Source organism: Pongo pygmaeus, chromosome X (assembly GCF_028885625.2).
Source record: "Pongo pygmaeus isolate AG05252 chromosome X, NHGRI_mPonPyg2-v2.0_pri, whole genome shotgun sequence".
Lineage (NCBI taxonomy): Eukaryota > Metazoa > Chordata > Mammalia > Primates > Hominidae > Pongo > Pongo pygmaeus.
In genome coordinates this window covers 16,583,558-16,727,736 of record NC_072396.2, presented here as the reverse complement: position 1 = coordinate 16,727,736, position 144,179 = coordinate 16,583,558, and the positions used below count along the sequence as shown (strand labels likewise).

The window sequence follows — 144,179 nt, the reverse complement described above, 5'->3', positions numbered from 1 at the left end:
GTGTTTAATCACTGTGAGGACACCTGCCTGATTATTCACCCACATTTCATTGGTGTCTGATCATTGTGGGGATGCCTGCCTTGGTCATTCACCCACATTCCCTTGGTGGCAAGTCAATTGCAGGGACACCTGCTTTGGCTGCTCACCCACATTGCAGCCCAGGGCTGCTCACCCCCAACCCCCTTCTCCGTGTCTCTACCCTCTCTTTTCTCTGGGCTTGCCTCCTTCACTATGGGCAATCTTCCACCCTCCATTCCTCCTTCTTTTCCCTTAGCCTGTGTTCTCAAAAACTCAAAACCTCTTCAACTCACACCTGACCTAAAACCTTAGCATCTTATTTTCTTCTGCTATGCTGCTTGGCCCCAATACAAACTCGGCAATAGTTCCAAGTAGCCAGAAAATGGCACTTTTGATTTCTCCATTTTACAAGACCTGGATGATTTTTGTCGAAAAATGGGCAAATGGTCTGAGGTGCCTGACGTCCAGGCATTCTTTTACACATCAGTCCCTCCCTAGTCTCTGCTCCCAATGTAACTCATTCCAAATCTTTCTTCTTTCTCTCCTGTCTATTCCTTCAGTCTCCACCCCAAGTTCTGAGTCCTTTGAATGCTTCTTTTCTACGGACTCATCTGACCTCTCCCCTTCTCCGCAAGCTGCTCATTGCCAGGCTGAGCCAGGTCCCAACTCTTTTTCAGCCTCCACTCCCCCACCCTATAACCCCCTCCTAATACCTCCCCTCCTCACGCCAGGTCTGGCTTACAGTTTCATTCTGCAACTAGCCCTCCCCCACCTGCCCAACAATTTTCTTTTAGAGAGGTAGCTGGAGCTGAAGGCATAGCCAAGGTTAATGCTCCCTTTTCTTTATCCGACCTCTCCCAAATCAGTTAGTGTTTAGGCTCTTTTTCATCAAATATAAAAACCCAGCCCAGTTCATGGCCTGTTTGGCAACAACCCTTAGACGCTTTACTGCCCTAGACCCAGAGGGCCCAGAAGGCCGTCTTATTCTCAATATGCATTTTATTACTCAGTCCACTCCCGACATTAGAAAAAGCTCCAAAAATTAGATTCTGGCCCTCAACCCCACAACAGGACTTAATTGACCTTGCCTTCAAGGTGTGCAATAATAGAGAAGAGTTGCAATTACTTGCCTCTGCTGTGAGAGAAACCCCAGCCACATCTCCAGCACATAAGAACTTCAAAACATCTGAACTGCAGTGGCCAGGCGTTCCTCCAGGACCGCCTCCCCCAGGAGCTTGCTTTAAGTGCTGGAAATCTGGCCACTGGGCTGAGGAACGCCCGGAGCCCAGGATTCCTCCTAAGCTGTGTCTCATCTGTGTGGGACCCCACTGGAAATCGGACTGTCCAGCTCACCTGGCAGCCACTCCCAGAGCCGCTAGAACTCTGGCCCAAGGCTCTCTGACTGACTCCTTCCCAGATCTTCTTGGCTTAGTGGCTGAAGAGTGACGCTGCCCGATTGCTTCAGAAGCCTCCTGGACCATCACAGACAGTTTGGGTAACTCTTACAGTGGAGGGTAAGTCCGTCCCCTTCTTAATCAATATGGAGGCTACCTACTCTACATTACCTTCTTTTCAAGGGCCTGTTTCCTTTGCCTCAATAACTGTTGTGGGTATTGATGGCCAGTCTTCTAAACCTCTTAAAACTCCCCAACTCTGGTGCCAACTTGGACAACATTCTTTTATGCACTCCTTTTTAGTTATCCTCACCTGCCCAGCTCCCTTATTAGGTCGAGACATTTTAACTAAATTGTCTGCTTCCCTGACTATTCCTAGGCTACAGCCACTCCTCATTGTCACCTTTTTCCCCAGTTCAAATCTCCTTCGCATCCTCCCCTTGTATCTCCCCACCTTAATCCACAAGTATGGGACACCTCTACTCCCTCCTTGGCAACCGATCACACACCCCTTACCATCCCGTTAAAACCTAATCACCCTTACCCTGCTCAATGCCAATATCCCATCCCACAGCACACTTTAAAAGGATTAAAGCCTGTTATTTGCCTGCTACAGCCTGGCCTTTTAAAGCCTATAAACTCCCCTTACAATTCCCCCATTTTACCTGTCCAAAAACTGGACAAGTCTTACAGGTTAGTTCAGGATCTGTGCCTTATCAACCAAATTGTCTTGCCTATCCACCCCGTAGTGCCAAACCCATATACTCTCCTATCCTCAATACCTCCTCCACAACCCGTTATTCTGTTCTAGATAAACTTAGCTGACCCCATAAATCCTAAATCCTTTCCCCACTCCCCTTTCCATTCCTTAAAAAACAGCCCTAAAAGCTGCTCCCACACTAGCACTCCCTAACTCATCCCAACCCTTTTCATTACACACAGCCGAAGTGCAGGGCTGTGTGGTCAGAATTCTTACACAAGAGCCAGGACTGCACCCTGTAGCTTTTCTGTCCAAACAACTTGACCTTACTGTTTTAGCCTAGCCCTCATGTTTGTGTGCAATGGCTGCCACTGCTTTAATACTTTTAGAGGCCCTCAAAATCACAAGCTATGCTCCACTTGCTCTCTACAGTTCCCATAACTTTCAAAATCTATTTTCTTCCTCACACTTAATGCATACACTTTCTGCCCCCCAGACCCTTTAGCTATACTCACTCTTTGTTGAGTCTCCCACAATCACCATTGTTCCTGGCCGGGACTTCAATCTGGCCTCCCACATTATTCCTGATACCACACCTGACCCCCATGACTGTATCTTTCTGATCCACCTGACATTCATTCCATTTCCCCATATTTCCTTCTTTCCTGTTCCTCACCCTGATCACACTTGGTTTATTGATGGCAGTTCCACCAGGCCTAATTGCCACTCACCAGCAAAGGCAGGCTATGCTATAGTATCTTCCACATTTATCATTGAGGCTACTGCCCTGCCCCCCTCCACTACCTCTCAGCAAGCCGAACTCATTGCCTTAACTCAGGCCCTCACTCTTGCAAAGGGACTACTTGTCAATATTTATACTGACTCTAAATATGCCTTCCATATCCTGTACCACCATGCTGTTATATGGGCAGAAAGAAATTTCCTTACTACAGAAGAGTCCTCCATCATTAATGCCTCCTTAATAAAAACTCTGCTTAAAGCTGCTTTACTTCCAAAGGAAGCTGGAGTCATTCACTGCAAGGGCCATGAAAAGGCATCAGATCCCATTGCTCAGGGCAACACTTATGCTGATAAGGTCGCTAAAGAAGCAGCTAGCGTTCCAACTTCTGTCCCTCATGGCCAGTTTTTCTCCTTCTCATTGGTCACTCCTATTTACTCTCCCACTGAAGTTTCCACCTATCACTCCCTCTCCACTCAAGGCAGATGGTTCTTAAACCAAAAAAATTTATATCTCCTTCCAGCCTCAAAGGCCTGTTGTATTCATAACCTCTTCCATGTAGGTTACAAGCCATTAGCCTGCCTCTTAAAACTTCTAATTTCCTTTCCATCGTGAAAATCTATCCCCAATCTGCCACTCTTGACTCCTTCTTGGAGTGGATAGATGATCTTTGCTGACAGGACACACTCCAACACTTTCACCCTGATGAAGTCCTATTCTTTACTTTTATACTCACTCTTATTCTCGTTCCCGTTCTTATGCCACCCTCTACCTTTCCCCAGCTATCTCCACCACACTATCAATCTTACTCACTCTCTCCTAGCCATTTCTAATCCTTCTTTAACAAACAATTGCCGGCTTTGCATTTCTCTTTCCTCCAAAATCACCGAGGCCTCGATTTACTCACTGCTGAAAAAGGAGGACTCTGTATATTTTTAAATGAAGAGAGTTGTTTTTACCTAAATCAGTCTGGCCTGGTATATGACAACATTAAAAAAAACTCAAGGATAGAGCCCAAAAACTCTCCAACCAAGCAAATAATTACGTTGAACCCCCTTGGACACTCTCTAATTGGATGTCCTGGGTACTCCCAATTCTTAGTCCTTTAATACCTACTTTTCTCCTTCTTTTATTTGGACCTTGTGTCTTCTGTTTAGTTTCTCAATTCATACAAAACCACATCCAGGCCATCACCAATCATTCTATACGACAAATGCTCCTTCTAACAACCCCACAATATCACCCCTTACCCCAAAATCTTTCTTCAGTTTAATCTCTCCCACAGTAGGTTCCCACGCTGACCCTAATCTTGCTCGAAGCAGCCCTGAGAAACATCGTCCATTATCTCTCCATACCACCCCAAAAAATTTTCACTGCCCCAGCACTTCACCACTATATTGTTTTGTTTTTCTTATTAATATAAGAAGACAGGAATGTCAGGCCTCTGAGCCCAAGCTAAGCCATCATATCTCCTGTGACCTGCATGTATACATCCAGAGGGCCTGAAGCAACTGAAGATCCACAAAATCACTGAAAATAGCCTTAACTGATGACATTCCACCATAGTGATTTGTTCCTGCCCCACCCTAACTGATACATATATTCTACCCCGCCCTTAAGAAGGTACTTTGTAATATTCGCCCTGCCCTTGAGAGTGTACTTTGTACACCTATCCCAAACTTATAAGAACCAATGATAATCCCATCACCCTTTGCTGACTCCTTTTTCGGACTCAGCCTGCCTGCACCCAGGTGAAATAAACAGCCTTGTTGCTCACACAAAGGCTGTTTGGTGGTCTCTTCACACAGATGTGTGTGACACTAACAGCTTTAAGTTTGAATTATTTTAAGTTTGAAATATTTCATTTCACAGACCCTACCAAAATCTCATGTTAAAATTTGATTCCCAATGTTGGAAGTTGAACCTAATGAGAGATTACTGGGTCATGGTGGCATATCTGTCATGAATGTCTTGGTGCCACCCTCACAGTAATGAGTGAGTTTTCACTCTATTAGTTCCCGCAAGAACTTGTTAAAAAGAGTGAGGCACCCCTCCCTCCCCATGTCTTTTTGCTTCCTCACTCACTATGTGATCTCTGCACACACTGGCTCCCATTTGCCTTCTGCCATGAGTGAAAGCAGTCTGAGGCTTTCACCAGATGCCCAATCTTTCAGCCAGGAGAACCATGAGCCAAATAAACTTCTTGTCTTTATAAATTACTCAGCCTCAGGTTTTCCTTTATAGCAACACAAATGGACTAAGACATGGCACTCGGGCATGCTAAATGCTTTTGAAAATTGAAAGGCCTCAGAAATAAGCCTCAGAATCAAGGTCCCTCTAACCTTGTTCCTCTCCCACCCAGTGTAGGGAAGAACTCTCTCTGGAAGTTCCTTATCTGACCAAGAAAATTTATTATCAAAAGAAACACAACTGTCTTCTATCCCCTCCCAGTTACCTTATTATCTGTTGCAGAAAAGAAGACGGAAGAATGCAGCCACACCTGGATGAACTTTTCCATGAGATAATGCCTGCCTCTTGGGTTCATTAAAATTCCAAAGAGATTCATGTATAAGTTAATTTATCTCTGGTTCATTCATTCTTCCTAATAATCTCTTACTGTCCCTCAAAATAATTGTCTACATTTCCCATCTCCTCCCTCCTCTACAGAAAAAGGGTATATAAGGTTCTATATCCCATTGGGGGGTGGAGTAGTCACTCTGTGATTCTCTCCCATACAGGTTAATAAATTTGCATGCCTTTTCTCCTATTAATCTGCCTTTTGTCAGTTGCTATTCAGCTGAACCTTTAGAGGGCAAAGGGGATGTTTCCTTTCTTGGTTCCTATAGGATAAAAGAAACTACTGAGTATTTTTTAATGAAATGCTGGAACCTCTGGGGATTATCTCTTGCCACAAGGGTGTGCGCCTTTGCCTTTGTCTAGGCTATTAGATGACTCTGAAGAGATAGATGTTAACTGGTGGAAAACTGATGGCAATGTAAATACTTATTACATTACATAGAAATGCAAATTAGCTGTGTCCAGTGAAATGCAATTCATTATTGCCCAATGGTTAGACCACTTTTTTGCAAACTTATTTCAACAACTGTACATACATTTATGGTTCTTTGCCTTCTTCTATGAACTGGTTGTAACATCTTTTCCAGGACCCTGTTAATTGATGGGTTAAATAAAAATATGTGATGTAATCATTTTATACTTGCATAAGAGTGATGATTTTACCTTTTTTGAACATTATCCTTTAATCTGTCTTATCAAATCAAAGTTATCCTTATGCCATCTCTATAAGAGCAGCCTAAACTGCCGGGTGGGGCTGGCTGCACTAAAAGATAAAGAAGGCTGGAGCATGGGATGAGCTAAGGTGATTCTCAGTGTTGGGGACTCTTGGCTCTCTTTTAAGTGTATCTAAGAATGGGACAGGGGCAGGGAATACATGAAAGGGAGAAAGAACTCTTTGGTGAAATGATTTATGGTAGGATAAGAGAACTAGAAGGTAAGTCAATGGAAAGAGTGCTGGGAGAGTGGTATTTACTCTCCTCCTTCTTCTTCCTAGATCTGGGTTCTAGACCCAGTTCTGCCAGCTAGTAGCTGTATGACCTTGTGTAACTTTTCTAACCTCTCTAGTTTCCTCAAATAATCATACTATCTCCTAAGGTTGTTATAAGAATTAAAATTAGGCCGGGCGTGGTGGCTCACACCTGTAATCCCAGCACTTTAGGAAGCCAAGGCAGGTGAATCATTTGAGGTCAGGAGTTCGAGACCAGCCTGGCCAACATGGTGAAACCCCGTCTCTACTAAAAACACAAAAATTAGCCAGGCATGGTGTTGCATGCCTGTAATCCCAGCGACTTTGGAGGCTGAGACAGAAGAATGGCTTGAGCCTGGGAAGTGGAGGTTGCAGTGAGCTGAGATCGCACCACTGCACTCTAGTCTAGGCAAGAGAGTGAGACCCTGTCTCAAAAAAAAAAAAAAAAAAAAAAAAAGAAAAAGAAATGCAGAATCTAAGGCCCCATCCCAGATCTGCTGACCCAGAATATGCATTTTAACAAGATGTTTCCCTGATTCATATGGACTTTAAAGGTTGAGAAGCACTGATATAGAATATACAGTAACATATATAAATCAGACAATTAAGTACAGTATTAATCATGTGATGTTTATTAATTGATGGTTCCCAGCTGATGGATGCTGGGCCACATTAAAATCATATGGGAAACTAACACGCAGATCCAGCCCCAGAGATTGTGAAATTCAAGTGGGGCCCAGAAAAAATTTTTTTATGGTTCACAGCCAGCTATGGGAGCAGGGTATGAGAAGTGGGAGTTCTGAAAAAGGATGAAATGAAGCAGAGGAGTGGGTCTTGACTGACCCTTGAAATGTGGGTTCCATTTTTGGAGAATGAGGAGAATATATGCACGTGTGTATGTGGAAACAAGACTGTAAGACAATGTTATTGTAGCTTCTTCCAGAGAGGGAGAAATAAAAGCACAAACAAAGGAAATATTGCTCCCTGGGGAATTTTGGCAGAATTTTAAAACAATAACATTTTTCTGGTTACAAACAAGGATGATACCATGCTGCTCATAATATCTCAGGGGCCAATGTCACATTTATGTTTAGAAACAATTTGAATGGATAGAACATTTTTCTTCTCAATTCCCACTTGGGGCTAATATATAGTCTTTTTCTCACATAAAAACAGTTTTCAACTCTTGCTCTACATTGAGCAGAAATAATCTAAGCTTGGATTCATTTCAAGAGAATGGGAAACATTTCTGTGCATTGGCACTATAGTTTAACTTCAATGAGTTCATTAAAAATCAAATAGGATAGTAGGTGTGATTATAATTTGAAATGTGGGAAATGCTATACAAATGTCAGGTCATGGTATGACTCTTTCTGGCCTTCCTATGGTTTGTATTCCTTCTGCCTCTTTCATCTCTTCCCCCTTAAGTCTAACTCTGCGCACAACCTTGCTATTCACCATGGGTCTTCTTGAGTCCTGATCAGATCAGATATTCCTCCCTCCAAAATTTTCTTGATACTTTTTTGTTGTTGTAAACTCTATACTTACATGTCCAGCATTTCACTTTATAATTTTGGGCCTATAAATTATGCATTTATATGCAGGTTTTCTCTATGAGACTTGAAGTTATTTGAGGCATATGATAATTTCTTATTCATTTTTGAAAATCTAATGCTGGAGGTTCACTTCCCATATGTTCGTGGAGGGGAGGAAAAAATAATTTTCTCCTCTATCCTTCTAAGTTCTTAATTGAGATGGACGTCTTTAACAAAAGACAGATTAACAAGAGAAAATCCAACAGAAGTTTAATAGCATGTACACCTCACGTATACATAGGAGATACTCAGGGGAAATGAGTAACTCTTTAAAAGATAGCTTTGATTTCAGACTTAAATATCATCTTTAACTGAAATCAAGAAAGAAGGGTGTTGGGAGGCCAGTAACGAGGAGGTGGCCAGGAAAAGCATGGTAAACAGGGTAAGGTTTGTGGTGCAGAAGTTTAATATAAAGACATAAAAGTAACTCTAAGGGATAACTTAGAGAGAGAGACAAAGGGGAGTGGGGAGGAAGAGAGAGGAATCAAGGAGGAAAAACTTGGAAGAGGGCCTGTTCCTCAAGGATGCGTTTAGACCTCATCGCAGAGGATGTGGCCACAGCCTACTGGATAATGAAGAAGTTTGCTGGGTTGCCCTGACCAGAGCTGGGCCACAGTCACACAGCCACAGAGGCTGATAGGCGGGGGCATAGAGGGAGTCAGGGTATCTGCAGCCCACTCACTGGCAGGGTGGTACACAGCCCTTGATACATGGTGCCTTTGTGGGAGGGCTGTAGAAACTAATCACTGGGGCACCAGTGAGCCAAGGCACTTGGGTGGGTGTGCAGAGAGAGCTGGGGTACCACTGCCAGCATGAGGCCTGGAGTTCACCAGTGTCTACCTTAGGAGGGCCATGTCATGGAGATCACTGGATCTGGGCCAGGCTGTGGGATTACTGAGTTTTGGTACACTCTCAGCACATAGCTGGGACAGAGCACCACTAGATGTCCCTATACACATGCACCATGCAGCAGAAGCAAGAAAAAGCAAAAATCAGCACAATGGAACCAGGAAAAGAAGGCCCCTTCCTCCTGTAATGTCCCTCCACTGAGAAAGCTGACTATAAAGGACATGTTTACTATAAAGGACAAATGATTTAAGAGTCTAGGCTATTGTTGCAGAGCAGGTACTGAAGGGTGAATTTGGAGTTGAGAGGCAATAAATTCATGACTGACATGTATTACAAGTTTCCACCAGCTCTTTTGAGCTCCTACCATCCATGAAAACAGCATGGCCCAAAGAGCCACTGCATCTTCAGATTGAGTTCTACAATGTGGAGCAGACATGAACCATAGGTAGTGTTAGGCCTAGGCTGGCTGAGATCGTTGAAATGACAGCCAACTTATGACTCATGAGTATCAAACAAATATTCATTGCAGCAAGTTCTTGAGATATTTGAAGCTATTTGTCATACAGAAAAAAATAACTAATACGTCGATTTTCCTCCATATCCCTTGTGCCAGTGCCTAGATTATAAGATGAGATCAATATACAGTTTTAATTGAATTGTTATATAGACTCTGGGTCCATTTTCTGATTTTTCTGAAGGTTTAGCCCACATGTTGTCTAATGGGCTACAAATTGAGTCACCATTTCAGGTACACAGCAGAACAGGAATAACATCATGAAGAATCTTATTAGATTTCAAATTGGCTCTTTTAAAGAAAAAAAAAAAACAAAACTCTTTTAATGGAAAACTCAAACCCAGGAATTGCTTTTTAAGCTTTTGGAATCCACACAGCTCATTCAGTGTGGGGCCTTTATATGATGCAGCTAGGCCATTAGGTCTGGCTTCATCATCTAAAGTGGTACCTTTTTTATGTGGCTTTGGGGGAACAAGGTGAAAACTAATCAGAAGATTGCCTTGTATGTGAGCTGGCTATTTATTGCTCAAGGGGTGAATTTATGGGTGAAGAGAGAAAACAGATAATCCAAACATGGCCCCTACTTGTAGGGCTACAACTATCATATGTTAATTTTATGTTCCAATCTTTTTCTCCTGTTTAAGGTCACAGCACAACATCACACCCTCACATATAATTGACTAACAGTGAAGAATTCTATCCTTTCTTACATTAATTAATATGCTGATATTACTTTCATTACACCACAAAGAACCATCAGCAGGAATTAACACATTCTTCAGTCAATTGAAATTATGTTATTTAAAAAGACATTCCTTTTCAAAGATGTCTGGCACAAATTCTGGCATCATATCCTAAATATGATTGTTGGTTTGGCCACAAATGTTGTCCATTGCTAACAATATACTCAAGAGCTTTTCACTGGTTTTCATGATGCATATAGTAGAGCTTCCCCCTAATTTATTGACCAGAGCTATGTTTATAGAGCTTATCATCTCTATGTTCTGCCCCAAAACCCCATACTCCAAATGAGCTACACTTTATCTGTTGTCACTTTGGACTTCATGGTGCTGCTGCTACTAACAGTAGCCAATCCTTGCAAGTCATGAACACTCTGTCACGCGGGGGTTTTGATTTAGCTTTTCGTAGCAGGCTTTTCTGATTAAACACACTGTAAACTCTACCTTTCTCAATGGCATAGTTATTTATTTTCCTTCCAAGGATGTTCATTAAAGGGGTTTCAAAATAAAATAGTACATTATGTTGATATTCTTTTAGGCCCACAACCTCTCTATATTTTATACTTTTAAAGTTTCCCCTTTCTTTACTGTAATACTCGTCTAAAGAATCCAAAATTGGTTTCCATTTGATTTTGTTTACTCTCTTTCTAAGTTCTCTTTTTCTGAGCTAAAATAACTTTTGATATGTATCTCTGAACGAGGGTTTCCAAAGAGTAGAAATGACATGATCCCTCACAAATGGAAGCTTTGGAGAGAATGTAGACCTTGAAAGAATTTTACACAAATTTGTCTTCAACTTTCTCCTTTTGCCATTGAGGTTTAGAGAGGCTAAGTGACCTGTACTAGGTTAAATAACTAAGTGATGGCATATTTGGGACCAGGAATCAGTCATCCTCTCTTCTCTCCCAGTTTTCTTTTCACTGGATCATGACACAGAGTGATAAAATGGGAGAGCAGGGAGGGATGTTAGAGATCACTCTATCTAACCGTATTATTTGAAAGATAAGAAAGTAATGCTAGGGAAATTTGGATATCTGGCATTATCACGATATTCTTGGCCTTCCAAAAAATATCTTTCATTCTTTTTAATCTCAAAATAAGAAGCTTTTCAGCAAATCTCCAGTCCCAGGGACTGGCCCTGGTGAGACAATTCACTGAGGAAATCTGTGGCTTACACCCACATGTCTGTTAGGAAGCTGAGCCATCTTCATGAGTAGGCAGAAAAAGGAGGTGCACTAGGAAATCTCTCTCAACCAAAATATCACCCCACACATATCCTCTTTGGGAGACTAACTCTTCTGGGTTCTGAAGGCTTCTTTCTATCTTTCAGAGTTCCCTATTAAAATGCACATAATCCTAGAAAGAGAATCATTTTGAGTCATTTCAGGTGTTATTTATTTATTTATTTTGAGACGGAGTCTTGCACTGTTGCCCAGGCTGGAGTGCAGTGGCGCGATCTCAGCTCACTGCAAGCTCCACCTCCCAGGTTCACGCCATTCTCCTGCCTCAGCCTCCTGAGTAGCTGGGACTACAGGCGCCCGCCACCCCGCCCGGCTAATTTTTTTTTGTACTTTTTAGTAGAGACGGGGTTTCACCATGTTAGCCAGGATGGTCTCGATCTCCTGACCTCGTGATCTGCCCACCTCGGCCTCCCAAAGTGCTGGGATTACAGGCATGAGCCACCGCGCCTGGCCCCATCTCAGGTGTTATTAGTGAATATTCAGATTTTCTCTGAGAGAAAGGCTTCCTTGATGTGCTTTTGTAATAGACGAAGAGAACCAGGAAAAAAAAAGGGTCCTGAAATGAGATGTCTGTCTTCAAATCAAGCTCCCTAAACCATATTTGGGACTGAACTAGACTTAAAACCTTGCTGCTTTACATAGGCTGTGTTCTTAACATCAGCAGAAAGAAACACAATCACACTGAGTATTTTTATTTAAATTATGCAAAAGTGTGGGTAGAATCCCTGGATTTCCTTCTCAAGCTCACTTTGCAACTAATAATGATCCCACATAGAGAAAAGGGGAAACATTGGAACTGATGCTTAAGTGAACAAATCTAAACACATTCTTGACTTTATTTAAAATCTACATATTTCATCAATTCCAAGATATATTCCCACTTCCCTATATTAACATTCTGAAATCAAGATGTTTCTAATGGCTGGTGGTGTCTTACAATCATTGGCAGCCAGGTGGGCACTGTCACGTAGTTATCGCGTGGATGGGCACCAGCTTGATCATACACAGTGTTCATATTACCATTTCAATAGACTTATATGTAGTGTTATTTGTTCACATAGCAATGTAGTAATACATATAACTGGTATTTAAGTTTAAATTCAACTAGCACTTGAAGTATCTTTAATGGATTATTCCATGATTTGGTATTAAAACATTAAGATAATGTGAATGCAGAGAAGCAGAGAAACAGAGCAGCAGGGTATAAATTTGATATTAGTGAAACAAATATCTGTCATTGAAGGAATGATGACAATTTTACATTTTCTTTCAATGCAACAAGGAACTGCTTTATGGTATCTAGGAAAGGAAGATATCCATAGGTAGATGAAACTCTGCTGGATTTTGCCATTCGTGTTCATCCAAAAGCTTTACCTACACCTCATCAGGCAAGAATGTGCCATTATCGGCACTTGCAGAATGAGTGTCAGCAGCTTGCAAGGGAATTGCAGGAACAATAGTGGAGCACCATCTTAAGAAATGCTGTATTACCAGAGCTCTCAAAAACATAGAGGACAAGATCATATGTACTCTATGGTATGACACAGATGTAAAACCAAAACATGGACATGGAAATTTTGTAACGAAAAATGATTCAAAAGAGTTAGACAATAAATTTGAAAAATCTTTAGGAATTAAATCAGTTTATTTCATTCATATTTCCCTTTTAGATATATGCATAATAGTGAAATATGATTAAAATGTGTGCTTAAATAAGTCTAAAAAACTTCTTTTAAAAGCTATACAATAAAATTTATAAGTAATTAAGAAGTATTATAATTTAAGTACTTTTTGTTTCTTAGTGTTACATAAATAATGGTACATCTTATAATTGATGACATCTTAGATTCAGTGTTAATTAGTAGCAAAGCCTGAAAGAATCCAGATCTTCTAACTGTCAAATACCTCACACAATGTCTATTACATAGAATGTACTCAGTGAATAGAAGAATTGCTGAAGAAAAAAGAAGAAAAGAAACAATCATGATTACAAAATCTACCCAGGGTGAATTCTCAGTAGCAGAGAATAGCAATATCTATCAGAGAAGAAAGCCAGACCTTAAGTAGATTGTCAGTTTACTTTGACACGTACAACTCAAAATTGACCACTTTTACCTGGTATCTGAATGTCTGCCGAAAGATGATGAGAGGCATGAACATGAATTATCTTGATTTTCTATTTAGAGGATGGATAATTACCTATGATGATTTTTTAAAATACCTGTGAAGACTCAGGAGGCCAAGTACGGTTATGGAGTTAACCTTTTAGTTTGGTTGTTGTCAAGCAGCAGTAAATCAGATAAAGCGTGGAGGGCAAAGTCTTAGAGGATAAGAAGCCAGACAGAGGCTATAAGGCCATCAGAGGTTGTAAGGAACAGCTTGCTGGCACTTTTCCAGTTTTGCCTCCACTTTGGACCATGCACAAATGCACTGTGAAGCATCATTGGTACTGCAATGTTCAAATACAATTGATCCTTGAACAACACAGGTTTGAACTGCATGAACCCACTTATAAGATTTTTTTCAATAAAATTTACCAGTGTGCCCTGCCTCTTCTGCCTCCCCTTTCACCTTCTCCACCTCTTCCACCTCTGCCACTCCTGAGACGCAAGACCAACCGCTCCTTTTTCTCCTCCTCCTCAGCCAGTTAACATGAAGACATGTTAACATGAGGACAAAGACCTTTATGATGCTCCACTTCCACTTAATGAATAGTAAATAATGCATATTTTCTCTTTCTTATGATTTTAATAATATTTTCTTTTCTCTAGCTTACTTTATTGTAGTAATACAGCCTATAATACGTATAACATACAAAATACATGTTAATACTGTTTAGCAGTAAGGCTTCCAGTCAATAGTAGGCCACCAGCAGTTAAGTGTGTTTTTTTTTTACTTTTTAAAATTTTTCCATAAGTTATTGGCATACAGGTAGTATTTGGTTACATGAGTAAGTTCTTTAGTGGTGATTTGTGAGATTTTGGTGCACCCACCACCAGAGCAGTATACACTGTACCATATTTTTAGTCTTTTATCTCTTTCCCCCTTTCCCACTCCTCCCCCCAAGTCCCCAAAGTCCATTGTATCATTCTTATGCCTTTTCATCCTCATAGCTTAGCTCCCACATATCAGTGAGAACATATGATACTTGGTTTTCCATTCCTGAGTTACTTTACTTAGAATAATAGTCTCCAATCTCATCCAGGTCACTGCAAATACCATTATTTCATTCCTTTTTATGGCTGAGTAGCATTCCATCATATAAATATACCACAGTTTCTTTATCCATTCGTTGATTGATGGGCATTTGGGTTGGTTCCAGGATTTTGCAATTACAAATTGTTCATTAGCAGTTAAAGTTTTGGGAGTCAAAAGTTATACGTGGATCTTCAGCTGCATAGGGGTTGAGATCCCTAACTACCATGTTGTTCAAGGGCCAATTGTATCAGAGTGTTTTGAGATAACAAGTGCCAAAATGGAGAGGCAGAAGCCAGGAGCTCATTCCTGAAGAAGGTATGTTGGAAACAAAAAATTGTACTATTTTCTTAGAATCAAGGTGCTCCAGAGAACAATTGGGGATTTATCTGAAGTCCATTGAGTTTCTCATTCTCTCCAAATGGAAAAAAAGAAAGACATTGATTGTGCAACTATTACAGACCAGGTGTTTTATCTACATTATCTCACTTGAACACCTTTAACAATCTTGCAAACAATGTATTTTTGTTACATTTTTAGATGACAGGAATTCAGGCTAAAACTGTTGAAGTAAGTTGACCTTGGTGTCACAGCATGAGTGACAGAGTTTGAAAACTCTGCTGGACCCCAAAACTTATGCTTGCCACTCAAAATGCTTCAGTCTTACACAGGGAGAAAGACACATACAGGATGTCATGTCAGGAAATACAGAAATGAAGAGTATAAATGTGGCACGTTGCTGGAGGGTTCAATTTCATTCAAAGGTTGGGGGAGAGTCATTACTTTCATATTAAACTAATCATAGACTACTATATGCACATCACATTGGCTAAAAATTTTAAAAGACAGAACATAATAAATGTTGGCAAGGATTTAGTGCAACTGGAACTCTCATACACTGCTGGTGGGAATGCAAATTGACAAAACCACTTTGGAAAACCGTTTGGCAGTATTATAAAAGCTGATTATTTGCCTGTCTTATGAAATTTCAATCCTTGATATATTTCCAACAGAAATTGGCTCAGCAAAAGGCACAGAAGAATGTTCATAGTTGCAATATTAGTAATAAGCACAAACTGAATGAAATTCAAATGTTCATTAACAGAGGAAAGAATAAATTGGTACATGTTTATCCAACAGAATACTATTATTACTGTTACATACTACAACACGGATGAAACTTATAGACATGATGTAGAATGACACAAGCCAGATACAAGAGTTTGTTGAGTATGATTCCATTTGGTTCAAAAATAGGCAAAACAAATCCATGCTCTTAGAAGTCAAGATAATGATTACCCTTGGGGTGGGGATGGAGTAGTAGACAGTGACTGGAAGAGGACACAACGGGGCTTTTGGGCCTGCTGGTAATGTTCTGGGAGCTGATCGCGTGGTTGCTTCCAGTTTGTGACAGTTTATTGTGTTGTAGACTTAAGATTTGGACAGTTTCTGATATGGGTGTTATTGAGCAGCATGCAAAATTTTGATGAAATTTTGGGATAGAACAAAGTAGATCAAAGAATTTTGTATTTGTGATGGATTGTTTTGTTTTCAGAAACCATTTCATAACTAGCCCTCACCTGATGCTGGGACCAGGGTCTGGCCTCAGAAATCGGAGAGGATTTGGTCACTTCTCTACCTTCTTTGTGCGTTGATATCAGTCCCCATCAATGACCCTTATCAAGTTGAGAACAATGAGACCCCAGATGTCCTTAATGACCTAGAAGTTGGCTCTCCAGAACGTACCTGGACTTAGTCTACCCAGAGAAACTGAGGGTCCACAATAAAATAGCAGTGTCCTGTGGAGTGTTGGATATTAACATTCAATAGCAAGTTTATACATTGTGGAAACCAATTATGTTAAAGGAAAGACACAGAGAAACCCAAGAGCAATTCTATGACACAAATACATAATTCTGTTGCTGATAAGAAGTTTAAACCTTCCAGGAGCTGACTTGAATGGCCTTGCTCACTAGTACTTTTGTTTTTCACTGCATCTATTTAAATGCTACTTTTTACGACATTTCTCTGGAGCTAAAAGGAACTTTATAATTACTTATGTGTGGACCAGTACTTCAATATAAGGTGGAAACCTACATCTTATAATTGGTCTCACATGGGCTTTTCCGCCTTGTTTCTCCTCACTGGAGCAGATGCTAAGAGCATGGCAGACGTAGAAAAGTATTGACCTTGATCTGAATAGGCCTTGGTTGAACTTGTGCCAGAATTCATGACTTCAAAAGATCTTTTGGAATAAACAGAGTCAGGTGAAACAAATTTGTTCTTCACTAAAGCAGAGCCAACACGTGAGTAGATGGCACAGTCACTTGGGGGCCAAGAAAGCTCTCTTTGATCTAGTGTCTGAGGGTAGGAGCCTAGAGATCAGCCTTCTGTTAAGAATATCCAGAAATGGAGCAAGAGGACTGATAAGATTCAAGTGGGTGGCACCACATACCCTTCAGTCTAGTTTTTGTTTTTATTTTTAATTTTTGTGGGTACATAGTAAGTGTATATATTTATGGGGCACATGAAATGTTTTGATACAGGCATACAATGTGACATAATCACATCATGGAGAATGGGGTATCCATCTTTCTCAAGCATTTATCCTTTGTGTTACGAAAAACCCAGTTACACTCTTTTAGTTATTTTTTAATGTACAATTAAGTTACTATTGACTATAGTCACCCTGTTGTGCTATCAAATATTAGGTCTTATTCATTCTTTCTATTTTTTTTTTGTATTCATTAACTGTCCCCACCTCCCCTTGCCAGTCCCCCATTACCCTGCCCAGCTTCTGGTAGCCAGCCTTCTACTCTCTATCTCCATGGGTTCAATTGTTTTGATTTTTACATCTCACAAATAAGTGATAACATGTGATGTTTGTCTTTCTGTGCCTGACTTATTTCACTTAACATGATGATGTCCAGTTCCATCCATGTTGTTGCAATTAACAGGATCTCATTCTTTTTTATGGCTGAATAGTACTCCATTGTGTATATATACCACATTTTCTCTATCTGTTCATCTGTTGATGGACACAAGGTTGCTTCCAAATCTTAGCTATTGTGAACAGTGCTGCCACAAACATGGGCCCCTCAGGCTAGTTTTGACAGAATGGCTTCATGGTTACAAAAATGACTTATATGGTATGATCCAGAATTTCATCTAGAAAGATAAAAACTAACAGTCTGTAAAATTTCAGTAAGATAGTTTAAATTTAGGAAAGTTATAGAAATCTAAAGACTCAATGGTTACTTTGGTCATGTGTTACAGGTTTGTAACAGGAAGAGTCTGTTTCTTGTCTACTTTCCCCTCTAGACCACAAGATCCTTGATGTCAGGGAATTTATCTTATTCATTGTTTGGTCTCCTGGACCTTGAACATTGCCTGATACATAGTATATTCATCGTAAGTATTTGCTGAATAAGTGAATGAATTAATGAGTAAATGGATGAATAAAAAATGATAAAATTATTCTCCATGAGAAATTTTCATTATCTTAATTTATACTGTGTGACTAGCTATCAAAGTCTTTAAAAACTGAATGCAAATCTTAGGTTTCCATAACTCTTTATAGTGAACAAGTGAGAAAGATGTGCACTTTCCCCATATACATATGCACACATGTTTGCCCACACTGACAAAGAACATGGGTAACTCATTCTATTGGAGGGAAAAAAATCAATCAAAAGTGTTTGTTTTCACTGTGAACATCACCAGGAACAAGATTGTTGCTGTGCATTTACTGATGAAATGTTTAAGGGGCAGCTGTAGATAATTCGTGTCTGTGCTTCCAGATCACAGAAATTGGCATTCACTTTAGAGATAGCAACTGTTTGTTTCTATTTGGTTTAATCTCACACCCAAGCTTTACTTGATCCAATGTCATTTTAATATTGTTTCTTTGCCAAGGTCAGCAGTGAAAAACACCTGGTGTTGGGATCAAAGGTTAATCACAGGCACAGCTTCCAACTAAATAGAGGTGAACATGGCTACTACTAAATCTGCAGGAATCCGCTGTTGAGCAAAAAGCACCAGTCTAGGCGTTGGGTGTGTATTATTTGTCTTTTGCTGCCTAACAAATTATCCCAAAATCTTAGCAGCTTTATACAGAAATATTAATTATCTCACAGTCTGTGAATCAGGAACATGGGCAAGGCTTAGTTGAGTCTTCTGACTAAGGGTTTCTCAGTGGGTCACAAACAAGGTACTAACAGGGACTGTAGTCATCTCAAGGCTTGATGGCTTATAATTTCACTCACATGGTTGTTGACAGTATTCAGTTCTTCATGGGCTGTTGGACTGAGGGCTTCAGTTTTTCTCTGGCTGTTGACCAGAGGCAGCCCTCAGTTTCTTGCCACATGAGCTTTTCCATAGGGCAGCTCACAACATGGCAGCTTGCTTCATCAAAGTGAGCAAGCAAGAAGAACCAAAGAGAGAGTGCAAGCAAGATGGAAGTCATGGTCTTTGGCAACCTAATCACTGAAGTGACATTGTATCACTTTTGCCATGTTCTACTCATTAGGAGCAAGTGACTAGGTCCAGCCCACACTTAAGGAGAGGGGATTACAGGAAGGCGTGAATAGTAGGAAGAAGAGATCACTAGGAGCCATTTTAGAAACAGCCACCAAAGAAGACTTATATCTCAGTCAAGTGACAGTAATTACCAGCATGATACTGGTTATATTATTTTGCTGTTTTGCCCTCAGTTCTCCCATTTGCAAAATGGGGGGGTTGGACTGAATTGCCATTGGTGTTTACAAGATGTTAATAAGTTTATCCTATCTCTGGGATTGAATTGTTGGACATAAATGCCATAGGGCATTAAACATTCTTCATTATATTAGCTAAGCCTTTTGGCCTCAAAGAGTAAGGTCTTTCTCAAGTTACCACAAGGAAAGTGCTCATCTATAGTTAGGATCCAGGTGGTTTGAACTGAAATGGGAGGTAAAAGGTGATTCTAGGAATTCACTTCTTTCATCATATCCGAGGGGGCCTTTGTCATGGCATTTTTGCATTGCTCTGGAAATCTATTCCATTCTCTTCTGCCTTCTCCTTAACACATGTCTTTTACTTACTCGGTTTCTGCTTTCTCGCTATTTTAATTTGCCGTGGTCCATCATCACCTGAATCCTACTATCTGACATTTCCTATATATATCCTTTCAATGACTAATGTATTCCATATCTCCCAGGGTAAATTCCTGAGAAAGACAATCTTAATGTTCTAGGTCATCATTTCATGTCAGGCTTTTTGGGAGATATGGAAGGTCAACACAGGCTCACTGTAAGTTATTGTACACCCATCCTCTAGTGTTTTGAATATCTTACACATGAAGGAACATATCCAAGGACCACTTCTGATGAGCTCAAAATTCTTCCACTTCCATTTATAGCCTTTTCTTCTTTATTATTGATAAAAAATAGTGTACAACAAGATAAAAATCTAGGGTTGGTTATAAGTCTATGATCTGTGTTCTAGACTCTATAATAAAGACAGGAATCTAAACAACAAGAAAAATTAACTCAAATGTCTTGAGTGATTTGTTCTATTGATGAATTTGGAAACTATGACTTTTTGACCTCCCCTCACCTTTACCTTACCCTGAAGTATGGTGGGCAGAGAATTATCTGAATTACATCCAGGGAGAAGGTTTCAATTGATTTCAAACATTCTGAATGATTTCAGCTAAATTAAAACTTTTGCTAAGTTCCTGTTGACTTCCCAGTTTAGAGTAGAGGTCACAGTAGAAAATCCAGGTCATTGAGGACATATTTACTTTGCTCTGAAGTGAGAATGGAGAGTGCCTTTAGATACACACACATACACACACACACACACACACACACACACACACACACACAGGTCTTCTCTCCAATTAGGAATCAATCTGGCTTTGTATTTCCCTACTTTTGTTGAAAATAGAATTTCTAGCTTACAGTGTAATTCACTGATGTGCTACCCTTGTAATTAAATGAAGATTCAATGATTCTTTTGTTATCCTTGCTTGTTGATATTTATTTTCTTTTTAAAATCTCCTGAGGATTCATTTCTTCCAGAAAATCTTTTGCAACTTGATTCCTTAGTTGGGCTGTAATCAATTATATGCTTTGGGAGCCCAAAGACGGTTGAGTATTTTTAAATCCAGTCTCTATTTTACAGTTTAGAAAACTGAGGTCAAGTAAAACTAAGTGGCTTGCCCAACATCATGTAGCTAGTTAGTGGCAGAGCTATGACTGGAGTCCATGTTTTCATACAAAATTTAAAGATCTTTACACCTTAATTAGTCAACTGACAAAGTATTATTGAGTATCCCCTCTCCTCTCAATTGTAAGTTAGAACCTGTTATGGAGCTAAGATATATCAAGAGAAATTATAAATAATCATTTCTCACCGAAAGTTCTACTTGTAGCCCTCAAATATGTGGGGTTTACACTTCACAGCAAGATCTCCTACTGTGGTAGGTCATGGGTATCTATTGATTGAATGTCCAAAGTTCTACTACAGTTCTTCAACCACATTCAAATATATCATCTTACTACTGTTTGGGCACAAAGAATAATACCTCCAAAGCATGGTGGTTTGGCATGCTGAGCACTTAGAATTAAAAGAAATTGGAAGGCTCTCCTCCCTCTCCCAAGTACAGGGAGAAACACTGGTATTTCCTTATCTGACTAAGGATACTTATTTTTTAAAAGAAATGCAATTGTGTTAGGAACCATTCCTTGGGAATCTTGTCAAATAACCAGGAATGATTAATCACTGGAGAAGAGAAGAGACTAAAAGTCATCACCACACCTTGACAGACTTTTCATCTATGCTTCTGAGGGCAGTCTTGAGAGATTACCTGGGAGACTTTATCTACATAAGAAGACAATCTTTGTTCACAGTATAGTTCCACCCATCACCTTTCCATAGCTTCCCATTTAGTTTCCTAAGAAAATAATTTAAAAGATAATGTCTGTATCCCAGGCCCATTTATTTTCGCTAAAAATCATGAACTACCTCTCTAAAATTGCCTACAGCACCCCACTTCACTCTCCCCTATGAAGAGAATAGTTAAGCCTCAACCATCTGGCCCTTTTTGTCTCATATTTGCTGGACTTCTGTGTTCATGTGTATGTTAATAAATTTGTATTGTTAACAGAAAAAACAAACTCTGTAAAATATTTTAAACAGGTTTATTCTGAGCCAAGATGAGTGACCATGGCCCAGGGAACACAGTCTCAAAAGGTCCTGAGAAAGTGCACCTACAGCAGTCAGGTTACAGTTTAGTTTTGTACATTTTAGGGAGGCAGAAGTTACAGGCAAATATATAAATCATTACATGGAAGGTATATATCAATTTGGCCCAAAAAGGTAGGATATCTCTAAGTCATAGGTAGGTTTTAGGTATTCTTTAGTTGACAGCTGGTTGAGAGAGTTAAGCTATTGTCTAAAGACTTGAAGTCAGTAGAAAGGAATGCTTGAGTTAAGATGAGGGGGTTTGGTGGGCAAGGCCCTTGTTATGTAGATAAAGCCTCATAGGTAGCAGCCCTTAGAGAGAATAGATGGTAAATGTTTCTTTCCAGTCCTTAAAGGCGTCAGACTCTCAGTTCATCTCTCCTAGATCCAGGAAAGACCTGGCTGCATTGATGGAGATTCTCTACAGATGCAAATTTCTCCCACAAAAGACAGATTTGCAGGGTCCTTTCAAAATATGTCAAAAAATATATTTTGGGTATTTCTCATCTTGCAAGATGGCAGGTGAAAAAGTTGAGAAGCGAGATACTAAAGACAAGAAACCCAAAGCCAAGAAGGCTGATGCTGGTGGCAAGGTGAAAGGGTAGTTACCTCAAGGCTAAAAAGCCCAAGAAGGGGAAGTGCCATTGCAGCCGCAATCCTGTCCTTGACAGAGGAATTGGCAGATATTCCCGATCTGCTATGTGTTGCAGAAAGGCCATGTACAAGCGGAAGTACTCAGCTGCTAAATCCAAGGTTGAAAAGAAAAAGGAGAAGGTTCTTGCAATTGTTACAAAATCAGTTGGTAGTGACAAGAATGGTGGTACCCGGGTGCTTAAACTTCTCAAAATGACTAAGATATTATCCTACTGAAGATGTGCCTCGAAAGCTGTTGAGCCACGGCTTCAGTCAGCACGGGAGAAAACTGCGAGCCAGCATTACCCCCTGGAGTATTCTAATCATCCTCACTGGATGCCACAGAGGCAAGAGGGTGGTTTTCCTGAAGCAGCTGGGTAGTGGTTTGTTACCTGTGACTGGACCTCTGGTCTTCAATCGAGTTCCTCTACGAAGAACACACCAGAAATTTGTCATTGCCACCTCAACCAAAATTCATATCAGCAATGTAAAAATCCCTAAACATCTTACTGACATTTACTTCAAGAAGAAGCAGCTGCAGAAGCCCAGACACCAGGCAAGTGAGATCTTTGACACAGAAAAAGAGAAATATGAGATAACAGAGCAGTGCAAGATCAATCAGAAAGCTGTGGACTCACAAAGTTTACCAAAAATCAAAGCTATTCCTCAGCTCCAGGGCTACGTGTGATCTGTATTTGCCCTGATGAATGGAATTTATCCTCACAAATTGGTGTTCTAAATTTCTTAAGGAGAACTTAATTAAATAATTGATATATATATATGGGTAAAATATTTTTATTTCCCTCAGGGTCTGCTATCTGTCATGTGATGCTATACCAGAGTCAGTTTGGAAATCAAGCCACATTATACCTGGTGAATAAAAAGCCTGTTTAACAAGGTTTTATGGTTTGTAGAGAGTGACTTGACCTTTGCTTTGCATGACCTTAGGTCTTCTTTATAATTTAGTATTTTATTGCCACAAAGAATCTGGTTTTTCAGTCCTGTGATCTGTATTTTAACCCTAATGCTGGTCAATCGTGCCTAAACTGCAAAAGGGAGTTAACTCCCTTCCTGTCATGGCCGGGAATTCAGCTTTTCAGGTTTCTCTGGGGTCTCCTTGGCCAAGAGGGGACCTGTTCAGTCAGTTGGGAGGCTTAGAATTTCATTTTTTGGTTTACAGCATGATTTTTCTTTTATTAATCTGTCTATTGTCGTCTATTCAGACCTTCAGAGGGAAAGTTTGAGCTTCCCTACGCTACTTAAGCTAGTTTACCATATCCTATTGTTTCCATCCCATCTTCTTCTCAAGACAGCCTAAACTCCTTACTCCTGAATACAACATATCCTATCCCCTTTGCACCTTTACTCATGTCATTTCCCCCCTCTCCTTTCCACTTGCCAAAGACATTTGTGGTCTATATCAGGATCCTTTTTTTCCTTGCAGCATCTTTCATCTATTGTATTCTGCCATGATTTCCTTTAGCTTGGAGCTCCCATAACAGACAGAACATTCATTTATTATTCCTTTCACTTATTCATTGATACTGTATCCTATTCTAGGTACTGATCTAACTATGTGGATAAAGGGCATCAAAGACTTGACAACATGATTTTTACCCTCTCGATGTTTAAAATTACACCAGGAAAAATAAAGCCACATAATTTTGGAGAGATAACATTTCTTCTTATTAACTTACAAAAGTTTTCTTTTTAAGTTCCCTTCTATTCTGCTTATTCAATCAGATAGCAGTGTGTTCTTTTTGGGGGGTGATATATATGGAAAGGGCTGAAAAACAGAAGTAATCCACACTTTTCTGACTTTATCCAAAAGACTAAGCTTGTAGGGTCTCCATGATATTCTGAGGATATCCTTGTGGGTTATCAAAGAAGGTAAAAAGTAGTTATTGTGTGTTTTCGGCCATTTTCAGAGTTTTCAAAAAGGAGAGGGAAGAGAGATTTTCTTCTCTCCCAGACTAGAAATTAACTTCCCCTGAGAAATGGAACAAGAAGGTGAACCTAAGGATCTTGGGATAACTTGCTGGATGTTCTGCTGGCAAGCCCCAAAGCTGATTGGCTCAATGGTGCATTTTACAGTTGAAAGTAGCAAACTATGTCCTTGTCCCAGTGGAGACGTTGTTAGAGATAGGGGATGACTCAGCAGAAGCCTTCGTGGGCCATGACTGAAAATCAGATGGTCATTCTAAGCCCTCCTCACCCCTGCCTCCAAGTCAACATTTTGTCCCAAGACATAAGAAGCCTGATACAACATTGAGGAGAAAGTGGGGCACCACAGGAAGTACAGAGGCTTAGTAATCCATTAGCCTGTTGGAATGGGTATTTGGAGTCAGAAATTAAGTACAAAAAAAAAAAAAAGTGATAGTCTGTGAACCCTTGAAACTGTGGATGGAAGTATATTTCTGCTTTGTACTTTAGTGTAACATTCCCATCTCCCTTAGTTCATTTTGTATTACTATCAAGGAATACCTGAGGCTAGACAATTTAGAAAGAAAAAACGTTTACTAGCTCACAATTCTGCTGGTTGGAAAGTTCATGATTGAGCATCTCCTTCTGTTGAGGGCTTCAGGAAGCTTCCATTCTTGGCAAAAGGCAAAGAGGAGCCAGCATGTGCAGAGACCACATGGTGAGAGAGGAAGCAAGAGAGAGAGAGAGAGGGGAAAGGTGCCAGGCTCTTTTAACAACCAGGTCTCTCAGGAACTAATGGAGTGAGAAATCACTCAGTCCCAAGGGAGGGCATTAATCTATACATGAGGGATCTACCTCGTTACCCAAACGCCTCCCACTAGGCACTACCTCCCAATACCACCAAACTGGGGGCTAAATTTCAACATGAGATTTAGTGGGGACAGACAAACCATATCCAGATCATAGCATCATCTAACAAAATGTTCCCTTTGGGCATCCCAGATAATTAATACAAATGTCTCCATTTGTAAGCTGAACAATGTGTAGTATAAAAAATATTATTAAAAACTTTTAAAACCACTCGGTTTTGGACAATATGTAACATGTCACTATACTCCAATGTCCCACAATGTCCTCAACAAACATTCCTTCAAGTATGACTTGAGAATCTGTCACCAAAGCAATCAAGGCAAAGAATTAAAGCAATTTAAAAATCTGCTAAAAGCAAAACATGTTCTAAAATCAAACTTAATCATTTCACAATAAATGGTGAAGGCCTGCCTAGGGAGGAACCTTCCCTCAGTTAGTTGTCACACTCTTTTTGTGGCTTTGAGGGATGTTCTGTGATACAGGGATTTTTTTTGAGGTACTGCGATACAAGGTTTTTTGTTCCCTACCCAACTTTTGGACATTTTTGCAAATAAATATTTAACCAAGCTGTTTGAAATCAGTGATTGGCCAAGTCAATTTTTCTCTCCTGCTGAGTGGCGGCCTCACTTTTATGCATTACACCAGATATGTGAGGCTTCACTCAGCATGTCCAAAGCAGAGTAACCGAAATTGGGACCTATTGTGCATGGCTGGCTATCCCATCCGGAAAGCCTGGGACATGGATGTGATTCCTGTGGAATAAAATTTGCCATTTTAAATTTGCACCCCAGCCAGTCGTATCAACACTGTCTTCCTCAGTCAGGAATCCCCAGGAAAAAAGTGTTATAGATTCACTCTCAGAAGTCAAAGGAGAACATATTTATGAAATGGAAGAAGAATTGTTCCTACCAAATAAATATTTCATCACTAGACCTTACATTATCCAGTACAGTAAGAACTTATCAAGTATGTTCAGAAACTGCTTTGCTTACTATCACATGTACTCCAAAGGAAGGATTTACATGGTAAACTTGAGTGAACACTCTAATATGAGCAGAATTGGCCATCATAGTGACAAAAAAGGAAAATTTATATTCTTATAAAGGCATTTTGAAATTTCATTATGCATGTAGTTTATTTTGCCCTTAGTCTTTCCTCTATGGAAAAATGAAACTTATTCAGTTTCGTGTTGATACTATGGTTGAGTTTGCTAAATATGAGTATTATTATAATTTATAAATCATAATCTCTTTGTTGTCATTTTAGTCCCTCAAAAGGGCTTCTTGCTACTCCAATAAAATTTTTGTTCTTGCCTCTTCCCCCTACTACTCCATCCTCCAATCAGTGTGTTTCTTTTGCATTGGCATTAATGTAATATAAGGGAAAGTGTGGGAAATGATGTCTAAAAAAAATTGAGTAAAGTTTTAAAGATTGTTTTTGCTCCTATTTAGACCTAAGACAACAGGAACAAAAATATTTTTTAAATTGTGAAACATTGGTTATAAAAGGAAATTAAGCCAGACTACAGACACACACACACACACACACACACACACACACACATAAACATGGATGACCATCATACCATGGTGCTGCAAACCATATTTTCTGGCCAGGATGCTTGAGTAGGTTACCATTTTCTTGCAGGCTTGGCATCTCAATATTATGGTTATAGCTCATAAGCATGGTTTATAATGTAATTTTCTCCAAATTTATATTGGTGAAACCAAGTGACTAGAAAAAAATATGAGTTAATTTGAAGGCTCTAATCCAATATTAAAATGTTAATGGCATTGAAGAGCTTCTAATCCTTCCAAATGAGGTCATGACATATCAGAGATAATAAGCCATCTTGAAAATATCCTAAGAACCAGGTCTCTGGGCAATGGTTTACAAACTAGACAGCATCCATTCAGAATATTTTCCATCCCAATTTAGGAAGCAAGTAAATAATTACTATTTTGAGGGGAGAATTATAACACTTAAGCATTCTGAGGGTTACATATTTTAAGGGACTAATTTCTTACTGCCTGATTTTTAATTCTCAATATATCTACTGTAATCTTTGCTAGTTTAAAAAAATATTTAAGTATTCAATAAAGTGCACTAATTATACATGTATAACTTGATGAACTTTTATGACTCATATCAAAATATAGAATATTTCCAGTACTCTGGAAGGCTGCTTCATGTCCCTTTCCAGTCAATACCCCCTTTATTTATTTATTATTTTGAGATGGAATGTCGCTTTGTTGCCCAGGCTGGAGTGCAGTGGCGTGATCTTGGCTCACTGCAACCTCTGCCTCTCAGGTTCAAGTGATTCTCCTGCCTCAGCCTCCTGGGTAGCTGGGACTACAGGTGTCCACCACCATGCCCGGCTAATTTTTTTTTTTTTTTTGTATTTTTAGTAGAGATGGGGTTTCACCATGTTGGCCAGCCTGGTCTCGAATACCTGACCTCAGGTGATCCACCCACCTCGGCCTCCCAAAGTGCTGGAATTACAGGTGTGATCCACCGTGCCCGGCCCAATACCCTCTTTTTAGAGATAAGAAATATTCTGACAGCTAAACAATATTAATTAACTTTGCTTGTGCATGAATTTCATACAAAGGAAATTATATAGTATATGTCATTTTGGGTCTGGCTTCTTTCACTCATCAAGTCTGTGAGAGCTATCCATGTCACTGGATGTTTTTTGTATTTCATTTTTATTGTTGTGTATTATTCTATTATATGAATATACTATAATTGATATCTTTCTCCTATTGACAGGCATTTATGTTGTTTTCAGTTTAAGTTATTATGAATAAGGCTACTATGGGCAAGTTTGTATATGTCTTTGGAACACATACGCATTCATTTTTCTTGGTTATTTCCTAGGATTTGATTGCTAGGTCATGTTTATCTTAAGTAGATGCTTATTTAGCTTAAGTAGTCACCATCAGTGTTTTAAAATGGCTTTACCAATTTACATTCCTACTAATAATGTATTTGAAAGTTCCAATTGCTTCACATGCTTGCCATCACTTGGTATTATCAATCTTATTAATTTTGGACCTTTTGTTCAGTGTGCAGTAATATCTTATTGTGATTTAAGTTTGACTTTTCCTGAGAATTAAGTTGTACACTTTTTCATGAACTAATGGACCATATGGATATTCTCTTTGTAAAGTGCCTGTTCAAGTCTGTTGCCTGCTTCTAAATTTGGCTATTTGTCTTTTCTTATATTTATTTGTAGGGGTTCTTCATATATTCTGGATATGAGCCATTTTTTTGTAGATCTAAAAATGTTTCTCCATTTGTGGCTTGCCTTTTTACTATCTTAAAAGTATCTTTTGATGAACAGGAGTTCTTAATTTTAGGTAAGTTCAGTTTATCAATCTTTTTTATGATTAGGGTTTTTAGTGCAATTTTAAAGAAAAAATTGTACCTTTTCTAGTTTTGCTTACTGGCCAACAAAAAAATATAAGAATTGAATCTAGCATTCTTACTGATGTGGACAATCGGAAAACTTTAAAATGCTATAAAACTCCACTAGAATAGCTAGAATTTTAAGGACTTTCAGAAAAAAAAAATGTTGGTGAGGATGTGGAACAACCAGAAGTCCCATTGCTGGTGTGAGTGTAAAATAATATACTCACTTTGGAAATCTATTTGTCAGTTTCCTATAAAGTTAAACGTACACCCACTCTATAACCCAAAATTTCTACTTCTAGGTATTTACTTAAGAGAAATGAAAACATATGTCCACAAAAAGCCATGTATAAGAATGTTTACAACAATTTCATCTTTAATAGCCCCAAATTGGAAATAAATGAAATATCTATCTACAGATCAGATAAGCAAACTGTGGTATATTCATACAATAGAATAATACTTAGCGATAAAAAAAGAATTACTGATACAAACAATAACATGAATAAGTCTCACAAACATGTTCAGGGAAAGATACCAGACACAGAGAATACATATTGCATAATTTCATTTATATGAAGTTGTAGAACTTGCAAATTAATATGTGGTAATAGAAATCAGAACAAGCTGACAACTTTCAGTTCTAGAAAATATTTTTCTTGCAGAGAAAACACACAAAGAGTTGATGAACAATGCAGGGAGAAAAACTGTATTGTCTGAAAGACAAACACAAATACTACTGGCAGATAGTTTTAGTTTATATTTGAGGACAACAAGATGGCAACTTTTATTATTAGCAGCCCAGGAAACATAAACAATGTGTGTATGTGTCAAATGCTTTATTCCCCAGCACTGAAGGACATTTGGAAGCTTTGGTTCATAGGAAACCAGCCAGTGTGGCTATTAGGGAGGTGACAGTCAAGAGGATGAAAGGACTGGAGGGGAGGCAGAGCCCAAGACAAAAGGAAAGAGGAAGGTCTGCTCTGCTACCCAAGAGATAGGTCAGTTATTAAAGAGCTTCCGAAGACAGAATGCCAATTCTGAGACTTGTCCTAAGCAGATTTTTTCATTCTCTCTCACCACTTAGTTATAATCACTACTGTGACATAGATTATACATGCACTTTGTTGCTTATTGTTAGTATGTGCCATTGTGTGACCTTTGGACTGTTGAATTTCAGGTTTCAGCTTGCATTGATGCTTACTTCTCTTTTCTTCGTCTACTTTAATTAGGCCACAAGCAACGGGGCGCCATAATTTCGTCTATTCTAGGTACAGCTACAGATGGAATTATTTCCTGTTATGAGGAAATGAAAACTAAGGCAGGGAAAACATTGTGTCTGTGTTTTCTACTCCAATGTGGAAGATCTTTTGAAAGGCCTAAGTCTCACTGTTAGCATCTTTGAGATACTTTGTCTTTTTCTATGAGTTCTACATGTAGGAGAAGTGGGCATGATGAAACTTATTCATTCAAGAGATGAGGCTCAGAAACATCCGCTGAAGGATAAGAAAACTGAGTAAGTGCATACACTGTTGGTAGGAATGTAAATTAGTATAGCCACTCTGGAAAACAGTATGTAGATTCCTCAAAAAACTAAAGATAGAACTACCATATGATCCAGCAACCCCATTGCTAGGTAGATACCCAAAAGAAAGAAAGTCAGCATGTTGAAGAAATGTCTGCACTTCCATGTTTATTGTAGCCCTATTCACAATAGTCTAGATACTGAATCAACCTAAGTGCCTATCAACAGATGAAAGGATAAAGAAAATCTGGTATGCATACACAATAGAATGCTATTCAGCCACAAAAAGAATGAAATCCAGTCATTTGCGGCAACATGGATGGAACTGGAAAACATTATGTTAAGTGAAATAAACCAGGCACAGAAAGATAAATATTTCATGGTCTCACTTATATGTGGGAACTTAAAAAATTAATTGGAACTGGTGAATAGAATGGTGGTGACAAGGCTGAGAACAGTGGGGGAAGGCGAGCATGAAGAAAGGTTGGTCAATCGGTACAAAAATACAATTAAATTATTTTATTTTATTTTAAATTTATTTTTTAAAAATTTATTTTATTTTTTTAAAAGACATTACTCTGTTGCCCAGTCTGGAGTGCAAGTGGCACGATCATAGCTCACTGCAGTCTCAGACTCCTGAGCTCAAGTGATACTCCCACCTCAGCCTTCTGAGTAGCTAGGACTACAGATACGTAGCTAGGACTATCATGCCTGGCTAATTTTTTAATTTTTTGTAGGGATAGGGTCTTGCTATGTTGCCCAGACTGGTCTCAAACTCCTGGCCTCAAGTGATCCTCCTGTGTCAGCCCCAAAGCACTGGGATTACAGGAGTGAGCCAGTGTGCCTGGTCCAAGAATATAGTCAGATAGAAGGAATAAGTTCAATAGCACAGTCAGGTGACTATAGTTAGTAATTTGTTGTATATTTGAAAATGATTAGAAGATAAGATGTAAAATGTTCCCAACACAAAGAAATAAAAAATGTTTGAGATGATGGATATCCCAATTATCCTGATTTGATCATTACACATTGCATGCATGTATCATAATATCACATGTACCCCATAAATATGTACATGTATTATGGATCCATTTTTTAAAAAAACTACAATAACTAGAAAATATAAAAGAAAACAGCAAATTTAAAGCATCTCTAATACTCAAGAGTTGGTCTGGTCCTATTAGCTAATCCTTGGTGTTGCTAAGAGCTAGCTTGGCACTTACAGCTAAACCATGGTGTTTTCTTGTTAAGCGTAAACAATCTCACAGAGCACCAGATTCAGATAAGCCCACTCTGACCACGATGGATCAAGAGAAAATAAGACTACCTTGCAGTCATGTCTGAACACAAACAAAAACATGAACATCGTTCAAACCACAAAAATGATCAAATGGCTTTCTATCTTGGCTAATATAAGTAACGGATGCTGCCTGATCAATGACAGTGTTAGCCTCATACTAGTCTTCATTCCTTTAGATAAGATTTATTATGATACTCAATAATAGAATTACCATTTCCTAACAGCATGTAATCTGGAATAAAGTCCTGCTTCCTGAACCTTCCTCCAAATCACCCACTGCAAGTCCAAATACTATGATAAGTCCTAACACCCTCTATTGAGATGCCCTATGGCTCCCCATGGTGTTCATTCACTCTCATTGTAATAAGTCAATAAAGCCAACTTTGACTGGCTATAAGTGTGCTCCTGATGGTCTTTAGCTGAAGGACATTAACAGAAGCATAAAGAAATTGAGTGGAATTTCTAAGACAATGTGAATACCGAGAAAAATCACACCTTGAGGACCATCTGCATAGAGGTCAGTACCAAAACTCAATTACGTGCCACTTGAGAGACTTCTTGTACCTCAATCATTTTTAGCCTGGCCTCTTGGCTACTAGAAGCAGAAAGAAACAAAACTTGTATGTCTCATTTGGAAACCTTGTATTGAATATGTGCCTTACTTAGATAAAGATGCCCAGGGAATAGGTGTATGGTGTCAATATTTAGTGGGTCAGAGACGATAAACATCTTTGTCAGAAAATGGGGTTCATGGAATCTGGAGAAAGACACGTGGAATCATCGCTGGGGTGACTGATGTAACGGAAAAGCATTAAGAGAAAGAGTGAGAAACTGAGTCCTGGAGTCCTTTCCATAACATTTAAACCAGGAGAAAATGCTCTCTGTGCCTGAATCCTGGCCCCAGCCCAGACATACAAATGCCAGTTTCCTACAATGACTCTTGGTGAACAAATTCATTCCCAAGGCTCTAGGTTGTTTTGTGAAGACATTTGCCTTTTGACAGGACATTTACAGTTTTTTTAACCACACTACTACGTAGTAGTTAAAAATCAGGTTCTGGAGTCAAAAATACCTGAGTTTAAATCCTAGCTGCATCAGTTATAAGTTACTGTTCTTGGGAAAGTTCCTAACCTCTTAGTGCTTCAATTTCTGTATCCAAATAACAGAGACAATAATAACTGTACCAAGTGTACCTGCTTTGTAGGATTTTGTGTAAAGTGCTTGCTTGATGTTTGGCACATGATAAGCTTTCAATGAATGATAGCTATTGTTCATATAATTGGTCTATATTTGGAAGTACAATGATGTCGCCTTTTCCTAGTATTTGAATATTTGTTTTAAGAGAGTTTTACACAGATGTCAAACATACTTATGTAGTTACATGTGTACATATACACTCAAATACATATGTATACATATCCATACACAGATGAACACTTGCATTCATGGGTTTTTCATGAATACTGGGCTGGTCCTTAGGTGGGTACATGTTGTGAAATTATGGGGCTCAGGTTAGCTCAGGAATAAATATAAGCCTGTAAAAGGCTAAAGGTGACTTTGTAAATTTCCAAATCTTAGTGCTAATAAATTTTACTTGGCTTTTCCTGAGCTGTTTCCCTAAACTTAGAAGTTTGCTTCCTTAAATAATTTGACAGCCCCTCTTGTCATTTTACATTCTCCCACTAGTTCTTATCCCAGAAGTTATCATGACTGTTAATACCAGCCCTCTCCAACAGTGCTTTGGCCACAAAGGCACCAAAGAGCCATGGCGAATAATTACTTAACTATTATTAATTCTTGTCCCTCAAAAGGGGGCCTGTCTGAAAGAAGTCCCAATAGACCATAACTCCAAAGTCCACACAGTGATAATGTTTTTTATTAAAAAGAGTTTGGAATGGCTGGGCTGGGAGCAGTGGCTCACGCCTGTAATCCCAGCACTTTGGGAGGCCGAGGTGGGCGGATCACGAGGTCAGGAGATCGAGACCATCCTGGCTGACACGGTGAAACCCCGTTTCTAGTAAAAATACAAAAAATTAGCCGGGCGTGGTGGCGGGCACCTGTGGTCCCAGCTACTCAGAGGCTGAGGCAGGAGAATGGCGTGAACCCGGGAGGTGGAGATTGCAGTGAGCTGAGATCGCACCACTGCACTCCAGCCTGGGTGACAGAGCAAGCCTCCATCTAAAAAAAAAAAAAAAAAAAAAAGAGTTTGGAGTGACTGCTCATAGCTTACAATGCTGTTTCAAAGGGAAGAATCAGGGAAACCATCTAACACAGGGGAAGTGTGATGGAGGGTAAGTCAGAGTAGAAAAAGACAGTGGCCTTACTCAATTATGCTTTAAAATAGCTTGTATTTGTGAATTTGACAAAAATGTATGACCATATGAATCACTGCTAGGGCCCCTTCCAGGGCCTTGGAAGGATTCAATACAAGCGTGGGGCCCTGAGGTTAAGCTGTTTTAGTAATGCTGCCTATGCCTTCGACTCTCCCAGGCACCGATAGAGTTTCAGTTGCAGTTGTCACTTGTTCATCCAAAGGAATAACTATTTTGTGCAGACTGGTGGGAGAACAGGTTTAGGATTGCCGTTCTAGGTGTTGGGCATGGACTATGTCTGTCTTATTAGCACTGAAGCCCCAGGGCCAGCATAATGCCTTCCACAGAAGAGGTGCTCAGTAAACATGTGCTGTATGAAGGAAGAAACTAAGAATTCCACCCCCAGGATGACAGGGATAGTGAATTCCAACGATTTATTGAGTGAGGGATAAATGATACAGAGAATGTGCATAGCATTAAAGTTTACAGAAGTCTTTCGTGTACATAAGAGGTTGGCAAAACACAGCTCATGGATTGGTAGGTCAAATTTAGCCTGCTGCCTTATTTTGTAAATCAAGTTTTATTGGAATACAGCCACACTCATTTGTTTACCTATTGTCTAGACTGTTTTCCTGCTGAAATAGCAGAGGTGGGTAGCCACTGAGATCACATGGCCTGCAAAGGCTAAGATGTTTACTATCTGGACCTTTAGAAAAGTTTGTTGACACCTCATGTATATTATCATATTTTGATTTTGAACCTCATTTCATGCCTGTGAGGGAGGTCAGCACTTAATATCTCTTCCTGACAGATGAAAAAAGTTGAGACTCAGGTTAAATATCTTTGCCTGGTTAGTTGTGTATCAAGAGTTGACGTTGAACCTAAGTGCTGGGACTAATTCAGGTGTGCCACGAATGTAGGTTGCTAAACTACTTGTAAATGAGCTCATGCTGTGAACCTTTAGAAATAGAAAGCCATTTTCAGAGGAGCTCAGTAAATGAAGCAAGTTTCAGTGTTTCCACTAAGGCTTTTGGGCAAGCTTTGCACAAGTGCCACATATTCCTCAGGCCTTAACACTTAAGTCTACCCCAGCCAACTTTCAACTGCAAATGTCTACTTTTAATGTTTAAGTGGAAGGCCACTCTGCTTATATGTAAGGCAGGCTGGAACTTCCATGAAACAATTCCCCCCAAGAGAGGTTAATTCCTGCCAGAAGTTGGTATATAAATACCCCAGCTCCCTTTCTCCTTGGGTTAAAAACCCTCAAGGCATAGGTTTCACACCACTTCTCAGAGTTGCCCTGTAGGATTAAGCTCCAGTTTCCCACAGTGGAAGCTGGCTTGATAATGCATCCTTTATTGGCTGCCTTCTCTGTTTTGTGACATTTCCCCACTCTCCTACCAGTGTTATCTGCACCTCCCAAATAAACTACTTGTACTTGTATCCTTCTCTCAGATTCTGCATTTGGGGAAACCCAAGCAAAGACAGCTTTGGATAAATGTAGACACTCTTACAGGGGAGCAAATATTTGGACTCATTATGATAGTTCACTGTGATGTTTCAAAGGGAAGGATCAGTCATTAGGATGGGGTTAATCTTTTGTAGTTCATTCTATTAACCCAACTACTAGTTTGCCGATGAGGGCTCGCTTTTCCTGCAGTCACTGATCCTGGAAGATGCTCACCTGCCATGTGGGGAGGAAAGTCTGCATCAGCCAAGACACACATGGCTGCTGCTGCTGAAGTGGAAAATACTGCAGTGTCATCAATCAATGCCTTCCACATGCTCTCGGCAGAAGGGCAATTAGTGTTACTCAGGATGAAAATGAATATAAGGCTGTGGATGAATGGGTTATTGAAGAGACTATCGAATCAGCCTGGCTGTTAGAAGTGGCCAGAGGCAGTGGGAAGGCTCCTTGTCTGTGCTGGGCAACAGCTAGTTTAGAGCAGCCTTCTGTCTCAGGCTTGGAAGGGGTCATTCAACTGACAGAAAGATTAGTCATTTTTACCAGATTTGTCATTTTTACCACTTCCTCCCTTCTGGGTTATCCTCTCAACAGACTCAGCAACTAGGGTACATCTACTCACAGGGCTGTGGCCATATTTTCTTTTATAAAAGCCAGAAAATGGAATCCCTTCAATGTAGTGACATGATTTTTTGCAAGTGTTTCCTTTTTATCCCTGCCTTTGGCTGTCTGTCACTGTCTATATTTCTCCCTTTGGCTCTTTCTGCCCCCCACCTGTCTCTGTATCTCTGCTTCTGTCTCTCTTCCCTTCCTTTCTCCGTACCCAGTTTTCCTGTCCGCTTCTCTTTCCTTCTCCTAGTTTCTCTCTTTCCCTCCCCACCTTCTCTGCTCTGGTCCTTCTTTTGGTCTTTGGAATATTTTCTCATGTTCTGACATTCTTTAAGGTAGGTTCATTTATTGGATCCTTGATATATCTCCCAAAGAAAAGCAGTTATAATTAAAATCTTTGTTACTTGTGGGCAAATAACCCCATATAAAATCAGATTCATTTTCAAGTAAAATTCCCTCTTGGGCTTTAAAAGCCTGACTCCTAAAGTTCCCCAGCTGGATAGACTGTCTGCTTCTCTGTCTTTAAACATTATCCAGGCACAGCGGGCACAGTGGCTCACGCCTGTAATCCCAGCACTTTGGGAGGCCGAGGCAGGCAGATCATGAGATCAGGAGTTCAAGACCAGCCTGACCAATATGGTGAAACCCCATCTCTACAAAAAATACAAAAATTAGCCGGGCGTGGTGGCGCATGCCTGTAATCTCAGGTACTTGGGAGGCTGAGGCAGGAGAACCGCTTGAACCTGGGAGGCGGAGGTTGCAGTGAGCCAAGATCATGCCACTGCGCTCCAGCCTGGGTGACAGAGGAAGAGTCCATCTCAAAACAACAACAACAACAAAAACAACAAAACATTACACAGGCAGCAGGGTACACAAAGTTTAGCCACCTTTTAGAAATAGGTGCCAAGTATTGTGTCCTGCTCTGTTTGCCTAGGTTTACTGGCTATAGTTCACAGGTGGGCCTTAACAGAAGAGAAGACATAAGCAGCTTTCACACCAGAATGGAGCCAAGATGTCCGCAGGCTTAGTGACTGGATCTGAGACATCCCTGATATCATCACAGGGTTGAGACCTGGAACTTTCAAAAAACTCTTGGTTCTATATTATCAGTCCAGAGGCAGAACTACTAAAAAATCTGCTAGAAAGCGGCAACAGGAGGAGAGGGAGAGAGCTCTGTCTCAAAGACTCAAAATGGTCTTATAAACCAAAATTCCAAAGAAAGTAAAGAAATTATGTGTTAAGAAAGACAGCTGACGAAATCACCACTCAAACATGAATTCACTCAGGATGAAATTAAAATACTTTTTTAAAGTTTAGAAAAGACTTGATCATTGTCAGGCCTCTGAGCCTAAGCTAAGCCATCACATCCTCTGTGACCTGCACGTACATATCCAGATGGCCGGTTCCTGCCTTAACTGATGACATTCCACCACAAAAGAAGAGAAAATGGCCTGTTCCTGCCTTAACTGATGATATTGTCTTGTGAAATTCCTTCTTCTGGCTCATCCTGGCTCAAAAGCTCCCCTACTGAGCACCTTGTGACCCCCACTCTGCCCGCCAGAGAACAACCCCCCTTTGACTGTAATTTTCCTTTATCTACCCAAATCCTATAAAACGGCCCCACCCTTATCTCCCTTCCCTGACTCTCTTTTCAGACTCAGCCCGCCTGCACCTAGGTGATTAAAAGCTTTATTGCTCACACAAAGCCTGTTTGGTGGTCTCTTCACACGGACGCGCATGAAATTTGGTGCCGTGACTCAGATCAGGGGACTTCCCTTAGGAGATCAATCCCCTGTCCTCTTGCTCTTTGCTCTGTGAGAAAGATCCACCTACAACCTCAGGTCCTCAGACCCACCAGCCCAAGAAACATCTCACCAATTTCAAATACGGTAAGCGGCCTCTTTTTACTCTCTTCTCCAACCTCCCTCACTATCCCTCAACCTCTTTCTCCTTTCAATCTTGGCGCCACACTTCAATCTCTCCCTTCTCTTAATTTCAATTCCTTTCATTTTCTGGTAGAGACAAAGGAGACACATTTTATCCGTGGACCCAAAACTCTGGCGGCGCCGGCCACGGACTAGGGAAGGCAGCCTTCCCTTGGTGTTTAATCATTACAGGGACGCCTCTCTGATTATTCACCCAGGTTTCAGAAGTGCCAGACCACGCAAGGACGCCTGCCTTGGTCTTTCACCCTTAACGGCAAGTCCCGCTTTTCTGGAGGAAGGGCAAGTACCCCAACCCCTTCTCTCCGTGTCTCTACCCCTTCTCCGCCTTTCTGGGGGCCAGGAAACCCCCAACCCCTCCTCCTTCACTCTTAGTGGCAAGTCCTGCTTTTCTAGAGGAGAGGCAAGTACCCCAACCCCTTCTCTCTGTGTCTCTACCCCTTCTCCACCTTTCTGGGGGGTAAGAAACCCCCAACCCCTTCTCCTTCACCCTTAGTGGCAAGTCCTGCTTTTCTGGAAGGGCAAGTACCCCAACCTCGTATCTCTGCACCCCAATCCCTTATTTCCGTGCTCCGACCTCTTATATCTCTGTGCCCTGATCCCTTATTTCCACGCCCCAACCTCTTATACCTCTGTGCCCTGATCCCTTATTTCCGTGCCCCGACCTCTTTCCCGCTTTTCTAGAAAGTAAGAACCCCCAAACTGCTTCCCTCCGTGTCTCTACTCTCCCTTTTCTTTAAACTTGCCTCCTTCACTATAGGCAACCTTCCACTCTCCATTCCTCCTTCTTCTCCCTTAGCCTGTGTTCTTAAGAACATAAAACCTCTTCAATTCTCACCTGACCTAAAACCTAAATGCCTTATTTTCTTCTACAATGCCACTTGACCCCAATACAAACTCGACAGTAGTTCTAAATGGCCAGAAAATGGCACTTTCAATTTCTCCATCCTACAAGACCTAAATAATTTTTGTCCAAAAATAGGCAAATGGTCTGAGGTGCCTGACATCCAGGCACTCTTTTACACATCGGTCCCTCCCTAGTTTCTGTGCCCAGTGCAACTCGTCCCAAATCTTCCTTCTTTCCCTCCTGCCTGTCCCCTCAGTCCCAACTCCAAGCGTTGCTAAGTCTTTCTAATCTTCCTTTTCTACAGACCCATCTGACCTCTCCCCTCCTCCCCAGGCTGCTCCTCGCCAGGCCGAGCTAGGTCCCAATTCTTCCTCAGCCTCCACTCCTCTACCCTATAATCTTTTTATCACCTCCCCTCCTCACACCCGGTCCGATTTACAGTTTCATTCCGTGAGTAGCCCTTCCACACCTGCCTAGCAATTTCCTCTTAAAAAGGTGGCTGAAGCTAAAGGCATAGTCAAGGTTAATGCTCCTTTTTCTTTATCAGACATCTCCCAAATCAGTGAGCATTTAGGCTCTTTCATCAAATATGAAAAACCCAGCCCAGTTCATGGCTCGTTCGGAGGCAACCCTGAGACGCTTTACAGCCCTAGACCCTAAAATGTCAAAAGGCCGTCTTATTCTCAATATACATTTTATTACCCAATCCACTCCTGACATTAACTAAAACTCCAAAAATTAAATTCCAGCCCTCAAACCCCACAACAAGACTTAATTAGCCTCGCCTTCAAGGTGTACAATAATAGAGTAGAGGCAGCCAAGTAGCAACATATTTCTGAGTTGCAATTCCTTGCCTCCACTGTAAGACAAACCCCAGCCACATCTCCAGCACACAAGAACTCCAAACGCCTGAACCGCAGCTGCCAGGGGTTCCTCCAGAACCTCCTCCCCCAGGAGCTTGCTACAAGTGCCAGAAATCTCGCCACTAGGCCAAGGAATGCCCGCAGCCCAGGATTCCTCCTAAGCCATGTCCCATCTGTGCAGGACCCCACTGAAAATTGGACTGTTCAACTCACCTGGCAGCCACTTCCAGAGCCCCTGGAACTCTAGCCCAAGGCTCTCTGACTCCTTCCCAGATCTTCTTGGCTTAGCAGCTGAAGACTGACACTGCCCGATCGCCTCAGAAGCCTGCAGGACCATCACAGACGCTCTAAGTAACTCTCACAGTAGAAGGTAAGTCTGTCTGCTTCTTAATACGGAGGCTACTCACTCCACATTACCTTATTTTCAAAGGCCTGTTTCCCTTGCTTCTGTAACTGTTGTGCATATTGACGGCCAGGCTTCTAAACCTCTTAAAACTCCCCAACTCTAGCGCCAACTTAGACAATACTCCTTTAAGCACTCCTTTTTAGTTATCCCCACCTGCCCAGTTCCCTTATTAGGCCGAGACACTTTAACTAAATTATCTGCTTCCCTGACTGTTCCTAGGCTATAGCCACACCTCATTGCCACCTTTTCCCCCAGTTCAAAGCCTCCTTCACATCCTCCCCTTGTATCTCCCCACCTTAGCCCACAAGTATAAGATACCTCTACTCCCTCCTTAGTGACCGATCATGCACCCCTTACCATCCCATTAAAACCTAATCACCCTTACCCCGCTCAATGCCAATATCCCATCCCACAGCATGCTTTGAAAGGACTAAAGCCTGTTACCACTCGCCTGTTACAGCGTGGCCTTTTAAAGCCTATAAACTCTTCTTACCATTCCCCCATTTTACCTGTCCTAAAACCAGACAAGGCTTACAGGTTAGTTCAGAATCTGCGCCTTATCAACAGAATTGTTTTGCCTATCCACCCCGTAGTGCCAAACCTATATACTCTCCTATCCTCAATACCTCCCTCTATAACCCATTATTCTGTTCTAGATCTCAAACATGCTTTCTTTATTGCACCCTTCATCCCAGCCTCTCTTCACTTTCACTTAGACTGACCCTGACACCCATTAGGCTCAGCAAATTACCTGGGCTGTACTGCCGCAAGGCTTCGCAGACAGCCCCCATTACTTCAATCAAGCCCAAATTTCATCCTCATCTGTTACCTATCTCGGCATAATTCTCATAAAAACACACGTGCTCTCCCTGCTGATTGTGTCCGATTAATCTCCCAAACCTCAATCCCTTACAAAACAACAACTCCTTTCCTTCCTAGGCATGGTTAGTGCGGTCAGAATTCTTACACAAGAGCCAGGACTGCACCCTGTAGCCTTTCTGTCCAAACAACTTGACCTTACTGTTTTAGCCTAGCCCTCATGTCTGCATGCAGCAGCTGCCACTGCTTTAATATTTTAGAGGCCCTAAAAATCACAAACTATGCTCAACTCACTCTCTACATTTCTCACAACTTCCAAAATCTATTTTCTTCCTCACACCTGACGCATATACTTTCTGCTCCCCGGCTCCTTCAGCTGTACTCACTCTTTGTTAAGTCCCACAATTACCATTGTTCCTGGGCCGGACTTCAATTCGGCCTCCCACATTATTCTAGATACCACACCTGACCCTCATGACTGTATCTCTCTGATCCACCTGACATTCACTCCATTTCCCCATATTTCCTTCTTTCCTGTTCCTCACCCCGATCACACTTGATTTATCGATGGCAGTTCCACCAGGCCTAATCGCCACACACCAGCAAAGGCAGGCTATGCTATAGTACAAGCCACTAGCCTGCCTCTTAGAACCTCTCATTTCCTTTCCATCGTGGAAATCTATCCTCAAGGAAATAACTTCTCAGTGTTCCATCTGCTATTCTACTACTCCTCAGGGATTATTCAGGCCCCCTCCCTTCCCTACACATCAAGCTCGAAGATTTGCCCCCACCCAGGACTGGCAAATTAGCTTTACTCAACATGCCCCGAGTCAGATAACTAAAATACCTCTTAGTCTAGGTAGACACTTTCACTGGATAGGTAGAGGCCTTTCCTACAGGGTCTGAGAAGGCCACCGCAGTCATTTCTTCCCTTCTGTCAGACATAATTCCTCAGTTTAGCCTTCCCACCTCTATACAGTCTGATAACAGACCAGCCTTTATTAGTCAAATCAGCCAAGCAGTTTTTCAGGCTCTTAGTATTCAGTGAAACCTTTATATCCCTTACGGTCCTCCGTCTTCAGGAAAAGTAGAACGGACTAAAAGTCTTTTAAAAACACACCTCACCAAGCTCAGCCACCAACTTCAAAAGGACTGGACAATACTTTCACCATTTTGACTTCTCAGAAGTCAGACCTGTCCTCAGAATGCTACAAAGTACAGCCCATTTAAGCTCCTGTATAGTTGCTCCTTTTTATTAGGCCCCAGTCTCATTCCAGACACCAGACCAACTTAGACTGTGCTCCCAAAAAACTTGTCATCCCTACTATCTTCTGTCTAGTCATACTCCTATTCACTGTTCTCAACTACTCATACATGCCCTGCTCTTGTTTACACTACCAGTTTACACTGTTTCTCCAAGCCATCACAGCTGATCTCTCCTGGTGCTATCCCCAAACTGCCACTCTTAACTCTTGAAGTAAATAAATAATCTTTGCTGACAGGACTATGCTGAATCTCCTTAGGCACTCTAATTAGATGTCCTAAGTCCTCCCAATTCTTAGACCTTTAATACCTGTTTTTCTCCTTCTCTTATTCCGTTTAGTTTTTCAGTTCATACAAAACCGTATCCAGGCCATCACCAATAATTCTAAATGACAAATGTTTCTTCTAACAGTCCCACAATATCATCCCTTACCACAAAATCTTCCTTCAGCTTAATTTCTCCCACTCCCACTCTAGGTTCCCACGCCGCCCCTAATCCCACTCAAAGCAGCCCTGAAAAACATCGCCCATTATCTCTCCATACCACCCCCAACAGTTTTCACTGTCCCAACACTTAACCTCTATTTTGTTTTATTTTTCTTATTAATATAAGAAGACAGGAATGTCAGGCCTCTGAGCCCAAGCTAAGCCATCATATCCCCTCTGACCTGCATGTACACATCCAGATGGCCAGTTCCTGCCTTAACTGATGACATGCCACCACAAAAGAAGTGAAAATGGCCTGTTCCTGCCTTAACTGATGACATTGTCTTGTGAAATTCCTTCTTCTGGCTCATTCTGGCTCAAAAGCTCCCCCACTGAGCACCTTGTGACCCCCACTCCTGCCCGCCAGAGAACAAACCCCCTTTGACTGTAATTTTCCTTTATCTACCCAAATCCTATAAAACGGCCCCACCCTTATCTCCCTTCCCTGACTCTCTTTTCAGACTCAGCCTGCCTGCACCCAGGTGATTAAAAGCTTTATTGCTCACACAAAGCCTGTTTAGTAGTCTCTTCACATGGACGCACATGAAAATCACAAGTATGCCTAAGTTGAAAAACTACATTTTCATAAAAATAACAAAAAATTATAAAACAAAGCAGACTTGAAAGAACAAGGGTGGGTAGATATGAAAGGAAGAAAAACAAAACAGAATGAAACATAGTTAATTGTGCTAAAGACTCAATAGATAAAATGAAATCTGGATACATTTGAATAGAGAACTTGTGAATCAGAAAACAGTGTTGAAGAATTTAACCTGAATATTACACAGATGCTGATATCAAATATAAAAGAACAGTCACAATAAGGTTGAGGAATAAACAGGCATAATGTGAATTACATGAGAAAAAAGAGAGTGGGAAGTTGAAGAAGCAATATTTAAGAAAATATTGAACATTTTCCATAATTGACAAAAGACACGAGTCTTCAAAACAAAGCACACTTTGAGACTGAGCAAGAGAAATAAAATTATACCCACCTTTAGATATATTGCAGTGGAAATGAAGAGCAGCAAGAATAAAGAGAAAATATCTTAAAAGCTACCAAATAAAAAAGACGATACAACAAAACAATTAGAGAGGAGACTTCTCATTAACAATAGTTGCAAGGAGACAATGGAGTAATGTATTCAAGCTAGAAATTTATGTGCATATACATTCTTATTCAAGAGTGAAGGAAAAATTAAAATATTTTCAGATTTACAAAGGCTATATTTATGATTCAGACTCTTATTGAAAGAAATATTACACTATGTACATTATCAAGAAGAGAAGTGAACACAGAGGGAATGCTTAAGATGTGTGAAATCACAGTGAATAAATAAATTGGTAAAATATGCCAGTAAGTTTAATGACTGAAAAAAGTAATTGTTTTGTATAAACCAAAGTAAAACTAAATTTCAAAGCAACAATAAAATGATCGAGTTGTTCAACAGATAGTTAGAGCATGCTAAAATCTTTGCCTTTGGAAGGAAGATAAATAAAACTGGTTAACATTGTATTGTTTAGAAAATTTATATGTAAATATGTTTTTAAAAGTTGATGAGTTCTAAAAAAAAATTAAATAAATATAAATTAGTTAAATTCACCCAGTAAAAGACATAGACTATCAGATTAGAGTCAAAATGAAAACCAAATCTGCCACCTTAATTTATAAGAGAAACTCCTAAAACAAACCCATATATAAAGGGTTAAAATAAAGACCTGAAAAAAGTACATCAGATCAATATTAACCAAATTAAAACTTGGATAGCAATGGCAGTATATAAAAAGTGATTAATTTTTGTCTGTTTTTGTTATCAGCCTTCATTCTTATTGAACTCTTTTATTAGTACCTGTAATTATTCATTATAATGTCTTAACTTTTTAAGATAACATGAATGTTAATTGGGGTTAACTTTATTTCTGTTCCCTCTTTTCATATATAACTTACTTTCCCTGTCTCATTAAATAGCCTTGCACTTTCATAATGTTTTAAAATATTTACATTCTGAGGGAACAAAAATTCTGTGCTAAAGAACTCTCTTCTGTGCTGCCATTAACCTTTTCAGTATAAATTCTACTATCACAGGCTACATAGGCGATGACAGAGTTTTAACTTAAAACCCATTGTAAACACATTATATTGATAACATAGACTTCACACTGTGTGTGTCTATTAAATGAGTCTATAAACTTCACTAACAGAGTTGCAGGATGTTTAAGTTTGAAGATACAGCCTGATCCATCGTTTCACAGAGAAAGAAGCTGAGGTTCAGAGGAGGTAAGTGACCTGCCTGACGATACACAGCTCCAGTTTTAGAGCCCGGACTAGAGCCATCTGGTGCCCTTTACATCTAACCTCCTTAGAGATGCATTTACCATGAAGCCACCAAAGCTTAAGCTTCAGGGCCCCTCAATTGCAGAGGCCTCTTCCATGCCCCTTGCAGAACATGAGCAATGTGTTGCCATGGCCGTATAGGTTTTGTAAAATCTGCAAAAGAAAGATATTTTAAACAGAATCAGTTAAGAACACTCTCTTCCCATTCTGACTTCCCCATCACACTTCCCCCTCATTTAAAGGAGCACTGGAGTGGCCAAGGATATTGAATGTGTATAACTTCATAGTATTTTTCCAAAAGAAGCCCCTACAAAACCTGGATCCACCTCACCTGCATTTATAATGTTAATAATACATGTTATTGATTATTCCATGACCATCCATGAACCTGCTACTTAACGCAGGAATTTAAACATAACAAAAACTTACTTTAACTCTGTGCTCTGCCCCTCTCCCATCCTCCCTCTCCCTCAGAGATAACCACTATATTAATTTTGTGTTTATTGTCCCATTGTCTTTTTGTTTTGTTTTGACACGTCATTAGCTTTAATATAAATACATGTTTTGACTTGCACTGAACTTTGTGAAAGAATATTGTACTTGGTCTTCACTCAACATATTGTTGCAAGTAGTTGTGATTCAATCATTTTCACTGCTGTTTAATATTCCATTGTGTGCGTGTATCATAATTAGTTTACTCATTCTCCTGTCAATGGGCATTTGGGTTGTTTCAAAAATTTTTGCTATTTTGAAAGGTGCTGGTATAAACATTTTTGTATATATTTTTGAATAACTATGTGCAAGAGTTTCCTTTGGGTATATACCTTGGAGTAGAATTGCTGTTTCACAGAGTTTAAACATGTTCAACTTTATGATATAATGTTATGTTGTTTTCCAAATCATTTGGAACAATATACAATGTATGAGTGATACATTACATAAAAGGCCTATTGTTTCATCTCCTTTTCAATATTCAGGCTTCCTATTTTCCCAATTGTGTGGGTGTAGAATGGTAGCTTTTTGCAGTCTGGCTTTCGATTTCTTTAATTACTAGTTAAGTTGTGCACCTCTTCATGTCATTTGCAATTCTTACAACAATCTTGTAAGTTAGGGATTTTCATCACAATGTGATAGATATAGAAAATATGACACAGAGAGGTTAAGTAACATATCCAAGGTCACCCAGCTACTAAGTGGTAGACCAAGGATTCATACCCAGTGTAAGCAAAGTTCTCACACCAATTCTGTTATATTAACCACCTTATTTCTTTGCTACATATGGTATGGAATAAAGAATCTTGGAGAAGTTGCTGTTCCAGGTCTTGCAAGATTGAAAACCTAATCATTGGTAAGGCTTTCTTTCCACAAGATTGAATTAGTAGCCATTAATCCATCGAGGCTAATGTCTGTGCCCTTTGGGTATTCGAATTTATCAAAACAAGTCTCTGCAGAAGTGAAATGACCTAATCTGTGTAGTTCTTTGGGTTTGTGAAGTGGGAAAATTATTCTGTTTGCTTCATGATGAATTATTGAACTAATACTTAAATCATTCCATAAATACAGAGTGAGGCTGAGCAACCAGGAGACACAGAGCTAAGAAAAAGTTGGCTTTTAATATCATTCTCTGAACCATTAATCTGTCAGGAAAGAGGAAAAGATGTCATATTTTATTACAAAGATGCCTAGAATATGCAATTAATCTAATTACAACAGTTATTATTATTTTTTTAAAAATCAGTGCTTCCTGTGCCCTGGGCTCCATAATCCCTCCAGCCCATGAAGTGACTTAACTGGGGAGAGTGGTGTTTCTATCCTGGGCTGTTCCCAAGAAGCCACAGTCCAATCAAGGTGTCTGTGAGACACCTTGAAAGAAAGGGAGCTGTGTGGGACAACCAATTTTTATTTGTCTATCTCTCTGCTCTGCCTCAGGGACATAGGAACAGAGTAAACAAATGCTATAAATTCCTGCCCTAGGCACTGATTTTTGAAGGAATTGAAAAGACAAACAACAACTACAACCCTGTAGTTTTGGATGCAAAACTGTCATAGCTTTAAGGTGTCTTGCATATCCTCAGTCTGGATGCTTTCAATAACTAGCCAAGAGATAAAGAATGGGTTCCTTTGTGGGAAGTTTGAAAATAAATATGTCTGCATCTTCACTTTGTAATCTCTGGAAAAGGATGCTCACAAGTATTTAAAGAAGCTGGCTCTGGGCAGCTGAAAAGGCAGGGAGAAAAGCCCACTTCATTTTTTAAAAAATAGCTTTAATGATATATAATTCATATGCTATAAAATTTACCTTTTAGAAATATACACGTGATTTTTAGTATATTCATAGAATTGTGCAACCATCATCACTATCTAATTTTAAAACATCCTAATCACCTCAAAAAGAAAGCTTGTACTGGTTAGCAGTCACTTGTATATTCTACGTGGAAGTTCCTTATCAGATACATGATTTGCAAATATTTTCCCCATTCTGTGGATTGTCTTTTCACTTTCTTGATATTATCTTTGAAGCACAAAGTTTTTAATTTTGATAAGGTTCAATTTGTTTCTTTTTTCCGTTGTCACTTATGCTTTTGGTGTCATAGCTAATAAACTGTCATCTAATCATAGGTCATGATTTACTTCTACGTTTTCTTATAAGAGTTTTATAGTTTTATCTCTTATTTTTAGGTCTATAATCCATTTTGAGTTATTTTTTATATATGATGTGAGTAAGGACTCCAAATTTAGTCTTTTGCATGGAGATATCCAGTTGACCCAGCACCATTTGTTGAAAAGACTATTATTTCCCCATTTAATTTTTGTAGTATTATTGTTGAAATGAATTGACCACAAATATAATGGTTAATTTCTGGACTCTCAATTCTGTTCCATTGATCTATATATCTATTCATATGTGAGTATCACACTATTTTGATTACTGTAGCTTTGTAGTAAGTTTTGAAATCAAGAAACATTACTTTTCCATCTTTGTTCTTTTTCAGATTTTTTTTTCTATTCTAAGTCCCTTGTACTTCTGAATGAATTTTAGAATCACCTTGTTGATTTCTTTAAATCAACCTGAAGGAAAATTGGCAATTGCCTTCAAACAGGCAATTTGGATTTTGATAGGGATTGCATTAAATCTGTAAGATCAATTTGGGGAGTATCATCATCTTAACAATATTAAGCCTTTCAATCCATGAACATGGTCTGTCTTTTATTTACATTCTTTCAATGATGTTTTGTAGTTTTTGGCATACAAGTCTTGTGTTTCCTTTGTTAAATTTGTTCCCAAGTATTTTATTCTTTTTGATGCTATTATAAATGGAGTGGTATTCTTAATTTCATTTTTGGATTGTTTATAGCTAGTATATAGAAATAAAATTGATTGCTGCATATTGATCTTGTATCCTGATCAAGTATCCTGATTACTGAACTCATGTATTAGTTCTAATAATTTTTTGTGGATCCCTTAGGATTTTCTATATACAAGATTATATCATCTGCTAATAGAGATAGCTTTACATCTTCCTTTTCAAACTGGATGCCTTTATTTCTTTTCCTTGCCTAACTGCTCTGGCTAGAACCTCCACTACAAGGTTGACTAGAAGTAGCAAGAGCAGATATTCTTGTATTGTTTCTCATCTTAAGCAGAAACTTTCACCATTAAATATGATTTCTCTGTCAGTTTTTTATAAGTGCCGTTCATTAGCTTGAGGAAGTTCTCTTCTATTCCTACTTTGTTAAGTGTGTTTATTATTTTTAAAAACTGTTAGATTTTGTCAAATGCTTTTTCTTTTGTTTGTTTGTTTTGTTTTGTTTTGAGACAAGTTTTCACTCTGTCGCCCAGGCTGGAGTGCAGTGGTACAATCTTGGCTCATTTCAACCTCTGCTTCCCAGGTTCAAGTAATTCTCCTGTCTCAGCCTCCCGAGTAACTGGGATTACAGACACGTGCCACCACACCTGGCTAATTTTTGTATTTTTAGTAGAGATGGAGTTTCACCATTTTGGCCAGGTTTGTCTCAAACTCATGAATCAAGTGATCTGCCCGCCTTGGCCTCCCAAAGTGCTGGGATTACAGGCATGAGCCACCACGCCCAGCTTTTTAAAAAAATTTTTTATTTTTATTTTTTTACTTTAAGTTCTGGGATAAATGTGCAGAACATGCAGGTTTTGTTACATAGGTATACGTGTGCCATGGTGGTTTGCTGCATCTATCAACCAGTCATCTAAGTTTTAAGTCCCGCATGCATTAGCTATTGATGCTGATGCTCTCCCTCCCCTCACCCCCTACCTGCTGACAGGCCCCGGTGTGTGTTGTTCTCCTCCCTGTGTCCATGTGTTCTCATTGTTCAACTCCCACTTATGAGTGAGAACAAATAGGAATGCTTTTACACTGTTGGTGGAATGTAAATTAGTTCAAACATTATGGAAGGCAGTGTGGTGATTCCTCAGGGATCTAGAACCAGAAATACCATTTGACCCAGTAATTCAATTACTGGGTATATACCCAAAGGAATATAAATCATTCTACTATAAAGACACATGCACACGTATGTTTATTGCAGATTTATTTACAATAGCAAGGACATGGAACTAACCCAAATGCCCATCAATGATAGACTGGATAAAGAAAATGTGGTACACATACACCATGGAATATTATGCAGCCATAAAAAGGAATGAGATCATGTCCTTTGCAGGGGCATGGATGAAACTGGAAGCCATCATCCTCAGCAAACTAACACAGGAACAGAAAGTCAAATGCTTTATATGCATCTATGAAGTTGATTATGTGGATTTTGTCCTTCAGTCTATGAATATAATGTCTTAATTTACACATGTTAAGCCAAATTTGCATTCCTGGAATAGATTAGATTTGGTCATGGTGTATAGTCCTTTTTGTATGTTGCTGGATTTAGTTTTGTATGTTGCTGGGATTTTTTGTGTCTATATTCATTTGGGATATGGGTCTATAGTTTTATTTTTCTTTTCTTGTGACGTCTTCTTCTGGTTTTAGTATCAGGACCTCATAGAATGAGTTGTGAAGTGTTCCTTGTTTTTTTTTTGGAAGAGTTTGTGAATAATTGGCATTACTGTTTCTTCTAATGTTTGGTAGTATTTACCAGTGAATACATTCAAGCTTGAGCTTTTTCTTTGTAGACAGTTTTTATGATTATTATTTCAATCTCTTTACTTGCTATAGGTCTATTAAGTTTTCAGTTGTTTCTGGAGTTAGTTATGATAGTTTTTGTCTTTTTAGTATTTGTCCATTTATCTAGGCTATGCTAATATGTTGGCACATAATTGTTCATAGAATATCCTTATAATTTTTTTTATTTCTGTAAGGTTAGTGATGATGTCTGTTTTTTCATTCCTGGTTTTGGAGTATTCTCCTTATTTCTCTTGGTCTGTATAGCTAAAGGTTTGTCAGTGTCATTGATCTTCTTAAATAACCCACTTTTGGTTTCATTGATTTTCGTTATTGTTTTTCTATTATCTCTTTCAACTATTTCTGTTCTAATCTTTATTATTTCCTTCTTTCTGCTTGCTTTGGGATTAGCTTGCTCTTCTTTTGATAACTTTTGAGGTGGAATATTAGGTTATTAACTTGAGATTGTCCTTCTTTTATATATAAGCATTTACAACTGTAAATTTCTCTCTGAGTACTGCTTTAGCTGTATCTCATAAGTTTTGGTATGTTGTATTTCCATTCTCACTCACCTCAAAATATTTTCTAATTTCAATTGTGATTTTTTTCTTTGACCTACTGGTTATTTAGTAGTGTGTTATTTAGTTCCTACATGTTTATGAATTTCCTAAATTTCCTTCTGTTATTGATTTCTAATTTCCTTTCGCTGTGTTTGGAGAATGTACTTTGTATGATTTCTGCTTTTAAAAAATTTTTTGAGATGTGTTTTTGTGGCCCAACATATGGTCTGTCTTTGACAGTGTTCCATGTGCACTTGACATGAACATGTATTCTGATTTTGTTGGATGAGGTGTGTTAGGTCTAGTTTGTTAACAGTGTTGCTCGAACTTTTTATGTAGAAGTGAATTTTCAGATGTTCTTATACCACCATTTTGGAAGTGATTTTTCACTACAGTTAACAGAAAATAGCTTTAGTGTGATGTCCTTAAATAAAAAACAAGGATTTTCCTTAGGTTGACAATGTAGGCAATAATAAAATAACTTACTTAGTTTGCACTTATCAGTTGTTCAGTAAGTGCCTAGTCAAGATGTAACCTTGTCGTTGATCACTTCTGTGATATGGTGTGGTTTTTCTTTGACAACTTCTCAAACTATACTTATTAGTTGCAGAAGTCAAATTATTTTCCTGGCAGTATCTAATGCCAAAAGCTATGATCAAGTCTTTAAGAAACCCATGAATATAAAAAAACAAAGACTGAACTTGTGATTTTGCCACCCAGAATACATTTGGCAATGTCTGGAGATATTTTTGGTTATCAGAACTGGAGAGTGGTACAGGCATCTAATCGGTAGAGGCCAGGGATGCTGCTAAACATCCTATGATGCACAGGGCAGTCCCCCACAACAAAGAATGATCTGGTTCAAAATATCAATAGAGGCAGGATTGAGAAACCTTGGTCAAAGATTAAATCTAATCTGTGAGATCAAAAGGAAAGAAATTTTTAAATTTTATTACCAAAACCATCAAGCATATATTACTTGTCTTGATTTTGTTTCATTGAGGAAAGGAATTCAGAGGCACAAGATAGAAATACATTTTTGAAGGTAATAGATGACAGACTTGAGATTCAGGATGTATTACCAAAATCAGCAAAAGAGATTAGCATAGGACAACAGCATTAATAGAAATAGTCTCTCTTTTTTTTAGTGGTCACCATAATTTTGTTTCTTTTTTAAAAATATAATTTCAACTTTTACTTCACATTCTGGGGGTACATGTGCAGGTTGATTACATGGGTATGTTGCATGATGCTGAGGTTTGGAGTATGAATAATCCCATCACCCAGGTAGTGAGCATAGTACCCAATAGGTAGTTTTTCAGCCTTTGCTCCCTGCCCCCCACCCCCCTCAGTAGTTCCTGGTGTCTATTGATCCCATCTTTATGTCCATGTGTACTCAATGCTTAGCTCCCACTTATAAGTGAGAACATGTGGTATTTGCTTTTCTTTTCCTGCATTAGTTCGCTAGGATAATGGCCTTCAGCTGCATCCATATTGCTGCAAAAGACATGATTTTGTTCTTTTATGTGGCTGCTTAGTATTCCATAGTGTATATGTACCACATTTTCTTTATCCAATCCACTGTTGTTGGGCACCTGGGCTAATTCCATATCTTTTCTACTGTGAATAGTGCTGCGATGAACATATAAGTGCATGTGTGTTTTTTGTAGAATGATTTATTTTCCTTTGGGTATATATCCAGTAATGGGATTGCTGGGTCGAATGGTAGTCCTGTTTTAAGTTCTTTGAGAAATCTCAAAACTGCTTTCCACAGTGGCTGAACTAATTTGCATTCCCACTAACAGTGTGAAAGTGTTCCCTTTTCTCCACAGCCTTGTCAGCATCTGTTATTTTTTGACTTTTTAATAATCACCATTCTGACTAGTATGAGAAGATATCTCATAGTGGTTTTGATTTGCATTTCTCTGATGATTAGTGATGAAGAGTATTTTTTCATATGTTTCTTGGCCACGTGTATGTCTTTTTTTGAGAAACATCTGTTCACATCCTTTGCCCATGTTTTAATAATAATTATTTTTATTTTATTTTATTTTAAGTTCCAAGGTGCATGTGCAGGACGTGCAGGTTTGTTACACAGGTAAATGTGTGCCATGGTGGTTTGCTGCACCTATCAACCCATCACCTAGGTATTAAACCCCATATGCATTAGCTATTGATCCTGATGCTCTCCCTGCCCGCACTTCCTGACAGTCCCCAATGTGTGTTGTTCCCTTCCCTGTGTCCACATGATCTCATTGTTCAGCTCCCACTTGTAAGTGAGAACATGCGGTGTTTGGTTTTCTGTTCCTTTGTTAGCTTGCTGAGGGTAATGGATTCCAGTTCCAACAATGTCCCTACAAAGGACATGATCTTGTTCGTTTTTTTATGGCTGCATAGTATTCCATGGTATATATGTACCACATTTTCTTTCTTTCTTTCTTTCTTTTTTTTTTTTTTTTGAGATGGAGTCTCACTCTGTCGCCCAGGCTGGAGTGCAATGGCATGATCTCGACTCACTACAACCTCCGCCTCCCAGGTTCAAACTATTCTCCCACCTCAGCCTCCCAAGAAGCTGGGATTACAGACATGCACCACTATGCCTGGCTAATTTTTGTATTATTAGTAGAGATGGGATTTCACCATGTTGGCCAGGCTGGTCTCAAACTCCTCACCTCATGTGTTCCGCCCACCTCGGCCTCCCGAAGTGCTGGGATTACAGGCATGAGCCACCATGCCGTTTTCTTTATCCAATCTATCATTGATGGGCATTTTGGTTGATTCCATGTCTTTGCTATTGTGAATAGTGCTACAATGAACATACGAGTACTTGTATCTTTATAATAGAGTGATTTATATTCCTTTGGGTATATACCCAGTAATGGGATTGCTGGGTCAAATGGTATTTCTGGTATATGTTTTTGAGGAATTGCCACACTACCTTCCACAATAGTTGAACTAATTTACATTCCCACCAACAGTGTAAAAGTATTCCTATTTCTCCACAGCCTCACCAGCATCTATTGTTTCTTGACTTTTTAATAATCGCCATTCTGACTGGCATGAGATGGTATCTCATTGGGGTTTTGATTTGCATTTCTCTAATGATCAGTGATGTTGTGCTTTTTTTCATATATTTGTTGGCCGCATGAATGTCTTCTTTTGAGAAGTGTCCTTTCATGTCCTTTGCCCATTTTTAATGTGGTTATTTGCTTTTTTCTTGTAAATTTGTTTAAGCTCCTTGTGGATTCTGGGTATTAGACCTTTGTCAGATAGGTAGATTGCAAAAATGTTCTCCCATTCTGTAGGTTGTCTGTTCACTCTGATGATAGCTTCTTTTGCTGTGCAGAATCTCTTTAGTTTAATTAGATCCCATTTGTCAAGTTTTGCTTTTGGTTGCAATAGCTTTTGACGTTTTCATCATGAAATCTTTGCCCATTCCTCCTGAATGATATTGCCTAGATTTTCTTCTAGGGTTTTTATAGTTTTGGGTTTTACATTTAAGTCTTTAATCCATCTTGAGTTAATTTTTGTATAAGGTGTAAAGAAGGGGTCCAGTTTCAATTTTCTGCATATGGCTAGCCAGTTTTCCCAGCACCACTTATTAAATAGGGAATCATTTCCTTATTGCTTGTTTTTGTCATATTTGTCGAAGATCAGATGGTTGTAGATGTGCAGTCTTATTTCTGAGATCTCTATTCTGTTCCATTGGTCTATGTGTCTATTTTTATACCAGTTCCATGCTATTTTGGTTACCGTAGCCCTGTAGTATAGTTTGAAGTCAGGTAGCATGATGCCTCCAGCTTTGTTCTTTTTGCTTAGGATTGTCTTGGCTATATGCTTTGCCCATTTTTTAATGGGGTTGTTTATTGCTTGTTGATTTAAGTTCCTTATAGATTCTAGATATTAGATCTTTGTCTGATGCATATTTTGTGAATACTTTCTCCCATTCTGTAGGTCGTCTATTTACTCTGTTGATCATTTCTTTTGCTGTGCAGAAGCTCTTTTGTTTAGTTAGGTCCCACTTGTCAATTTTTGTTTTTATTGCAATTGCTTTTGGGGACTTAGCCATAAATTATTTGCCAAAGCCTGTATCAAGAAGGTATTTCCTGGGTTTTCTTCTAGGATTTTTATAGTTTGAGGTATTACATTCAAATCTTTGGTTCATCTTAAGTTAATTTTTGCATATGGTGAAAGGTAGGGGTCTAGTTTCATTCTTCTGCATATGGCTAGCCAGTTATGCCAGCACTATTTATTGAATAGGTAGTCCTTTCCCCATGGCTTGTTTTTGTTAGCTTTATCAAAGATCAGATGATAGTAGCTGTGCAGTTTATATCTGAGTTTTCTATTCCTTATCATTGGTCTTCTTCTCTGTTTTTATACCAATACCATGCTGTTTTGGTTACTGTGGCCTTATAGTATAGTTTGAAGTCAGGTAATGTGACGCCTCCGGCTTTGTTTCATTTACTTAGGATTGCTTTGACTATTCAGGTTCTTTTTTGGTTCTATATGAATTTTAGAACAGTTTTTTCTAATTCTGTGAAAAATGACATTGGTATTTTGATAAGAATACTGTTGAATATGTAGAATGCTTTGAAAATTGTGGCCATTTTAATGATATTGATTCTTCCACTCCATGAGCATGGAATATTTTTCTATTTGTTTGTGTCATCTATGCTTTCTTTCAGCAGTGTTTTGCGATTCTCCTTGTTGGGAGCTTTCACTTCCTTGGTTAGATGTATTTTTAGGTATTTTATTTTTGTGTGTGTGTGTGGCTATTGTAAATGGGATTGTGTTCTTGATTTAGCTCTCAGCTTAAATGTTATTGGTGTATAGAGATGCTACTGATTTTTATACATTGATTTAGTATCCTGAAACTTTACTGAAGTTGTTTATCAATTCTAGGAGTCTTTTTGTGGAATCTTTAGAGTTTTCTATGTATAGAATCATATCATCAGTGAAGAGAGATAATCTGACTTTTTCTCTTCCTGTTTGGATGCATTGTATTTCCTTCTCTTGTCTGATTACTCTGGCTAGGACTTTCAATGCTATGTTGAATAGAAGTGGTGAGAGTGGGGATTCCTGTCTTGTCCTGGTCTTAAGGGAAATATTTCTAGCTTTTGCCTGTTCTGTATGATGTTGGCTGTGGGTTTGTCATAGATGGTTCTTATTAGTTTGAGATATGTTCCTTTAATGCCTAGTTTGTTGGGGGCTTTATCATAAAGGAATGTTAGATTTTATCGAAAGCTTTTTCCATGTCTATTGAGGTGATCATTTGATTTTTGTTTTTAATTCTATTTATATGGTGAATCACATTTATTGATTTGCTTCTGCTGAACCAATCTTGCATCCCAGGAATGAAGCCTACTTGATCATGGTAAATTAACTTTTTGATGTGCTACTGTATTCAGTTTGCTAGTACTTTGTTGAGGATTTTTGTGTCTATATTTATCAGCAATATTGGCCTGTAGTTTTTTTTCATTGTGTCTTTGCCAAGTTTTGGTATTAGAGTGATATTGGCTTCATGGAATGAGTTAAGGAGGAGTCCCTCCTTGATATGGTTTGGCTCTGTGTCCCCATCCAGATCTCAGGTCAAGTTTTAATCCCGTGTTGGAGAAGGGGCCTGGCGGGAGGTGATTGACTCATGGGGGTGGACTTCCCCCTTGCTGTTCTCATGATAGAGTTCTCGTGAGATCTGGTTGTTTGAAAGTGTGTAGCACCACCCCCTTTGCACTCTGTCTCTCCCATTATGTGAAGATGTGCCTGCTTCCCCTTTGCCTTCTGTCATGATTGTAAATTTCCTGAGGCCTCTCCAGAAGCAGAAGCCTGTGCAGCCCACAGAACCAGGAGCAGATTAATCCTCTTTTTTTTATAAATTACCCAGTCTCAGGTAGTTCTTTATAGCAGTGCAATAATGAACTAATATGCTCCTCCTTCTCTATTTTTTTAATAGTCTCAATAGGATTTATACAATCTTTTCTTTGTACGTCTGGCACAATTTGGTTGTGAATTCATCTGGTCTGGGCATTTTTTGGTTGGTAGGATTTTATTACTGATCCAACTTTGAAACTCAATATTGGTCTGTTCAGGGTTTCAATTTCTTCCTGATTCAATCTTAGGAGGCTGTGTGGTTCCAAGAATTTATCCATTTCCTCCAGATTTTCTAGTTTGTGTGTATACAGGTGTTCATGATAGTCTCTGAGGATCTTTTGTGCTTCTATGGGATTGGTTGTAATGTCACCTTTATCATTTCTGATTGAGCTTATTTGGATCTTCTCTCTTTTTTCTTTGTTAATCTCGCTTGTGGTCTATTGATCTTGTTTATCCTTTAAAAGAACCAACTTTTGGGTTCATTGATTCTTTGTATGGATTTCTGGGTTTCAATTTAATTCAGTTCTGCTCTGATTTTAGTTATTTCTTTTCTTCTGCTAGCTTTGTAATTAGTTTGTTCTTGTTCTAGTTCCTCTAGATGTGATGTTAGACTGTTAATTTAAGATCTTTCCAATTTTTTAATGTATTCTTTTAGTGCTATAAACTTTCCTCTTAACACTGCTTTTGCTGCATCCCAGAGATTTTGATATGCTGTATCTCTGTTGAAACAGTCTTTTGATAGGAAATAATTAATTTTGCCACCCAGAGATTAATCATGGGGAAGTACTGTTTCCTTACAAACTGATAGGAACTAGAAAATTAATCAACGTATTTTCTCTGCAAAGTGGTGAATACTTAGAATACCTTTATTAAGCAAATTTTGTTTTGGGTTTCAGACTTTGTAAAGGTATTTAGGTTTCTATCATATTTTTTCTTTGTCTAATAGGTGCCTTCCATTTTGCAGAATCTATTGGTATTTATATTCCATAAGGACAATAATTTTTTTTGTTTTGCTTTGCTTTGAGTGTTTTGTTTTCTAATGTTTCCTCCGTCAACTAGAAAAAGAGTAAACACAATTTTTCTATAAAGGGCTATATGGTAAACATTTTCACCTTTGCAGCATATATAGTTCATGTTGCCACCATTCAACCCTGCTGCTGTAGCGGGAAAACAGCCGTAGACAATACGCAAATGAATGGTCATGGCTGTGTTCCAATAAAACTTTATTTACAAAATCAGGCAGTGGGATGATGGATTTGACTTGCAGGCCACAGTTTGCCAAACCCTAATCTAGAAACCATCTGGTACTTACAAAATACTCTATAAACATTTGTTGGATGAATATTCACTAAGGGAACTAGCAGCTGAAAGCAACTTATGACAATTATTAATCCAGCCTAAATATTGTCTTTGGTGATGAACCAGAAAAATCAGAGCACACAGTGTTACTAACAGTTTTCTGGGTAATCCTTACAGAAAATAGCAGCCCAAAATAAAACAACAGGATAAAAGTAAAAACATAGGGTACTTGAAACTTAGATTGTGGACACTACCTACCCACTACCAGCAAAACGCCACTTTTCTTCCTAACTCTGCCATTTCATATTGCATCCCTCATGTTGGCTTTGGAATGGAATGCATTGGCAAAAGAGTTTATAGGTAAAGGTAATGGCTTGTATTTCCTGAGGAAGCACAGGTTAGGCAGGAAAAGCTGAGCAGAGATGAAAAATGTCATTTCTATCTTGCCTTTGTGTTAATTACAAGGAGTTAACTGCACATTTCAAGCTGATATTTTACTTATTCAACATTGTTGAAATAATTTCTTATTTTCCGTGATTATATGCATGATTTCTTCTCTTCTTTCATGATTTCTTTTCTGATTTTTGTTACTTTCTTTTTCATTATTATAAACTCTTCATATTAGTTGAATTAATATTTTCTATCATCATTTAAAAAATCATAGCATTTGACCTGTGGCACTGCATTTTGTGTGTGTGTGTGTGTATCTATATCTATCTGTCTCTCTCTCTCTCTCTGTACACACACACACGCACACACACACACACGTATGTATAAAATGGTCTTACCCCATTATAAGCTTCTAAATCAAAGTTAAGAAACCTTGGCTTACTGGACATTTTGAGCCGAATAATTCTTTTTGGTGAAGGCTGTCTTTCATATAAATTGCAGGATGTTTAGCAGGATTCCTGGCCTCTACCCACTAGGTACTAGCAGCAGCCTCCTGGTTGTGGTGGTCAAAAATATTTCTAGGCATTGCTGCACGTCCTATCGAGACAAAATTGCCCCTGGTTGAGAACCTCTGTTCTAAATGAACGAATTTGTAAGATAATTCCTATTATTGCTATGAAAGTTACCTTTGTATGAATGGTACTGAAATGTTTTTAGTCACTTTTAAAAAATTGGCCTTAAATCAAAAGGAAGGTCTTAAATCGTTGAACAACCAAGACAAGAACAAAAGAAATGGCAACAAGATTACTGAGAACCAACAATAAACCAGATTTACTCCATACATTATCTATTTACTCTACAAAATCCATTTTGTTGATAAAGAAATTGTGGCTCAGAAAGATAGCTTGCCCAGAACCAGAGAGTCAGTCAGTCGCAGAGCAAGGAATCAAATCTAGGTGTGTTGAGCAATTTAGCCTAAATATTTTCTTACGGAGTCACTTCTATGTTAGTTTTTCTCAATATTATCAGACCCAAATGCTACTTTATACTTTAAACAATTTTGATCCCCTATCAACTATCTGGAAGTGAAATTTGCAGAAAATATAACTTTTTCATCCAGATAAATAACAGTATAAATTTAACATACTGTCTAGTGATATGAAAGAGAAAAAAGCAATTTATAATGAAATATTTTTAAACATGTAAATAATTAGCATGAATACACTAGAAGATACAATGAAGTAATCAGATTCTTACACCTACTTTTGAAAGACTTAAGAGAAATAAAAGAATATTCAACTGAATATTTTTGCACTTTTTCTTTATATTTGCCATTTTGTAATAAGTGCTAAATATTTGTATATATACCTATAATATATGCCATCTATATATACCGTGAATGAGACACCTAAAAGTGAGGTGTGTATATTGGCCACCCAAGTAACAAGAACAGTGATGTCATCAATGGTAGAATTTTCTGAGACTCTGAACAACTAAATACAATAAAATAAAACTCAGTACAATTTTTGCTCATTTTAAACAGTAATTGCACTCCTGTAAAAATTAGTGCAAAAATTACTTTGTGTTTATATGTAAAATAGAATTAGAGTACAAGATGGGGGACATTAGTATCCCTCAATTTGGAAAAACAAAATGCACCCAATACAAACAATTTGGATAAAAAGAAATTTTCCCCAGACAGTAGGACCTTCCCATTTCCAAACAGCTGTTCAAAGAGCATAGAGATGTATACCTCTCTAGCAGGATAGTACATGGGACTTTTCCTGTTCGTGAGATTTGGCTTAAGTCCCAAGGATGAAAATGCTGTGTAACAAAGGCCCACACATTTCAGAAAGACTTGCAAAGAGGTGGCAAACCTAGTCCAGCAGTCAAAAACCTCAGTGGCCTGAAGGAGCTAGAAATGTGTTGGAGGGATCCATCAGGAAACTAATGAGAGTGAAGATTTTTGTGTATTTCCTCTCTCATTCCCATAGGGGTGAGAAAAAGGGGTTCTTCCTTAACCACACTGCAAGTGAGGAGGCATCAAGAGCAGCAGTGCTTCTGGAGAGGAGACTAGAAACATAATTCATTGGTTGGATGGGTTCAAAAGTCTGAGTTGTGAGCCTTGGAGCCACCATAGAGGCTGGGAGAGTTCTAGGGGAAGCTTGATATATGTCTCCTGGAGTTGGAAGGAAGGCATCCAAATTAGTGCTTGTAGAGCAAAAACAATCTAAGGATGGTTGAAGGTTGGAGAGGACTGGACCAGCCGGCAATTGCCAGAGAAGGAGAGGGTAGTATTGGGAGTCACCCACCCATCCATTTTGGGACAAAGAATGAAGTGAGTTTTCCCATTACTTAAATAGACTCTCTGGAGGACAGATGGACTTGAGTCATCCTAATAGGACCTGCCCGATCTTTTGTAATCTCAATAATGAATTCAGAAATTATAACCCTGGAATGTTATTTTAAACATGTACCAGTATATCGCCAGGATAAATTCCTAAAGCTGAAATTCCTAGGTCAAACAGTATGTGAATTTTGAGAAAGTCATCCTTTTGTGGGCAAAACCCTCATGGGTTACCACTTCATAGCATATCTCAATCTCAGCACTAAGGACATTCAGGGCTGGAAAAGTCTCTGTTGTGGGACACTGTTTAGCAGGAGTCTAGGCATCTACCCGCTAGATCCCATTTATGCACCCTTACCCCTAGTGTAACAATCAAAAATGTCTCCTAACATTGGTTAGTGCAGCCTTGGGAGAAGAAAAGAAAAAAAAATTCCCTTAATTGAGCCATTTGCTGAGCCATTTCATTCTGCTATTTAATCTGGCTAATTTTTGTTCTTTTCTTACTTGGAGAGACGGGGTCTCACTTTGTTGCCCAGGCTAGTTTCCAACTGCTGGGCTCAAGCGAACTTCCTGCCTCACCTCCCAAAGTGCTGGGATCACAGGTGTGAGCCACTGCGCCCCACCTCGTGGGCACCCTGTGTTCGGGAGAGTTCCGCTCATCAGTGTCAGTCAGGGTTCTTGCTTCCATTAGGGCCTAGGCGTCCGTCCCTCTAAAACCAAGCCCTCCCCTCCCTGGAAAACTCCAGGCAGAAGTCAAAGCCACAGCTGGGACAGGGCTGAGGTGGCAGGGGGCAGGGGCAGAGGGACTGGGGCAGCTCACGCAACCATCTTGGCTGTGTGCAGGTGAGCCCTTTAGCCCGCGATCAGGGTCCTGACCTTGATACCCAAACAGTGCTGGGATTACCGGTGGAGGATCTTGAGTGCAAGTTGTCCAGTTTCTTGGCATTTTGAACAAATAACTGGACAAAACACACAGCAAAGCAAGGAAAGAATGAAGCAACGAAAGTAGAGATTTAACAATGAGAACACATGGACACAGGAAGGGGAACATCACACACCCGGGACTGTTGTGGAGTCGGGGGAGAGGGCAGGGATAGCATTAGGAGATATACGTAATGCTAAATGACGAGTTAATGGGTGCAGCACACCAACATGGCACATGTATACATATGTAACAAACCTGCACATTGTGCACATGTACCCTAAAACTTAAAGTATAATAATAATAAAATTTAAAAAAAAGAAAGTAGGGATTTATTGAAAATAAAAGTACAGACCACAGGGTGGGAGTGACCCAAGCAGTGGCTTATGGGGCCCTGTTACAGAATCTTCTGGGATCCAAATACCCCCTAAAGGTTGCCCATTGATTACTTGGTGTTCACCCCATGCAAATGAGGTAGTGGCCTGCAATCAGTCTGATTGGTTGCAGAAAGCAACCAATCAGAGGCTGAAGTGAAGTTACAAAGGTTACATTCCTATGCAAACATCTGATTGGTTGCAGGAAGCAAGCAATCAGAGGCTAAAGTTACAAAGTTGCACTCCTATGCAAGCGTCTGACTGGTTGTGGAAAGCAGAAAAGGGGGTTGATTTGCAAAGGGAGTAGCCTCCAGTCCTTTTGATAATTAGGACAAAAGTGGAAAGTTGGGGTTTCCCTTTTGATTTAGGTTTAGGAAGTCTGTGTGAATCCACCTTAGGTTCCCTGCCTCCAGACCTTATTCTCCTGTCTCACTGGGATTCTGGTAGCCTGAGGCAGCATCCCTTAGACCCAGATCCTCTGGTTCTGGAAGCTTCCAAAGTGGAAGTCGGAGTGAGCCACATCCGGCTGAGGCCCTTGGGGGTCTCCCAGGGCTGAGAGCAGGGCAAGGGTTGTCTCAGTGCACTCTTGAGGGGAGAAGTCCTCTCCAGGGCACTCAGGGTCCTCATCCAGACTCTGTTTAGGGCTCCCATCGACTCTCCTGAGCAGCAGTCCTGATGACTGTGCTCAGGGACAGCAGGCCAGTCAATGGCAGGAGGGCATGTGATGCGGCCATGCGGAGGAGGAGGACCAGAGGGTTTGTGAGCTCCTCAGCAGGGAGGTGCCACCTTGGCCTTCAGAAGGCCTCTGTGCAGGTGTCTTGGAGGGTGCTGCTTTAGGACCCCATGGGACTCCTGTTCTCCCTGTTAGTCTGTCACCTGAGGACCCCATGGAGGAAGTTAGAGTGCACCTTGTCCTGCAACCTGCCAGCCCTGCCTGGGCTTTCCTGGAGTGATGGCAAGAGCTGGTAGTGCGGGCTTGCTCTTCTGGGGTGGTGGACCTCTTAGTTCACATTCAGTGCCATCATGTCAACTGGCGACAGGGTGGCCTGGGCCCCTTCCCTCCACTGTGCTGAAGTTGACATCTCAGAGTTGGCCCTCACATTCCTGGAATCCTCTACAAGAAAGAGAAGGGGCATATCACCCCACCAGCCCTGCCAGGGGGCATTCAGTGCTGACAGCCCTGGAGCTGACATGCTCTATCCTGGGTTTGTCAGAGGTCCCCCTACTGACCTGAATCTAAAAGACTCCCCACAAGGCCATCACATCCTTATCCACTTGGAAGGGAGAAATGGAGGTTTATGACATCCTGGCTACCCCTGTCTAGAGCTCCAAGTCCTGACAACAGGGGTGGAGCCCTGCTGCCCTCCACCGTTTGGACAGGGGTCCAAACGGTATACTTGGCTCTCTCACCTGGACTCCAGGTAAGATCCAGGTCTCTTCTGTCTGTAGCACTCCTTAGACCAAGGTCCTCCCCTCCCTGAGATCTGCCAGGCAGAAGGCAGCCCGCAGCTCAGCCCATCCTCCCAGGGCTGAGTACAGGGGTGGAGCACTGGGGGACATAGATCTTTTGGATAATGAGCAGAGTGGTCCCTTCAGTCCACATTCAGGGTCCTCATCTGGATACCTGACAAGTCCTGGTTCACCATCCTTCACTTTCCTGAGTCCACAGCCCTTCCACCAAGGTCATTACCTTCCTGAAACTTCAGGGTGAGCCACATCCGACCAAGGCTGTATTGGGCCTCTGAGGCTATCAGCAAGGGCAGGACTGTTTGCCATTTGGGCAGGGGACCCAGGACAGGGGCAGGCTGTCAGAGATGACACCATCTCCTCTTTTCCTTCCCTTCAGCAGCCAGACAGAGCTTCTGATGGAACGTTGTTTCTAGTCCATTGACTTTCTACGGGAAAGGGGTAGAGCAAGATCTTCCTGTGAGCCCCTGATCTTTTGAGGTGATCTGACATTGCATACAAATGGAGGTAATCATATTATCATCGACTATTTTCTTTTTTCTTTGTTCTTACCCCAACCCACCCCACTTTTTTGTTTGTTTGATACTCGAATTGCTCTGGTTATGTATTCCCAATCAGTACTTTGTACAAAGTCCTCTTCTGATTGCCCGAGATATATGTAGGAGTAGCAAAAAGAAACGTGAATTACAACACAAAAGACCTGCCTCAGGATGGCAGGACTGGGGTCGTGTGGGTTTTAGACAGATTCGGACCCTGGCACTGCCACTTCCCTGCCAGCTACAAGCACTATGAACTCAGGCATATTGGCAGACTTTAGGAGACTCGAGTTCTTCCTCTGTGAGGCAGGTTTGATAAGGCCTATCCTCTTGGACTGAGGGCGTCTATGGAATGGATGCTATGAACCTAGGACAGTGTCTGGAAAGTATGGAGAGTTTCTAAATGGCAGTTACTTACCTTGACTATTTGGATGCCAGAAAAATACCATGCACCACATTGAAAATTTATTTTTTTTTCTTTTTCTTTTCTTTCTTCTTCTTCTTCTTCTTTTTTTTTTTTTTTTTTTTTTACGTAAGAGATGTCAGGGAGTATGCAGTCTTCTATTACAAAGAAAACCAAATGAGCCAAAATGCTGCTTGCTAAATCCAACTGAGTAATCATTCCCCATGAGAGGATCAGTCATTTTAATTGGGTGTGAAGAAGACTTCCCCAGTCAGATGCACCACGAAGACGCTAGAAGGTGTGCAGAGGACAAACACCTTTCCTCCCTCCCAGCTGCCCTTGCATTGAACCCATCCCTAGTTTCATTCACCACCACCAAAACTCTGGCAAAGAACTGGCCATCCTATGCAGTGCACCTCATTTCCATTCCCTTTTAATGGAGCAGTCTGGCTCCCCCAGGCCAGGGACAAAAGGACCAGGCCAGTGGCTGCTGGACATCCTACCTGAAGGGAGCATCACCCTCATTCTCAGAAACAACCTAACACAGCAGGCAAACCATCTATATAGTGCACTGTGCTCACTGGCATGGGGACACAGCATAGGAGTCCTTCCAATCCTGCCCCAGGTGGGGATGCCCCTCTGGTCTACCTCATCCCTAAGGAACTGGTGGGACCACTTTTCCCTTGAAGGCCTAGTCTGTCCACTCTGAAACCCACCACCTGAGGGTCTGGTCTCTGCTCACCATTTCAACAACAGCCTCATCTAGCCCCTGATGCAGGCTAACTTGAAATGCCCTCCTACTAAGGGACTGGCAGTGTCTCAAGTTCCCAGCCTGCCCTGTCCCAGGGCATTTATAGTAGAGGAGGGGCAATGCAGGGAGGATCCTATCTTGAATCTCCTCTCTCCTCTCCAGTACCTTGATTGCCCTTTAGGTATTCCAATGTGTCTCTTCCACGCATCCCACCCCAACCCCACCGAGTTCCTAATAGGAGAGCTGCTCTTGGATTCCAAAATATCATTGTGAGGGGCTGGGTCTTCTTTGTCTGTGCTTTCCCAGAACTAGCATGAAGACTGTCAAAGAGCAGATGTTCAATTCATGTTTGGTGAATGACATAATTCGGATGCTTGTCCCTTCCAAATGTCATGTTGAGATATAATTCCCAGTGTTGGAGGTGGGGCCTGGTGGGAGGTGTTTGGACCATCAAGGAGGGTCCCTCATGGCATGGTGCTGCCCTGGCCATAGTGAGTGACTTCTCACAAGATCTGGTCATTTGAAAGCATGTAGCACCTCCCACCCCCGCTCTGCTTGGCTGTCTTCCTCCCACTGTTGCCACGTGACATGCCTGCACCTTCTTCCCCTCCTGGCATGAGGAAAAGCTCCCCAAGACCTCCCCAGAAGCAGTTGCTGGTGCCATGCTCATACAGCCTGGTGAACTGTGAGCAAGTCAACCTCTTTTCTTTAGAAATTACCCAGTCTCAGGTACGCCTTTAGAGCAACACAAGAACTGCCTAGCACAAGGAACAAAAGAGCCAGTGAGCAAGTGTTCTCCTTTATGATGATTTAATTTCTCCAACATTCTTGAATACACATAGCAACTGTGAGTATATAGCTTTTCATTTTATCACAACAAAAGACTTAAAGAAATAAGATTTTTAAATGTCAAAGGTTGCCAATCAATTGACACTTTTTTCCCACCATCTTGTGATCCCAACTGATGCAGTGTTTGGTTGTTTCACAGTTTAAAGCCAATCGCTATTCCAATGCTATTTCTTCTTGCACTAGATCACAATCTAATAAGTAAAAATTTCCAATTTGTTTTACAAAATACAAGAACATCACTCTTCAACGTGATAAACAGCAATAATTGTGTGAGGCACCTAATTCATGAACTTAGATTCTGAATCAAAGTCAATCTCTTTCAAAGGAACACGCGGTAGACACAGAAGAGAAAGGGGAATCTACAAGTGGCTTGCAAATAACCAGAACAAAAGATAGACACATCTTGGGATCTCTCTAGCCCCACCTTACCCCCAAATACTGAAATGGTGGACAGCCCTTTTCAATCTCTTAGTGAGGATTGCCTGAGACTTCACTAGGGCTGAAAGGACCTGCTAGCCTTGGCCCTGGCGCTAGCCCTGGCTGCCGCTCTGGCTCTGGCTTGCTCTTCCTCCTCTCTCAGAGCCTCCTCATACCGGGACTTGTAGGTACTGGCAACGGTATCATTGAGCTTGGCCACAAACTCCAGGACTTTCATTTTGCTGGTTTCGGCACGGGCCCTGGGACCCCACAGGAACTCGTAGCGTGGAGGATCGCTGCTGGGCACCTGCCGGTACTCCAGGTACCCCTCTCGCACCAAATCTTTGGTGACAAGTGCCTGGGGCTCCCCATAGATGAAGTGCTTCCTACCCTTATACATCCCCAACGCATTCAGGCATTCCCATATCTCTTCCTCAGTGGCACGGTTGCCACGCATGAAGATGGTGCTCAGGAGAACCATCAGGAGCCCGCTCAGGGGAAAACCCCCGCCATCGCTCAAGCTTCCTTGATTGGGAAAGTCCAGCTTGCTAACAAGCACATAGGACTGACGGCTGGGGTCCATTTCCTTCAGGTAGAGGCCAAAGACCACCTCTACGTTCTCAGTGCTTCTCCGGAGGATCTCAGGGAAGTGCCGCTTGTACTTTCTGTTGATAACCTTCAGCATGGCTTCCCTCGTAATGGGCTCTTTCCTTATATACTTGTTGAGCAGGAACTGCACCAATTCGCCCGTCTTCGTGTTCAGAAGATCTCTTCCTGTGCTCTCAGAGGAGGACGGGCCATGGAAAGAGTTGGGACTTTCCCCCTTTTGGCCCTTGGCACCTTCACCAGAACTTGTGAGTGAAACAGCTGCAGCAGGAGAGCTGGGGTAGCTGGCTCTCTGGGACTCGTGAGGAATGCCTGCAGCGGGGAAGCTCTGGGGAGGACTCTGGCATGCAGGAGAGGAGGAGGATGGCAGCTTTTCCTTCTCTGCTGCGGTAGCTTGAGCAGCCGTGAGACATCGGTCTTCACCTCGAGCCTGGCGGCGTTTCTCACGGGCACGGCGCTTACTCGCCTGACCGCGAGGCATGATGACTGTGCTTAGGGGCAGCAGGCAAGAGGGTGCAGGAGGTGGGCACCTGGAGCAGGAGGAACAGAGGGTGTGAGCCCCTCAGTGGGGAGATATCACCTTAAGGAGGCCTCCATGCAGGTGTCCTTGAGGACCCTGCTCCATAGCCCCACCAGGCTCCTATTCTCCAGGGCAGCCTGTCCCCTGGGGACCCTGGGGAGGAAGTTACAGTGCTCCTTGCCCTGCAGCCTGCCAGCCCTGCCTGGGACCAAGATCCTTACTTCTCTGTTTCCTCTGAGGGGAAACTGAGGCCATCTGGGCTTGACATCCCTGTCTGGGGTCTCAAACCTCTGACATAGGGAGGGATCCTGAGGTCCTCTTACTAATTTGGGGTCGGTGGCTCCATGCTCCTCAGGGTCCTCACTATCTGAGGCCCTTCCCTTCAGGGTCAAGGCCCTCACCTTCCTGAGACCCCGCCCCCACCCCAAGGGGAAAGAAAGCATGAGCCCCTCCAGCCACCCTTGTTCATGGCCTTTCTGGACTGGTAGCTGGGTCTGGACTCTCAGAGCCTCTGATGTTCTGGGTTCGGTGGCCCTGTTAGTTCTCACTTAGGCAGAATGTGGGACATGTCCCTCAGCCCACCAGATTCCTCCAGCCTCAGCCCCAGGCCGTGTCCACTCTGAGCCCCCACAGGCTAGAAGTGAGGGGCCCTCTATCCGACTCCCTCTCCTGAGGTTTCCCAGGCCTGAGAAGGAAGCCAGACTTTGTGGTGCCCCCGGATCCAGGTGAGTGCTCTCCTCAGCCCTCACTCAGAGTCTTAACCCTGATTCCCATCATTACCTGGAAAACACTCCTGTCTTAACCTGAGACTTATTCCCTCATACCAGCCCCTCCATTCTGAAATACCCCTAGGAAGTAGTGACGGTCACCTCAGCTGGCCACAAATGCTCATCATTTCCCAAGACTGGGAGCAGTGGAGATTTTCTGTGTTGGCCCCACAATTACACATGGGTGGTCCCCTTGGTCCCAGGGTCCTCACCTTGACTCCTGGCAAGAGCTTAACAACCTCCAGCAGCTGTCTTGAGGCTGTCCCTTTTACCCAGGCTCTTCACCTCCCTGAGATGCCCTGGGAGGAAATGCCACTCACTATGCCAACGTACCTGGGTCTCCCAGAGGTGACAGTATGGGTGGTGCTCTATGTGGCCTACTTCTCCCTGGGAAGGGCTCCCTCTTCTCATTCAGTGTTCTCCCCTTGACTCCCACCAGGGACTAAGTCCTCCTTCCCACCCTGCCATGAATGGGGCCTCACCCATTGGTGCAAAAGAGCCACTTCTCTGAAACACCACCCCGACCCCTTCAGGACACGAGGGGTCACCAAATGCTAATGGCTCTGCCCATGGTTTCCCAGGGTGCACAGCAGAGCTGAGACTTTATGTGGTCTCCTGTGTTTTGGAATGGCCATTTTCCTCCCTCCTCATGCAGGGTTTTTTTTACCTTCACTCCCCACAGAGCCTGGGACTCCTTTCTCCGCTGACCTGGGGCAGCCAGTCTTGCAACCAAAGCCCTCCTCTGCTGAAACCCTCCGTGCAGCCCTGTCTACTGAGGGCTCAGGATCTTCACCTTGCTACTTGACCAGTCCTGGGACTCCATCCTCAGCTCACCACAGGCAACACCCTTCACAGCAAGATCCTTGCTTCAATGGGACCTCAGATTTGGACATTCAGGGTAAGCCACATCCTCTCAAGGCTGTTTAGGGCCTTCAAGGCGTGACAGCAGGGGTGGGACTCTAGGGGACCCCACTGCTCTGCCTCAGGGTTCTGAACCTGGCTCAGGGTGGGACCTCCAACTCTTTGGGACGCGACTTAGGCCGCTCCACTGACCTGAGTCAGTCAGGCCCAGGCCCAAGCTCTCACGTCCCAAAGTTGCTAGAGGGAAAAGTCACGGCATGCCCTGTCTGGCTATGCCTGCACGGGGTCTCCCAGAGCTGACAACAGGGCAGCAGAAACCTGGCTCTCTGGCTCTCCCTGGCTCTCTTGCTTTTTCCTTTTTTTTTTTTCTTTGTGACAGACACGGGGTCTCGCTCTGTCGCCACGCTCATGGCGTGACCATGACTCACTGCGGCTTCGACCTGCTAGGCTCAAGCAATCCTCCCGCCTCAGCCTCCCGAGTCGCTGGGGCCACAGGCGCCGGCCACCATGTCCTGCTAGTTTTTGTTCTTTTCTTTCTTGGAGAGAGGGTCTCACTTTGTTGCTCAGGCTGGTCTGGAACTGCTGGGCTCAGGTAATCCTCCCGCCTCAGCCTCCCAAAGCACTGGGATCACAGGTATGAGCTACCATGCCCGCCTCCTGGGCCTCCCATGTTTGGGAGAGGTCTCCTCATCAGCATCAGGAAACTCATTTCGATTAGGGCCTAGGAGTCCGTCCCTCTGCAGAACCGAAGCCTCACCCTCACACCAAACCCTCCCCTCCCTGGTGCCCTCTCAGAAGTCAGGGCCACAGCCTGACTGGAGCCTCCCGTGGCTGAGGGAGGTGGGTACCCGGGGGCGGGGGTTGGGGGACACAGGGTGGTCACTTTGGCTGCGTGTGGGTGGGCCTTTCAGTCCACGATCAGGGTCCTTACCTTGATACCCAACCAGTCCTGGGGTTCTGGTAGCCTGAGGTGGCGTCCCTCAGACGAAGATCCTCACCTTCCGGCAGCTTCCCGGGCGGGCGGATGTCGGAGCGAGCCACATCCAATCAAGTCCCTGCTGGGTCTCCCAGGGCTGAAAGCGGGGCGGGGCTCTGCTCGGGGCCCCTTTTTGCATAGAAGTCCTCTCCAGTGTACTCAGTGTCCTCTCCGGGACTCCAGTGAGTGTCCAGTTCTCCTCTCTCAGCTGAACTGTGCTTTTGCCTTTAGACAGAGTCACTACCCTCGTTAGAGCATCTAAGCAGAAAAAAAGGGGTCCTCAGCTGAGGTCTTTGCTATGGCTGACAAGATTAAGCATTTTTTTGTTTTTGTTTTTATTTTTTGCTGATAACCATTCCCTTATGTCACTCTCGGTCCTCACCTTGATTCGAGTCAGTTTCTGGGGCTCCACTATGCACAGCTGGGGCTTCCCCCACCAGACCAAGATTCTCTCTTCCCTGAGACCCTCCAGGCCGAAATGACAGTCACCTCAACCTGACAGCTCTTCCTGGGCTTCCCAAGTCACGGGAGAGGTAAGAATGGGGTGGCAGGAGTGGCGATGGGATGGTGTGGCAGCGGCGGTGCAGGGAAGGGGAGATGTGGGTTGGTGGAGGTAAGATTTTTTGTATCTTCCTCCGTTCTAGTGTGGATGTGTGATTTTCTAATTGCTCCCTGAAATTCCTCACCTTGACACCTGACTAGTCCTGGAACTCGATCCTCATGGGACTTGAGGCTGCTCCCCTCTGATCAAGGTCCTCACATTCCTGGGACTACAGAGTTGTAATCAGGATGAGCCAAATCTACCAATGACTATTCCAGAACGACAAGGGCTGTCAGCCAATGCAGGATTCTATGGGACCCCACTGTTCTGGCTTGTTCCTTCCTTTATTCTTAATTCAGGGTCATCACCTTGGTATCTATCAGAAGATCACAGTCCTTCCTCTACTGACCTGAGTTTGTCTTCCTGAAGTCTCTTATGCTCCTGAGAACCTTGAAGGATAATTGTGGAGATGCTCAGCCTCAGCTGAGAGCAGCCACAGGCTGGTCTTTGTTGGACCTCCAATATTCTGGGATGATGGTATCCTCAGTCCTCCTACATGGGGCTTCACATCTTGGTTCCTGTCTCGTTAATTCAAGGCTTTCTGGGAAATGCCAAATCCCTGCAATCTCTTTAACAGTTTTTCTTCCACAAACTTTGCAGAGAATGGCTCCTTGCCCTGAAGTGATGAGAGATCAGGAAGCTGTAGCTCAAGGCAGGGGGCCCAGGACAAGTGGTGGGTGGTCAAAATAAAGCCAGTTGGTCTATTCCATTTCTTTACCAGCCAGACTTAGCCTCTGCTGTAACTTTGGTTCTAATAGATTGGCTTTCTTCAAGGAAGGGTAGGGCCACATGATTTTGTGAGTCCCCAATCTTTTCAGGTGATCTGACATCACATATGTAGATGATCATGTGGTCACTGAGTATTGTCTCTTTCTTTTCCTTATTCATAGCTCTCATTTATTTTTGTATTCTTATTGCTCTGGCTATGTATTCCAAACCAGTAGTTTGTGCACGGTATTTTTCTTCTTATTACTTGATATACAATTTGGAGTAGGGAGAAGAAAAGTGAATTAAGATACACAAGGTCTGTCTCAGGCTGAGATGAGTGTGACGGTATGGGAATAGTTTTATTTTAAATAAACAATACTCGCCGGGCGTGGTGTCTCACCCCTGTAATCCCAACACTTTGGGAGGCTGAGGCGGGCGGATCACCTGAGGTCAGGAGTTTGAGACCAGCCTGGCCAACATGGTGAAACCCTGTTGCTACTGAAAAAATACAAAAATTAGCTGGGTGTGGTGGCAGGTGCCTGTAATCCCAGCTTCTCGGGAGGTTGAGGCAGGAGAATTGCTTGAACCCGGGAGGTGGAGGTTGCAGTGAGCCAAGATTGCACCGTTGCACTCCAGCATGGATGATAGAGTGGGACTCCATCTCAAGAAAAAAAAAAAAAAGCAATACTTGCAGATGGTTAGCAATAAAGTTTATTTTTTTCTTACCATGGCATTCGCCAACATGTTTCCTAATTAATATGAGCCCCTATGACAAGTTTGACCACTCACAGTGATGTACATTAAAGAGCTCTCAGAATGTTCCCCCTGCCTTTGACTACAGGCCAGAGAGTCATGGTTCCTTTACTTCTTGTCTGGAGTGGGCATCATTTTTAATAATGGTGAATTAAGTCAGTGTTAGTTGGTGCTGCTAATCTGTGCACCACAAATGACAGTTGTTTATTTGATGGTCCTATTGGGCATGACAAGTAAGGTAAATACTAATAGTTGCCTAAAAGGCAGAATTTATTAACTCTGACACTTCCCGCCTCACTTTGGCTATTCATGCTCTGGGTCTGTGGTTGTGAGAAACTGATCACATAGAGCTCTGCAAAGGGAATTTTGTGGTTTTCTCTGATTGGTTCAGACAATGCAATAGACATGAGGGATGGCAAGACAGAGAGAGAAATAAAGAAGGAGAGGGAGACAGAGCGGGAGGGAGAGAGACAGAAGGAAAGAAGAAAGAAAGAGAGAGAGAGAGAAAGGAGGGAGAGGGGTGGGGGAAGAGGAAAGAAAAGAAACAAAGAGGAGAGAGATAGAAAGAGAGAAAGAAAGGAGAGAGGGGTGGAGGAAGAGGAAGGAAGGAGAGAAGAAAGAAAGAAAAGAAAAGAAAGAAAGAGAAAAGAAAAGAAAAAAGAGGGAGGGAGGGAAGGAAGGGAGAGAAAAAGAGGGAGGGAAAAGAAAAGGAAGAAATGAGGAAAGAAGGAGGGAAGGGATGGAGGGAGGGAGAAAGGAAGGAAGAAGGAAGGAAGGAAAGAAAGCTTTATGGAGAAGAAAAGGTCCCCGGCCCTAAGAAGCTTTATTAGTCTCATGCAGGAGTCAGCAAGTGACAGCTTTCAGGCCAAATCTAGCTCACCACCTGTTTTTGCAAATGCAGATTTATTAGAACACAACCACACTCACTCATTTACATGTTATCTATGACCGCTTTCATACTACAAAGGCAGAATCTAGTAATCATGACACAGACTGTATATCATGCAATGCCTAAAATATTTACTCTCTGGCCCTTTACAGAAAATGTTTGCCAATTCCTGATTTACTGGGATAGATCAGCATTTACACAAGTAAATATAATTCAAAGCAGAATATGATTTAAAAAAATAAGACCCATGTAGAAAGTACTGTGTGAGTACAGGAGCATGGGAGGGCTTCATGGAGAGAGAACACCGCAGCTGGGCTTTGGGGAATGGGTTGGATTCAGCCCAGCTGAGAGACAAGAGGACATTTTAGGTGAGGTAGTCCTCAAACCTGTCTGCTTATTGCAATTGCTTGGAGAGCTTTGAAATGGAAATGTGTGGGTTCCCCCTCCTTGAGATTCTGACTCAGCTGTTCAGGGGCAGGACCTGGGCATCAGGATTTTTTTTTTTTTTTTTTTTTTTTGAGACAGAGTCTTGCTCTGGAATGCAGTGGCCTGATCTTGGTTCACTGCAGCCTCTGCCTCCCGGATTCAAGTGATCCTCCACCTCAGTCCCCAGAGTAACTGGGACTACAGGTGTGCACCACCATGCCTGACTAATTTTTGTACTTTTTTTATAGGGACGAGGGTTTCACCATGTTGCTCAGGCTGGCCTCAAACTCCTAGGCTCAAGTGATCTTCCTGCCTTGAACTGCCTTGAATCCCAGCACTTCCTCCCAAAGTGCTGGGATTATAGGTGTGAACCACTGTGCCTGGCAGTCATCAGGATTTTTAAAAACTCCACAGGTTATTCTAAGGGCAGCCCAGGTTGAGAAACCCTGGCCCAAAGAAGTGTCAGGGAACAATTAGGAGCAAGGTGTGAATGGAGGGAGTCTCTGGGTGCAGAGGGAAGGGAAAGTGCAGTGGGAGATAAGCCTGGGAAGTAGGGAGTCAAATCAAGGTCAGAGAAATTATATTTTGTCCTGGGAAATGGGGACAATAACAAAATGTGGGCATGAGAGCAACATGATCAGAGGCATGTATAAGGAAGCATAATCTAGAAAAAAAAAGTAAAGAATAAAAATAAGAGCCTGTTAGGGGTTATTTGCAAGAGTTTAAGCAAAACAAGGAGCATATCTTGTTTAGGGAGTGACATGTGATATGGTTTGGCTGTGTCCCCACCCAAATCTCATCTTGAATTGTAGTTCCCATAATCCCCATGTGTCATGGGAAGGAACCAGTCGAAGGTAATTGAATCAAGGGGGCGGCTACCCTCTTGCTGCCCTCATGATAGTGAGTGAGTTCTCATGAGATCTGATGGTTTTATAAAGGGCTTTTCCCCCTTTTACTCGGCACTTCTCCTTCCTGCCATCATGTAGAGGATGTGTTTGCTTCCCCTTCCACCATAATTGTGAGTTTCCTGAGGCCTCCCCAGACTTGCAGAATTGTGAGCCAATTAAACCTCTTTTCTTTATAAATTACCCAGTCTTGGGTATGTCTTTATTAGCAGCATGAGAACAGACTAATACAGTAAATTGGTACCCGCAGAGACTGGGGTGCTACTATAAGGATGCTCGAAAATGTGGAAGCGAATTTGGAACTGAGTAACAGGCAGAGGTTGGAACAGTTTGGAGGGCTCAGAAGGCAGGAAGATGTGGGAAAGTTTGGAACTTCCTAGAGACTTGTTGAGTGGCTTTGACCAAAATGCTGATAGTGATATGGACAATGAAGTCCAGGCTGAGGTGGTCTCAGATGGGGATGAGGAACTTTTTGGGAACTTGAGTAAAGGTGACTCTTGCTATGCAAAGAGACTGACAGCATTTGGCCCCTGCCCTAGAGATCTGTGGAACTTTGAACTTGAAAGAGGTGATTTAAGGTATCTGGCAGAATAAATTTCTAAACAGCAAAGTGTTAAAGAGGAAGCAAAGCACAAAAGTTTGGAAAATTTGCAGCTTGATGATATAATAGAAAAGAAAAACCCATTTTCCAGGGAGAAATTCAAGCCTCCTGCAGAAATTTGCATAAGTAACAAAGAAACAAATGATAATCACCAAGACAATGGGGAAAATGTCTCCAGGGCATGTCAGAGACCTTTGCGGTAGCCCCTCCCATCACAGGGCCCCCCTGCTGTGTGCAGCCTGAGGACTTGGTGCCCTGTGTCCCAGCCACTCCAGCCATGGCTAAAAGGGGCCAAGGTACAGCTCAGGCCCTGGCTTCAGAGGGTGCAAGCCCCAAGGCTTGGCAACTTCTACATGATGTTGAGCCTGCAGGTGCACAGAAGTCAAGAATTGAAGTTTGAGAACCTCTGCCTAGATTTCAGAGGATGTATGGAAACCCCTGGATGTCCAGGCAGAAGTTTGCTGCAGGGGCAGGGCCCTCATGGAGAACCTCTGCTATTGAAAAGGGAGAAGTATTCCCTCATCCCCCTCACAGGGCATGCAACAGGGATGTGGCTCACTTCTTCAGTGCCCTGCTACTCAAACCCCTACGAGGAGCATGCAGACGGGCAGGTCGTGGGGAGTGTTTTGGGGCTCCAACCCCATGGCAGTGTCTAGGGTTGTTTACAGCGCCTGAAATCCCAGTGGGCATGCGTTACAGTGTGCTCTTTCAGTTGTGTGTTAATCAGCTCAATTAGACCCTCTGCCTTATGAAAAGGACAGAGGGCTTTCTGTATCCCGGGTTCTTGCCCTGCTGTACCAGAAAAATCAGATCACATGTGGGCTTGCAGAATGAGTGCAAAGTTTTATTGAGTGGTGGAAATAGCTCTCAGCAGATGGATGGGGAGCCAGAAGGGGGATGGAGTGGGAAGGTGGTCTTCCCCTGGAGTCAGGCCACCCAGTGGCCAGATCCTCCTCTGACTGCCCTGGTCGAATTCCCCTTGGTGTCCACATTGTTCCACCATTGATGGCCTGCCGGCATCTGCTGGTGTCTGTTGGTGTGTTCTCCTGCTGGTGTGTTCCTCTCAATGTCCAGCCACTTTGTGTCTCTCAAGTTTATATGAGCATGGGATGGGGGCAAGGTGGGCCAGAAAAATGCAACATTTGGATGCAAAACATTTGGATGCAAATGGAAAATGCAACATTTGGATGCAAAACATTTGGATGCAAATGGAAAATGCAACATTTGGATGCAAATGCAACATTTGGAAAATGCAACATTTGGATGCAAAAACAGGAGTGCCTGTCCTCACTTAGGTCTGTGGGCACATGCCTGAGGGTGGAGCCCTTACCAGGGACCATGGCCTTCTCTACCCAGCACTTTGCTGCCCCCCTTCCATATTACTAGAGCAGTACAGAAGGGAAATGTGGGGTTGGATCCCCCACACAGAGTCCTCACTGGGGCACTGCCTAGTGGAGCTGTGAGAAGAGGGCCATAGTCCTCCAGACCCCAGAATGGTAGATCCACTGACAGCTTGCACTGTGCACCTGGAAAAGCCAGAGCCCCTCAACACCAGCCTGTGAAAGCAGCCAGGAGGGGGCCGTACCCTGCAAAGCCACAGGGACAGAGCTGCCCAAGGCTGTGGGAGCCCACCTCTTGCATCAGTGTGACCTGGATGTAAGACATGAAGTCAAAGGAGATCATTTTGGAACTTTAAGGTGTAATGACTGCCCTATTGGATTTCAGACTTGCCTGGAGCCTGTAGCCCCTTTGTTTTGGCCAATTTCTCCCATTTGGAACAGGTGTATTTTTACCCAATGCCTCTACCCGCAATGTATCTAAGAAGTAATTAACTTGCTTTTGATTTTACAGGCTCATAGGCAGAAGAGACTTGCCTTGTCTCAGATGAAACTTTGAACTTGGACTTTTGGGTTAATGCTAGAATGAGTTAAGACTTTGGAGGACTGTTGGGAAGGCATTATTGTATTTTCAAATGTGAGGACATGAGATTTGGGAGGGTCCAGGGGTGGAATGATATGGTTTGGCTGTGTCTCCACCCAAATCTCATCTTGAATTGTAGCTCCCATAATCCCCAAGTGTTGTGGGAGGGACCTGGTGGGAGGTAATTGAATCATGGGGTTGGCTAGCTCCATGCTGTTCTCATGATAGTGAGTTCTCATGAGATCTGATGGTTTTATAAGTGGCTTTTCCCCACTTTGCTCTGCACTTCTCCTTGCTGCCACCGTGTGAAGAAGGATGTGTTTGCTTCCCGTCACCATGATTGTAAGTTTCCTGAGGCCTCCACAGCTGTGCTGAACTGTGAGTCAATTAAACCTCTTTCCTTTATAAATTACCCAGTCTCAGGTATGTCTTTATTAGTGGCATGAGAATGGACTAATACAACATGTGACTTGGCAGATTCAGGAGTGAGGGTTAAAATTACAACAATTTGGGCATGATATGGGCACCACTCCATGATAATAACCCCCACTATCCAGTCCTGGAGGCCCCTGCTGTGGAGGCATTACCCTTTTGTTTCTGAATCATGGAGAAATACAGAGTCCTGGAGGAGAAGTTGAGGCTACAAGGATGCACTTGGCCACTTGCATTAGCAGCTATTTCCTGAATATAGCCCTTGGGAGATGGTCTCTTATACCCAAGACATTTTGGAAAGAGTTTTACAGACCTTGGGGTCTAGTTGGAAGTGAGTGAGCTGAGTAGGAGGAGCCAGAGATGATGGTAAGGTTTTGAATTTAGACAATTGAGGGAATTTTTACAGCCATTGGAAGGCAAGAGGGACACAAAAAGATCTTGGGAAAGAACTGATCTCCTCCCTCTGATGAATGGGGCCTCACCCATTAGTGCAAGGAATCCACCTCCCTGAGACAGCACTCCCCCTTCAGGAAATGACTTCTGCTCCAAGAAAGGGGGTGTGCTTTTAGAAATTCATTTGTTTTATATGAAAAAAAGGTCAACATCACTAATCATTAGAGAAATGCAAATCAAACCACAATGAGATACCATCTCATGCCAGTTAGAATGGTGATCATTAAAAAGTCAGGAAACAACAGATGCTGGCAAGGCTGTGGAGAAATAGAAACACTTTTACACTGTCGGTGGGAGTGTAAATTAGTTCAGCTATTTTGGAAGACAGTGTGGCGATTCCTCAAAGATCTAGAGGCAGAAATACCATTTTACCCAGCATTCCCATTACTGAGTATATGCCCAAAGGAATATAAATCACTCTATTATAAAGATACATGCACTCATACGTTCATTGCAAAACTATTCACAAAAGCAAAGACATGGAATCAACCCAAATGCCAATGAATGATAGATTGGATAAAGAAAATATGGTACATATACACCATGGAATGCTATGCAATCATAAAAAAGGAATGAGATCATGTCCTTTGCAGGGACATGGATGGAGTTGGAAGCTGTTATCCTCAGCAAACTAATGCAGGAACAGAAAACCAAACACCACATGTTCTCACTTATAAGTGGGAGCCGAATGATGAGAACACATGGGCACATTATGGGGAACAACACACACTGGGGCCTGTTGGGGGGATGTGGGGAGGGAGAGCATCAGGAAGAATAGCCAATGAATTCTCAGCTTAATACCTAGGTGATGGGATGATATGTGCAGCAAACCACCACGGCACACGTTTACCTATGTAACAAACCTGCACATCCTGCACACGTACCCTGGAAGTTAAAAGTTGAAGACAAAAAAAGAGAAATTCATTTGTTTTCATGTTGAACATGATTCAGTCCATATTCAAGGGACAGGAGTCCTGCTTTTGTGTCATTTTCTTAACAAGATGTTAGCTTATCTCTCTTATATTAGACTCGTTGCTTATCAATGTTGAGCCCAATGAACAGGAATGGTCCCTGCTTGTTGTGTTACAATATAGTCCTGCATGGATTTCCTTCCCTCTAGTGGAAGGGACTGATGAATCTGCTCACTTTATCCACATCTTCTCCAAGTCACTAAGTTTTCATTTCTTCAAACTCCTGTGACTGTGTGGAGATACAAATCATGACACTTTCCTTTAACTTCCTCATTTGTGAAATGAGGAGGTGTGTCTGGGCATTCTCTGCAGTGGCTTCCAACTCCAATAATTCATGCTTTTAAGAGAATATTAAATTCTCTGTATTACAGTCTTTGCATTAATAAAACTTTCTTTTCTGACATGGTAGGCAGCACGCTTACAAAGGGAGAATGCAGGCTTTCTAATAGTAAAAAGTCATCTGGACTTTGAGTAGAGCTCTGAGCAATTAACCTTGACCAATCTTAAATGTCAATTTGGCCTTTTATGGCTTGAATATCTCAAAGATTTTTGTCTACTTATCTTCCCATCTAATCCAGGAAAACTAGAGATACAGGGTCTACTTCAGACACAATTATGAATGATCTCTTTTATCTATTTAAAGTGTTGACACTTTCAGAAAGCATTTACAATTTAATCATGGGCTGTATATGCCACACTTTGAGAGGGTGGGGTACATGGCAGAAGTGGTAAGATATCTGGGAAGCAGAGGGCCTTCTCCCAAGATGATTTCATGGTGGTGATTGCACACTCAAGAGCTCCCTTGGCAAGGCTGTCAGTGTGCCTCTCAAGGAGTTTTGTGACTGCATCTAATAGACATCTCTGGTATTACCTCTTCTCACCTGGAGTACAGGGAGCTTGGACAGCCCTAATTTGCATCCACTGTAGCTGTGTCATTTCTTTGTCATCAGCTTATTTTGTTCACAACTTTGCGATTGTGGTATTTCTCATGCTGCCTAATGTTTGCTGTTGAGTATTTTAAATATTCCTAGAGACTTGATCACTGGCTTAGTCATTAGGCAGACTTCAAATAAGTGGAATTGGTGACAAAGAGAGAAAGAATTTGCTTCCTGACAACTGATCCTGCAGGAATGGATAAATGAACTAAATGCCAACTCTCCTCACTGTCTCTGGAACGCTAACCTTAGAGTCAATTACTCTTTCTTCACAATAAGCAGGAGCCAAGATGGGAAGAAAGAAAAGTAGGCTTCAGGTAGTCTAGTAGGCTAAACATCTGGAACTTTCAGCTAGACTTCTTCACTTTGATTTATAAGTTATACGAGCTTTCCTGCTCTCTGATGCCTACGATTATCCTAGGAAACAGACACTCCCAAACTTTAGTGTTCAAGTCCTAAAGAGAGCAATTTAGAATAACTGTCAATATTATAAAAGCATATGCTCTTTGTTTCTGCAATTCTACATTTAAGAATTTTTCCTACAGCAACACTTGCTCGTGCATGAAATTGTGTATGTTATTCATTGCAATACGGTTGATAATAGCCAGATATTGGAAGCAATCTGAAAGTTCATCAATGGGGGATGGGTAAATAAATTAGGGGCTGCTATGCAGTTGTAAGAAAGAATGAGGAAGTGCTTTATACAATAGTCCCCCCTTATCTGTGGAGGATATGTTCCAAGACCCCCAGTGGATGCCTGAAACCACAAATGGTACTGAGCCCTATAGATACTATCTTTGTTTCCTAAACGTACATATTTATTATAATGTTTAATTTATAAATTAGGCAAGGTAGCAAAATAACAACAAAAACTAACAAGAAAATCAAACAATTATAACAACATACTGTAATAAAAGTTATGTGAATGTGGTCTCTTTCTCCTAAAATATCTTATTGTACTGTACTTGGCTTTTTTTGGACTGCAGTTGTCTGTGGTTAGCTGACATGGCAGAAAGTGAAACTGTGGATAAGGGGAGACTACTGTTTACCGATATGGAAAGATCTCTAAGATATGGTATTTAGTGAAGTAAACAAGGGGCAAACAATGGATATGCTACCATTTCTGTAAAATGGTGGTGGGCTTCAGGAAAACACAGATTTGTATCTATTTGCATATGTGTAAAAAATGTCCAGTAGTGTACACAAGTAAGAAACTAATAACAACATAACAATGGTCACTCCTTGGAAGGCTTTGGTAATGGGTGCAAAAACTGTACAGAGGGGACAATGGTAGCTGAGTAAGTTTTCACTGGATTCCTTTCTAGGCTTTTGGTTTTGGACCATGAGAATAGCTTACATATGCAAAAGGTAAGTACATATTTTAAAAATTTAATGAAACACCACACCCCCAGCCTAAACACTGACGTTGTTCCAAGTCAATAGAGGGTTGGGGAATCTGCATTTTGCACAAGCAGCCTGGCCGATTCTGATGTAGATGGTCCAAGGAACCAAGGAACTGTGGGGCACATAGCCACAGACTACGTTCATGCAACAACTATTTTTTATTGAACGTTGGATACATGTATCTGTCCATTTCATAAATTATGTTTTATTATATTTAAGGAATAAACCTCATTTCTTCTACAACTTGAACATCCAGCTTACTATACACGGGATTTGACTTAATGTCATATAGACCACTTACAATGTGATAGAAGCATTGGAAGCATTTGTTGAAAAATAACAATTTCACTCAAAGCACACTTTATAGATAGAGTTTTACACGGTCACAGAGTTAAGTTTGCACATTTAAAGGGATCTGAGTCATTCATATTAATATTGTGGATTTCTTATAAATAATTCATTTGTTCAAGGAGTCCAGGCAAAGCCAAGCCATGACATTATTTACACTAAGTACCACACCTGGAACTTGTTCTGAGTTATTTAACACAGAGTACATTTTTCAATGCAATAAATATTTACAGTTAATAGTAGCAAGTACAATTATAATTTATGAAATATGAGTCTAATATTTAAAACAAAACATAAAATGACATTAAAGAAGTTTGTGCCATTTATTTTTACAACTCACCGAACTGACTGTTTTACGAATTTTATTACCCAAAACCCTACTGACTTGAATGCAAGAAAGGTCATGTTTGAATCAGTAAAGCCCAGACTGCAGGAAAAAAAAAAACTTTTTAGAAGATAATGAGTTTTACTTTCTTAATGTTGTACATGTAATATTAATGTCATTAGCTAAAATGGAAGCAAAGTTATGAAAATCTGGATTCACAACAGGCTCAAATTATATAATGTACCTTCAACATTGAAGTTCTGAGTTATGCCAACATTTTTAAGCTTGTCTGGGAGTTAATGAGGCCTTGAATGTACGAAGTTTTACTGTCTGTTAAAATTATTCTTTTAAAATGTCATAAAATTATGTGAGTCCTTTCATGTCATTATATGACTCTGTGAGTGAATTTTAAATTGGGGGAAAAAAGGCAAATAATCTTATCTTCTAGAAATGTGAGTTCAGAGAGGGCAGAGAGACAGTGGTGTCTGTGTTTAGAACAGGGCACCTAGGGCTAGGCACTCAGATACCTAAGTCCATATCTGAGTTTCTTATCTGTCCCCTTAGTCCAGGAGATGCTTTTCTGTTAGAGGCTATTTATGTAGCCTGGGTCCCCAGACTCTAGGAAACCAACCATTGTCATATCTTACTCTTATTTTGGGGAAAGTAGGGGCGTAGGTGGTTCTACCTCTACCTGACACTTTTTCTCCAACTAATTCTGATTCAAAGAAAAATGGCTAGATTCGCTGTTCTCATTCGGGTCTTCTCTCTAACTTGGTCCTCAGCAAGTTTTTTTCTCTCCTCAGACACAGAACTACGTGGGAAATTCTTCCCAGGGCTTCCAGTTGCAAGTGAATTGTGTCTCCGAGTAGGAGAGAAGGAGGGTGCGAACAACTGACCTAAGGGACTTTCTTACCCACTTTCTGCTGCATTTCAGCCTCTGCCCTCAAAAATTCCTTAAACTAGGAGCCTCGATGCTCTTTGCATACATTGTTTGACTCTATCATTAGTTCAGGTCTCTGGACAAAACCTAGAATAGGGAGTGGAGTTTTCTACTAAGTACTGTGAACTTAATTTTTCACACAGGTGGGATTTGGGAAGCAATGCTAAGCAGTGGAATGGACATCGACATAGAGAGATCAGCTCCACACTTATACTCTGCCACTCAACTTCCCCATGTGACTTGAGGATCAGTAAGTAATCTCCCTGCCACGGCTTCATGTGCCCAGCACTGGACTTGGCACATTGTCAGTGTTTGGTGAAGCTGAGCTCCTTCCTTTCCAGCACTTCCAGAGCCACAGCACTCCATTCAGGTTTTGGTCAAATTTGGTGTATTTCTTGGCCAGTGTCTTTGCTCCCAAGGATCCCACCCTTCTTCGTCTTAGCCTTCCATTTCATTGTGGCATTGAATGTTGTGCCCACCAATATGTCTCTCCTGGGGCAGCCAACAATGACCCTGTCCACTCCCTTGTGCCAAGTTAAACAAATTCACTTTGGGGACAAGAGAATATCCTGTAAAGTGGAGAAGTGATGATCAGCACTGCTCTTCAGTATAACTGAATAGCCCATGGGAATGAAGTACAGTTAGTTCACCTCGAAACAATATGAAATCAGATTAAGCTGAACCAGATGAAATTGCCTTTTTGTAGTTCGAAAATGGCCCAATCTTAACAGCTTCATGTTTCAGCCTCATAGTTCCATGGGCCTTTTAATGTAATGGTAGATGGTCACATTTCCAGAGTAAAGGATGTATAGCAGCTCTTTGGCCAGCAGGGAAGGCTTGGATGAAATGAGGTAATGAGTATGAAAGTACTTTATAGACCATGAACACTAGGTAAATGCAAAGTTTTTAAAAAATTAGTCATGGACATGATTCCACAGTAATATTCTAACCCAGGGATTTTTAAATTTAACATATGTGCAACATTGAAGCTTTTTAAAAATTTGGATACATTCTACTGAATGAATTTCTAATGTGAAGTCTCATAAGAGAAAAGTCTGTTCTCAGTGTGTTATTTGTAGATTGCTCTGAATATATTCAGCTGGACTTAATGCTTGGCCTCCTGCAATATAACAAAGGGTGTCTCTGAAGGCCAAAGTTACAGTAAGAGATTGTGAGATAGTGAAATTTTTGTGTGTGTTTGGGAAGTATGTGTCTGGGTGTGGGCTAGAAGAAATGACTATCCAGATACAGAATAAAATAGAGCTTGGTAAGCCTTGGTTTCATCGAACAGTGTGCACAAAGCCTAGGCCCATGAAAGCCTAGTCCCAAGAAAGATTCTTTAATCCCTTTGTGTTCAGCTGTTAATCCATTTCATGAGAATACAGCCAAAAATTAGACAAGTGTACAAATGGTGCTCCATTCCCCCAGAAACCCAGGGATAATTCTAAGCTACTCTCTAACAATAGCTACCTCCTGTTGTGGATGTGAAGAGCACAAATGGCAAGAAAGTTTGCACCCTTCCCATCTCACCACGATACAAGTGGATGGCTCTTCATTCAGCTCCCATACAGTCAGCTTCCCAGGGCGATGGTTTCTAGCTGGCTTCCAGGAACAGTGACTTAGCCACCTTTTAGTCCACAGATGATGCCATTCAATGTGTACTCCCCAGACAAAGTTAATCTCTATTACCAGAAGCTACTTGATGCATGAAGACACTGTGAAACAAATAACCAACTGCTGCTTTTGACATAAATGAAGACTTTACAATGCAAGGATGCTCATGTGCTATTGTCAAGTTCATTTATTTCTGTTCAGTTTCATTTTCATAACAAGATGAGCTTGGTTCATCTGCAGCAGCCCCTAAACAGTTTATTTACCTAGGGGTTCTCCATCCTCCCGGATGGAACCAAATTGTTTGTGGACAAAGAGGGAAATCCAGAGCTTGTTAATGAGGCGGAAGGCAGGTTCAGTGTGAGAGTGAAGGCAGTCAAAAAAACAGGATTTAGCCATCCACATTTATGGAGAATCATCAAATCAACAACAGGGAGGGGCCCTGTCTTCACTAAGCAGGGAGGATCTTCTTGCTAAAGAATATCACTCCCAATAGCAGCTGCACCTTCCCTGCCAACAGCAGCCGTTGGTGGGAAGATTGCTTTGTTTATTGCTTAATCTATCACTGTTGAGCTGCCTGCCTCAGGGAGGCTCAATTTAAGATAGATTGAAAGGTAGTGTCTGTCAATTGAATAAACACAGATGGTTTTCCACAGCAAAAATTGATTTTTTTTTCTTGCCAAAGACATAAGTGCTAAACGTGATTATCTTTGGAAGCCAGGCGTGAAATGTCTCAGCTCCAGCCCCTGCCACACTCTGCTTTGGCAGAGAAGTGATACACATGGGGACTTGGGTCTCTCTCACGTAATTTTAGGTTCTTGAGGTGGAATAAAATAATAAAATTTTGACTTCCCTAGAGAAGGGCCCAACTATGCCCTTCCTGGTAAGAAGGTCTAAGTCAATCCATTAGTTGATTCACAGAATAGTTTTACCAGTCCTTGGTCACTGGCTGGCAAAGGCCTCCTTCAATCCTTTCATTTAAGAGTCTCAAAGAAGTAGTAAGATTCGGCCGGGCCTAGTGGCTCATGCCTGTAATCCCAGCACTTTGGGAGGCCAAGGTGGGTGGATCACCTGTGGTCGGGAGTTCGAGACCAGCATGACCAACGTGGAGAAACCCCGGCTCTACTAAAAAAATACAAAATTAGCTGGGCATGGTGGCACATGCCTGTAATCCCAGCTACTCGGGAGGCTGAGGCAGGAGAATCCCATGAACCCAGAAGGCAGAGGTTGCGGTGAGCCCAGATAGTGCCATTGCACTCCAGTCTGGGCAACAAGAGCGAAACTCCATCTCAAAAAAAAAATAATAATAATAATAAGATTTGCCTAAGGACACACAGCTACACTTAGACCTCTATCTCCTCACTCTTTGTCCAGAAGCTAGGAAGGAGACCACACACAATCTATGCCATGATGTTAACTGAAGGAGACATGAAGATGAGCTCTACTCCTAAAATGTCTCTGGAAGCAGGTAGATCAGAGATGCCTGAACAAGTTATGCTAGGTATTCAAAAGGCTATACATGTTAGCAACTAACTAAGCATAGAGTCATTTATATTCAAGGGTTTTGAAGAAAGCCAAGGGCAAAATTGTGGAACACTAGTTCAAAATAACAGATTCATGGAGGTTGAAGAAGGGTGAATAGGAAGAGTATCCTTTGTGTAATGAGAAGACTCAGCAATATGTTTTCTTATGTCTCTTACAGCTCTAACTCCAAAACATAGCAAGCTCGCGGAACATCATTCATGCAAAGTATTCCAAGGAGCCCCTTGAAGCAACAGAATGGTCTGTCTCCTTTCATACCACTAATGTGAACACAAATATAGAATAGCGGTTGATTTCCAAAGAGTTGTTGTTGCAAGGGTAGCAGAAGTGAGGCTACTGTGACCAAATGGGCTACAGAAAGGCTGCAAAGACAGAACTAGAGACGATGAAGAGACTCAGAATTTTAGCGATAGACAAGACCTTAGCACTGTCTTCTCAGTCTAGAGATGAAAACATGGGTCTAGACAAGTGAAATTGATAGCCAGAGTGATATAGCTAGAGACAGAATTGGACCGTCAAGCTAGAAATCTTGGTTCTTTAAGCTATACTATCTGTCTTGCTTTTCAAACTGTTCAATGTAATTATGGACTACCAGGAAAGCAGGTTTGTACAGTACAGATGAGCACGTAGCAAGCAGAATTGAAGAAGTTTCATTCTGTCTTGGTCCTAACTCCTAAAGCTCCATAGACAGTGGGCACTTCTTCATATCAAGAGACAAGAATCTTTTCATATGTGCCATGTGAAAATGAGAGCCAACTGTTTGTATCTCATCTGGATAGAGAAAACCTAAAGTAAAATTGTCTTAGAATTTTAATGTGTAAGGGCACATTTGTAAAATTTGAATTTATTTGAAAGTGGGTTAATATGTTTGCAACCTGTCAAAATTGCCCTCTCTTTGAGTGAAGAAAAACTCGATTCAGGGTTTCTAAAGTAAGGGAATCAAATCTTTTTAGAGCCAACTAAACTCACTTAGAAAAAGAAAAATATTTCAGCCAAGTCTTTTTCTGCACATGACTCTTTCATAAATACTCTTCTTAAGTAGAAACAAGTCTGTAGCTGTTTTTCAATCAGTTCTTAAAGTTAAGACCCTTGTGACTTTCTTATACATATTCAGACAAAAAATACGTGTTACTGAAATTTTATTCACTTCCACCCACAAACGTTAGGAGAAGCATACATTAAATATAAACATGTTCCTATTTCTACTCAGATACAATCCCTTCTTTCTTACAGTGAAACTACTGATTCAATGTAGCAGTCAAAGACAAATCTAAGTAAATACATTTGACTCAAAACCTATGTATCAAGAATAAATACTGTACTTTATGCATTTATAGATATTTGATTAATTAATAGCATGATTAATTTTTTTTCCTAAAAGGATTTCTCTTCTATGATGGAATGGCACCCTGGATGATTAAAACTGTAGCAGCAAACAAAACCTCCATCAAGTAAGAATTCAGAGTGTGAGATATCACACACAGCCACACGTGGATCTTTATATACGTGACAATGTGTTTCGTTGTATTTTTGCTTTAAAAGTATGTATTGAGCATTTCTTCTAGGTCCTCAGTAACATCTTTTTAAGAAAAATAAATGCTTAGGGAATTGTTTTATATTAAACTCGCTTCCATTGTTATCAACTTGGAGAGTGTCCCTCATACATGGAGCTCTTTCACAGGATTGACTTTTCATATTAGGAGTGTAAATAAAAGTTGTTCCTTGGTTTGTGTATTACAGATATTCCTGAAAACAAAGTCAAGTTATATGTCTAAAGTACTAGCGTCTGCTTAAAGAAATGACAAGATGAAGTCTTTCACAAAGTAAGCATTCAATGTATGATTTCTCTGCTATATAAATCTGGTTGTTCATACAGTTTCTATGACATAATTGGCCACGACCATTTAACAGGGCTTGATGCTTAAAAAAGAATTTTCTACTTGTTCCCTTTTCTGAAAAGGGAAGGTTTGCTTCACATCAGAAGAAACGTTCACAAGTTGAAATGAAAAACTTAAGACTTGGTGGCTTCTTTCGAAATATAATGGTGATCCATCATTTGGGCCTCCCCACCCTCACCCCCATCCCCACCTACACCACTCAGGAGCATTCTGAAGGGTCTTTGGAGAGCACAGACACAACAATGGATGCAAGGGTTCCTGTCTAGCCATAAAGCAGAACCGTCCCTCAGGGGGCAAAATCAAGGGTCAATCTAGACATACCGCTCGTGACAGATGTTTCCATTGATGAGGCTAAAGGTGGCCACGGAGGGGTTGGTACTCTTGAGGGAGGTCATGCAGGTTGTACTCCTTCCAGTGCTGTGAGACCGGATGATCAGGCCAGGCTGGCAACAGAGGAGCTGAGTGTTGAACTGTTTCCTGAAACTCTTGCTCAGCAGGTAGAGGGCAAAGGGGTTCACGCAGGAGTTGGTGAAGGCCAGGAGGCGGGCACAGATGCTGGTGACAAAGTGGAGCATTGAGGTGTCCACCTCAGAGTAGTGGTAGGAGCGGTACAGGTAGATGACGTGATTGGGGAGCCAGCAGAAGGCGAACAGGCCCACAAACACCAGCACTGTCTTGGCAAGTCGCTTCCGGGATTCAATCTAAGGAGAGAGTCACATGGAGAGAGACAGAGGAACCAAGGGACAGTGTCAGAAGAATGCAGAGAGACAGATTCAGGCAGAGAAAGAGACAGGGAAAAACGATTAGGGCAACAGATGAGTTCACAAAGCCACAGAAAAAGAGTTCAATAGGAGAGGGCAAGAGAGAATCCAGTAAAATGAGAGAAAGGCAACAGAAACAGACAGAAAAGGAAAAAAAAAAGAGTCAGAAACACAGAAATGGATGAGCCAGGAAGCAGAAATCGACAAGGAAGAATAGAGTTAGAACATACCACTGAGAACAGATCTTTAAACAAAGTTGATTACATGTTTGAATGGATTGCAACATGAACTTCTAATAAGTGCCCCCTTTTTCCTCAGGAGAGCATTGGTGCAGTTTATCAGCCATACTACTTCATGTCTTTCTTTTCTCCACAGTTAATAATTTCTTATTCCCTCTGATGCTCAAAAAGAGCAGCCAGCTTTGTTCTTCTTCATTGGCTAAACCAAGATAACTCTCTATTATTATGATTTTAAAATCTTGAGTTATCTCTGGACTATAGTCTATAGGAAGAGACTGTGGCAAAGAGGGATGGGCATCTCCTTTTGCTCCCAACTCCATCCACTACCTCAAGGGGAAACATGTTTCTCCATAAAGAGTTTGGGGTACAATGGATGTTGGCTAATGAGAGGTTTTTCAAGTAGGAAGGTAGTTTCATTAGAAACTGCCACTCTTCCCCCACAATTGAGACAAATACATAAATAATGAACGTTAAAGGGTAAGGTCTCCAAGTGAGTCAGCTATTCACTGAAATGGAGTGGGGAGTGTTTCTGCTTTTGCATCATAGATGCTACATGATCTACACCTGGGCTAGAAGGCAGAAACTGACAAAGAGGAGGAAGCCGGAGCCCTTGCTTTCTACCATTTGTTTGTACCTCAAGGATGAAATTATGGGGTGTTATGGGGGATAAGAAAGAGAGTCTAATCATATGGAGGGCATCTTGCATGCTGGGCACTGTAGGCCTTACATATACTCTCTCTTGTAATCTTCCAATAGTTTTACAATGTAGGGATTATAAGCCTATCTGATAGGTAAGAAAACTGAGGCTCAGAGAGGCTGAATACATCATGAAGCTTGGACTTAAGCCCAAATCAGTGTGAGCCTATCCTAATCAAACTACTCTTTTTCTTCAACTGGCCTCACTTTCCAGCCTCCTCTGCTTTGTCTCCATGTGGTAATCCTCTTTCTAGGCAAACAATGTGACTGGAGTTTAAAGAAGTCACATCCCCATGAGCTTCAAAGCTTTATTTATTTATTTTTAAAATACAACTCTTTTTCAGATTATTTCTCCAAAAGAAACCCACACTTGAAATATTTCAGGTTCACAACACCTCCCTAGCTTAGGTCTTTAACAGGAGAATAAGATTATAAAGACCACCTTGGGTTTCCATGGCTAGGCGTTTCCATTTAGCATCCGGCCACACATCACCCACCTCATCTAATTGCAGATTCAAGTGTCATGGCTTGTCAGTGGGGTCCAATAGAAATGCAAGGGATTATATCCCCAAAGAGGAAATGAATCAATCCTGAGCACCTACCTGCTTCTTGACATGTATATTCCCTTCCACGGGAAGATTGTAAGCACTCTGGATCAGATTTTTAGCAATGAAGTAGTAGTAAACAGAGATGATTGACAGTGGGATGACATAGAAGACCAGAAAGGAAGCCATAGAGTGGATTTTGGGGTGAAGCGCATTAGAGTGTGGGTATGGGGCACAGCTAATGAAGGTCTGGTTGGTGCTTTCCTCATGGAAGGGATGGAGGTCAGAAAACACGGCCTCTGGAATGGCCAGCAGCATGGAGATGATCCAGATAAAGGCGGCTTTGAGGCAGATCTTCATCAGGGCATGAGAGGCCTGGATATCCATTGGCCGGACAATGGCTTTGTATCTAGGGCAGGAAAGAAGGATCACCATCAGTTGCATAATATTATTCTGAATACCAGCGCCAGGACTAAGTTGAGGCAAGCGAGACACCTGGCATACAATACTTAAGGAGGTGCTCACTTTCGGGTCCTGAGGGTGCCGACTCTGAGCTCTATGACCCTGAGAGTGAGTGCCTCCTTAAATTTTGTACTCCAAATAGCCACTTGCCTCATTCTAATCTAGCCCTGAAGGATGCCTTCTCTTCTCTCCAGAAGTACCATTCCGCTCATATTCTCTTTTTGTCTTAATTTAAAGCCAATTAAAAAAATAACATAAATAAAAATTGTATATATTTACTGTGTACAACATGATGTTTTAAAATATGTATACATTGTGGAATGTCTAGATTGAGCTAATTAACATATACTTTACCTCACATACTTATCTTTTTAAAATGAGAACACTTAAAATCGACTCAGCAATTTTCGAGTGTGCAATACATTGTTATTAACTATAGTCACCATGTTGTACAATTCACACTCTCTCTTGATTTTAAGAATACCTCTTAGAAAAGCTGAATTTCCCTTTTTCTTCTTAAATCATAGAAATTAGTAACAAGGCATGTTGCTGGTTAAAGGACACAGAAACAAGGAGGTTGGCTTTTTTTTTTTTTTTTTTGGCAAAACCTTCATTTTGAGTATTCAGATCCACTTCAGGGAACCTTAAGTCGTTGACTATTTTAAATATGCCTCTTTTCTTTTTCAAAGTATGCATAATAAATGGTCCCTTGAAAAAGTAATACCCAGGAGAATCCCTGTCATTTTCACATTGATTTTTCCCTTGCCTTCCTGATCTCAGCCTTATCTTCTCTTGAAGTATTTAGGTTCTTCCTGCTTTGTGAGCTATTTGTGCCCATGTCTTGGGTTGAGTATTCTGGGAAGCAGATGCTGAGATGAAGTAAGAAATACAAGTTTTATTGAGGAGCAATACCTGTGAAAGGAAAAAGGGGAGGAAGTAGGATAGAAAGAGGGAGCTCGTCAGGTCTACACCAGCGAGGATGACTAAACATCTTGGTTTGCCTGGAAATTTTCCAGTTTTAGCATGGTAAATCCTACATCCTGGGAAATCTCTCAGTCCAAGCAAACTGGGATAGCTGGTCATTCTACGCTAGCCCAACAGGAAGCTTAGGAGCAAAGATTACCCAATGGGGAAGTCCTGCTTTGGGTGGAAATTGCCAGGCCCATGTATAATCACCTTGCTTAGTCATTGCATGGGGTCACCCCAGGAAGAATGTGATCTCAGTTACCACCTGGCTCAGTCACTGGGCAGGAACCACCCAAAAGAACATGACCACAGCTTGAAAGCTGAAGTGGACCCTGAAAGAGCTGGTAGTTGGAGGCTTCAGCTAACCACACCCCCTGCAGCTGGACAAGTCTCTTCTTCAAGGGAGGTCTGAGCAGCACATCTCCATGTCTGCACACTCCCCATATGGTCTCTAGAACAGTAAGCGACAAGACAAGGGCACCATTATCTTGTGTACACCTGTCTGAGAACCCACTAGAGGATGAGCCTTTGGTGGACAAAGAGTATGTCTTTTTCCATCTTGGAATCTGCCAGCACTGTGATTTGCACACACTCCACAAAAGTTTGTTCAATTGAACATGAGCTACTATAATGTGGAAGTTGATATGAGTTGAGACCAACTACATGTGAGGGTGTTTATTGCTGAAAATGCTGTGTTTAAACTGGACTCTACTTATGATACTCTTTTATATCATGGACTTCAGGGAAGGGGAATACTTATTTCCACTTGTTTTCATGTTGATTAGACCTCCATTGGTTTACCACTCTTGGCTGCACCCTGACTCCTCACTCACTTTCCTCCTCCTACCAGGGAAGGGGGAATGAATTATTCAGTGGCGAGTTTGGGAAAAAGAACCTGGCTCGTGCATTGGGCTCAGGGAGGACTACGGTTGTTTAACTGGCCCTGTCTAGAGGAATGGCAAGTGTAATATAGAAGATAAGAGAGTGTCTGCAAGTTCATTATTGCTATAGACCTGAGTTACATTCCCCAAACAGCTTTATCAGACATAGATGCAACTATTTTTATCATAGTCTCTCTGATTTCGTTATCTGGCTTTTTGTTCTCAAATTAGGTAGGGAAGAGAGGGCTAATATTTATTAAACATCCCCAAACCCCAAAATTCCAGAACAATACTACAGTCCTGCTTCAATGTACCTGTGTTTGCTTTATTTTTAAACAAATACAAACAAAAATAAAAATTTAAAAGAAAGTTCTATTTTCTTCTAGTGTCTTCTTTATTCATTAGCCATTTTAAACATTTTCCTAGCTTAGAATGTAGGCAAGAAATTGGTATCTTTAATTAAAGGCATGAGAACATCTTCAGCCAAAGATGCATATGGCTAAAGATATCGCTAATAAATTTGTTAGAGATAAAATGATAACTAAGACTTCTATCTGCATTTTCTGGCAGATAGCAGTCATAATTACCACTAACTCTCTGAGTAAAGGTGATTCACTCAGTCAGAAACCAGAGTAAATGGCTTACTTCCTTCTCTTTTAGGAATCTTGTCTTCCTAGGTGCAAAATACCATGGGAACTATGCTCTTTTAAATTCACAACTTTTAAAATATAAAATATAGTATAAAGCATTTATAGTTTTACTAGAAAATTAATTTGAATCTAAATCTAATTAAGCCTCTAGATTTATGTGCCAGTCTTCAGGAAATATGGTGATAGAAGAACCTGCTAAATGATGCTATAAGGATACAATCAGCCAAATTCTGAACTGGAAAATCCTACACGAATAATTACCCCATTTTTTTTCAACAAATATATGGCATAGAAAATGAGGGAGAATGGTTATAGACTGACTGAAAGACATATCAACCAAATGCAACGTGTAGACTCCTTTTGGATTTTGAGTCAAACCAAACAATAATAAAAAGATGTGTGCGCAACGTGCAGGTAAGTTACATATGTATACATGTGCCATGCTGGTGCGCTGCACCCACCAACTCGTCATCTAGCATTAGGTATATCTCTCAATGCTATCCCTCCCCCCTCCCCCCACCCCACAACAGTCCCCGAAGTGTGATGTTCCCCTTCCTGTGTCCATGTGTTCTCATTGTTCAATTCCCACCTATGAGTGAGAATATGCGGTGTTTGGTTTTTTGTTCTTGCGATAGTTTACTGAGAATGATGATTTCCAATTTCATCCATGTCCCTACAAAGGACATGAACTCATCATTTTTTATGGCTGCATAGTATTCCATGGTGTCTAAAGTATAATAATAATAATAATAATAATAATAAAAGAAAAAAAAACCAAAAAAAACAAGAAAAGTGATCTATGTATATTAATAAAAGACACTATTCTTAAAAAAAAAAAGATATTTGTGAAATAAATATTGAAGAAAATCAAATACAAATGTACTATTGGTGATATCAAGGAATTATTTTTAATGTATTGAGTGTGATAAGGGTATTGCGGCTATGTGTTTCTTAAAAGACCTTGTTTATAAAAGACACATGCTAAAATATTTACCAGTGAAATAATATAACATCTAGTATTTGCTTTAAAGTATTGACATATTCATATATCACTTGTGCAATTAAAAATAAGTTAAAATGCATTGCAAACAATTTTCTGTTATGGTATGTTCAGAACATAGCAAATAAATGAAAGAAATCCCATTTACTAAGCTCTTGCCTTTTTCAAAGCAGAGAATAGAATCTATATTATCTCATTTATATTCCAGACAACTCCAATAGGTAGACATTATTATCTCCACTGCAGATGGGAAATTGAAGCTCAGTTTAAGAGGTGGTAGAGTCAACATTCAATTTAGAACCAATGTTTTTTAGAACACCATAGTTCTTTCAGAAGAGAGCTTTGGGTAAATTCTTCCTAGAGGGAGAGAAATAGACCAGATGTTTCTCAAATGTATATAAAACACACAAAATGTTTCCTGCAAGTCTAATGGTTCTGTATAGCATGGAGCATATCAGTCTATTTCCTCTTCTGGCCTAGATTGCTCTGCCCAGAGCTCCCAATGCAGGGAGACACCACAGGGTAGTTCCTGTTTAGGAGCAATGGCTGGTTGGATTGGAGTAGATACCCGATCTAAACCAGCCATTGAACTGCCTGGCTAGCTACTAAAGAGTTTCTCTTTCTCTTAAGCACTTAAACAGAAAAAGAGAGAGAATACTGTTAGTCAGTAATAGATGCTGGAAATATAAGATTTTGATGTCAAGGAAAAGATCAGGGCAGCCATATTTAAACATGCAGAAGATGAATAAGCTGAGTAAATGGACTGAGAGAAAAAAAATGAAGCAGACATAAGAGAAGAAGCTGAGATAATGTGGCCCTAAGTCATATAGAGGGTATGGTTTCTGGCTTATGTACTAGTTTTGAATGTACAAGAGATGTCCTGTTATAATTTTACAATACTACCATCCCCTTTTTACTTGAGTTAGTTTGAGTGGCTTCTGTTCTTTGCCAACAAAAGAGCCTTATCTAAAACAATTGGATGTGATAACCCTTTAAAGTTATCACCAGATTTAGTTCTAAGGTCATTTTGCATAGATCATTCCCCACTTGCTACTCTCTGAAAGAATGAGCTGTCCACTTTCCATTGTACTCAAGAGATAGACTAGTCTATGCCTCATTCCTAAATTTTCCATTGCTTTCCTGTTTCCCTCCTTCCATCATGCCCAATTCCAGATTCTTGATTCATTTAAATCCAATCCTTCCAAATTTCAGTTTAAGTATCATCTTGATGAAGCTTTTGCTGACCAATCTAGGCCTTAATAGTTCCCATTCTTTCTCCCAACCTGTCTGACTTTTATGACAAGATTATCAACTCCTCTCATTTTCTGCTTATTATGCACTATCTTGAATTGTTTGCTAGTTTTCTATGGGTATGTCTTTTCTTTCTTTTTTCATTTTTAAGTTTTGTAGGTACATGGTAGGTATATATATTTATGGGGTACATGAGATGTTTTGGTACAAGCATGCAATGCATAATAATCACATCATGTACAATGGGGTATCCATCCCCTCAAGCATTTATCCTTAGTGTTAAAAGCAATCCAATTATACTCTTAGTTATTTTAAAATGTACAATTAAGTTATTATTGACTATAGTCACCCTGTTGTCCTGACAAATAGTAGGTTTTATTCATTCTTTCTAATTAGTTTTTGTACCCATTAACCACCACTGCCTCCCACCTATCCCACTACCCTTCTCAGCCTCTGGTAACCATCCTTCTACTCTCCATGTCCATGAATTCAATTGTTTTGATTTTTAAATCTCCCAAATAAGTGAGAGCATGCAATGTTTGTCTTTCTGTGTCTGACTTATTTCACTTAACAAAATGATCTTCACTTCCATCCATGTTGTTGCAAATGACAGGATCTCATTCTTTTTTAGGGCCGAATAGTACTCCACTGTGTATATGTACCACATTTTCTTTATCCAATCATCTGTTGATGGACGTTTAGTGTGCTTCCTAATCTTGGCTATTGTGAACAGTGCTGCAACAAACACAGGAGTGCAGATATCTCTTAGATATAATGATTTCCTTTCTTTTGGGTATATACCCAGCAGGATTGCTGGATCATATGTTAGCTCTATTTTTAGCTTTTTGAGGAACCTCCAAACTGTTCTTCATGGTGGTCATACTAATTTACCTTCTACGGGTATGTCTTTTCTACCTGACTTTTTCTTAAGTTTCCTGAGGTCAGAAGCTTACATCCTTTCCTCTTCTCTTTTTCCCGTCTCACTAAAAATGTTCCAGGTTCCTTGCTCTGAAAATCACTTATTTCAAAGTAGGGACTTGGCAAATACTTGCTAATTAATTGATGATTAGTATGTGACTTGCTGATGTGTCTCTTATTTCCAACTTCTCACAAATGAGAGAGAGAAGTTTCCCTTTTACACATTAAGTCAGTAAAAATCATTCTTCAATAGACTGACAAATTTGCTCCTCTGACAATATGGGGCTCAAACAATTGTTTCCCACTTCTGAAAACATCTGTGCTTCATTTTTCTTATGCAAACATTGGAAAGGTCACAAAACATTCTCTGTGGCAAGATTAATTTGTCAAAGAGATTCTTGGCAAGTAGAAGTAGCTGGCTGCCACACTCTGGGTTGGAAACCTTTGCCCACAGAAAGGTATGTCTTTTATTCAAATATGGGCAGTTTGTTTATTTTTAAGGATCCAGCATTTCAGCCCTTATTTGTCCATAATTACCTACAGAAGTCTGTAGGAATTGTTGCACTACAATATTTTTAAAACTCCACTGCAATCCTAACGTATACTATGTGGAGAATACTGAGGTGAAGACGATAATTAAATGAACTAAATGGTCTCTAGGGTAACTGACACATTGCCTGCCTTAAAATTAGAATTCTACCTGATGAGATTTGACAAAACTACTAAACATCAGCTTTATTTTCTCCTGAGAAAAGCACCAAGAATTTTTCTGAACAAGTAAGGCAATTATTAGCTGGCTTGTATGATGATTATAACCCAGAGCAATGGGATCTTATCTCTCTGAGCTATTACTCCACAAATGGAGAACTTACTGGTCTTTGGTGCCAATCCAACTGTTATCTTTAAGTATGTAACAGATTGCAGTTATGCTTTTCTGTTTTCTCCAGGATAAATATCTCCAATGCTCCTTTTCACCTCTTCTTAATATACTCTAGTTTCCTCTGGGCTCCAATGCAGACCTAGGATCAAGAGATGTAGTTCCTAATGGTGATTCTACCAACTAGTTGTATGGTCTTGGATGAATCGTGGACTCTGCACTTCAATATTCTCATCCTTGAACAGGAGATAATTCTTTACTGACAAGGAGCTTGTGGGGATATGTTAACAAAATAGCTAGAAATAACCCTCTAGATATTAGGTATTACACTCCCCATTACTTTAAGAACTGAGGTGCTACACTGAATGAACAAACAGAACTCACATCCCACTTCGCTATTCTACCCTCCAAAAGGGACTTGCAATTCTTAGCCTCAAGCTTTTGAGGAACCTCCAAAGAAAGGAGTAGGAGTCTTTGTGGTAATTTCAAGTAATATTGACAACATCGATGAGGGAAGACTGGGGAGAAGTGGAATAAAGCCACATCCTGTTAGAGAAGCTAAGGAAGAGTCAAAAGGTGTTCCTCCAATAGGAACGAACAAAGGAAGGAGAGCAGGGAGGTTCTAGAACTTTGGGTGGCTTGTTGCATTTGGGGAATATTAATGTTTGGGAATCTTCAGGTTGTTTACTCCGGCAGTCCTCCATCTTTTGGCTCCTTTTCTTCATTGCTTTAATTTGTGCGTGAGCACCAACTTCTTGGAAAACCTCTATGATTCAAAGAGACTGCAGAAGCTAAGCTGGGGAAAAGAAATGTCTTGGGATTTGCTTTTGGCTCAACAGGGAGAGGTAAAGTGTTGGAGAGGGGTGAAACTTTAGTTTTCCCACCAGGATGGGTAAAAAAGAGCAGTAATATGGGGCAGGAGAGAATTTCTGTCCCTGCATGGAGGGAACAAGCTTTCAGCTTTATAGCTCACAGGTCTGAGTGTGTGATCAACAGGGCATGGAGGGGTGAAGAGCTCCAGCAAAAGGGCAATTAAATAAATAATTCCCCAACTTTTCTGCTGTCAGACATGGGCAGGAATGCCTGAGGGACTAAAAGGAAAAGAGCAGAATCACTGGGGAAATAAGGGGATGGAAGGAGGGGAAGAGAAAAAAAAGGAAGAAGAGAAAAAGAAAGGAAATTTGAGGATAGGAGAGAAGGAGGCAAGGGAGAGGAGGAGAGGAGACGAAAGGGGAGAAGACAGAAGAGATGGAGAAGAGAAGAAAGGAACAAAAGTTATATTCCATCTAGCAACACAAGTTGGGCCAGCTCCCTGCAGACACATTCATCTGGACCTTGTCAATCTACTCTGATGCCCAAGAAGAAGCTGGAATAAGGGTGGTGGGAGGTTGGAGGGGGAGTGGGGGCACTTAGGGAAGTATACCAACCCCCATTCTTTAAAAATCCTTTAAGAACAGAGCTTTAAGAAAGTAATAACAAATTGAACATACTCCTACATTGTATGTATGTTAATGTATAAATTATATATATGTACTACTGTACTAATATATTAGGTACAATTTCATTCTATGTTACCAGGAATTATTGTTAATTTCATTCAATGTGATGGTGGCATTGGGTTGTGTAGAAGACTACCTTTGTTCTCAGGAAATATACACTGATATACTTAGGGGTGAAAGGTGAGGATGTTTGCACCTTACTTTCCAAAGCTCAGCAAAACAAAACACAACAACATACACACAGAAAGAAAGAGAGAAAAAAAAATCTAGGAAATGGTAATTGCTGAATGTGGGTGGGTATTATACAAGAGTTCATAAACAAGTCAGGGAGAAAACATATGCTAAAATGTCGAATTTTTAAAAGATGAGCTAACAGTAAAATAAAATTTTAAAGACTACTTTAAATATTTTTTGTTAAATATTTTTTCCCAGTTTATTGACAGTGAACCTTTTGCCATCAGAAAAGCTTATTATAACTATGATGTGATTGAATGTGTCATATCTGATTAGAGCCTATACCAGGAATGAGAGAAGTGTCTTCTCTGTTATATTCATATTACTCTCTTGGGCTTGCAATTTTAATATCATCTACAATCTGTGGGGTTTGGTTTTGTTCTATTTTGTTTCAGCAGGAATATTTTTAAGCCACTTGCCCATTTGAGGAGGTTAGTTTAATTAAAACTAGATTATGCACAACACACATCACTTGGCAATGCCTTCCCTTAAGCTAAAAGTGCAAAGAAGAGTAAGGGTGTCCTATTTGAGCTTTCTAGATAGTGGGTCACTCACTCCTGCCGCCTGAGCCACATGTGATAAGGAATCCTCTGATGTGGGTGAGCCTCAATTTGGATACTACATATTACTCATGTTTAATTCATCCTTGTATTAAAATAAAAATCAATATAAATAGAGGCTTTGGTACTTCCCTCCCTTACCTCTCAGATCAGGCCACACCGCTCCGGGAGCATGTGAAGTTCACTTTGGGGTTCATTGTCCCAGAAGACACTTTCCAGAAAATTTGGCTAAGGTTTCAAAGGTTCTCTTCACCCCCATATACACGCCTTGCAGTTCCCTATGGCCTGAGGCCTAGAGCAGTGTCTGGGCTCTTTAAAATATCCAGAGGCCTCAGGGCCAGCAGTGGTCATCTGAGTGAGACCTCGACCTTAGAGCCGAGGTGAAAAATGGCACCAGTGAAGGACTAGAAACCAGAGGCTGGAACAAGGCTAGAGAAAGAGCTACTGACATTGAGAAGGTACTGATCCTGGGATATGAGGGATGTAGAAGCTTAGGGATAAAATGGAAAGAGAGATGCAATTAGTTGTTGGACATCTTATGGCACTTTCTCATAAGGAGTTGGGCAGCTATTGACCCTTGGGCCAAAAATGAGTTTCAGCAGAGTGATCCAATTTCAAAGCTCAATGCTAATCCTGTAAGGGAGCCCATCAGAAAGGTATATGCAGGATGAAATATTACAGTTGCCAGTGGATATGTTTAAAATGACAAAGGAAAGTAGTAATCCATTTAATTTCAGTAGGTGTTCAAACATCCTGGCACACATTGTTCATTCCTCAAAAATGTTATGGAGGAAGAACATGTATTTATAACTTGTTAAAATTTTATGAGCCAAAATGTTTGAAAAACATTTCGAAATCCCATTTGCAAATTGTAGTTAGACACAGCCTGCAATTACTTTACTGCATAGCAAAGAAGATACACAGAGAACAGGAAAAAAAAAAATCACAAAGACAAAGAAAAATCAACCGTGCTCTAGGTGGAAAGGATAATAGATTCAGGGTCATAAATTGCCTTTGTAAATTGTCATTCACCTCCAAACAGACCCCGAGGCAAGGATTTAGGTGCAAGTAATTTATTCGGAAGAAGATGCCAGGAAGCACAGGGAGGTAGAAAAAGCCAGTAAAGGGCACCATGGTGGGCAACTGGGGTACATTCTTGCTGGGAATCCCCTGAGAAACCACAGTTAACATGTTCTAGAACTGTGCCACCAAAGGATGAGGTGGGTGGGGTATTTACCCACCAACTCTCATCTCTGGTTGAGAATTGTCTGTTGGTGGTAATTCTGGGGCACTTCAGCCTACCCCAAAACCTTTCCTTGGCCAGAGATCACCCTTGGTTAGAGAAACACAGGAAGCCCAGCCCTCTAAGTGACCTCTGAGTTGTGCCAGGGGATATGGACACCACCACCATGTACATTTTTTCTCCTGATCTGGTCAGTTTATCAAACACATATATAGAAAATGAAATATCACAGATAATTTTCAGTTTTTAAATATATTTCAAATCATTAAGGATAAAAATGGAATTTCTAAATTATCATAATAAAATGCATTATCATTTTTTTCCAAAATAAGAATCATTACAGCTCAAAAATACCATCATGACATATGAGTCACTGTGTCTAATTATAAACATTTAACAGCACTAGATTTAAATAAATGTTTGGGAAAGGTTTTATAAATGGTGAAATGGTGACCCAACTTTGTAGCTTACTGGGACCACTGGCCCAGGAGGTTGATCCTGGCAGTGCTGGTGAGGCATCACCGTATGGTGCAGAGGTCCAAGACGGGGAGAGAGGGACTGGATGAAGACTGGGAACCCTGCACTCTAGTCCCACTTCTATGATTAACTATTTTTGTGGAAGCATGTTGTCTCCGTTTCTTTTTATTTTTTGTTATTTAACAAAAACTTATATAGTACTCACTGTGGGCCTAGCACAAAGTTCTCAACACTTTTCAAGAATTAGAGGAAGCTTTCCCTCTGCCCCTACATAACAATACTAGAAGACAGGTATTACTATTGTCATCTTTTTTTTTAACACATGAGGAAACGAAGGCACTGAGAGGTTAGGTAACTTGTCCACGGTCATACAGCTAGCAAGTAGAAGAGCTTGGGTTTAAACAGATACCATCCAGCATCTGAGTCCATACTTTAAACTGCAAGATTTTGATGTCTCCATTTTCTTCATCTGTGAAACAGAACTAAAGATACCAACCTTACTTAGTATGATGAGGATTTAAATGAGCTAAATTTTTCAAACGCACTTTGAAAAACAGCATTATTTAAATCCGGGGTGCCCAATCTTTTAGCTTCCCTGGGCCGCACTGGAAGAAGAAGAATTGTCTTGGGCTACATGTAAAATACACTAATGATAGCTGATAAGTTAAAAAAAAAAAAATCTCAAAAAAATCTCATGTTTTAAGAAAGTTTACGGATTTGTGTTGGGCTGTATTCAAAGCCGTCCCAGGCCGCAGGTGGTCTGCAGGCTGTGGGTTGGAAAAGTTTGATTTAAATAAAAGGTTATTATTGTATTTCCTGAAAAGGAAAGCAAGTCCACTAGAATGTCAACTGGTCAAGACTTCTACAACAACCTCTTGGCTCCCTTATGAACCTAAATAGCAGTCATGCTAATGATGCACTCACTCTTTTGACTAGGAATTGTAACATGTCATAAAGAAGTCAACATATATTATTTAATTACATCATTACAAAAATTACAACAGTCCTATGATATACTAAAAGTAGATGATCCTCTCCCCATTTTAAAGATCAGGAAACTGAAGCTTACAAAGTGATTTGCCCAAAGTCACATAGCTGACAACTGGAAGAACCAGGGCTCAATCTCAGACATTTCTTCAAATTCAATGCTTTTGAATTTATCCCCACTATGAATAATAGTGATGTACTAAATGTGATCCCCCAAAATTAATAAAACAAAAGAAAGAAAACAAAAGAAAATGACAAAAATAAGGGGACTTATTGCTTAATGGGCATAGAGCTTCAGTTTGGGAAGATGAAGAAAGTTCTGGAGATGAATGACAGTGATAGTTGCACAGCACTGTGAATGTCCTTACTGCCACTGAACTATACACTTAAAAATGGTTAAAAGGGCAAATTTTGTTATGTATATTTTACCCCAATACAATTTTAAAAAGAAAAAAACAAAACAGCAAGAAAAGAAGAAAGGGAAGAAAGATGAAATAGTTTTTAAGCTTGTTATCATGCAACTTCAGGGGTATCGTAAGAACTAACTGAAATAGTCGCTTTGAGTCAGCAAAAGTATCAACAAGGAAGGTGGTTAGGAGGCATTTAGCTATTTTGAAGGACGTTTTTCATTCAAAAAAGTTATTATCAAACTACAAAGAGCTTATTGTAAAAACTTAGTAGAGAATTCTAAAAACAAACAAAAATCATCTGTAAGTTTTGCATGTCATGTTTTGATATATTTCCTTCCAATTTTTCCTTTTGTCTTTTGTACAGAATTGAGAGCATACAATTCTGTATCTTTTCTTAGTGATCTATAGCATAAACATCTCCTAGTTTCACACAGATGCCCAAGACCCTTCTAGGAAACAGGCAGTGCTCTGCCCATGCTTCTGGGCACCATGACTTTTCAAAGAACCTTGGTGCTTGCTAGAGGGCAACGTCCCTGCTTTCACAGGTTCTTCTTACAATTAGCTTCAGTGCAACACAACATGCTAAAATGACACAAAGCACCCCCTACTTCCCAAAAAGTAATACCTCTAGCATATACAAATCCAAATCCAAAGCATACCTTAAGCAGCTACTTTTGCATGGTCCTGTACTAGGTACACAAGAGTTTAAACAAAGCATAAGCCCTGGACACTCAGTGACATTTATGCTCATTCCATTTTGGAAATTAAGAAGGTTGATGTACCCTGAGTAACAGGAGTATCAGTTTCTTAAGAGTAGGGTCTAGGTCTTGTTCATTTTCTGCCTACTTTATTTATGAAATAAATAAATGACTGAAACTAAAAATCTAGAACTATTCATCCAATTTGTCTGGCCTGTAATGTCTTCCTTTCAGATAAGAAATGGGTTGAAGATGCTCAAGACAACCCATTCCTCACCTGCCATGCTCCTAGTCACACACGCTACTCTCAAGCCCTTTTACCCAAAATCACTCTGGATACCAGCTTATTAGCCTTTTCCCAAGAGATCTCCTAGAGCCAAAACACTTCCTATTTCTCTAATCATTTCAAGACTAGAAAAATCACTGGGGGCAACCAAAGAAGTGATTCTCCCAAACTCAGTTCCTCTTTTTGACAATTGTAAGGCAACTTGCTCACATGAGCCTATAATGAAAAGATCTTAGAGAAAGCAGCACTTTGCATGATGGAGAAACATTAAAAGGAGGTGGTGAGAAGCATCTGTTTACACCTTTACTTCCCTAGTAAACAATTTACCAGGCCCTGCCCTCATGTCCGCCACCCATGGAAATTGGAATCCACCTAAACCTCCATTTAAAACCCACTTACTTGTTTCATTTAAACAACAGTTAGCATCACACAGGACCCAGGTCATGCTGGAAAAGACACTTGGCTTAAAGACTTCAGCTTGATTCTCAATTTCACTGTTTGCTAATCGTGTGATGTAGAACCCTCATTTCACCATCTAAAAACAGGGATAATGATAAGGATTCCAAATGATCTAAAAAGTTAATGTTCATGATATGACAGTGCCTCAAAACCCTGAAGCATCACACAGATGTATGCCTTTTCTTTATAATATTCCTTAGGAAGTCTGTCCTGGCTAACTGGAAAGGGGTCGTGGATTCCCCTAGGTCCCACTCCATTCAAATAGGAAATTCTCACCGCTAAATAACCACCCCAGGAAGCATGCACCCTCTATATCAGGGACAGTAAACTAAGACCCACTGACCAAGTCTGGTCCACTGCCTGTTTTTATATGGCCCGTGAGCTAAGAATGGTTTTTACATTTTAAATGGTTGAGAAAAAAATCAAAAGAACATTTTGAGATGTAAAACTTTCATAAAATTCCAATTTCAAGGTACATAAATAATGCTTTATTGTATCATCACCATGTATATTTGTTTACACACTGTGGCAGATTCCACCCTACAAGGGTAGACTTGAGCAGTTGCAGCAGAGACTGTATGGTCCACAAAGCCTAATATGCTGCAGAAAATGTTTGCCAAAAGTTTTACCGTTTCTGTTGTTCTCGCCTGTCCACACCAAAGCTGTTGGTTCCTTCTTTAAACAGAGGTAAGCTCATTTTCCATCTCACACAGCACTGTCCGTTAGACTTATTAATTTGTGATAATGAAGACAATAGGCCACTGACCCCTGTCGTTGGTCTTCCAGTACTAAGCACTCATCGCTCAGGATGCTTAGTCTAACAGCATATTTAAGTGCTAATTTGGCATCTCAGGCTCTGCTTGGTACCATGGATATAATAGTTCCCGGCCATTGAGGGTTTAAAATCTAATTGGGGAAGCAAGATACATCTAGGAAAAGCCCTTAATGAGCCGTATAAGAATACTGACATATGCCTTTATGAAGAGCTCTTAGAATAGATGCTGCTAGGTCAGCATATAAAGTGCTGCTACCCTGGTACAGACAAATGAGTGAATGTCTAATCACAAATCTGTTTCATATGTAACTATGGAATACAAAACTTAGAGGTCATAGAAGAGGAGACTGAGACCAGAGACTGAGGCCCAGAGAGGTCCCCACAGCCAGTTAACTGAGAACCAAGACTAGACCTGGGTCTCTTGATCCTCAAGTCAGCAGAGACTTTTATGTTTACCTATAGCACTTTAGATGCTCGGGTCTTTTCAAAGCACAAGTAAAGAATACTTAAAACTAAATATTGACTGTACTTGTTTTCATCCCGCAGTACATGTATTCCTTCAATCATCATTTTAACCTTCAATTTCACTTCTGTTCACAATCTAGGAAAGAAACGATGCCAAATTCTGATTTTTCTGTTTTTCTGTGATGTTTCCAATCATTTAAAGTGTAAAGGGAGAAGAAAAGATAATAATGAAATTCTTAGAAATCTGTTCTGATCACCATTTATTTAAAAGGAAATAAGCATTTCCCATATGTACTCATGGAGTAACTACTGTGATTTTGTTTTTTACATAATTTTCTATTGTTTTAAGATTGTATTTAAAGTATTTCTCATAACAGAGGCCTGCGGCTAGTATGAAACAGCCTGACTCAATTAAAAAATCACCACCACCAAACGGAAAAAAGAAATCTTGAAAAGCTTAAAGTTGATCTGTAGTTATTCTATTTATATGTAGACAGCATGAAGAAAGAAGTGAGTCACATACACACATTATTGTCACAGTAAATTCTCCTCACATTGGAAAATAAATTCTTTATGTGACAAACTTTGCATTTTCCCCCTACTTCTTTCCCATGTAATCTTTAGCTATCGCCACTGGCCAGCTGGCCTGAGTACAATACAAAAACAATATTAAAAAAGAGAAAGAAGACAAAGAAAGAAAGAAAAAGTAATAAAGATGTGAAGTTTAAAGAAATGTACCTTAGGAACATTCTGGCTCTTTCCTTCCCATGAAATTTTAGCCGTTATCAATCACTGAATAGCGAAATGTCATTTGTAGCTCCTGCTTATTGGGGCTAAAAGTCCTGGCTTAGTTTAAAGATCCCAGAGGCTTTGATGTACCTACGTGCTTGGCAGTGTCCACTGCGGCAGGCATCAGTTGAGATTCCTGACTTACTCACTTTGAGGTTAGCCAGAACTCACTTCTCTCACTCAAAATTGCTGAGATAATTTGAGGCTGTGAATGTTGATCCCATAGGCCTGAATAGGTAGCTCTGAATGCCTCTTTAAAGAAACTGGGATGTGTGTAGTTTTGAGGACAGCAGATCAGGTCTTTAAGGGAGGTAGTAGTATAGGATGTACTCTTTTTGATAATGGCAAACTGGTTTGTTGCTGACCAACTCTCCTGGAAGGAGATGTTTCCAATCATTTAAAGTGTAAAGGGAGAAGAAAAGATAATAAGGGAGAAGGAAAAGTTTTAAAAATCTATTTGAAAACATCAGAGAAGTACCAAGGTAATAGGGATTTGAGAGTCCAAAGTCCTGGTGAGAAATGATGTGCAAAAACGTGAAGTTGTTATTCAGCATCATTTCCCCCATAAGGCATTAACCAAATGTCAAGCAGCAGCAGAGAAAGTGAGAGCTGAGCCGAGCTTCCAGGAGTTTTAGGATGAAGGAGGACAATAAGTAGAGTCCAGGGCCCACGAAGGAGAGAAGCCCAGGTCAACACCTCAGGCTTTTAGTTGAGATGCCTGAAAGGGTAAGCCTCAGTGACAGGGGAAAACTAGATTAAATAGACCAACTCTCACAAAAACCAAAGCCCACCCTCCAATCTGTTCAATCCCTGACTGCATCAGATATAATGCCACTTCCTAATTACCTTCAAGAAGCAAAAGCTAATCTCTTCTGGAAGATAATACCATCTAGAGCCTCAAATTATCTATAATTCTTTATACATAAATAGAAACAGATTTATAGAGGTTCTACATATTAGACTTACCAGAAAGGTATTTTAAAATATATTCGGACTAATTTGAGAAATTAGACTACAAGATGGAATAAAATGAAAATTCTAGAATTGCAATATATAATAGCTGAAATGAAGAATTAAATGGAAGCTTCAGAAGCAGCCTAGACACAACTGAAGAAAGGATTAGAGAACTGAAAATGGCCAGACTGAAGTACAGTGAGAAAAAAAGATGGCAAATACAGAAAAGAGAGTAGGAAATTTATGGGACATGGCAAAATGGTGAAATGAAATTGTGCTTAAAATACTTCTCAGTAACAGAGGTCTGACTCTAGTATGAAATTGCCTGCCTTAGTAAAAGCAAAGATAACCAAAGGGGAAAACACTTTAAAAGCTTAAAGTTAACCTGTAGTTATTCTATTTATGTGTAGCCAGGACAAAGAAGGAGAGGAAAGAGATAATGAGGTAGAAGCAATATTTGAAGTTGTAATGGTTGAGAATTTTCCAAAACTAACTAAAATCTTCAGGCCACAGATTTAAGAAATGCTATAAACTCCAAGCAGCAAAAATACAAAGGAAATCATGCCTAAGTGCATCATAGTAATACTGCTGAAAATCAGAAAGAAAGAGAAAAATCTGAAAATCAGTCCAAGAGAAAAAATCAATACTGTTAAAGGAGCAACAATAAAACTGACATATGACTGTCAGATACAGTAAGAGGACAATGAATGCCAACTTCAATGTGCTGAAAGATAAGAACTGCCAACCTAGAATTCTATGCCCACTGAAAATATCCTCCAAAAGTACATGAAACAAAGACGCTTTCAGACAAACAAAGACTGAGAAAATGTGTACACTAAATGAAATACTGAAGGAAGATCTTTGGGGAGAAGTAAAGTGATCTCAGATGAAGCCACAGAGATGCAGGAAAGAATGGAGAACAACAGGAAAAGTAAATAAACGGAATCTAAATCTAAATCTAAAGGTAAATATGTGAGTATATGTAAAGTATGTACAAACAATAAAAATAATGTAGGTTTTTAAATCTAGAGAGAATTAAACTATAGAATCACAATAACCAACAAAAAGGCAAGAGGGAATTTTAAATGAAGTTAAAAGTGTCCTGTTATTTTTGCGTTGTCCAGGAAGTAGGAAAGTTCCAATTTGTAGTAGATTCTAATAGGTCAGGGATACATGCTGTTGTAAACTCTAGGGAAGCCCCTAAAAGAAATTAAGAAGAGTTTGTATAATTAACAAACTCAGACACAGGGGAAATAGAATAATTAAAATATCTAATTTAAAAGAAAGCAAGAAGGGAAGGAAAAAATATTATGAAACATGTGAGACCAATGGAAATCAAACAATAAGATGGTAGATTTAAATTCAAATATATGAGTAGAATTGAATTTATGAGTGTCTGTGTTTATAGGGCAGAAACATGTAGCCAAATTACAAATAGCAAATATATTTGTGTAAAGTCACAGATGTTGTGCAAACTCACAAAATACTGACATTGATGGAGATAGCACAAAACTCATAATGTGAAGATATCCATGATAAATAGGTTACAAGGAGTCATCAATTGAATAAGTATTTAAGATTACACAACGCAGAAGAAAACTTGAAATGCTTTGGGTTTTTACAGTCCAGATAAGAAAGAAACTTGATAATGGCTTTTCCAAGTTTGATGTTAATCCTAAACATATATATGACACTACCAATAATGAGATATGAAGCTGAAAGAAAGTTTTTCTAATCTCTCTTTAATAAAAAGCCAATTTTAATCAACCATGCTAGAAGACTGACCTCCTCCTCCTATTTTCTCTATAGAAATGGATTTTACCAAATAATGTCATTTTAAAGGCAGACAAATGAGGATGAAGCCAAAATATTTAAGAAAACAAGTATGACAGAGGTGTGTCAGACAGTTATTTAATAGATATTATATTCTTTTTCTGGATTTTATGATGTTGGTGAAATTTAGCAGCCTATTTAAATGTGTGATTTATTATGATTTCTAAATCTAATGTGTGATTTCTAAAGGTTTTAAAATATCCACTTCTCTTCCTAATTTTGTAGTCATAATTTTATTTGGTTTTTCTTTAAAAATGCCCCCACCCCAAGAGTCCCCATAAAATCTGGATAAACTCTTGTCATCTAGGGTTGGAACCATTGTTCTCCTGCAATCACTCTGTTAATCATGAAAAGTAATGAGCAACATGATTCACAGACCATAACCCAGTATTCTGGGTTTACCCAGTAGGACCTACTAGAATTCATTCATTCCTTTATTCCTCTCTTCATGCATCCATCCATTCATCAATTCAACAAATGTTTATCAAGCACCTACTACACGTTAGGGACTGTTCTAGTGTCGGAGAATACACCAAAGAATGAGATGGCCTCCCACTTTTTTGGAGCTTATACTCTAGTCGTGGCAGACAGTAAACAAACAAATGAACAAAATAATTCTCAAGAAAATAATACTGGATGATATTTACCCAAAAGAAATGAAGACATATATCCATACAAAAACTGTACAAGAATGTTCATGGCAGATTTATTCATAATCACCCAAACCAAAAACAACCCTAATGCCCATTAACCGGAGAATGGATAAACAAAATGTGGAATATCCATACAATGGAATCCTTCTCAGCAATAAAAAGGAATGGATTACTGATACGTGCAAAAAAGTGAGTTAAAAGAAGCCAGACCTAAAATAGCTACATACTATGTGATATCATTCACATGACATTCTGGAAATGATCAGTGGTTGCCAGGATCTGTAGGTGGAGGAAGGAGATAGATTGCAAAGGGGCATGAGAGAATTGGGGGGTGACGAAAATGTCCTCTATCTTGACTGTGCTGGTGGTGGTAGTGATGTGACTGTATGTTTGTCAAAATTCATACAAATGTAAAAAATTTATTGTATATAAACTACGCCTCAGTAGACCTGAAAAAAAGAAATTGGATTATGGGGTAGTATTGGTTATTTCTTCAGATGGAGTGGCCAAGGAAGACCTCCTATAGGAAATGTTGTGTAATATGTGAAATGAACTTCTTCAAAATCCCTTGTTCTATTATTACTAGGAAATAAGAAATGGAGAATTTTTTTTCTTTTATTCTGAAAAACATGTGTTTTAATTAAGAGAGAATTTATGCAAATCCCACACATAAGAGGACTTACAAGTTCAAAAATGTAAATTTAGCCTATTTTCAAAGGATGTTATTAATAGGCACAGTTCAAAAAACCTCAGCAGGGAGCCCTTTCAGGCTATACTCTATGTTTCATGATCAAGCTTGTGCTTTCTTTTTTGCCTCTATGCATATTAAGTTGCCAGAAATGATAATTAATTAGTCACATAAAAGCCTAACGCTTTAAAAGATAACACGTGAGAGACAAGGTCAAAGTTCTTTGCTGCCTTTCTCCTCTCCCAATCCACTTGAAAGAGCCTTGCTGGGAAACCTCACTTCAACAGCACCTGTCCTCTCATCACTCCTAGAGGCTGCTGGCAGCTGTGGTAGTTCCATTGCCGTGGAGAGACATGAGTTGAGTTTCCTTCCAGAGAGGGGCAGCATGTGTTTCAGAAAAATCAAACTATACAGAAGTTATGAACTGGCAGCTTATGTAAACTGGTTCCAACAGAGGGACTTTCTTGTAAAGCATTTCTAGAAGGATGCTTTACAAGAAATGATATTAAGTAAGTCTTCTCTTGTGAGAAAGGGGACAATCTCCTTGCAATCAATGAAGCTGGGCCTCTAGAATGGTAGAGGAGCCTTTGGAATTACTGGGGTGACCCCATTAGAAGGGGATTACCCTGGAGTCACTCAGGGTATTTTCCTTCAGAAGGGTAGGTTTTGGCATCAGTAGTTCCCACTGTCCAGAAAAGGGAAATGGAATCAGACTCTGTGTTTGATGGTTTCTGAAGAAAAGTTTCCAGTTCCCCTGAAGGAATTAAGACTTGGAATGAGGATGAAAGGGTTCTTTCTAATCTGAGTCCATTCTGAATTTGTTGTGACAAAGTTAAATCCCATTACCTCTTTTGGTCTCTGTGTCAAACAAGGGTGTGAACTTCAAGATGACTTTTACTTCTAGCTGCTGGACTTTATCCTTTTGTCACTGCTCAAACATCAACCAAGGTATAGTTACTGTACTCTTACTGAATGCAGAGTGGGCCTGGCTACTGTAGAAGACACAGATCCCTATGAACCACCCCATATGATTAAGGAAGTATAAAACATATATCTAACAAAGACCTAGTAGTACAGGATAGATTTGGCATTTAATGAACAATACAGGCAGAAACAACTTAGGAAGGGGAAAAAAATCAATGAGAGCAAAAGATCAGGGAATGCTTCATAGAAGAGAAAGGACTTGAACTATCCCTTGAAGGACTGACAGGATTTGGGTAGATAGAAAGAATAGGGCCCAGCCATCAGAGAAGGGGAAATGAAGTTAGAGAGGGGAGAAGTCTGGTGGCACATGTGGGAGGCAGTGAGAAAAGTCTGGCTAGAGCAGTGTTTGTTCTGGCAAGTCTTGGGACAGGAGGATATAAAAGAGAGACTGGCAGCTGGAAGAGGACCTACAAGAAAGAATGGAAGGATCAGACACAAGTTCACAGTGGAGACCTGGAAAGCTGACCCCTCATGTCTTTGGAAAGCCTCAAAACCTCATCAATGGGATGCCTAAATTCCCCAAGCCGGTGACTACATATGATATGCGGCTGCTTCATTTCTTCCCTCTTCACTTGTGTGTGTCTTCCAACAGAAGATATTTCACAGACAGAAAGAGCCTGTGCAGCTGGGAGGCATTTGATATTTGCCTATCTGAGGAATTCCTGATACCCTCTGTGAGAGAGAGGAGCAAACGTGTATCCTGGGGAAGAAATTTGGACCCCAAATCATATAGCAAACTCTTTTCCAAACTGTCCAATGGAGCCCTCTGCAATGACTGAAATGTTCTGTGTCTCCACTGCCCAATAGAGTAGCCACTAGCCACATGTGGCTACTGAGCACTTGATGTGTGGCTGGTGTGATAAGGAAATGAAATTTTCCATTTCATTTAAATTAAATGCAAATTTAAATAGCCACATGTGGTTAGTGGCTACCAAGTTAGACCATACAACTCTAGATGTTGGGAATGCTACAAACCATGTTATCACATACATTCCTTGCAGAAAATTCAAAGAATCTGTACTTCAAGAAGTTTGCAGAAATATAACACCTTCCTGTTTCTTTCCACATTCCAAATAACAAAGAAACTTATAACCAGTCTTTCCATAGAATCAAAGAAGAATCATGTTACAGTGGAACCGCCATATCCATCTGTCCTTAGAATCCATTCTGCCAGCCCCATTCTACTAAAAATAACACTGAATAATAGCACTGAAGCAGGCTTAATATAACTTGGGCATTATATATGTTGTCAACATTAAATTCAGCTTTAAACCTTACACTTACTGGAAAAGAAAACACAAACCACTCTCACCCTTTTTCTGTTGAGGGTCCAATTCAGGTCTCAAATTTCATTTACATAATAATGAGGCACCTAGCACAAAGGTGGACATCTAATAGGAAGGACCAGTATGTAAAAAATATCTCCATCTATCCAACCATTCATCCATCTATCCACCCATCTGTCCACTCATACATGTAACCCACCCAACCAGCCAGCCAGCCAGCCATCTATCCATCCATCCACCCATCTATTTATCTCCTGAATCTATTTACTGACTCATAAAAAATAGTTTTTCTTTCATCTACCCAGATAATGAGTGCTTAATAGAGAACAGATGAGCAGGTGACTATGTGATACATTATTATTATTATTATTATTATTATTATTATTATTTTGAGATGGAGTCTTGCTCTGTCATTCAGGCTGGAGTGCAGTGGCACGATGTTGGCTCACTGCAACCTCTGCCTCCTGGGTTCAAGTGATTCTCCTGCCTCAGCCTCCCAAGTAACTGGGATTACAGGCTCCTGCCACCACACCCGGCTAATTTTTGTATTTTTAGTAGAGACAGGGTTTCACCATGTTGTCCAGGCTGGTCTCGAACTCCTGACCTCAAGTGATCCACCCATCTTGGCCACCCAAAGTGCTGGGATTACAGGCGCGAGCCACTGCGCCCGGCCAATACATTATTTTTAAGAGTACGCTTTCAGATTAATCCTCAAAATAGAATGAAGAATAAAAATGAGGAAAATTGTATGCATTAACTAAACATAATTTTAATTAGTCAATATTTATTGATCACTCATTTGGCACAAGAAAACTTGAGGGGCACTATGGAAGATTTAAGAATACATTAAAAATCTCTGCCTTCAACATTCTTAATAATCTACCTAAAAAATGTAAAGCAATGAATATATGAGAGGCTAAAATAAACAGACAAACAAAACACTTCCAAACAGCAATATAAAAGGTGTCACAAGATAATTCATGTCTCAGATAATAAGTCTGATATTTCAAGAGGGTCAGGAAATTTGAGCTAGAATGGCTCAACTTAGGGCTTTAAGGAGGAGATTTGAATCAGATTCTGAATGATAGACAAAAAGATAGAAAAAACAATCACAAGATGAAGGGACCGTGGAAATTGCCTAGCTCAACTCCATCATTTTATAGATGATTAAACTAAGGTCAGAGAGGTAAGTGACTTAGTCCCACTTTCTCATATGGGTAGTAATGGCAGGAAAATGTCTAAAATGCAGGTTTGTTGATACCCATTCCAAGCCCAAATGCCACATGGGATGAGGAATACAGTCTGTATTTAGGAAAGGAGAAAAGCATTCTGGAGAGTGGGTGGGGCAGAGCAGAAGCCAGGAAACAGAGCCAGGAACACATCAGTGCAACCACTGTGTATGAGGATATCAGTGTGTGTGTAAGGACAGAAAGCATGGGAGGAGAGGGAGGATGGGGGTCAATATTGAAGGTGCTTGAATACAAACCTACAACTGCTCAGCTGTGCAAATCCCCAGAATTCTGGTTTCTGGGACTGCGTTGAAGTCTCCCTTTTACCTGGTGATGCCAGTGTAAACTTTTCTAGAAACTTGATATTCTTTTCATATTGACAAAGACTCGAATTCACCCGGTGAGGGGGGGAACTGCAGAAGGGAAGCTGGAATGAGGACTGGCAATGCTAGGCAATGTATAGGGGGCAGGGATGGATGGTTATCACTATGTGCCCCACTCATGCCTCAGAACCTTGAATTCAGTAGATTTAGGACAGGGCCTAGGAATCTGTATGTTTTTAAAGCTCCCCTGTGATTCTGGTGATCATCTGGTTTGGAGGGTCTTCTGGTTCATTCACTTTTTCACCAATCTACCTAATACAGACTACCACCTTGAAAACTGACAATATTTAGTAGATATAGGCCCCTATAACCCAGCAATTTCACTCGCAGACATATATCCAAGAGAAATAAACACTTATGTTCCCCCAAAGACATGAATAAGAATGTCCAGAGTAGGTTATCATCATCCCCAAACTAAAAACAACCCAGTGTCCATCGGTATTAGAACGAATAAATAAACCAAAGTGTATTCATACAATGGAACACCACACACAATTAAAAAGAACAAACCACACTGTTACACGTATTAATACGGGTGAATATCACAGAGATAATGATAAGCATAAGAAGATAGATACAAAGGAGTACTTGCTATATGATTCCATTGATATGAGATTAAAGAACTGGCAAAAATAACCTATGGTGATTGGAATCAGAATAGTGATTGCCTCTGTATGGGGGTATTAACTAGGAAAGGGCATAAGAGAAACTCTGGGGGATGCTGGAACTGTTCTATATCTCCATCTGGTTATGCAGTTCTATAGACATATGTAAAAATATATTGAGCTGTTACTTGTTCAGTTTACTGTGTATATGGATTACACCTTGTTGAGAAGAAAAAATAATATAGAATATATATTCACCCTGCCAACCTCATGAGATATAAGATAGAAGAATCCCATTGCTTTCAAAAATGAGAAGAATAGAAAAAAGTACAGTCTTAATCATTTAGCTCAATACCTATTCTTTCTATTGGAATTGGTTAAATGCACTACCTGTGATTCAGGTGATCCATCAGCTTTTTAAAGACTTAGCAAAACACAAAAAGTTAGCTATATGGGAGCTTCTAGTAATTTCTGAACTTGGCAAGGACAGACAGTAATTATAAACTTACTGGGAACACACTGGAGCTGCGAAGGAGTGCAACCTGGCTTTTGAAAGAGCTTTCCCTTTCTGTTGATGGCGAACTTGGTCTGCTTTGAAACTCCAGAGAAGAGTTCCCTGCAGCTGCATCTTTACAGTCCATGCCCTCACTTTCCTTTCTGTTTTTCTCCCCAAGAAGAGAGTAAACACCATCTGTACCACTGCACTCCCCAACCCGGAAACCAAAATCTCTCCTTCCCATTAAGAAAATTACCCTCATCCTGAAGAGCCCTCGGCCATTGGTAACAAGCCACAGCCCTTCTGCCAGTTCCAGAGTTTGCCAGCCCTGAATCAATACATGAAACTGTCTGTGGTCATTGGTATCTGTGGGCAGATGTGCAGGGTAAGATGTGGATGCCGAAGGGGAATGGAGGGAATGGAGAAACTCTGTCCAGTCGGTACAATGTGCAAACCTTACTTCTGTGCTATTACTTTTCAGACTTTGAAAATGTCGTGTGCTGGGCAGTGTGCTTCAGGTAGCTAAGCATAAACACGTGTCTATAAATACTGATAACAGTATCTTTATTTGTCCATTACTCAACAAAACCAGATCACCTGAGAACTGTTTGTTCCTCTACAAAATGAGAATCCAGCACCACATGTATTAAAATGTGGGACATTTTCTTCGGAGTATAAACTTTCAAGAGCAGCGTCTATGTCTTTTCCAGAACACTCTCAAATCCTTCTGTATCTTTTACACATAACATACAGTTGATTATAAGTGAAAAATTTATAGTCTCAGGTTCATTGCAGTAGTTTTTCTGGGTTTGACCATATGGTCTATGCTGTGTCTGAAAGTCTATTCATTACTATGTCCAATTTCCGGAACACAGAAGTACATAAAGTATGTTCAGTAATTTATGTGAACAACCTGCAGCTATTTCTTGACTTGTTAATTCAGGTAAGTGTTTCTTATATGCTAGACACCTGATAAATGTTCAAAGAATGAATATAAAGTTTTAAGACTGAATAAACGTAAACTTTTATGCAATGCGCTCACACAAGAAATGCAGTTTGCAAATATGTATATTTCCCAGAATAAAAAACTGTAGTGAACTCCATCTTTCTCCCCACAATAAGCCCCAAAAGCATGATATATGAAGTATTGTCAATAAAGATATTAAAATTAGAAATCAACCTTGAATAGAGCTTTCTCCAGAAAATTTTAAAAACTCAAATAATGCTTGATTTCATTTAAGAGAGACTTAGGAAAACCGGCATACAATTGTTCTATCACAGAGAGTCAAATACAAAATCAGCTGTGAGAAAAGTTAAACTGTCTGAGGAAAACGAATTTCAGAGAAATGAGGCTTATTTTCTCCTCTTGGTTATTTCTGAAAGAACGTTTTGAAGAAATCCAGTGGAACTTTCCTGTTCTCTGAGGGGTTTGAATTGCTTCTAAAAAACATTTGCCTGAGGTTTAAACTCTATTGGGTGTGATTGTCTTTCTCACTGGTCAATTAATTTTGCAAGGAGGGAGAAGTTAGGAAAAGGCAATGCTAAATAGATATGTCTCCAGAAAAAGGCACCTCAGTTTTCTGCTTAGAGATTTTTTTTTTTTCTCATCTGTCTCTTTCTGTCCCCATCATTCACTTTTCTTTCTTAAACCAATATGTTACACTCAAGAAGTCATACCCAGAATAAAAACCTGCCTGGAAGAGAATCCGTGTTTGAGTAAAACTTCCCTTGTGCAATCAGCTCCCTGTCCCAACATGGTAGTTCATTCACCCAGGCGTCTATCACCCTTGGAGAGCATGTAACTTTCAGCCGGTACTTACCTGTCAGCCGAGAGCGCCGTGAGTGTGAAGACAGACACCCCAACAGAGGTAAGCTGTATAAAGGGGATCAGTTTGCAGCCAATCCTGCCAAATAGCCATCTGTCAGCCAGGTACCTGCTGGCATCCACTGGAGCACACGTTATTAGGAGGAGCAGGTCTCCCAAAGCCAGACTGGAAATGAACAGGTTTGGAACGTTTCGCATGGACTTGACTGTACAGAAGATCTTGATCAAAGTGATGTTGCCAATGAGGCCTATCAGAATGATAACCCCATAAACTGCAGGGATGACATAGAGGATCCCAGGGTGGGACCAGTCGTCGTTCACGGGCAGATCCGCACTGTGATTGGAGATGTTGCAGTGCATGAAATGGTCCACTTCCAAGTTCAGAAGGAAACAGTCATTTAGAGCCATCTCTAGATTTTTTTTCCCACCTAAAAGTTCCCTTAGATGCTATTTCTTTACTATTGATTTTGCAACCGAGTAAAGATGAAGATGAGATCTATGCCGGGCTCTTTGTCTTCTTTAATAAAAATACTCTGAGTACATATATACTAACTATGGTATTCAAAACTCTCTGTCACTATTTTGACACTGGTGCTGCTCTGGCTTTCACATGACCAGTGCAATACAACTCTAAATTCAATAAGTTAACAACAACAAAAACTTAGCCACAAAAAGGCTTAGAATTAAACCCACTCTGCATCAGTTCTTTCTACCTCCATTCTAGTCTGAGTCTCCCTGGCTGCAGTTTACTAAGAACTTTTGGCCTGCTATTTTCCCACAGCGTCTTTCCTGATATTTAGAATCTGGAGGTTTAAAGTGGGTAGAAAAAAACTGCACTGAGAAATCCTCAAATCCTATAGGCAGGATGCTTTGCACGTCACGGGCTTCACCAGCAAACGGCAGCTCTGCTAAGCTGAGGCTCTGAAGAGGAACCAGTGTTACTTATAGACAGAGAATGCCAGCCCCCTGCTGGACACTTCAATCACTGCCCAGTTGCCTGCTTTCTCCAGATGAGAAGCAACCAGCCGACTGCACTTCCTACCTAGCTTAACAGATACCTTTGGCTTCTCATGTAAGCACATAGCACCTAGGGTAGGTATTTAATAAATGTTGCTAGCATTCTGCAAAGGCACTGGAAATCTTTCTGATACTATCCCCATGAATCCAAATGGGGATTTACATCCCATTTTCTCATTTTTTCTAATTCATTAGAATGACATGTCAATATTGCTATCAAATGAGGTCTGTCTTTGAATTAAATGCACACTGATGCACAGGGTGTCCATGTGTGAGTTATCCCACTCAGTCTTCCCACTGCCTCTTTGAACAGGGAATGCTCCTCAGAAACACATGCACAGACTCACACCTTAAACCTTCAGCAACTGACATCTGGAAAAGCCAGAAGCACAATGCACACATGCTCTTTGCTGTAGATTTGCCAAGCCATTCCTATTCTGTTTACCAGGGAGAAATTAAATTGGGAACCAGCTGTATTCTTAACTCTCAATGATCAATAATCTTTTCCAGAAAAATGGGTCTTTTCTCATCTGATCTAAAAATTTTATGAATCGGCATGTTGATGCAGCTATTTGCATTTATTAATTGAACGTTTGCCATGTTTTATAGCAAATATCCTCTTTATAGCCCTGTGTGGAAAATAAAGAACTATAAAAGCATGATAGATACAATACTGAGGAATTGAGTGGGTGGTAAAAGAAGTAAGTTATCGTTGAAGGAGTGCTAGAAAAAGCTTAATTGAGGAAGTGCTATTAGAATCAGGCTTAGACCTTTAGCCAACAACTTCTAAATACATTATTAGAGTGCATCTTTATGACTTATGTGAAGCCAGCTCTTCCAGGTACATGACGTGAAGCCAGTCACTAACAGGTAAAGTCTCATTTTTCAGAACCCATAAGGAATAACAAAACTTGCACTTACCATGCCAGGGCCCACAAAGAAAGCCCCCCAACTGTGTTGTTATGGACATTTCCAGTGGCAGGTTCCAACACTGAGGCTGCTGCCATGCTTTCTATGTAAATATGAAAGGCTCAGCGCCCCTCTCTGCCAGCAGGAGGGAGACTGACGCTGCATGGCTAGAGGTGGAAGAGCTTCTCGGCAGAGATCAGTATCACCAGTAATGAGCCAATAGCCATGAGCCCAGTGGTGTTGATTAGTTGCTAGCAATATCGCTTAATGATACAGTACACAGGCTCTGCTTCAATTGTGGCTCCCTCATTTATAATCATGGCAAGTTACTTAGTGTCTTAAGCTTCAGGTTCCTCATCTGCAGAGTGAGGAGAACTTGTGAAGTTAGATGAAATGATTCATGTTAAGATTGCATAGTATTTGGCACATAGTAAGTGCTCAATTAATATTAGCACTTATTATTATTATCATTATTAGATTGAGGGGGAAAGGCTTACTTTGGAAAAGCCCAATGAGTTCAGAAGAGTGATTGACCTCAGATCAATAGGCAAGCACTCATACGAGTGAATTAGCAACTCCTTTATTTACTTGAAAAAAATTTATCAAACATCTACCAGTTGCCAGGCACTGAGCAAGAGGCTGAGAAAAATAGCATGAAGATGTGTACTCTCACAGCTCTTTAGACCCCAACCCCTCTCTGGAGTGAAGCAACTACCTTTTCTCCAAAAAAGATGATATCTTTAAAGGTTAAGTGTTGACAGGGTCTTTTGAATGAAGAAAATCATATGTGCCTAGGATCAAGGCATAGAGGAAAGAGCATGACATTGAGCAGAGGGACATCTATAAATCCAGAGGGTCATCCAGATTGGAAGACAGGGGTGGAAAAAGAACAGCGTGAAATGCAGCTAGAAGCAGGTTTGGGTGAGATTGTGATGGATCTTGTATTCTTGCTAAGAAGTTTGGTCTAAAGGGCATATTTTTGGTTCACAAAGAGAACTTCTGGATGTTGTTTCCCTTTATTTGTTTAGACACCCCTGTGTGCTGAGTCAGCCTCACTACTTAAATCTAATTGGGTGGTTAGTGTTTCTTCCAATGTAACTTAAGGGGATGCTGATAGATATTGATTTCTCATAGCTGGTGTTAGCATTATGTGTTCCACAGCACTATAGATTCTTCTAATGGTATTTTAGGGGTAAAGGTGCGTTGAGGTTTGACATCTAATATTTTCTGGGATCAAAGATGCTTTAAAAAGATAATTCGGACCAGGTGCGGTGGCTCACGCATGTAATCCCAGCACTTTGGGAGGCCGAGGCGGGCGGATCACGAGGTCAGGAGATCGAGACCATCCTGGCTAACACAGTGAAACCCCGTCTGTACTAAAAATACAAAAAATTAGCCAAGCGTGGTGGCGGGCACCTGTAGTCCCAGCTACTTGGGAGGCTGAGGCAGGAGAATAGCGTGAACCCAGGAGGCAGAGCTTGCAGTGAGCTGAGATCGTGCCACTGCACTCCAGCCTGTGCGACAGAGCAAGACTCTGTCTCAAAAAAAAAGCTAATTCCTATGTCATTTCAACTAATTAACTATAATGACTCTTTCCATCCCTACCATTATGTGTCACCTTCCGGCAGAGCACCAAACGTATTCAGACATTTGCTTAGCTTTTTATTTACTGGTGAACATGAGATGCCTTTGACATGTGAACATGACATGGAACAAATGTAATATAAAATCTCTGTCCCCAGGGAGTCCAATTTCTGAATAGAATTGGAGTATGACTCAGCATCTTTTCTTATGTGTTGGGGCAGGGTTGTCACTTCTGTTTCTATTTCTGTCAATAGAGTCACCTTTTTCATCCTTCCAAAAGACTGGATTTTCTGTGGGGCTTTAATATGAGGTGGGCAACAGTGACTTGATAGAATTTAGGAGAACCGGTGGATTCAATGGGACCACAGAGTGTGGAATCAAAGCCTCTTCCCACTGGCTATGAGCAAGGTCAAAAGGGAAGCCTCTGGAGGGAAAGGCTGAATTTGGCTTCAGGCATATTGAGTTTGCTAGATGAACAAGGGAATGTAAGAAAGCCAATGCAAAAGGAGAGGTAAAGTCTGAAAGCATAGAAGTAAATAATTAAGAGGACTGGTTGAGAACTAGAACCCTGAATGCCAAATAGTTTAAATCTACAGTAAAAGAATCACAGAGAATCAGGTGAAGTTAGGCTTTGAGAAGAAGATTATGTGGTAAAAGTCAGTGAAGACTAAGCGTGATTTCAATATTAGATTTGTGACAGCACCACGGAGAAGCTGCTCAAAAGATTGCAGCAACTCTTGCTTGAGAAGAATCAGAGATGTCAAATTTTAGTACTGCAGCAGGAACAAAAGAGGCAGATGACTCTATCCAGATCCTGTAATGCTGGGATCATTTCAAGTTCCCTTTTCTTTTCTCAACATTCTGTGACTTTTTATGGGGCTTAAAAACTTAGAAGAAAGATGAGGGGAGTCTTCTGGAAGGAAAAAAAGAATTGGGTTTCATTTTGAGTCACATGAAACTGCAGAAGTAAATGTAGATGCCAAGAGAAAGCCTAAAGAGGAAGACGAAATTCTCAGACACATCTGAGGATAGGAGAACACCTGGTGTGGTGGTTAAAATATATTCGCCAGTTCTCAGTACTCTTTGCTTCAAGAGATGAAGATTAATTTAACCCCCACCTCCACCCCTTAAGTGTGAGCTTTACTTAATGACTTGCTTCTAACAAATACAATGACACAGCAGGAATAGTGTGTAACTTCCAAGACTAGATGATAAGGAACATTGCAGCTTCCTCTTTGCACTCTCTCCTTGGATCACTTGCTCTGAAGGAAATCAGCAGCCATGTCATGAGGATACTCAAGTGACCCTATGGACAGATCCACATGGGGAGGAACTGAAACCTCCTGTCTATAGCTATGGGAGTCAGTCATTTTGGAAATGGATCATCCATCCCCAGTCAAGCCTTCACATAACTGCAGCCCCAGCTGACTCTCTGACTGCAGCTTCATGAAAGACCCTGAGCCAGAATCACCCAGCCAAGCCACTCTTAAATTCCTGATCCACAGAGACCATGAGTTAATAAATGTTTGTTGTTTTAACCCATTGTTTTATGGTAATTTGTTATGCACCCACAGGTAACACCTGGTAAGTAGAATGGATGGAGAAGAGGAAGAAAAGAAAACCACCACAAAGACAAAAGAAAACAGAAGAGAAAGACCAGAAAAGGCAAATGCTATAAACCTGAGTTAAACCTGGAGTGGTCATACAGGGTGTGAGGGAAGGAAAGTATGGTCAAATCTAGAAAGGTTGTGCACACTGAAATTCATTTGTCATTCTGCAACACCAAAGTTTCTTATCTGGATCAAAATATGTATTTTTAAAATATTGTAAATGAGCTGAACTTTCTTGCTCAGCCACCATATACCTGGAAATTAGACCGTTTATATTTCATTTCTGTATCTGCTCAGTGAACTTGGACAAGTAAAATAAATTCAATGAACATTATTTGTTACTGAACTGTTCTGTGCTATGGATTCTCCATTCATAAAGTACAGGAACATTTTCCCTTTGCCTATGCCCCAGGACAACTTGATGCATTAGCACCACCAGGAGCATGGAAGGCAAATGAGAGTGGTACTGTTTCTCTACCCTCAGCCATCTATTTCTAGCCTTTTCTTCCTCTCCCCTGAGAGGGTTTGATCAGCACAGTCCTAGACTCCCTGAAATACATTCCTGTATTATTTCCACCTCCAATAACAGATGTCTGACAAGAAAACATGTTGCTGGCATGGATTCCTTTTTAAATGTTAGATTTTGAAATGTCTTTCAGTTTATGGAGAAGTCACAAAGACGGTACAAAGAGTTCCTGTATGCCCCTCACGTAGCTTCCTCTATTATTAAAATGTTACAAAATGAAGAAATTAGCATTGATATAACACTATTATCTAAACTACAGATTTTATTCAAACTTCACCAGTCTTTCCATTACTGTCATTTTCTGTTCCATGGTCCAATCCAAGATACTATATTGCATGTAATCAACATGATTCCTTAGCTCCTCCTAGCTGTGACAGTTTCTCAGACTTTCCTGTTTTTCCTGACCTTGATATTTTTGAAGAATATTGGTCAGGTATTTTGTAGAATGTCCCTTCATTGGGGTTTCCCTTGTATATTTTCATGACTTGACTAGGGATATAAATTTGGGGGAGAAAAACCATAAGAGGTAAGGCACCCTTCTCATCACTTCCTATCAGGGAGTATGTATTAGTTGCTACTGTAACAAATTACCCCAAACTTAGTGGCTTAAAACAAGAAAAATGTATACAACTCTGGAGACCAGAAGTCAGAAATGAGCCTTACAGGGCTAAATTCAGAGTGTTGGCAGGGCAGGCTCCTTCTGGAGGTCCTATGGAGAATTGTTCCTTGCTTCTTCCAGCTGCTGGTGGTTCCCAGCGTTCTTTGGCTTGTGGCCACTTCACTCCAATCTCTGCTTCTGTCGTCAAATTGCCCTCTCTTCTTCTGCAGCCAAATCTCCCACTGCCTCCCACTTATAAGAGTCCTTGTGGTATAATGGGCCCATCTGGATAATCAGGACAATCTTCCCATCTCCAGGTCCTTAATTTAATTTTGTCTGCAAAGTCCCTTTTGCCATATAAGAGAACATATTCACAGGTTCCGGGGATTAGGGGGTGGATATCTTTGGGAGTCATTATTTAGCGTACTACAGGGTACATGATTATCCATATGATTTATCAGTGGTGAGGTTAACCTGAGGTTATCAGTGGTGAGGTTGATTAAGGTGTTATCTGCTAGGATTTCTCCACTGTAAAGTTATATTTGGGGTGATAGATTTTTTTTCATTGCTAAAAGTATGATTTTACTCCCACCTAAATAAGTAATAATGTTGACATTTTGTAGCCATTTGACACCATTCTTTTTTTTTTTTTTTTTTTTTTTTTTGAGACAAAGTCTCACTCTGTTGCCAGGCTGGAGTGCAGTGCTCACTGCAACCCAAGCTATTCCTCTGCCTCAGCCTCCCGAGTAGCTGGGACTACAGGTGTGTGCCAACACGCTCAGCTAATTTTTTTTTTTTTTTTTTGCATTTTAGTAAAGATGGAGTTTCACCATGTTGGCCAGGATGGTCTCAATCTCCTGACTTCGTGAGCCATCTGCCTTGGCCTCCCAAAGTGCAGGGATTACAGGGGTGAGCCACCACGCCCAGCCATTTATATTAAGTTCCTTTCCCAGCCGCCCCAGCTCTAGGTCCCAGAAATACAAAAATTAGCAAGCAATGGTTCCTGCCCTCAAGTAGCTAATTGCCTAACTAGGAAGAAAGTTTTCAATGTATTGAAATAAAGCTATTTTGTAACAGAAACCAGCATTGTTTTTAAACAATGCAACCTGCTCCAGCAGAATTTCACATACTGCAGAATTTAAGCTTCTGATTCCCCACCACAAGATATCAGAGGCTGAATTATATTCAAACTGCTTATTAGCTGTCTGCCTTTGAGGAAGTTACTTTTAAACTCTATGCTTCCATTTTTTTTCATATATAAAATCTGGAACCTGCTTCAGCAAGGACCTTTGATTGTACAGTAGGTTTCTAGTCATATAAAAATGGAAACTAATGTTCTTAGAGTTTCCGAAGTATGATTGGACTTTCTGTGACTATTTTCCACTTTTATATGCTCTCTTGGATTCTCTTCTCAAAGGTGTTATCATCTCATGGGCAAACCAATAAAAATGCCATCAGGTTTCTCATGAGAAGTCTGGCTTTTATTTTTGTTTCCAGCCAGCTTTATGGGACAAAATGGCTGGGATACACCCCCAGACTCTGGGTGCTCATGCAACTAAAATGAATCCAAACCTCACATTTCACCTTTTGTCTTTGGCTGTAAAATAACACACCATGTTCTTCTCTAAGGAAGATGCTAGAAAACAGGCTTATCCATAGATTTTTCTCCAAGCGCCACTATGGCACTTCAAACTCAGAGTGGTTCCATGGGAACTCTCACTCAATACAAAAACCCTGTTATTTTTACTGCGTGAAGGAGGCTCACCTTAAATTAACTCCAAGTCATGTCTGAAATATATATCCCATACTAGGTTCTTCAAGTCAAATACTCTTGAAATGGAACAGCTGAGAAGTACACAGGGAATTTATCATTCACATACTGCAGAATTTAAGCATCTGATTGCCCCACAGCAAGGTATCTGAGGCTGAATTCTATTCAAATTGCTTATTAGCTGCCTGCCTTTGATGAAGTTACTTTTAAACTCTACTCTTCCATTTTTTCATATATATAAAAGGGATTTAAATGACACTAGGGTTCTCCTTCTTAGCTCACAGAGATTGTTGCAAGAGTCAAATGAGATAACACATATGAAGGCATTTAAAAAGATGTAAAGTCCTAAACAACTTTAAGTGACTTTGTAGTAAATTATCACATTTTTTTTTAGGTGTGATAACGGTATTGTAGTTGCGTTTTTAAAAGTCCTTATCTTTTAAAGCACGGGTGAGCACGCTTTTTCTTAAGGGGCCAAATAGTAAATATTTTAGGCTTTGTGGACCACAGGGTGCCTGTCCCTGCTGGGAAAGCAGCCAATAGACAGTAGGTAAATGAATGGGTGTGACTTTGTTCTAATAAACTTTATTTGCAAAATAGGAGGTTAGCCCACAGGCCAGAGTTTGCTGATTCTGTTTCAGGAAAACTTGCTGAAATATTTATGGATAAAATGACATGATAGCCAGGATTTGCTTCAAAATAATATGGAAAGTAGAGAAGTGGGTAGGGACAAAAATGAAACAGGATTGGCCCTGAGTTGATACCTGCTGAAGATAGGTGAAAAGTATGTGGGTGCCCATGTTATGCATCTGTCTATTTTTTGTATATGTTTTAAATTCTCCACTATAAAAAGTTTTTACAACGTCTAATAAATGTAATTAATTATTAACATGGTTAATAATGCCAACCAAGTAACTATTCACATATCTTTGAGGTCTTGGCTGGGTGGTGCAAAGTGAAACTCTTCCCTGAAAGGGTGGTAGTATCATTCCAGCCATTCAGATATGCATTTCCTCTCCTCCACATCAATCAACCTGGAGGTCCAAGATTGAAGTGCCATGAAATGCACATGACTTAGAATGGAACTGGTTTCAGAGTAGCTGGTGGATTGTCAGTGCAGGAAAATGACTCTTGGATGCAGTAGGGAAGTAGACTGATTTGCTCTTTTTACTGACCACCCCAATCTTTCCTCATTCCTCCCCGTGGGCATATTAGTGTATTTTAAATTCTGCTAGTGTCCCACAGAAACCAAATATATATCCAGATAGATAATGAGTATTACAGGATCTGTGGAAAGGGGTGAGGACAGAGGATATAATAATAGAGCCGATATTGATTCCAGATGCTTTACGTGTGTTCTCTCATGGAATCCTTACAACCACCCTATGATATAGGACTATTTACATCCCTTTTACAGATGAGAAAATGAGGCATAGAAAGGGCAAGCACCTCGCCTGCAGTTACATGGTTAAGAAGCGTGTTTCTGTAATTGGGTGTGTAACCACTAGACCACATCATCTCTCAGGGGACAAGGGAGAGAACTAGAGAGATAGTTATGACTCAGAGTTCTCCTGGGAGGTGAAATGGACAAATAGGAAAATGAAGAAAAAAGTGCACTGAAACAAGTAGAAACTAGGAATAAAGAATTAGGGAGCTGAAAGACTGGTGGAAAAAAACCAATAAGGAGAATCCAGCAGCTGTGGTTTCTATTTCTTTCTCGGCAATGGTATCTTGTGTTTTTTGTTTTTTGGGGTTTTTTTTTTTCGCCTCTAGAGAAATAAACAGGATGCTCAGTTCCTGTCTCATGTCTACAGTCACATTTCTTTAATATCAAAATAATTTAAGATGTGGAATAGAGAAAAGCAGAAACTCACTAGTTCCTAATGATGACAGGTCCTCAACTGTGCTTCCTCTTTCAATAAACAAGATAAAACATCCTCATGGAAACATGAAGCAAATTATGCAATGTTTTACTGAAAACACTGCTAGGCCTCAGGGTGACTCTTAGCAATAATGAAAATGCCCCCATTTCTGATCCCATGGCAAAGAGGCTTCTCATAGGATTAGAGCAAGGCTTGCTAAGTTGTATTTCATCTCCTTCTAGTGCACCCCACTCCCTGTCCTAACCCCACTTCTATATCCCTTCACCAGCAGTGAAGTGCCACCTTTCAAAATGAAGAGCTAATTTGCTATGTTGGAATTAGAGACTTCACTATAGTCATCCAAAATTGTTCATTCCTCTTCCTTCACTTGTAAACTCTCCTTCTGATGAGTATGATTAATAATAGTCTTCCTCTTTGGGTTTTGTACCATTAAAAGAACTTACCAACACACATTTGATTTCCTTAATCAAAGGCCTAAAAGTGTGGAAATGCTGCTTTTGAAAAGAGATTGACCAGACCCCCCAGGCTATAAGGCTGACTTAAGGGTGAAGCCTCATTATGTCCATAGCAAAGAAAGCCTGGTTGCCAAGCATACAAAAATTTTTTTAAAAATAGAAAGTTAATAACTCTGAGTAGGTTACAGCAGGCTATGATGTTTATAGGTTTCTGAAGCACTTTGATTGAGATTCAGTGACTTCAACTTGTCAGGGAGGCAGAACTCAATAATTTTTGTTTTAACTTTCAATTAAATTGTTGAGGTAAAAACAATCAGAGCAGAAAAAGAATGAGGAGAGGCTTTTGTTACTAGGCAATCCAGAAGCAACACAAACTGTACTCTGGAAGAAAAATGCTTTTTACCCTTTCTCAGAAACTAGGACACAGGAAAAGTAGTACCAAAGTTTTTCCTTAGATATAGCTACTGCCAAACCTAACATGGGCACATTCACCCCTTAAATTCTCACTCCAAAATCCAGGTTTATTCAAGAGTATTTGTATGTGAGAACATGTATTTGTAGGAGGGTATGAGTTAGAATTAGCATTTGCTGAGTATTCACTATATGCCAGGCACTATTATAAATGCTTTATAGCTCTTTAGATTTTGAACCCTATTAGGAAGGTACTATTATTAATCCCATTTTAAGAATGAGGAAACCAAGCTCCAGCGAGGTTTTATAATTCACCCAAGATGACACAATTAGTCAATGCTAAAGCCTGGTTTCAAACTCAGGCAATCTGGCACAGATTTCATGCTCTTAATACCATTCTAGTTCCATGCAATATCTGAAAACGAATTTTTGCTATCAGAAATCAGATATTTTTAAAATTTCAAATAGATTCCCCCACCCCTTCATAGCTGAGAAAACTGAGATGCACAGAGGTTAAGAGACTGTCACAGTACAATATTTATTTTTATCTACATTCTTATTGCATTTTTGTCATCCCAGTTTCTACGACATGCAATATCTTTTAATCATATTACAGAGCTTCTGGAATGCAAAGACCTTGTCTTATTTATCTTCACATAAACCTAATTTTAACACTTCTCTTATAGAGTATGACAAATTGTGAAAATGTACACACATTCTTCATCACTGTATCCATACTTGCTTGAAATAAGACCTTGATGCTCTTCCCATTAAAATGTAGAGACTAACTCTCTATTTATTCTGGCCTTTATGACATTTTTTCCCCAGCAAAATGCACTAGAAATAGCCTTGTGCCAGCTATAACCTAGGTCTCAAGAATCCTAGCATGCTTAATTTTGCCACCACCTTGTGGTTGAACACAGGCTAGCCTGCTGGAGGATGAGAGGCCACATGAAGTAATAGCAAGCGATCACATCTGAGGTTATAAACACCAAACATCCCTCAACTATCCCAATCACTAACTATAGATGCATGAATGGGTCCAACTGAGACTCACTGAGAACCACCACTTAAGTCCAACCCAAATTTCTGACTCACAGAATTGAAAGCTAAATAAATCATTGTTGTGTCAAGCCACTAAAAAGAGATAAAGAGACTGTTACAGTAAACTAATGTTGAGTGATGGTCGGAAACCAGGTCTCCTGATAGTTTACATATTTCTCTCCTTCCACCCCGCCATCCATAAAGCTCTTTAAAGAGACATTTCATCAGAAGAACTATGGCATCCACAAAGATGCACCACTCAGATCTCCCATTAAGAAAAAACATGTTGTTAGCAGCAAAGAGTACAGTTTGCTAAGAACCTCCAGCTAGTCAGTGCCTTTAAAATCTGCCTGAACTCTCTAGCTGAAGCCATGCTCTTCCAAGGCAGCCCTCAGCCAAAGACTCAGCATGGCAGAAGACCTACAACCTGGTCATTTCTGCCCAACGGGAGACTCTTCTAATGGGCACTCTTTGCTACAGAGCTTCCCATTGGGTTGGTGGAGACTTTGTCAGAGCTGCTTCATTGTCCAAGGCTCTCCCTAGCCAAATCTGCTTCATAACCCTTTTATCTTTCACAGTTATCACCTGTGCAACATACCTCTTTCTTACCTAAATCTAATTCAGTTTCTGCTTTCCAGGGAGGACCTACCTGGCACAGGGATAAAATCTACTTTGCTGATACTTCTAACATTGAAGGTGGAGGAAAATAATCAAATTTCGAGGCCAATCATTTGAACAATGTCTTTCCTCCTCTCTTGTCTTTCTTGTATGTGAGGTCTCTCAGTACAGACGATCCCTGACTTAAGATGGTTCAATTTAACAACTTTTTTACTTTACGATGCTGCAAAAGCAATATGCGTTCAGTAGAAACCACACCTCCAGTACCTATACAGCCATTCCCTTTTTAACTTTCAGCATGATATTCAATAAATTACATGAGCTACTCGACACTTTGTTATAAAATAGGCTTTGTGTTAGATGATTTTTCCCAGCTGTAGGCTAATGAAAGTGTTCTGAGCACGTTCAAGATAGGCTAGACTAAAGCTATGATGTTCAGTAAGCTAGGTGTATTTAATGCATTTTTCACTTAATGATATTTTCAGCTTAAGATGGGTTTATCAGGAAGTAACCCCATAGTAAGTTAAAGAGCATCTCTATTAAGATAAAACATTCGTGTTTTCAACAGCCTCTTCCATGAAGGTGAATCTCAAGTTAATATTCCCCTTTAAGAAATTCCTAAGACAATCATCCAGGCGTGATGGCTCACATCTGTAATCCCAGCACTTTGAGAGGCCAAGGTGAGTGGATCACTTGAGGTCAGGAGTTGGAGGCCAGCCTGGCCAACATGGTGAAACCCTGTCTCTACTAAAAATACAAAAGTTAGCGGGTGTGATGGCACACGCCTGTAGTCCCAGCTACTTGGGAGACTGAGGCAGGAGAATCTCCTTAACCCAGGAGGCAGAGGTTGCAGTAAGCCAAGATTGTGCCACTGTACTGCAGCCTGGGCAACAGAGTGAGAACCTGTCTCAAAAAAAAAAAAGAAAAGAAAGAAAGAAGAGAAAAGAAATTCCTAAGACAATCAAAAATGTAGTGAATGCAGCCACACAGAAGTGCTTGTTATTTTTAGGTAGGCTCTTTTACTGCCCTATAATTTTTTCTCACATGCTGCTTGAAATGCCCTAAATATTCTTCACTTTCTCCTTCAGCTGGCAAGCTTCTCATTGTTTTATGCCAAGCTGAAATGTCACTCTACAAAGCCTTCCTAGAGTTCTTCAGACAAAATTGTCCCATCGCATCACAACCACCATCGTAATCTTTTTTTTTTCATCATGATCATTATTATCACTATTGACATCTACTGAATATTAATGACAGGTCTTGGCTTAAAGCTACATGTGAATTATTTATTTGATCCTTACAGCAACAACAATGAAGTAGGTAGTATAATTGCATCCATTTCACAGATGAGGTATCAGAGGTACAGAGAGGTTAAAAGTCACATATCTAAAAAGGAATAGGGCTAGGATTCAAACTCAGCCTATCTCTTAAATACAATGCTATGGAATATGCTGTATCTGAAAACAGCAGGCCATGTTCTATTCTTTTCCTAGACACGTCTTCTTAACAAGTGAATGACTTGCAGTTAAATCTGATTAATAGTCAATAGGCCCGGCAGAAGAAAGAGTAAGAAGGAAAGACTCTGATTTTGCCTTTGATAAAGTTAATCCTGAGATTTCCCAGAGCCCTCTTCTCTTCCATTCCCTTTATTTTCCTCTCTCCTCAGTCTCCTCTCCTTTCTAGTCCCTGATTTGCAAAGTGGAAAACTGAGATATTTATGACTCCTGGCTTCAAGCTGTTGATGTTATTAGGGTCTGTGGACTGGGGAGTGGGGACACACTTATTCCAATTTTTCTCTGTTTAAAGCTTTGGTATAGGAACAATGTAATTACTTCCTAGTTCTTCCTCCTTGGTGGTGGCCATGTGTGCATCCCAAGATAAGGAGGAAAAAGCATGAGTCTGAACTATGTTGAATTGGTAACAATACTGCAACTGTCAATCTTGGTTTCCCTATGTGTGACCTTGAGCAAGATTCAGAATCTCTATGTATTTATATTTCTTTATCTATAAATGATATCATCTTATTATTTATAAAGTAGAAATAATAATCTCTAACTCACAAGGTAGTTGTGAAAATTAAATGACACGTAGAAATATTCAATAAACAGTAGCTCTTTTTCCCAATATCATTGTCAAATTTTGCACTTGATATTCAGCCAACTCCATTGTGGTCTTTTGAGCCACGTTTGTATAAAATTAGCTTTTTCCATGTTTTATGGGAAAGTTTGTTTTTTTCTCTATAAGCACACTATATTTATGTGACTAAATAATAAATAAATATAAAATATATATAATAAAAATTATATGCCTCATATAGTTTGGATATGTGTCCCCGCCCAAATCTCATGTTGAATTTTAATTCCCAGTGTTGGAGGTGGGGCCTGCTGGGAGGTAATTGGATCATGGAGGTGGATTTCTCATGAATGGTTTAGCATCATTCTCTTCATGCTGTCCTTGAGATAGTGAGTGACTTCTCATGAGATCTGGCTGTTTAAAAGTGTAGCACCTTAGGCCAGGCGCAGTGGCTCATGCCTGTAATCCCAGCACTTTGGGAGGCCGAGGCGGGAGGATCACCTGAGGTCGGGAGTTCAAGACCACCCTGAACAACATGGAGAAACCCTGTCTCTACTAAAAATACAAAATTAGCTGGGCATGGTGAAACATGTCTGTAATCCCAGCTACTTGGGAGGCTGAGGCAGGAGAATCTCTTGAACCCAGGAGGCGGAGGTTGCAGTGAGTCGAGATCATGCCATTGCACTCCAGCCTGGGAAACAAGAGCAAAACTCCATCCCCCCCCCCAAAAAAAAAGAAAACAAAAAACAAAAACAACAATACCAAACAAGTGTAGCACCTCGCGCTCTCTCTCTTTCTTGCTCCTGCTTTTACCATGTGATGTGCCTGCTCTGCCTTTGCCTTCTGCCATGATTGTAAGTTTGCTGAAGCCTCCCCAGAAGCTGAGCAGATGTTGGCACCATGCTTCCTGTAAATCCTGCAGAACCATGACCCAATTAAACCTCTTTTTTTATGAATTACTTAGCCTCAGGTATTTCTTTACGGCAATGCAAGAACGACCTAATACAAAGCCATAATCAGTACTCTTTTTTTGGACAGACAAAACAAATTATTTGATAAGGAGGTTTATGTGTATTAATAAATTTGACTGGGAGAAATACATCTTATTGGTGAATAAGAAATTTTGTTCTAATTCATGATATGATGAGAAGGGATGTTAAAGTTCTAATAAGGCATGGAATGGTAAAATGACTATTAATTGAATGTGACCCTTGGGTAATTTATGCCTATAACGAACTAAAGTATCATGGAAAAATGACTTTTTAAACTGCTATTACATTTATTCACACATCCACTCACTCATCCATGTACTTCTTCATCTATTATTCATCTGTCCTCCATCCATGCATCCATCTTTCCACCCATCCATCAATTTATTATCCAACTATTCATCTATCAATGCATCCATCCTTCCTTTCACCCACTCATTCCACTGACCTACTCAAGGTAATAACAATGCAGTGCATGTAAACATATATAAGAAATGGTCTTTACCATATGGAAACTTTCTATGTATTAGGGGAAAACAGAAGATAAGAGGAAATATGAGCTAAATCACCCCAAGAGTTGTGAGAAATTATATCTTAAGGGCGAGAAAGAAAAACTTCTTGGATGGAAGAGACAAAATTTACTTTAGACATCGAAGACTCTTGAAGAATAGGTATAACACCTGTCCTAGTCTTTTCAAGCTACTATACAAAATACCTTAAACTAGCCACTATACAAAATACAAGCTGGAAAGTTCAAGACCAAGGTGTCTACAGATTTGGCATCTGGTGACAGCTCATTTTCTCGTTCATAGATAACCATTTTCTCACTGTAATTTCACATAATGGAAGGGGTGAACAAGTTCTCTGGAGTCTCTTTTAAAATGACACTAATCCCATTAATGAAGGCTCTGCCCTCATGACCCTATCACCTCCCCAAAGTCCCCATTTCTTTATACCATCATGCTAGGGGTTAAAATGTCAACATATAAATTTGGGGGTGGGGGTACAAATATTCAGGCTATAGTATTCTGCTCCTGGCCCTCAAAATTCATTCCCTTCTCACATGCAAAAATGCATTCATCCTATTCCAATAACCCCCAAAGTATTAACTCATTACAGCATCAACTCACAAGCCTAAGACCAAAGTCTCACCTAAATATAATCCAGGCTGGGCGCAGTGGCTCATGCCTGTAATCCCAACACTTTGGGAAGCCGGGCAGGTGGATCACTTGAGGCCAGGAGTTTGAGACCAGCCTGGCTAACATGGCGAAACCCCATCTCTACTAAAAATACAAAAATTAGCCAGGCATGGTGGCACACGCCTGTAACCCCAGCTACTTGGGAAACTGCGACATGAGAATAGCCCCAGGAGGCGGAGGTTGCAGTCAGCCAAGATCACACCACTGCACTCCAGCCTGGACTACAGAGTGAGACTCTGTCTCAAACAAACAAAATAAAAACAAACAAACAAACAAAAACCAACATAAATATAATCTAAATCAGATATGGGTGAGATTTAAGGTAAATTCCTCTTCAACAGTGAGCCTGTGTTATCAAACAAGTTATGTGCTTCCGAAATACAATGGTGAGATAGGCACAGGGCAGACATTCCCATTCCAAAACAGGAATAGAAAAGAAGAAAGGAGTACTATGTCCTGAGCAAGTCCAAAACCTTAAGGCTTGAGAATAATCTTCTTTGCCTCAATGCTTTGCCTTCCAGATCCACCAGGGTGAAGGTCCCAACTTACGGACACACTGGAGAAAAAGGCCCATTTTCCCGACACACTGGGCTGGAGGTCCTGCCTCTGCAGCTTTGCTGGGCATCAGTTGGACCTGCAAGACTCCAGGAAGCTCTGTTCCCATGGTTTTTTTGGGTGCAACACACTTTGTTGCACCCACTCAAGCCACACCTAGGGCAACTGAGGAAGGTGGCAGTAGAGTACAGGGAGCAGAGCCCACAATGTAATTCAGCCAAGGTGTTTGCCACTTTATAACAAGTTTTGCCTTTTCTCCAGTTTCCAATAACGTGTTCTGTATTTCCATCTGAAACCATATCAAAATAGCCTTTACTGTTGATATTTCTACCAATATTATGTTTATAACCATTTAGGTATTTTCTAAGAAGATTGAGGCTTTCTCTACAGCTCTACTTATTTTTTTTTTTTTCTGATCCCTCAGCAGAATTATCTTTAAAAGTTTGATATGGTTTGGCTGTGTCCCCACCAAAATCTCGTCTTGAATTGTAGCTCCCATAATCTTCATGTGTTGTGGGAGGGACCCAGTGGGAGGTCATTGAATCCTGTGAGTGGGTTTTTCCTGTGCTATTCTTGATAGTGAATATGTCTTATGAGATCTGATGGTTTTATAAAGGGCAGTTCCCCTGCACATGCTCTCTTGCCTGCCACCATGTAAGACGTGCCTTTGCTCCTCTTTGTCTTCTGGCATGATTGTGAGGCCTCCCCAGCCATGTGGAACCGTGAGTCCATTAAACCTCTTTTTCTTTATAAATTACCCAGTCTAAGGTATGTCTTTATTAGCAGTGTGAGAACAGACTAATACAAAGTTCATTCAGGGCAATGTTGGCTCTTTCTAGCATGCACCTCAAAACTCTTCCAGCATCTACATATTACCCAGTTCTAAAACTGCTTCCACATTTTTAGGTATTTATTACAGCAGCAACCCACTTCTTGGTATCAGGGCATGATGGTCCTCTTGATACCATTAATAAGTTTAGTTTCTAAAGAAGCTGGCCTTTGAGACACAGATTTGACTGCAAATAATTTATTTGGCAGAAAATCTAGGAAGTCATGGTAGGTGAGTAGGTAGTATGTCAGGGAAGGGAAAGGGCCAATAAAGGCTATATTATTAAGCAAATTTCCTCTGTGAGTAACTAGAATTCAATCACACTGGGAAACTCTGGGAGTCAGTATAAAACAAGCAAATGCCTGAGAATTATTCTACTGGAGAGGGAAGGGAAAGGGCCAATAAAGGCTATATTATCAAGCAAATTTCCTCTGTGAGTAACTAGAATTCAATCACACTGGAAAACTCTGGGAGTCAGTATAAAACAAACAAATGCCTGAGAATTATTCTACTGGAGAGGGAAGGGAGTGGGGGTGTTTATATGTCAACTTTCATTGGACATTGGTTGAGAACTGTTCCTAGGAAGATGGTAATTTCCTGGCACTTTTGGCCTTCCATGTGCATGGATAGAGAGGGCTTCAGTGGCCACAGAAAATCCTCAGGAAAAGAGATGACATATTGGCAGTTAGAAATTAAGCCTGCCCACTAAAATGGTAAGGCCCAAGTAGATATGGGGAGATACAGACAGTAGATGCTTTATCAGTAAAGTCTAGAAGAACAGCACTTATAAAAATGACTGGGGGCAGTGCTTTTGTACAAGGGTGAATCAGAATATCTGGGAGGTATGTATAGTTTTAAAAACCATATTTAATATAACATAATTTTATGTTTATAAAATAGCAATACTTTGGGTTTTTATCTCTTTGGTTGGTAAATATAGAGAGAAGATAGTAAGTTTCAAAAGAGTTCAGCATAAAATTATAACATTGAGACAGATGAGTTTCAGAAGGGTCATTTGAAATGCTCATGTTTACTTTTGGCTTAAAATGTTTGAGAGGGGCTAAGCCAGATCCCTCATTACAATGTGCTACCTAATGAGGAAAGTATTTGCTAAAGAGGTTCTTCCATTTTGTTTTTCTACCCAAGGGTAAATAAGGTACAGATATATAAACTGAAAAGAAAAGCTGAAATTGGGATCGCCATTTCATCCACATCTTTAGAGCCATGTTGAAAATGTATTTCAGCACAGAGAAAAAAATGGCCTTTGGCAGAAGCATTTAGCAGAAGATTCAGTTTCTAAATACATTCTCAGCAAAATTAAATGGATTTGCCATGTTCTAATTCAACTTAGTTATGCCCCATGAAATTGAGAAGTTTTCTATAAATTGCATTTTAGAAACCCATTAAAAAATCCTCAAGTAATAATTTCTAAAAAAGAAAAACCAAAAGAACTACAGAGAAAGTCACTAAAATCAGCTATTCATCATTAATTTTTCTTTCTTAAAGGGAGTGACTGACTCACTCATTTACTGAATTCCATTTTGGGCAACAATATTTTTAATGTTAATCTAAGCGTTCATTCTTCAAACAAAATATACTGATAAGGTCTTAGTGCAGGTGTAAACTTTGATATAAATATCTCTAGTCAATTTATATCTATAAAGTGATTTGCATAAGCATCCTTGGCTGAAGGAAAAGGAAGTTTGCTTAGCACCTGGGGAAGAGTCAAAAATAGTCTTTTGAATATAGGCCTCTGGCTTGATGTCTGAGTTTTCTGGAGAGATGGGCTAATAAGAAAATCTGAGGAACCCATGGCCAGGTGCGGTGGCTCATGCCTATAATCCCAGCACTTTGGGAGGCTGAGGCAGGAGGATCACCTGAGGTCAGGAGTGCAAGACCAGCCTGGTCAACATGGTGAAACACTGTCTCTACTAAAAATACAAAAATTAGCCAGGCGTGGTGGCAGGTGCCTGTAATCCCAGCTACTCAGGAGGCTGAGGTAGAAGAACCACTTGACCTCGAGGGGCAGAGGCTGCAGTGAGCCAAGATCGCACCACTACACTTCAGCCTGGGCAACCAGAGCGAGACTCTGTCTCCAAAAAAAAATAAATAAATAAAAATAAAGAAAGAAAGAAAGAAAGAAAATCTGAGGAACACATTTTAGTGAGAAATCCTGAATACACAGGTCACAAGCAGCATTGTACTATAGCTCTGCTGAGGACAGTGAATGAAGGCTGCAGGGAACATAATGTAACTTTGGTGACTTGAGGGTTCACAGTTCTGGAGTACCTGGGACATCAGCACTCTCCCAGAGGTGCTGGCTGTGGTGATCAGCAGCACCAAGTAGCAGATACCCTTGAGGGATTCAAGGAGAAGACAACAGGAAGGCTTCTTACAAGCTGCCAGAAAGGGATTTTGCAAAACCGGCGAAATCTGGACTTTTCTTTTTAATATGACCACTTTAGTACTCATAGGCTGGAGAAACTTGGGTTGACAATGAATGAAAACAGTACCAAGTTTAACATGCATCAAAGTTTCATAAGCCTTTGCAGATCATAATTATAGAAATCTACGAATGGCTCTTAATAATTACATGGACAGAAAATAGTAAATCCAGATAATATAAATGCAATCAGTTGTGCAGCGTTGTCATCTTGATAAATTACATTTTTCCAAAGAGATATTTTAAATATATCTATTATTTGTTCCACTAAGTGCCTACTTGGTTAATGGGGAAACTGTGGATTTGGGGGTTAGGAGCCCTAAATTCCGGTGTCCTAATTGGGCCAATGGCTTTTTGACCTTAGGCAAATTTTGGGCAAAGGATTGTTTGCCTCTAATTCATCACCCCACCACCAATCAACACCCTTGGCAGGACCTCACTGTGGGCAGAGGGTATTTCCCTGCCCCTTAACTTTGGTTTTGGCCATGTGATATACCTTGGCCAATGACATATGAGCAGAAATTACTTCAGTTCCAAGTGTAGGCTTTAAAAGGCCTTGTACATGTCCACTTGCCCTCTTGTGCCTTCACAATTACCTCAACACCACCATCTAGTTAGCCCACTGGTTCAAGGAAGATGACAGTCATGGGCAACAAACCACAGAACTGCCCAAGCCACAAAAGCCTAGATCAGCCAAAACTCAGCTAGTTGAGAGATGCATTAGCTAAATACATGTTTATTATAAGCTGCTAAAATTGTCTGGTTGGTTGTTACACAGCAATAGCTAACTGATACATCTTGTTATCTTTCTGGACCTTAGTTTCTTTATCTGTAAACTGAACAAGTTTACCATTTAACTTCAGATCTCTTCTAGCTTTAATCTTTTTTCTAAAACAAATTCCTCCTATGTATATGTAGCTGAATTTTTAAAAAATCTTTTCTTATAAACCTAAAGCACACTGATTTCAGAAGTATTGTTCCTCTAGCTGGATACATCAGGTCTGTATTTAATGACACCCACTAGGTAGCAGAAAGTCTTTTAACCAAAGCTGAAGAGCCATATAAAATATGCAGAGGTTGAGCCTCAGATAAACAGTATACATTTAATTTCTAGCTTTCAAAGTAAAAGCTTCAGAGTGAGCCCCTTATGTTTTTATTGAATGAAAACAAGTAGGTCTCCTAGACAGACAGGTGTGAGGGAAAGGAAGGACAGCATCTTCTAGACTTTTGGGAAGCATTTATATTTTTGGCTTATAGAATTCAAGCCAAAAGTATCCAACCAAGGTTTACCTTTGAGGACCAAAAATGATTAGCCATTTCTCTGGCAAGATATCTCTATACTCATTTTTATAACAGCTCCTTGACTAATCATATGATTTACATATGATTTTCTATGTGAAGAAATCATATGATGTCTTCACATAGAAAAATAAGAGTATTCAACCTCTTTCAATATGGAAACTTAACATTCTCCTTTGTTTTTCTTCCTTGTCTTTGCTCCATAAGAAAGATCTACCAAAACCTACTTCACCACTAGCACTACCACTAGTGGAATGCAAACACAGCCCTCTCCTGCTGGAGTTTAGCTCTTTAGACTAATAAGTTTTAAGTTGTTAAAGATTTGGGGTCATCAAACTTTATTGAGGAAGAAAACGGGCTGGGGGAGGGGTGTGTGTATGTGTGTGTGTGTGCGTGCGTGTGTGTGTGTGTGCGTGTGTGTGTGTGCAGATAAACAGGGTGTGGAGTTAGACCCTGGAAGGACTAGGGGAAGGCAGGGCAAGATACATTAGGCTGGAAAATGTCTTCCCCACCCCAAATATATTATGTTCTAATCCCTGGAACCTGTAAATGTTGTTACCCTATATAGAAATAGGATCTTTTCAGATGTGATTAAGCTAAGGATCTTGAGATGGGGAAATTATCTTGAATTATCACGGTGGGCACTAAATGCAGTCGTATGGATCCTTAAAAGAAAGAGGTAGAGGAAGGTTTGACAGACAAGCAGAGAAGGCAGTGTGACCACAGAGGCAGAGATTGGAGTGATAAGGCCACAAGCTAAAGAAGCAGGCAGCCCCCAGAAGCTGGAAGAGGCAAGGAATGGACCCCCTCTAGAGACTCCAGACAGAGTCTGGCCCTGCTGACACCTTGATTTCAGCCCAATGAGACTGTCAAGATTCTTAACTCAATCACATCTGCAAAGATTCTGTTTCCATAGAAGATAACATTTCTCTCTCCTCTCTTCCTCTTTCTCTCTCTCGTCTGTCTCTTTCTTTCTTATTTCTCTTTGTGTCTCTCTCTTATCTGCTGCCCAAGCAGATGCTAAACTGGGGGATGAGATAATGGATTCCTCTACTTTTAGGTATGCTAATCTCTAGGAATTATTTTATTCCTCTCCTCCCAACACTTCACATGGTTTCCCATGTGGAAGAGAGGAAAACATTTTATAGTTATTTCTTAAGTTTGTGGGGGGTTTTTGTTTTTGTTTTTTGTTTTGAGACAGAGTCTCACTCTGTCACCCAGGCTGGAGTGTAGTGGCGTAATCTCAGCTCACTGCAACTTCTGCCTCCCAGGTTCAAGCAGTTCTCGTGCCTCAGCCTCCCAAGTAGCTGGGATTATAGGCATGTGCCACCATGCCAGGCTAATTTTTGTATTTTTAGTAGAGATGGGGTTTTGCCATGTTGGCCAGGCTGGTCTCGAACTCCTAACCTCAAGTGATCCACCTGCCTCTGCCTCCCAAAGTGCTGGGATTACAGGTGTGAGCCACCACACCCGGCCAAGTCTTGTTTTCTAAAACAAGTTTAAGAATACAGGTATATGTATTCTTCAACTGGCAGAACTTACAACGCAAAGATACATTTACATTTTTTATTTTTTTTAAAAATCATTACTCATGTCCTAGCCTAGAGACACTCAGGAGGTATGGTCCAATCCAGCTTTTTTGTCCATTGTCCCAGTGGCTCTGAACATTGCCCAGAAACCAATTCAGTTCTGCATGGTTTGTTCAAGGACAATTAGAGTTCAGGCTTATCTTTTTTTATCTCCCTAATTGTTAGAGAGCACAAGGAGTCCTGAGGCTGTCCCCAAATCTGGCAGTCTGCTTAATAATCACTCCTCAGCTTCTAAGCACTTTTGAGGAAGGAGGAGATCAGTCACTGGCAGAACCAGCTACTTTGTTATGGATTTATTAACTTAACCCCTTCTGAGTGCTCGGATAAACTACAGATGGAAAGAAGACTTTTCAAGGGTTAGAGGAAAGCTCTATAAACTATATGTTGTCAACAAAACTCAATCAAATTCACATTCTCATTCTTCTGCTTGTCTTTAAAATCCCAGATTGATTTTTGCAGAATTCACAGTGTCACCCAGGTAATGCTGTTTCTAGTTACTTTATTAAGGAGTTGTTAATAAAATAGCATAATGTGATGCCGCTTTTGTAAATTCAGCAAGTCTATCACCTAAAAGGGAAGCCCTCCCCGCAAAGCACATACAGCTCTTCTGGGGAAAGGGACTTGTGTGTGTGTGTGTGTGTGAGAGCGTGTGTATGTATTTCTTGGCCCAACTCATTTCTCCTGCCCACTCCCTTTTGGTTGTGCAACTGCAATTTGATCTTGCACTGTAATAACTCAATTTTGCTTAATCTGATTACACTTGACTAAAAATGAAAAGCAGAATCTTTATGATATATTGAAGGATTTGTAAGGAAAAACTGTTTATCCTTCTAGCAGATTGTAACAGTTTAATGCAGGGCTTCTTAGCCTTGTCACTGTTGATATTTTGGCTGCATAACTCTTTGTTGCTGGGGGGAATGTCTTGTATATTTTAGGATGTTTAGCATCATTCCTAGCTTCTACTCACTAGATGCACAAATGTGCCAGTAGCACCCCTTCCCCTCGTTTGGAACAGCTATAAATGTCCCCAGATATTGGCAAATGTTTCTGGGGCAGGGGCTGGGCAGGGGAGAACCACTAGTTTAAATTGTAAATTCATTTTTTAAAAGATTCTCAGAGCAGCCCAAGAGAGACTGTGTTGAAAATGTGTATTAGAAAATTTGGTAGCCAGCCTCCAAGATAGCACTCAATGATCCTGCTCTCTGGTATTCATGCCTTTATATAAGCCTCCCCACCGACTGAATAGGGCTGATCTATGTAACCAATAGAACATTGTGGAACTGACACAGTGTGATTTTCTTCAAGCTAGGTCATAATGCCACAACCTGATGGGTTCATCTTGACTGCTGCCCCCCACCACCAAAAACAATGTGAACAGCAAGTCTTGTAGCAAAGAAAGAGTTTAATAATCACAGAACTGGCCAAGTGGGGAGAACAGGGAGAAATTTCTCAAACTTGTCTCCCTGAGAATTCAAAGGCAGGGTTTTTAAGTGTATTTTGGTGGGCAGCAGGGTAGGGAACTGGAACAACTGATTGGCTGGGGATGAAATCACAAGGGCAACTAAAATTGTCTTCATGCAGCTCAGTCAGTTCCCGGGAGTGGAAATTCAGGACCAAGTGGTGTCTCTTGGTGTATTGAAATGCTAAGTCTGAAAAATATCTCAAAGACCAGTTCTCTAGGTTTCACAACTGTGGTGCTATCTATAGGAGTAGTTGAGTAAATCACAAATCTTGCAACCCCTTGTTACATAACTCTGGGAAACATGCTAAATGATGGCAGATCATTTTTTAACTATGTCTATTCTTTAGCAAAGTTTAAGCCTCTAATATAATTTTAACCTTGCCTTATGAATTCTTGTGTTAGGCCATTCTTGCATTGCTATAAAGAAATACCTGAGACTGGTTAATTTATGTTAAAAAGAGATTTAATTGGCTCACGGTTCTGCAGGCTGTATGTACAAGAAGCATAGCAGAGTCTGCTTCTGAGGAGGCCCCTGGAAGCTTACAATCATGGCACAAGGCCAAGCTGGAGCTTATATGTCACATGGTGAAAGCAGAAGAAAGAGAGAAAGAGAGAGGAGTTGCCTCACACTTTTAAAAAACCAGACCTTGGCCAGGCGCAGTGGCTCACGCCTGTAATCCCAGCACTTTGGGAGGCCGAGATGGGTGGATCACCTGAGGTCAGGAGTTTGAGACCAGCCTGGCCAACATGTTGAAACCCCATCTCTACTAAAAATACAAAAATTAGCCGGCCATGGTGGCAGGTGCCTGTAATCCCAGCTACTTGGGAGGCTGAGGCAGGAGAATCGCTTGAACCCGGGAGGTGGAGGTTGCAGTGAGCAGAGATCACGCCATTGCACTCCAGCCTGGAGGACAAGAGCAAGACTTCATTAAAAAAAAAAAAAACAAACAAACAAAAAAAAAAACAGATCTTGTAAGAACTCACTCATTATCATGAGAACACCACCAAGAGGATGGTTCTACACCATTCATGAGGGATACACCCCATGATCCAGTCACCTCCCACAAGGTCCCACTTCCAACATTGGGGATCACAATTCAACATGGATTTGAGCAGGGACACAGATCCAAACTATATCAATGTGGCTTCAAGCTCTGGACAAAGAGGGGGTCAATTTCCATTGCCTCCATGTTTAACTATACCCTAAATTCTTCTCATAATTCTCTTGTCTGTGCTAGAATAAGCAAAACAACAATTTAGCTTGTGAGGTTAGAAGCAAGATGGAGTCAGTCATGTTAGATTTATCTCATTATGTATAATTCTGCAAAAGGGTTTCAATAAGACCATTGATGTTTTAGATTACTTGCTCTAAGGGGAAACTAGCTGCCATATCATGAGGACACTCACAAGCCCTGTGGAGAAGTTCACATGGCAAGAGCCTCATGAGATCCATGTTGGATGTGGATCTTCCAGCTCCTGTCAAGCTATGAGATGACTACAGCCCTGGATGACTTCTTGACTACAACTTCATCAGGGACCCAAAGCCAGAAACACCCATCAAGCCACTCTTGAATTCCTGATGTACTAAAATTGCATATTGTTTGTTATAGTTTATTATTTTTTAAGCCTCTAAGTTTTGGGGTAATACAGCAATAGATAATTAATAGAACTTAGAACAAATATCAATTTTGAGCAAATAAAACATTTGTCTATCCAATATTTGTTTAATCAGAGAGACATTCTTTGTTACTTTTCTTATTAAAATCTTAAGGGTAGAGTACTATGGATCATAGCATATTAACCGAAGGAAGACAGAAGCAGGTCAAAAGATAAAGCTAGACTTTTTGTTAGGAAGAAACAGAAAGCTCCCTTTGATTGGCTAAGCATAGGGATATCCCTAATTCCTAAAATAATGGGATTAAGCAAATAAACACTTAATTTACTGGATAAATGCTTGTTTTATCTTTGTAAATGTTGGATTTTATTTATTAATAAATTGGGTTCCATTTAGAACATCTTTATAGGTCATTACAACATTAGTCCTTGTTTAAAAATGTAAAATAATCACAGTTTATTTCGTGTGACATCTATACATGCAGTTTATATAACCATGCAATTGCCAGATTATTTGCCCATTGATGTTTCTTAAAATGGTGCATAAACTGGCCCTCTCACATAAGAATAAATTTGAGGGATAGAATTTCCTTACTGCTAAAATCTCCTTGCCCACAAAATAATTTTCTCAAGCCATTAAAGAATGATGAGCAATTAATGGATAAACAAACCATGGTATATTCATATGATGAAATACTACTCAGTGATAAAAAAGGAATGAACTGTTGCTACACATAAGATCTGTGAATATCAAAATAATTACGCTGAGTGAAAGAGCCCAGACAAAAAGAGTGCATACTTTATGATTTGACGGGCACAAATTCTAGAAAATGGAAACCAATCTGTAATATCAGAAAGCAAATCAATGGTTGCCTAGGAATGGGGGTAGAGAGGGGCAGGAGGGAGTCATTATAAGTAAGCATAAAAAAACTTTTTGACAGTGATGGATATGTTTGTTATCTTAATTATGGTGATGACTTCATAGATGTATACACATGTCAAAACCTATCACCTTGTACACTTTAAATATGTACAGTTTATTATATGTCAATGTTGCCTCGAAAAGCTGTTTTAAAAGTGATGGATGACATACCATGTCATAAAAAATGAATGGTGGCATAATCATACAGAAAAAGCAAAGAAATAGAA

General features: G+C 40.5%; 2 protein-coding genes, 1 long non-coding RNA gene and 1 pseudogene across 3 annotated transcripts; 2 read left to right on the top strand and 2 right to left on the bottom strand.

Annotated features, from left to right (window-relative positions):
- The first annotated feature begins 22,271 nt into the window (after positions 1-22,271).
- On the top strand, positions 22,272-23,128 carry LOC129025054 (large ribosomal subunit protein eL6-like; annotated as a pseudogene).
- A 42,497-nt stretch (positions 23,129-65,625) lies between these two features.
- Positions 65,626-70,085, bottom strand: MAGEB17 (MAGE family member B17). The gene is made up of 2 exons (XM_054472554.1): positions 69,782-70,085; positions 65,626-67,232 (listed from the first exon to the last, which is right to left on the bottom strand). The coding sequence occupies exon 2, from the start codon at positions 67,181-67,183 to the stop codon at positions 66,173-66,175; it is 1,011 nt and encodes a 336-aa protein (XP_054328529.1). The 5' UTR covers positions 67,184-67,232; positions 69,782-70,085; the 3' UTR covers positions 65,626-66,172.
- LOC134739052 (uncharacterized) lies at positions 68,889-87,333 on the top strand. The gene is made up of 5 exons (XR_010125491.1): positions 68,889-70,359; positions 80,746-80,788; positions 82,581-82,687; positions 85,751-85,830; positions 86,972-87,333. It is a non-coding gene; the product is annotated as an uncharacterized LOC134739052 (long non-coding RNA).
- On the bottom strand, positions 86,713-117,350 carry GRPR (gastrin releasing peptide receptor). The gene is made up of 3 exons (XM_054472285.2): positions 116,548-117,350; positions 89,787-90,138; positions 86,713-88,189 (listed from the first exon to the last, which is right to left on the bottom strand). The coding sequence occupies exons 1-3, from the start codon at positions 116,958-116,960 to the stop codon at positions 87,800-87,802; spliced, it is 1,155 nt and encodes a 384-aa protein (XP_054328260.1). The 5' UTR covers positions 116,961-117,350; the 3' UTR covers positions 86,713-87,799.
- Between the last annotated feature and the right edge of the window lie 26,829 nt (positions 117,351-144,179).

Excerpts from the sequence above, each read along its gene's own strand:
- MAGEB17 (XM_054472554.1), bottom strand. The coding sequence starts at position 67,183 with ATGCCTCGCGGTCAGGCGAGTAAGCGCCGTGCCCGTGAGAAACGCCGC.
- GRPR (XM_054472285.2), bottom strand. The coding sequence starts at position 116,960 with ATGGCTCTAAATGACTGTTTCCTTCTGAACTTGGAAGTGGACCATTTC. Across the intron at positions 90,139-116,547 it reads ACGGCGCTCTCGGCTGACAG|ATACAAAGCCATTGTCCGGC; the intron begins GTAAGTACCGGC and ends TTCCTGCCCTAG. Across the intron at positions 88,190-89,786 it reads ATATACATGTCAAGAAGCAG|ATTGAATCCCGGAAGCGACT; the intron begins GTAGGTGCTCAG and ends CTCTCTCCTTAG.